Source organism: Benincasa hispida, chromosome 3 (assembly GCF_009727055.1).
Source record: "Benincasa hispida cultivar B227 chromosome 3, ASM972705v1, whole genome shotgun sequence".
NCBI lineage: Eukaryota > Viridiplantae > Streptophyta > Magnoliopsida > Cucurbitales > Cucurbitaceae > Benincasa > Benincasa hispida.
Window position 1 is genome coordinate 42,519,723 of NC_052351.1, and position 144,179 is coordinate 42,663,901.

The window sequence follows — 144,179 nt, forward strand, 5'->3', positions numbered from 1 at the left end:
CCCCTTGAAAATACATGATTAACATAAATGGACTAAAATGAACATATTAAGAATATAGAAATCAAAATGAACAAAAACCAAAAGAATAGGAATGAAAGTAATATTTAAACGTTATTTAAAACAGAAAAAAGTATATCTTTTTAGTCCATAAGTTTTGAATTTAGTTTTCATCTAACCTTAAGTTTTAAAATGACACATTTTTATTCCTAAACTTTGAATTTAGTTTCCCTTTGGTCCCAAATTTTTTATATTTTATACTTTTATCCTTGAACAACTAATGGTTGTTCTTGGTTCTTAGGTGTTATTGCGTTTAAGTTTTCGTAGATGCCATAGAATTAAGAATGACCAGGAATAATATATATGAGAATATGATATCTGAAAATCAAGAATTACTGTGTTTGTTTGTGCGTGGAAATGTTGTCAGAATTACTTATCAATTAAAATTAATTAAATATATGTTTAATATGACAAAATGACTAGGTAAGTTTAATTTATTTATTATCAATTAAAATTTTTTATATCACACCTTTTTATTATCAATTTTTAATGAAATAATATTGATAATTGATTTAAATATATTTTTTCTTTTTTTTTTCCTGTAGTTGTATTAATTAAAGAGTTAATTAGCTAACTGACAACGTCAATTATAAGCCTTACATATATAGAAAATAAGTTTATATAAACTAATGATTTTAAATCATCAAACAATGCTTTTAATTAAAAATATATATAATTATAAATTAAAATTAGAAGTATAAATGTACGAGATTATTTAATTAGAAAAATTAACTTATTTTATTATTAGTTAATTAATTAATATTCTTTAAAAGACTAATTAATAATTTTAATAGATAAGTTACGATGTCAATATATTTGCCAATAAAAAAAGATTTAAGAGATATAATTGTGTTTATTCATTTTAATTCATAATAATATACTAAATTATTATATTAACATTATTATTAATAAAATTAATTATATATGTTAATTGTAAATTTACTTTAAACATATTTATAAAAATTGTGTAAATTAAACAATATTAAGAAAGAAGAAAACAAATAGAATGAAAAGATACCAAGAGAGAGAAAACTCATCTATTTGAATGGTTATGAAAAACCTTTATAGATGGAAATATGAGACGTCTTGGAATAAGATATTCTTATTCTTAATATTGAAAATTTGTACTAAACATGGTGATAAAATATCATTTCTCATTCCCACCTTTTATTTTCATGAACCAAATGAATTGTTAGTGTTAAGTTTCAACTAATTGATTTAAAATAATTATAGTTTGAAAATTTCAATCGATTTTAAAACCTAAGACCAAATGAAAAACTAATTAAGACTAATGCACTAAAAAGTAAGGGTTCAAATGACCTGATAATTCGGACTATCCAACCAAAATTATAAGAGTTGAGTTGAGTTAGTTTTGTTTTTTTTAGATTGGGTTGGATTGGTTTGAATATTTTTTATTTACCCGACCCAACCAAAATTAACATTTGAATTTTATGAGATTTTAGTTTTAATCATGTGTTATAGATAGACTTAAATAAGTTATGATCCGACAACCCAATCCAACTCAACCCCAAAAGATACCCCAACCAACTGAATTTTTGGGTTGGTTCAAAAAAATACACTCAACCTTTGTACATCCCTAGTTTGTAATAAATATCATGGATATTTGGTACTTAACATTTGATATAAGATTTTAAATATTAACCCAACAACCTAACACAACCCAATCCAATAGGTTGGGTTGGATTGGATTGGGTCAGAGATCATATTTAGATTTGTTGGGTTAACAACTCGACCAATCCAAATTTTCAAGTTAGTCTAAAAACATCCCACCATCCAATCCAACTCAACCATAAACCAACCCAAGTCAGCCGCGTAGGTGGCTGAAAAAAAATACTTAATTGTTAAAAATAATTTTGTTAATCAGCTTGGGCTTGGTCCAGTTATGGATAATTTTGGGCCGAGCCTTTTGAGTCGTCTCTTTATAAGCAAACAAGATCTGAGAGTTGAAGAAAATCTCCATTTTCACTTGCGAAAGGGAATCGAGACGAACGAACGCAGACAGTCGAAGGAAGATGAGGAAATTTGATCCATGGCCGGTGTTTTTCAGGCGAGAATGGAAGAGGAACTGGCCCTTCCTTGTTGGTTTCGCCATAACCGGCACCCTAATTACCAAGATGACCGCTGGTCTTTCTGGTACGATCGTCGATTATCATACTTGCTTGTTATTTCTTCTCGATTATTCGTCTTCTTTTCTGTCTTAATGGGTTGAATTTGGATCCTTCACTTCTTTTTGTATTGATCATTTCGTCGATTAATTTTCAGAGGAAGAGGTGAAGAATTCTCCCTTCGTTCAGAGGCACAATCGGTATTTTCTCGGAACCCTAATTTACGCCCCCGCACTTTCGATTTGCATATAAATTAAATCTAGTGAATACACTTTCGATTTGTATGTGGATTTGTGGTTTTAATCTGAAAAATCACGAATCCATTGAAGATAATTCTGCATTTTATTATTGGTTTTCTGATTTCTGAATTAGGGTTTCTACATTTACTTGAGTGTGGAAGTCTAAATTGTTTCTGTGCATGTATTCCTTGTTTATTTCTCACTAGTGACCAGTTTTTTGGAGTATAAATCTTGATTGAAAGACGATTTAAGGGGGAGGCTAAAATCCATCATATATAACCTGAAATCATCTCCAGTGAGAATTGAATAGAGGGTCACTTCGTTTTGACCATAATCTGAAAGTTATTAAGCTTCTTTGTCTCTAGATGTTATTATACAATCACATATCTTGTTTATGTAAAAAGAAACTTTGCATTTGAGTATCTGTCTTTCTACAGCTGAGAGACATGTTCGGTTTTTGAGTGTTTCTTCTTCTCTATTCCTTTTAACTTTTATGGGGATTGTTGATTTAGAACATAGGAATGTGCTTGACAAGTTAATGCCCTTCCTTCTGCAGGTGAATCCTTTAAGGGGGATTATTGGCATTGCAAAGTGAGATGTTTTCATTTCTGCAAAATAACGGATGCTACGGTTAGTTTACAAGCCATTTGAAGCAAGTTTTTTCGGTACTTCTCAGTATGTATCAAAACTTGGATGGATTTTTTTGTGATGACGTTGTTTACTTCTTAAATGAACATGAATTCTTTTTCGTAGCATCATTTGACTGAGAACTTTTGCCTTCTTTAATTTGGAATGGTGGAAACTTGTTCACGCATTGATTAGTATTTGTCATATAAAAGCGTACATCACTTTTCAGATTAGCTAACTCTCATCTTCTGGACCGATTTCTCGAAACAACTGGCGGAGTTCAGTTGTCAAGGAATTCATGGGATGATAATATTTTTGTGGTACATAACAAGTTAACAAACCATATAATATGCATCCATCATTCATAAGTTCATTGTATCTCTTCATTCCTTTTGTACTAAACTCAACCCACCCTGGGTTTGCATACATTGCTTTGTATTTGTTGCAAGAGCGAAAGTAGTGTTAGTTTTGTTATTTAATTTTGGTAGTTTTGTTATTTAATTTTGGTTTGATGTCTCTTTGTTTAAAAAATATATACTCTTATAAACGTTTCAAAACCATCATTGGTATTGTTTGTTATAATGTTACGAAAACGCGACTTCAAATTAAAGTTAAAATAGTCATTGTGGTAGGTTATCACTACACTGTTTCAAGTCTCAATTTAATTTAATGTTTTAAAAGATTTCTTACTTCAAGGTAGCTTTAAAACTTTTATGAAGACATTACAATTTTATGATTTTTTGGTTCAATTTTTATAATTATTGTAAGCTTGAAGAGTCGTCCAATTTTTACCGTTGAAAGTTGGATGGTGTAATTGTAAATGCTACCATACTTGAGGGGTGGTCTTTGCAATTTGTTATTATTATTTTTTTAATATTTAACAGTTTGGTTTTCACTTGTATTTGACAAACTAAAGAAGGCCATTTGAAAAATGTCATTCTTTTACATGACAACCTATGATTGGGGAATTATCAAAACATTTTATTTAAGTTAAAAAAAGCAATGGACGTGTTATTCTTATTGTAGATTCTAACATTTTACTGATATTGTTCATGCTAATAAGTAAGAAGTTTAGATTTAATACGAATGAAGGATTGAAAAATTTGAAAGTGATTGAAATTCAGCAACATTCAATTGAACGGATACACCCACCAAAACAAGGAAGATGAAAGATTACAAAAATTTAATATAACTTATACTTTTCATTCGCCTTGAATTTTGTTTTATTAGTCTTGGTTGAGACAAAATGTAGAATGAAGTGGTAAATTCATGCAATGCAATCAAATTACATAATGGAAGGGGGAGATAGATATATAATGGAAGGGGGAGATAGATATATTATGCGTGTTTGGAATGTGCATTTTTAAGTGTTCAATTTAAAACATAAACTATTTTAGAAAAAATTTAGTTTTTGACAACAAACTAATTTTAAGATTATTTTCAACCATTTTTGTTAAAAGTATTTAAATAAAAATAAGTTTTTTAAAAAAATGTATTTTTTTAAGTCAATTCAAATGAGATTTATTTATACAAGATTTACACTAATCTAATAAATATAGGATTGATTAGATGAATTATAATTCCTAATTTTCAAATATAGAATTCGAAGAGTTTCTAAATAATTAAAAATAAAATAAAATACATTATAATTAAATCACTTACCAAGGTAATATGTATCTGGCAAATTTTAAATCAAGGCTTACTTGACAAGATTGGTATACAATTCAAGGAGTTTATTCAAAATACTAAATAATCTTCCCTAAAATAAAACATAGAGAAAAAGAAATTCATCTCATCTCCTTTCACATGTGAACCACCGTCGTGCCCATCGAATCTCTCACTCTCAGGCCCATTGACCACAATTTGGTCCAACTCGACGACGCCGTTTGTACTGATATGGATCGAGGTCATCATGCCTCCGTCAGTGTGCCTTCCCAAATTGTTTCTTGAAAAGTGATATTAGAGCAGAAGCATGATTCCAAACAACCTATTTTGTGGAAGAAGAAACTTGACTCTCCTGTATATATTGTTTCAAACCATTAACGATAACAAATAATTGCTTAAAGGGAATGCTTGGGTGTTACAAGTAGAGTTGTTTATATCTTTAAAAATAACTATAGATTTAGGAAATAGTTTAAATTAATATTTTATTTGAAATCTTTTGACAAACGGAAAAAATCTTTTATATACAAAAATATTTCCCTACTTTTTAGGATTTTCCCAACCGAAATGAAATATTAATTGTTTAGCAACATTTTTCAACTAATAAATTTAAAAATAATAAACCCTTTTTAAATGCATTCAAAGGATTAAAGTTCTTTTTTAAAAAAAACGAAAGGAAAAACAAGGGTCAAAGAAAGATTGAGGACGATTGAATTAAGTAGACGGTCAAACGAGACAGAGAGATTGAAAGATGAAAAAGCTTACCTTAAACACAATCAACAAATTGTTAAAATGAAGAATTTAATAGAATATAAGCCTCAACAACACGAAAAGATTGAAACAGTGAATAATTACTAGTTTGTCGAAATTACAAACTCTTCTTGAAATATTGATAAAATGAGAAATATATCTAAATTATTGAAATAATATAATAAGATGATAATGAACAAAAGATTAAAAAAAAAATGATAACTAAAATCCATAATCACAAATTTTAATCGAATTTAAAATAATAAAAATGAATAAGATAATCTAAGGTATATTATAAAATAGAATTGAAATGGTGATAAAGAGATGGATTAGTTCTAACGATCTTTGAAAATTGATTAATCAAATCAGATATGAAATTGACAATTCAAATTTCAAAATGGGAGAAAAATCTAACACCTTTATCTCTTAAATCCGTTAAATTGAAATCGCATAACCAACAATTTCAATTACACCGTATTGTCTCATACCTAATGATTCCATTATATTTCTATTGAGAATTGATATACAGTATATCAATGACACAATAATCTAAAAAGTTATTATCTGACCATACCCTAGATAATTTGGAGATTAAAAAAGTATATGTTATGTGCACAGTACGAATTTGCCAAAAACATTGGTTTTCTTGACAAAAATCAAGATGAGCCCTCTGATTTTGCTATAAAGATATTATATGTTGGGGTTTGAACTTTACAGTTTGCTAACTCCTGCATATTGCATAAACATCCTAAGTCCCATACCATCACTTCAACTATCTTTTCGTTTTCTTCCACCAGTGCTTTTCCTGCCTGCACAGTGAATATATATATATATATATATATTGTTCTTGATTATAAATTAATTAATTTCAAAAAAGAAGGGGAAAAAAAAGTTGAAAAGCAATGCAAAAATATAACAAACCCCTAGGCTGTGATGGTGGCTTTGGTTGTATGTCCTGCCGCTCTTCCTGGATCCATCTAAGCTTTCGATCCTGTCTCCCCATAATTATAGTTAGAAGGAAAAACAACTAAATAATCTCTTACGTTTTAACATTTCTTAATCCAATTCACAGTCGGCTGATAATGAACGTTCCCAGAGAATTGGCAAGTTCATCGTCGGCAAAGTTTAGAATTCAAAAAACTGATGTATTAATGAAATATTAGAAAATAAAGACTAAATTTTAATTAATTATATTTTCATTTTTTTATTAAAAAATTAACAACTAAATCAAGTATTTAGCCACATTACACAAATAGCATCTTAGAACCATATAAACTCCAGAACTCTCCCTTTTTATTTATATTTCATTTTGTAAAATCCTTTTAATAAGTTTAGACGAACAAATTTAGAGCTTGTGTCTAAAACAAGCTTGGAACTTTAGGAAGTTCCTGACATGTTTGAACTTCTTAAAATTTAACTAATATATTATTAAATAGAAGTGAATTTTTATGCTAAATATTTCAATTTTATTAAAACTAGCATATACCAATTATGGTTCAGTAGATCCGACAATCAAAAAAATTGTTGAATAGGTCAACGGCCTATTACACCACAAAATTGACCATATGACACCTATTAGATAGAAAAATAAATGTTTAATGGACCAAATAGATAAACTTAGAAGTTTATAGAATAAAGATAATAACAATAGAGAATGAAAACTTTAAGGAAAGAATGAACAGGATATTGACTAGAATAAGAGTTACCGAGTCGTAAACAGGTAATTGGTTGCGCCAAAACTCCATTGTCGGCAGAAGTAATCGCCCTGCATACATCCGTTCATCATCAATCCAATTCCATTAACCAAAACAAAACAAACAACCCATCCTCAACTTTGTTATATCTTCTTCTCACCTGATCGTGATCGCCCATAACTCCTACATTCTGGAGATATTATACATTTCTTCTCCTTTCTTCCCCTTGTATTCATACTAATACCACTACTTCCCTGAATCAATAACCACCATCCATACACATTTTATGAGTTTTCATCTGCACGAATGAAGATTTGGTCTTGGATGGACTATGTAGCCAAAGATACTACAGAAATCCAGTTGTAATCATGAAGAGAAGCGACAAACAAATACAAAAATTGAATTCTAGACATCTGGAAAGAAGACTGCTGCTACTAATGCTAGAAGAAGCAGTGGATAGACAGCATGAATGGCAGAAATAACTTACAGGTGAATCAAAAATAATTTTCTTCTCGACTTTCTTCCGAGATTCTGTCTCTTTTGTTCCTTTGTTTTCAACTTCATTTTGAATATCAGCGACAGTGAAAGGTGCTGGAATATCAGTTGCACTTGTTCTCTGCATCTTATCTTCGGCCACAGAATCTCCATGATCCCATCCATGACCTTATTGACAACTTTTTCTTAGTTGTTACATTCATAAAGTTGAAATGAACTACATATTTCTAATACAACGTCATAGGATTAAGGATTTAAAGAAAACCCAGAACCAAAGATATATTTTTCTATGTGATTCAACATCAATATGGTATATATGTAGGATTTTTAAACCTACTTGGAGAAATCTCACACAAAGGAGAACTCATATTGGTGAGAGTACAGTTGTTCATGTCAGCATCTGCAGCCATCCAAAATTGAAGAGAAAGTTAGAAATGGGACACGAACAAGACACCAATACATTGTTTTATAACTTCTATATTTCTTATATCCATCGTTTTTTTTTCAAAATTTCCACGTGTGAGTGTGCTGACGAACCTTTGACCTTTTGGTCAATTGAGCTAACTTAAGTTGGCTATACCCATCATTTTATAAGCGAACAAATAAATAAATAGTTGCTCAACTTATGTTCATGATAACATGTGGCTAGTGTATTCAAGTGTTTTACATGTACAATTATTGGAATCATATTTAAATATTCAAATTGTGTCTAACATGTATCTAACCAACAAGTAGAAGAGGCCAACATATGCCTATCTACCATTATTACTTTTTGATGTACAGGGCGAATTGTCTGTATCAGAAATATTTCCCCCAGCAGCAATACTCTTAGAAGCTTCTCCCTCAAAGCAATTTGCTGCATGATTTTCCCAGTTGGGAGGAAACCCAAATACAAAATGCTTGAAAACCTGTTAATAGTAACCCAAATCAGAGCAGCAAGAAATATACAAATAAAGAAAAAGAAACAAGTGGAAACCAAATAACCGCAGATTTAGAAGTTGTTTATTTGACATGCAAACCTGCGGCGTGAACCCATTATCAGCAGTACGCAGTTTGTTTATGAAACCCTTAAGAATAACACAGATTCCATCAGCAGTCTCCAGAGTGAAAACATCGTATCTCTTAACAATGGGAGCAGAAGAAAATATTCGAACAGGTTGTCCCCTAAAACAAACCAAAAAAATAACAGTCTATACAAAATGTAGAAGAAAGCAGAAAGAAAACTCCAGAAGACATTTTCGAACTGCTACTCGATTTGCCAAAAGATTGAAGCAAAAAGTGAAAGAAAACAGAAACAATTACAGAAAAACCCCAGAACGGGAGAGGAAAATGTGATTACGGTGTGGATGTTAAGCCAGCGACGGCTAGGGTTTTCCCATTGAAGTCATTTTCAGCTTTGATTAACCACCAATCGAGCAAACGAACCTTTAATTGTTTGTTTCGATCAATAAGACGCACAATCAGAATCAAATCAGTAAAAGTAATTGAAGGGAATTTTGAGGGGAGAGCTTACTGTTTTCTGGAAGTAAGAAACTGAAGCGCCGCCGCTGTTGGGGGTTGTTGGTTCATGGAATTCTGGAGAAGAAGCCATGATCGTTTGCGAAATTCTAGAAAGATTTTGAAAGAGAAGTTGCTTGCATTAGGTTTTTTCTTCGGGAAGTTTTGAATTTTTTTTTGAGGTGAAGAAGATGGTACTACGCGCGGGAATGCTTTATAGCTCGATGTCATATTTATAGTTTCAAAAATTTGCAAATTTATCCTCTCCATGTCTCACATTTGCCCTCACAAACTTCTTATAATGACAATTTTATCCTTATATTTATCGATCTACGTATCTATACTATGTAGGGTAAAATGATGGGAATGTTATTTGAGATTTTTAGGGCATGTTAATAATTAATTAGCAAAGTTGTGATTTTTTATTATAAATAGAGAGGGAGAGGAAGTGAGTAATGAGGTAATATTTGAGGAGTGAATTTGAGTTTGAGAGTGACTTTTGGAATCCAAAGATCATGAATTACTTAGTTTATTTTGTAATTTCATTCCATTGTGATTCATATTTCAATATATTCAAACATTATCATAATAGCCAATTTAGTTTTAGAACCAAATCGAATTAATCGATTTTGTAAAGACAAAACCCAAATTAATGTGAATAAAAATGATTGTTTCGATTCTTGATTTTTTTTTTTTTAATTTTGATTAAGAAAAAAAGTCCAATTAGATAAGGTCATATGTTACTTTATTACCTTAACTATATGTTACTCTATTACCTTAACTATCGAGCTAATGATTAGGATTTAAACTTCGATTGGCCATTTTAATTATTTACTTACGTTCACATTAATCCATTTTAGTTACGTTCAAACTAATCCATTTTAGTGTTTTAAAGAAATAGCCAACTTTAATGTTATTTAACTTTTGTGACAATTTGTAGGTATGAACTAAGATTGTGTTAAAGATATTATATTGAGAACTTTAAACTTCTTAACCTCAAGAATATCTATCTAAAATAATAAAGCTATAATAAAATATAGAAGAGAACAATGTGTGTACTAATTGAGTGAACTTGATAGACCTAATGCTACTGTTTACCCACCAAATAATTCGATTAGGTGGAATTTCTTATTTCAATGGCTCCATCACAATTGCGGGAGTGGGAGATTGAACACCGCCGACCTCTTGAGAGAGAAAATCCATGCCAATATCACTTGGTCAGGCTCACTTTGACACCAAAACTAAAATGTTACAATAGTCTAATGCATGACAAATTTTAATTTACTATAACCTTCTATTAAATGACAGCATTGCCTTCAGTTATTTATTATTGGAAACCAATTATTTTCTGAAATCATACTATAGGAAATCCAAATGTTAATTGCTAACTATCATGATCTGTGAAGAGATCGAATCATTAGATGACATTCAAAGTATTCACATGCCATCTTTGAACGACTGATTACTTCTTGTCCATGAGAATAACAGCAAATCAAATTTCAAGTACGTCCCAAAACTCATAGACAAAGATATCTTCAAAGTTTAAATATAAGGTGTTAATATTTCTGAATTTTACCAAAGTTTAAGTCGATGGTAATTGGCATGATCTTCCTCCCTAGAAGTTGAAGATTTGATCACCACCCCACGCAATTGTACCGTATATGTGTGTGTATATTTCTGAATCTCAAGACAATGAGATTGTGGGGCAAATCATATGGGGAGGTGGTTTAATCAAATATGAAGACATGAACTAGGTTTAATCAATACATAGCTTTGCATCTTGAGTTACATCAAAACACTTAAAATAAAGTAGAGCCCAGCATTGAACCTTTCATCACAACAAACTGCCAAAGTGGCTTTGGCTTGAGAATATCACAATCACAACCCAAATGACTTTATAATGTATTGGCATCAACTCAATGTTGGTCAAAGAAAAGGTATAGATTGGAAATTAATGAAAACAAAAATAACCTTAAAATATGTCTTGGTGGAAGTGTCCTGAAACAGATTGTGCCCTCTGCAGATGGAGATTTAATGTGTAATTTCTTACCTGCACATAAACAATTCAAAGCAACATGAGGATTTGTAGCATTTATCACAAAAGCAAATTTTCAGCATAACTTCTCTTAATCTTGCCAACGAAGGATGACCGTCGACTACTCAGATTATAAGCTGACAGCTGTGTATTCAACAGTCTAACTTCTCTTAATCTTCATCGAGTCAGAGGATATAAGATTTCCCAGTTATGGTGTTCTAATTCTATACATTTAACTGCAACACAATGTGGAGAGAAACGTAACAAACTGACAAGGGTGAAGATAATGATGTAATAAAAGTTTGACGATTACATGGAAGGCACATCACATGATAACTCTAAGCAAGCAAGCTATGAACGAGTAAGTTTGCATACCTCTAAACTTTGAATTTGTTCTTGATACTGGCATAAGACGTGCTTTAACTGATGGACTTCTCTTGCCTTCTCTTCTTGCTCGAGATTCCGCTCATGTTGAATGGCGATGGCTCTCTTTAAAATTTGGTTGTCATTTACCAAGTTTTGCAAATGCTCCCTCAAAGAAGCATGCTTTAACTACAACACAATGTGGAGAGAAACATAAATTTTACCTTCAGACACTTCATCGAAAGAAGATTAAAAAGTACATGAATAATATTTCCACACTACCTCCTCTGATTCTCTTGAATGCACAGTTACATTATGTTCAAAAGCTTCTAAAATCCTTGCAGCTCGAATTCTAGCATCACCAACATCCACTGCACCCATCATTTCTTGCACAAACATGTCCACCCACTTGGACCCATTCATTCCATTCCCTTCATCAATGGCCGAACTAACATCTTTAGCTTCTTCAATTTTCTCGTGTGACATTTGGCTGCCTGATTTCAGAAATCCCCCAAAAATAAAAACCCTTATTCTCTTGTGATAAGATATTCAAGGGCAACTATATATTCAGTCATCAAACTTGTTTTACCCAATGTCAGATGATATGCAAGCATAATAACAACTTACATGTTGCTGTTCTCTCATCCGGAACAGTAGAACAATTTCCAATCGTCGCAGAATTGACACGAGCACTAAAATCATCAAAGGAAGACACCTGTAGAACATCACTTGCATCTTTAATCTTCATGTCATAATTCCTAAGAACAGTTTCGATTTCAACCGGCTAAACATGCATATAAAGGATAATCAGATCTTCCAAGAGCCTCTAATTCATGACAAATTGGTTTGACTATATTTCCTATGGATATCAAACCATCTTTATCCAATTCCTTTCTGATTACATCTAGAAGCATTGTTTACAAACAGACAGAATCAAAGAAAAAAAAACGAAAATTAACACAAATGAATATACCAATAGAAATTTCCAATGACCCAAATCAAACTTAAAACAGAATTCATAAAACATAAAGAAAACCCGATGATCCTAGCAACGAACCTCGGCACCGACTCCAGGGAACATTTGAAGCAAAACCGAAGCAGAATCGTCCGGTCCAGACCCGAAATCCGATCGGGTCGGGGATCCGAAAGTGGACCACCGAGTCCTCTTAGCAGAAGAACAAGCCGTCGGAGAAGAAGATCCAAAGATCTCCTCAAACCCCACCCGCTTTCCACAAACTCCAGCCGACATGGGTTGTTGCTTCTTAAACCCAGAAAATTTGTGGGATCAAAAACCCTAAAACGAAATTCCCAGATACGAAAAGGGGGAAAAAAAACCCTTGGAAATCTGAAATTAAGGAATTGTATGGATCGAAAGAGAGATCGTGGGTGGGATTTGGTGGTTGAAAAGTGGGCAGAAATCAAAGGAATCAAAGTGTTGGAAAAACCAGGAACAGAGGAAATAAATGTCAAGGGAAATTGAAGGACATAGGGTTTTGAGGAAGGAGAAGAAGAGAAGCAGGTTGAAAGAGGCAAGGTTTTGGCGTTTAATGGGGGTTGGAATCTTTAGATATTTCCACCATTGAAGTTTACAGTTACGGTAGATGCAAGGAAAAGATAAAAGTATCTCTCTCTGCGGTCTGCACAAGATAGTGGACATCTAAAGAAAAATTAAATATTATAAATATTACAATAAAAAAAATCATAAGTTGAGGTAAAAAAATTAAGAAATTGCATGCATGTTAAATCTATAATCAATATTGATGAAAATTTGAATAATTTAAATCTCTTTATATTTTTTTAAAAAATGATGCGATTTGCTTTAGGAAAGGGTTTTCTGATCATGTTTTGCTCAACATTACGATTAACTCCCTGATGGCCATCGTTGAAAGTTCATATCATCCTCTCCTTCTTTTGAAAGATTCCTCCTCGAATCCAAATCAAAGCCTCATAAAGCAGTTTTGAAGTCATAAGTAGAAAATATTGGTATTTTTCTTGAACTTCTCTTTGGATAGTCTCTCTTGCAAAGCAACTCTATAGTCATGAGATGTCAAATGTTGATACCGCCTTGGATTCTGTTTATTTTTGGAAGAATAGTCATCCTTCCAATCACCATTCAATTTGTAACCATCAAAGGAACTTGAGCCAATCTTTGAACTTTGTTTCAAAGTTAATGCTTTAACATCCTGCAAAAACTCAAAGAGTAAACTATGCAAACTTTGTGGTAGTTCACCTATCAGGAAATAAAGTCTTTTGTTAACCTCACGAATTTCTAAACTCACCTTTTTTTTTTTCTTTTCTCTCATTTCTATCTAGAGACTGAGTATTACTCACATGCTTTTCTTCATCATACATTTCTATTATTTTTGTCTTAGTCTTATGTCTTTTATTTTCCAACTTACATACATCAAGTTTTACTTCTCTTGGAAATAATGATACAACAATAGGATCAAAAGTTACTTTGGGCTCTAATGGACTAGCAATGTTAGCACAAAGTATATTAGTCTCAAGTTCACAACCATCTACTTTATCTACCCACTACCATTAAGTGATGCTTCTCAGAAATAAGTGGTACAACAGTAGTAGAAAAGTTATAATCATGTGATTCCTTTTTATCGAATGACCTACTAAGCAAACTTTTATCATCATGCATAGGTACAACATTAGCAAGTTTCTTTTCGCTAGTTTTTAGCTCATATATACTAGGTAAATTAACTTTGTCCACTAATGTATTGACATTGATACTAGACTTAAATTTAGTGTACCTTGAAATTCTTCTATGTGGATGTTTTTCTATCTTGATGGCAATGTGCACCATCTCTTCCAAATCCTCACAAGGTTGAATTTCTTCTCGATTGGCAAGCATATCGACAATCTCTTCATTAAGTCCTTGGTAGAATCGATCCATGGTAGCTTACTCATCCTCAAATATGTTAACCTCCTCAATTACTAACAACATCTCCTCATAGTAAGTATTCACACTTTTGCTCCCTTGCTTCAAAGTTTGCAATTTGTGAAAATACTTAGGAACAAAATGTTTCCTCATGATAAGCTAGATTTCTTTCCATGAGGGTATTGCATTATTTCCACTTCTCATCCTTTTTGACAATAAAAAATTCCACCATCTTAATGCATATTTCTCAAATGTAGAGACGATAAGCTTTACCTTTCCCTTTTCACTATAGTGGTGGTGATCGAATAGGCCATCAATTTCCTCCTTCCAAAGGAGATACTCCTCAGGATTTGAAATACTTCCATAAAATAATGGATGCACGTTTTGGTCAACATGATGACCTTTTGTTGGAGCTCTTCTTTGTGCGCACATGGCTACAAAAAGATGCTGGCATGAAGAAAAATTGGACCTCACCATCACTCCAACACATGTTTCACTTGATAAGTAATGTCATTCGTGTTTACACTCTTTAATGTAGGCGCTCTCTCACAAAAAGGAATGCTCTCTAAAGGATAATAGGCCAAAATTTGCAATCAAGATCAGAAGAGGAAACCAAAAACAAATCAAACAAGAATGGCTATGTCAAACTCAAGCAAGAACCAGTTGAATTCAACAAAAGTAAAACTAGAAATCAAGAACCTAATGTTCAAAAAACAAACTAGGACATGAAACAATAAGAATTAAGAATCTAATATTCAAAATTCAAAGAATTATGCAAGATGAATAAAGATGACAAACTACTAAACAAATTAATGATAAAAAAGGAAACAAAGAATTAAGATTAAATACTAAAGAAACTAATTTTATTGAAATCCCAATTTAATTTTTTTTTAAATAAACTTAAACTAATCTTCTGAATTTGAACAGTTTAAAACTCATGAAAATTGAGTTGCTTAATTTATGTACTTGCTTAACCTAGTTGCTTAATGTTCTGCTTCCATTTTTTTCTTATCCACCTTTCTGCGTCAACTCATCGCCACTTCAATTTTTTTCCCCATTTTTTTCTTCTTGTTCTTCTTTTGAATCCAATTGGGATTTTTTTTTCTTTTCCAATTCTTATTCTTTTTGCTCTTCCAATTCCAATTTCGATTTGTTTATTTTTTCAGGACCAGATTTCAATGCCTCAAGCTTTCAATTTGTTTTTTTTTCAAAATAAAACACAACAAAAAAAAAAACTCTAATTAGAATTGACTCAACAAAGAAAGCAATTAAAATAGACTCAATCTAGAAAGAAATTGAATAAAACATATATCCAATCTAGAGTCTAGGCTCTGATACCAAATGATATGAACTCCCTGTTTGGGTTGATGCCCTAAATCTCATAGGGTCCCGTAGTTTGTAAACACTTGTATGAACAGACATTCTGTGATTTATAATATATGATATTTTATTCACATTGTCTATGAAATATTTAATATTTTAGTTGCATTAACCACAAACTAATAAACTAAGATCCATGGTTATCGTTGTAACTTAAACATATATGTGGAGACATACAAGTGGATCATGTTTTAAGTGATAACTTAAATGGTTTGTAGTATATGGATAAGACTGGGTACCTTATCCTAGTGACACTACGAGTATGGCCCGCTTTGTAGGTGTTACAAATGTTGTAAAGTGCTACAAATGATCTGATCCTAATCATTCGTGTATTAGACATGCAAGTGTGGATATTATATACAAAGAATTTGGTATAAGATCGTATCACAAAATGCTTAGTCTCATTATATAACGTCGTTCATAATTGAAACTTTCATTTCACTAGGATGACCATAGGTAACAAGATTTAAATCCTGAGTGAGTTGTGAACTCCTGCCTATGAGGGCGGTCCTTTAATTTGCATGGGTGAGAGTGACCAGATCGCCAACTTAACAAGCCTACCATTTTGGAGATTTGTCTGATTGGGGAATTGGGAACTCAACTACACAAAATGGAATTCACTTCTTCTCTGAAGCAGAGGTAAGTAGATAAATTGCTCCCTTAAGAGCTGATACCGTGTCTTGAACAATGTGGCACCACACCCTCTCTTGGCCCGAGAGGGGTTTAGTCATAGTGAGACTATGATCTATTGTTCATTAAAGAAATCAGTGGTACTTAAGGAGTTAGATGTAACTCAGGGACAAAATGGTAATTTAGCCCAACTGTACATATGCGCAGTTTGTGAAGGGTCATTGTACTGTTAAATGGTTATATCCAATGGACACATAAATATATATGTAGTGTGAAGAGTGCAGTTGTCGGTCTTTAGTGGAGTGCCCGGTAGTTAAAAAATGGTGGATAATGTGATTAGAGAGTTTAATCAGTTATTCATGTACCGTTGGAGCTTCAAGCTACAAGTCCATAAGGTTCCTTGGTAGCTCAATGGATTCAAGTTGAGAATCAGTTTTTGGGATTAGTTTGAAATGTTCAAATTAATAAGAGGAAATTTGATTATATGTGATATAATTAAATTAATTCAATTATATATGATATAATTTATATAATGTATTTGATACATTATTGTTTGATTGGAGGAACCAATATTTGAATATGATTCAAATATAATTTCTATGGTTTAGATTCATAGTTATTAAATTTAATATAAATATGATTTATATTAAACGCCATAAAATAAAGAAAAAGAACTATGATTTATATATTGTATATGATACAATATTAAATCTATATGTTATAAATATAATATGATAAGTTAGTTATCATATTTATTAATTATATGATAATTAATTTCTATTTCTCCATAACCACCCTTAGTAGGTAGTTATACGGTTTTATGGTAAGTTGGGATAAATAAAATTGTTTTAGTTATTCCAAAAGTGAGAGTGTATAAACAGATGTGATAAGAGATCGAGTAAGAAAGTCTTACCTTACGATCACTTGAGAGACTACACGATCGAGTAGCTAGTCTATGCGATAGACTTTCTCATCTATAGGATAGAGTTATTGGTTTACTCGTTTGTCTTCCTCCTTCATACTAAAATTTTCCTCAAACCAAAATAAACCAGAGTCCACCACTCTTGGATTCTCATACCAAGAATACCATGGTAATCTAGTGGTAGTGTTCAGTTAGTTCGAGGATCGAGTTGCTGCTTGTTCGAGGGAGATCAAATTGTTCGTTGCGTTCGTGAACAAAGTTGATCAAAGGATTTACTTGAAGAAGGATTCTTCAAAGGTATAATCTCTTATCCTATGTTTTTATTTCAAGAAGCATGCTATAATTTAAGTTTAATGCATAATCTGTTTTGTATGACTGTAAATGTATGATTTCATTCACAATGGGATTTGGACGATTCACTTCCGCTCAAAGGTCCTCTGTAATTAGAGTTCCTTCACTCCCTAACGAATGTGAATTAGAAACCCTTTAGGATGAAGAACCCCTAATTCTCAATCACTAAAACCCTCAAATCAATATGATTTCAAACCTAACGATTATGTTATACATTGATTGCCTTGAGATCAAATATCTTAGTAAGAGCAAATGATCAATTCCACTTGAATGTTCTTGGCATACAACTAAAATGAATTGCAAATTCAAGAAACTCTCTATAACCTTGAAAACAAACACAAAGGCTAAAACTCAATTAATTGTAATTTGATTAAACGAACCTAATAGCAAGGCTTAAATAGCCTTCTAATAAAAATGCTAATGCAACATAAAAAGACTAAATTATCCATAATAAAATGTCATAAAAAGAATAAAATTTAAAAATGCTAAAATTACATCAAAATTATTAAATAAAATTTAATTTATAATTTGATGCCTAGACCGTTCGCATCAGTTCAGGTCATACCCCCATGAGCTCTCCTCCTACGCTCAACCATCCTTCTAAGTGGACTCCATCAATAGCTAGTAATTGAAATTGAATACAGATGCAACTTGGTTGTCAGTGGGTGATATAGGTGGGATTGGTTGGCTGGTTCATAATCATGAGGATCAGGTGATTTTAGGCAGTTGCAAGTTCGTCCAAATATGTGGCAATGTCAGTTTGCTGGAAGCAGAAACTCTGTTGGAGGGTTTATTTTTCATTGAAAAAGAGTGTTCTAGTAACGACCCTCTTATTAAAGTTGAATGTGATGCACAAGATCGTATCAAGCTTTTGAATAGGAAGAAATTTTCTTTTGCTGAAATTGGGACCATGAATAATAATTAGAGAAAATCTTGAGGTGTGCATGAAGCTATGTGCTTCTCTCTGTAGGGTTGACTTCGTCAGGCAATTTCGAGGAGAGGTTGGTTCGTCTGCTGTCCGTGTTATGCGAAAATATCTTTAAGGGGGGTTTGTTTCAATGGTGAGAAAATGCTCTCCGTTGCGTTTAAAAGACAAAAATGCTACTCGACCAACTCGCCAACCATACCAAGTGCTCAAATCGGAGATAGTTGACTTAAAATTTAAATCAATGGTATCTAGTGAAATTGATATTGATGGTGACTTGAAAGTGAATTCTGTCCTAAACTTGTGTGAAGAAAGAGGCTCTGGTCCTAGGGAGCGTTCAGGTAGGCAAGAGGCTTTAGTTGCTGATGGTGGGAATGAGAGTGGTGCAGAATCCTGGAGTATGGTTTAGGGTTGCGGTAGTGGAGTCTCATCGGTGGCCGCTGTCAAAAGGTTGAAGATGGACGAAGTTGACTTAGATCCGATGAACCAGGCTACCGATCTAGTCTAGGGTTGGGTTCAGCACCTGGGTGGAGATAGGCTTCAGGTTGTGGTGGGCTTTTAAAGGCCCAGAAGCCGAACGAGTTGGGCGGGGGTAGTTGGGTAGTGGTAGCCAGGTGGAGTGTGTGGTCGGTTCGGGGCAGAGTTTGGATCGAGTGGGTGGGGTTACGTTTTCTGGGCCTGTGGTTCCTGGGCCGGATGTCGTTGACAGGGGGGGCGCTAAAGGGCTTGATGGGCTGAAGAGTGGTAGGCCTGGATTTGGGGGTGAGATTTTGTGTGAGGGGGCTGGGGTTGTAGGCCGTAAGGAGGGAAAAAATCGTGGAATGCTCTTTTTGGGACCAATTTGAAACATAATTTGGAATTCACTCCTCCGGTGGTTGAGAATGACAGGGTTGTTGTGGAACCATGTGAAGAGGTATTGTCTGATGGTATTAGTATGTAGGAAACTTCGTTGGTTGGGCAGTTTGTGGATGCAAGGCTTCCCTTCTCAATGATCTCTTGGCTTATTCAGAGAACTTGGGGTCGTGTGAAGATGCCCTCTATTACGGTGTTGAAGAATGGACTGATTATTTTTAAATTCCTCAAAATGGAGTCGTGTGATTAGGTGTTAGCAAATAGGTCGTGGCATCTGTGTGGCAAGCCAATCTTACTTCGGCAATGGTCTCCAGGTATTGTTCTAGAAACCTTTGTTTTTTATTCTGTGCCAATTTGGATTAAATTAGCAAGGGTTCCTTTGGAGATGTGGACAGCTAGAGGTTTGGCAGTAATTACTAGTGCAGTAGGAAAACCTGTAACTCTTGATGCTGCTACTAGGGATAGGCGTCGTCTATCGTATGTTAGAGTTTGTGTGGAACTCGATGGCGCCTTGCTGTTACCTCCAATAGTTACTGTTAGAATGCAAGGTCAGGAATTCATAGTCCCTATAACCTATGAGTGGAAACCTCGTAAGTGTGGTTGTTGTGGTTCTTTTGGGCATACCCCTGAGTTGTGTGTAAAGCAGAGCGTGGTGAATGATTATGATTTGAGTATTGTGGTGGCTAGTGAGCGATGTGCTGGGGAGGTAAGTGTTAAAGAGGATGTCTTTACACACCAGGGGGAGATGGAGGTGCCATTCATGAGGGTGGTACAAATGTTTATGATGTGCAATCACCTTGGTTGGGTAGAGGTGAGGGTGGTGGTAATGAGTTCACTCTGGTAAATCGTCGAGAGCAGACGGTTGGTTCCCTAGGTACTGGTAGAAATGTTTGGGGGTCCCCCGGAATTATAGGTTTTGTTAAGCATGTCGTTGAACATAATCGATTTGATATTCTAAGGGAAGAGGGGGATGATTCTCTTGCACTGGCTATAGTGCAATCTGACCCTGATCCACTGCGTGTTATGGGTATGTCTGGTGGGAGTACAGGTAAAATGCTTGTGGGGGGTGGTAGTAAAGGTTTTTTGTCATTATCATGATCTGGTGCTCTGGAATGTAAGGGGTTTGAATGAACCTGTTAAATGTAGGATGGTGGCGAATTTTCTTTATTCTTCATCTGTAAGCTTTTGTTGTCTACTTGAGACTAGGGTGCGTGTGGAGAATTTTGACTTTATGTTTGGCAGATTTGGAGACTCTTGGAGCTGTATGTGTAGCTATAGCCCGAGAGGTGTAGGGCGCATTTGGGTGATGTGGAAGAAGAATCTGTATGACTTATCTCCTGAGATTATTGATGATCAGTGCATCGTAGGGTGTCTCAGAGCGATGAGTTCTACTGATGCTGTGAATGTGGCTGTTGTTTATACCTCTATTATTGTGTCCGAGAGGCGTGCTCTTTGGAGATCGTTGGTTGATATTTGCTTTGATTGGCAAATTAGAAGGGTGGTTATGGTTGACTTTAATGATATTTGTAATCCTTTGGAGGGTTTTGAGGGTAATCCCTGTAGGGGGAGATGGAGGAGTTTGATAGGGCTATTCTTGAGGCTGATCTAGTGTAATTGGGTGTTCAGGGGAACTGGTTTATGTGGACGTGTAAGGTTAAGGGAGCTGGTATTTTGCGTTGCTTAGATAGGTCCCTAATGAATGAGTTATGGACTGATCATGGTCCTCATACTAGGGTTAGAGTGAAGCCGTGAGGGATTTCTGATCATAGCCCCATTTTGGTTTCCATTGATGGTTGTGTTGCTCGTCTGGTACCTACGTTTTAGTATTTTAATCATTGGGTCGATTCTTCTGATTTCATGGCTGTCGTTGCCTCTATTTAGAAGACACATCCTGAAGTGTCCCTTTTGTTAGTTTGACGAGGAATTTAGACCTTAAAATCGGTGTTTCGTTCTACTTTTGGTAAGCATATTGAGGGTTTGAGATGTTTGATGTGGGAGACCAGAGGTAGGATGGAGTTCGCTCAGGCTACCGTGGAGCGTGACCCATCTTCTGAGTTTTTGATTGGTGAGGCTATCTCGACGACTGAGGAGTTTTGAAGGTTAGCGAGATTGGAGGAGGCTTCACTTCGTCAAAAGTCTCATGTTCAATGGTTGGAGCTGAGAAATCAAAACACGTTGTTCTTTCATCGGTCAGTTTGGGCGCGGTTGGTTAGAAATGATTTATTCTCGATGAATGATTCTCATGAGATTTGTCAGTCGTCTCATAGCAGAGTGGTAGATATGGCTGTTAAATACTTTAATGGGAGTTTGGGGATGTAGAAGTTGGGGTATAGGACCTTATGACCCAAATTGATGAAATCGTACAGTTTCAGTGGCCTGATGAGTGTCTTAGGGACATGTGCAGTCCTGTTACTAGGGAGGAGGTACGTAATGCCCTGTTTTCTATGAAATCGAGGAAAGCTCCTGGCCTAGATGGTTATCATGTGGAATTCTATAAATCTGTTTGGAGTGTGGTTGGGGAGGATTTTTGCACGGCTCTGCGCCATTTCTTTGTTATGTATTATCTTTCCTATGGGGTAAACGCCACGACTCTTACCCTAATTCCTAAATGTCCTAGTGCTGATCGTATGGTGGATTTTCGCCCTATTGCTTGCTGTAATGTGGTGATAAATGTATTTCTAATGCTGACAGACTTCGTGGGTGTTTGCCTTGGCTTATCAGTGGGAACCAATCGGCGTTTGTATAGGGGCGGTGTATCACTGATAATATTTTATTGTGCCAAGAGCTTGTTGGGGGGTATTAGCTTAATAGGGGTAAACCTCATTGTGTGCTGAAGGTGGACCTTCAGAAGGCCTATGACTCTATTAATTGGGACTTTTTGTTTGGTGTTCTTTTGGCCATTGGTACTCCTTTGAAGTTTGTGAGTTGGATTCGTGCTTGTGTTACATCCCTTTTTTTCTCTATGATGATTAATGGATCTCTTGAGGGGTACTTTCCTGGTAGGAAAGGGTTAAGGCAGAGGGATCTTTTGTCCCCGTTCCTGTTTGTGATGGTTATGGAGGTCTTATCTCGTATGTTGAATAACCCTCCGCCCTCTTTTGTGTTTCATCATAGGTGTAAAAAGGTGAGGTTGACTCACTTATCGTTTGCTAATGACTTCATGATTTTTTTGTGCAGCTGATCATGGTTCGTTGAGTTTTTTAATCAGGTGTTGAGTCTGTTTGCAGAGTTATCTGAGTTGGTGGCTATGTGAAGCTCTATGTTTGTTGCTGGTGTTTCTTGTGATGTGGCTAGGGAGTTGGCTAAGAGTATGGGGTTTGTTCTTGGGTATTTGTCTGTTCGTTATCTTAGGCTTCCTTTGTTGTCGGGTAGGTTGAAGGCTATGGATTGTGCCCCTTTGATTTAGAAGATTACTACTCGGGTTAGAAGTTGGGCTGTGAGATCCCTTTCCTTTGCAGGTCATTTGTAGTTGGTCTGGTCGGTGTTGCAGAGCTTCCAGGTATATTGGTTTAGTGTGTTTGTGTTGCCTGGTTCTGTTGCCCATGAGGTTGATCGTATTTCACGGGCTTACTTGTGGAGAGGGCGGATTGATGGTGAGGAGGGGGGGTGCGTGTTGCTTGGAATGAGGTTTGTTTGCCGAAAGTTGAAGGGGGTTTGGGTATCCATCATACTTCTTCCTGGAATGTAGCGGCTATTTTAAAATTGTTCTGGTTATTATTGGTGCAGTCTGGTTCCCTGTGGGTTGCATGGACGGAGGAGTATGTGCTTCAAGGTTGTTCGTTGGGCGATTCGTACTGAGATAGGGCGGTCCTGGTGTTTGAGGTGATTTTATGCTGTCGTAATAGGCTTAAGTCATTTGTCAGTATGTAGATTGGTAATGAGAGGAGATGTTTTGTTTGGTAATACCTGTGGCTACCTGTGGGGTCCATTTTCGAGATTTATGGGGATCACGTGATTAATGATGTTACCAGTCGTCATAAGGCTAGACTATCGGATTTTTTATCTATTGATGGTTGTTGACATTGGCTTTCGATTTCTTGGGAACTTCTTGAATTGTGGGCCTGGTTGAGGATGTGGAGCCGAGGGTGAGTGGGGAGGATTGTTGGGTTCTGGTATCGAGTGGTAATAGTCAGTTCACCATTGCTAGTGCTTGGGAGAGTTTGCGTCTGAGGTGTCCTAGAGTGTCCTGGGCTCATCTAGTTTGGTTTAGGGGTAATATTCCGAGACATTCTTTTTGTGCCCTGCTGGCAGTGAAGGATAGATAGGTAATCGAGATTGGTTGAGGAGGTAAGATCGAACGGTGGATGCTGTCTGTCTGCTTTCGATGGGGTGGAGTCTCGAAATCATTTATTTTTTGACTGTGTGTTTGGGATGAGGTTTGGGAGGGTATGTTGCTTCTGTTAGGTTCGTCTCATCGGGTTTCTGAGTGGGATGTGGAGTTGAGCTAGGTGTATCGGGTGGGGTCTAGTAAGCATGTTCGGAGTAAGTTATTTCGAGTTTTCTAGTGTGCGTCAATTTATTATATTTGGCAGGAGAGGAATCGTCGGTTGCATGGCGGGCATCCGAGAATGGCGTCTACTTTGTTACAGCTTATCGTCTCTATGGTCTATGCGCGTGCTGTCTCTTGGCGGATTGATCTTCATAACCTTCTCTAGCTTACTTGTTTTTTGTTGTCTTTTGCTACTATGGTTCTTGGGTTGTCCTCGGTTTGGGGATTTTTTGTTATGATTACTTTTTGTTTCTGGTTGGTTTGTTCGTATCACTTTTTATCGGTTATGCTGGTATTGGGTTGTTATACTTGTTCCGTCTGTCCGTTGTTATGTAGGTGCTTTGTTTACTATGGTACCTTGATCCCAGGCTGTGAGATCCCTCTTGTTGTTGTATAATAATATTGTCTATTTAAAAAAAAAAAGAAATTGGGATCATCGTTAAGAATATTCTTTTTGTTGGAAACGATGTAGTTTTATTATATCCTTCAAGGGGAGAACAAATCTACTCATAACATTGCATCTTTGTTCTCCTCCCAAGTATGTTCTTTGATATGGAAAGAAGTCTTTTCCCATATAATGCTTTTTTCCTTCTTGGTTAGGGTTTAGGTGTGATTGGTTGTGGTGGGTGTATTGTTGGTCCCTATTTGCCTAAAGAACATTTTTTTATTAAATATTTTTACTTTAATTAAGAATGGCCTAAATTAAGGAGTTAGTCCTAAAGTTGGGGTAAAAATTGCATCCAAGTTAAATCTCTAATCAATATTGATGAAATTTTGAAGAACTGAGATTCTTATTTAAAAATATATTTTTTTATTAAATATTTTATATTATTATTTTTTTAAAGTATTGGATAGCTAAAAAGAGAATTAAATGTTAAGCTAAAAAGAGAATTGGTTATCACTGTGAAGTCAAGGCACAAACAAACCACAACCAAAAGAAAAGAATAATAAAGAAAATCAAACACACACAACTTAAGAGAAGAGGTCCCAAAGAGAAAAACCTCTGCAGTCTCATCAATCAAAGCCTCAAACCACTTTGAGTAGCAAAGAAAAAACTTGAACTGAACAACCTGACTGACCACCTAGAATGGACGCAAGGTAGCTTCATGGACACACATATTACGCTCATGTCAAATATGATAAATAACCGCACACCAGGCGGCTTGTCATATCTTACTCCCAACTGATTGCTACACTAAAGTGACACAAGAGCATGTCCCCCAAATAGTCTGGCCCAAAGAATAAATTATCTCGAGACTCAACTCCTTCAAAGCACATAACACATTCACTACGGATATCAAAACACCACCTATTAATACCATCACACATCGATTTCAAACAACAAGATAGGTAATGAGTGAATGTCTGGGATTATTATCTTTAAACCAAATGAGGCTAGTCTAAAGCACCACATGTTGCCTAGGTCGCAAGGATTCCGAGAAATAAAAATTCAAAGTCTAAAGATCTGTTGAATACAAAAACAAAAGTTTAAAAACGTATTAGACACTTTCTAAAACTCAAAACCAACCCCTGCTAAACACAAAATTCTTCAGAGACTCGTAGAAACTTGGTAAGGTTCATAGTCCTATTTGCCACAAAACTGGAAAAAAATGTTTTTTTTAAAAAAATAAAGATATTGTAAATTTAAGTGTGCATGGCTTTGCACATGCTGGCATTACTACTAGCCGTAGTGCAAGTTGCTCCTAATAAAGATTAGTGGACCAAAAGCTAAGTGTAATCATGAGACTTTGGAATTTTTTCTTCGTTAATAATACAATTATTGCAATAAAGAAAACTTATGCACCAATCAAGATACATTACATATAACATGTTGCTTGCCTTTTGATTTAAAAAATAATCAAGGCATTTAAATACTTTATTTGAACTTAGAACACAGAGAAGTATCAAGTATGTCAAGCTTTTGCATCAGTCAGACCATAAACTTTGCCTGATTACTGCAAAGCAAACTCAGTGTATCTTTATAAATATCTCACTATGGATTTGAATTTCTAGTTAGTTTATTTTGTACAGTAAGCATTTACTTTTGTTGAAAGTTCTTGCAAATTTATATGAATGGATGGATTCTCCAGTTTCAGAAGCTGATGCACTTCTTTCTCCATCACCATTGTTTCTCTCATCAAACATTCCATACAAAACCCAATGGAACTCAAACATAATGTCATTTGGCCTTTCAGATTTCCCTCAACTTCATCATTTGTGTAAGCTTTGCTCAGTATTTCATTTGCACGTTGGCAGAAAGAACCCACAATTTTCTCAACATCTTCTTCACTTAAAGCAAAAGCTTTGCATCCATCATTTGAAGCCTTCTTCCCCATCTCCATTTCAGAACATTGGTTCCAGTTTTTGTTCTGCAATTCTTTTAAGGACTTTATTAGGCTTACCTTATCCATGAACTCCAGAGAGCATCCAACTTTTTTGCTGAAAGCTTCCATGTCTTCACTTAAACTATCATGGAGTTCCTTCACAACAAGCCCAGACCTATTGAGTTCTAGAGACAGAAACTTCATTTCATGCAGCATAATCTGTAAGATATCCACTGTTTTCTGGAGGGATTTCAGAAGTTTCTCATAGCAGCCACCTTGGAAAGGTGTGAACCAGAAATTAGGCTCAAACCCAGCTTCAACAATGAATTTTTCTAATTGACTAACATGGGATTTCAGAATTTTGTGGTATTCTATCAATGAAATGAAATTAGAAGTTTCATTCAAGTTTTTTTGGGGAATGAGGATTACCCTTTTGATGAAATCTTGAATGGCCACCAAACTTGTTGAGAATTCTGTTTTTGCCAAAGTTGCTGCTCTTGTTGGGTTGAATACAATCTCCACTGTTAGAAAACAGAGCAATCCAATGCAAGCTTCTGTGATTCTAGCATTTGCAAACTCAGATGGAATGCCATAATTCTTCCTCCCAAGAACTAGCAATGCGCCTAATGCTGATGCAATCCCACCAGATTGACCATACATTCTACTATGAACAAGAAAGCTGGTAAAAACAACCCAAGGGAGAAGAGGTAAGAGCCATAAATACTCATATTTCTTTAAAATGAAACAGCATAAAACGCCATAGATTGACCCAATTGCCGTCCCTTGAGCTCGAACATTTGCAACAGTAAATATGGCTTGTCTCTCAGTTGCAAAGCTGATGGCAACCGTCAATCCTGACCAATACCCATTTGGCTTTGTATAAGTCAGACCCAGAAACACAGCAAGCCCCAATGTAATCGAGCACTTCAACGCAAAACGCAAACTCTGGTTTGTAGGCAACATGTTCGACAAAATGCCCCAACGAGTTTCTTTAGTAGGATGGTCTCTCGACTGGGTTGCTTCTTCCCCATTGGCTCTCCGACCGATTTCCACCTCGGAGATGAGATTCCGGCCGGCGGCGGAGGCAGTTGAGTCGTACAGAAGGATTTCCATACAACGCAAGAAGAAGGAAGTGGGCAGAATCTGAGGAGTAATGGGAGAAATGTTGAGAGGCAGAGGGATTGAGAAGGTGGGCTTTGTCTCCGGCGCGGTTGTGGAAGTAGAAGGAACGGAGATCTTGAATTGCTGTAGCTTTAAGATGGCTTTGGTTTTGAGATTGTTGAGGAAATTGCAGAGTTGTTCATCCATTGCTCCGAAGGCCATTGAAGGGGAAGTTAACGCGGCTTCCATTCCTCTCATTGCAACTTCAATTTCTTCCATCTTTTCTTCAATGTCGAAGCCCATCTGTCGTCTCTCCCAAATCATTCCTCTCTGTGTTCACAAGAACAATGGTTATGATTCGAACTCTCTAAACTTCCAAATTATGGAAAAATTACGTAATAACTTATAAGTTAGGGGTGATTTATTTTTAAAATTTTTAAGATCACTTCTATGAAAAAAATCAAAATATGTTTTATTGTGAGAAAATTAATTTAATATTTAACTTTATGAATATAATATTGATATCATCGAAATTGGTTTTAAATAATTAAAAACATACTTAAGAATGATTTTAAACTATAAAAAGTGATTTTCAAAATTTTAGAATCAACTCATATCATGAGGTCGAGTTTTGAATCTTTTCCATTTTTTTGTTAATGGAAGTTCTGGGTATCGGTTTATATGAGCGGAGTTGAAGAAAAAAAGAATTTTATTTATCTTACAGATTGGGATAGAAAAAGCTTTTATTGTGTCGCTTAAGTTATATAGAAACTCTTGGTCATAATCATGAGGTCGAGTTTTGAATTTTTTTATCGCTAAATTATTATTGTAGTAAAAAAAATTGAAAAAACAATTATCTATTAAGATTTATGGACCAAATAAGAGCGAAGCTAGAAGTTTGAGGACTAAATTTGTAATTATAAGGCTGGGAGATTTTTATTTTCTTTAGGCAGTTATAAATTCATATTTCAATGTTAATCAGTAACATTATTTATATTAATGAAAGTTTTTTTTTTATTTTCGCGTTTGTTGAAGGTTAAAATTATTCACCTTTTGTTAAGAGATATCATTTATATGTATAATAGTATCGATGAAATAAAATACAATCTATTTTTTATAATCAAACTTAAATGTAATTTACCAACCTGAACAAAAAATAGATGTATTTTATTTCATGTATAAAATATGTACGTCAAAAGAAAAGGAAAATACATAAAGATAAACCAACAAACAAAATAAAGTTTTAAGCATAATTTTCTTTTTTAAAAAAATATTTAAGAGTAAATTTCTACCGGTACTAACTAACCTTCCTTAATGTAATATTAATTGTTTGACATTATATAATTTGGTTGTAACTATAGGTAGATCAAAAGTATCAATTTAAATTTTACTTTATATGTCATTATATATATATATATTACTATCTATTTTATCCTCTCTATATTATTTAGTTACTTACCATGACAAATAAGGAAATTCTTATAAATATAAAAATTTTAAAAATATTTATATTTTCTAATAAAAAGTTCCAAAAGTACAGTACTTTTGGAACTTTTTGCTATAAAATGTAAAATATTTTCAAATATCTTTTATATTTAAAAATGTTCTTGACAAATAATCCTCATTTATGAGTCTAACTGCATTAACTTTTTTAACAATAATGGATGGATGATCAAACCTTTCCCTCAATTAAATTTGAAATTTAATTTCCTCTTTGTTTTTATAAAACAATTATTTAGCCTTCGTTTGATAATCATTTAATTTTTTATTTTTATTTTTTAAAATTAAACATACCACTTCTACCTCCAAATTTCTTCATTTATTATATATTTTTTTAAGAAAAATACAAATCAATATAAGAAATAGAGAAGAAATAGATTTAATTTTTTTTTTTTTTAAAAAAAAACGAAATGGTTACTAAACAGGATCTTAAATACTACATTTATCCATGAGCTTTTAATCTTTTTCATTTTGTCTATGTACTTTTAACTTCATCTTTTTTAGATACTAAAATAAAAAGTTAAAAATATAAGATTAAAAATAAAACGAAACGAGACGCATTTAAACCTAATTAAAGCTCCTTCGTTGTTGATTTAAAAAATGAAAAAGGTGAAGTGATCATACCATATTGGCTTTGATACTTTGAAGAAGCTTTGTTCCATTTGTTGATAGAGACTTGGCTTCAACCATCAATGCAATTGCCTCTGCTTTGCTCTTCGCACCCACCCCTTCCACCATTGCCCCAATTCTCTCGCAACCATTCTCACAATAACCCCTACTCAGTTTCCTTATCTGCACCCACATGCACCAAAATAATATCATTCATAATATATTCCTTTTTTTTTTACAAAAAATATTCTCATTTTATTTCCACGTCAAAAATTAATAATTTCGATCTATAATCATCATCTATTGATGCATCAGTTCTTTTCATTGAAGTCAGAGGTTCGTATCTTATTTTCATATGTGAAGAAATATCTTAATGGCTGAAATTTGTATTTAGATGATAAAAAATTTGAACACCTTAATTTGTCCATGTTCTTTGCAATTATACAATTGGTAGGCCACATATATTCTGAGAGAATGACGTTTTGTGAGAATAAATACCAAAGATATATTTTTACAGCAATTATAAAATAACCAAAATATTTATTTTGTTGTCAATGTAATTTTTTATATAGATTTTTCTAAAAGAAAATTATTTAAACAGAAACTCTTTTCTAAAGTTTAAATCACGGGATGATAATTATCAGGTTTATGTTCAAATCCCTCTACTTTAATTGTACTAACAAAAAAGTTAGTGGGCCTAGTATATAATTCTATATGAATTTTATAATAAACTACATAGATTGATGTATAATTTTATTTTGGAAAAATTACTTTTTTAGTTCTCAAGTTTTAAAGAATATATATTTTTGGTCTCTGAATTTTAAAAATGTACATTTTTAGTCATAGGTTTATAAGAATAGACACATTTGATCCCTGAATTTTCAAAATGTGTTTTTTTAGTCCTTGAGTTTTTAAAAAGTCTCTCAAATAACTTTATATTATTATTTTAAATAATTATGTGACATTCTAAATTAGAAAAATATATATATTTTTTTAAAAAAATTACATCCTCTCTAAAACTATCTTTTCTAATTTTAAATATCACATAATTATTTTTAAAAAAATCAAACAAAAAAAATACTTCAAGGACCTTATAAACCTATTTTAAAAAACTCAATGACTAAAAAGGTATATTTTGAAAACTTAGGAACCAAATGAGTCTATTTTTATAAACCTGGGGACTAAAAAAAATATATTTTTAAAATTTAATGACCAAACACACATTCTTCAAAACTTAGGGACTTAAAAGGTAATTTTCCTTTTATTTTTTTTAGTACAATCAATGGAGTATGAAGATCAAACTGGAGATTATGGCTAACAGGAAATAAGCTTATGCCAATTATTACCTCTTACCTATACTTACTTTGGCAATATTTTATCCAAATATTCAACGTTTTGCTAAAATCATTTTATCTATTTTTTTCAAAAGTTTCATTAATGGTTCATTTATAAGTATGAATTTTGAGAATGTGTGTTGCCCTTCAATATATATATACATGTAGACAAACATTCGTTGATTTGACATAAACTTAGTAGAGTGAATAATTGTCTTTTTTTTTTTTTTTTTTTACTTTAAACTAAAAATAAAATAAAATTCAATTAATTCTTTTGTTCATATGGAGATTTGAGTATTATTGTGGTTAAGAGAATAATTATGCCATACAATTAAATTAATTAGATCACTCTTTATAGTGATCTCTGATTTCATAATGTTTGATTGATTATATAAATTGAAAATTCCCAATTTTTTTAAAAATATATTTAGAAAGGCCCCTTATAATTACTAATATTTCTTTTTCCAATTTGCTTCTTGGTTTTAAGTATTTCAAATATACTCCGGTTAGTATTTGAGTTTTGGTGTAATAAAAATGGGGTTATTTTTAAATACAGAAAAATGAACAAAAAAAATATTTATAAATATAGCAAAATGTCATTATCATCTATCACTGATAAACACGAATAGTCATTAATAGATATCTGATAAATTGTGACATTTTACTATATTTATAAATATTTTCAACAGATTTTTCATTTAAAACAGTTTTTCATAAAAATATCTATAAAAAAAGGTTATTACTTTTAATTCTTTTAGAATATTACATCACAATTATGAAAAGATGTTTGAACTTTTTTAACGTTGTATTCAAAGAATTTGTCTTTTAAATATGAAAAATACTTATAGACATCTTGAGTCATTCATTTTTATGTAGTTCATTTTTTTTTGTCTAATTATAGTTTGTCATGTGACAATTCTTTTTTAAAATATCTTTGAGGATTTTTTTTATTATTATTTTTAATGTGTGGTTGGAATGGATTTTTTCCTCTTAAATTAGGAAGGAATATAACTAAAAAATAAAATAAAACAATAAATATTAAAAAAAAAAGTAAAAAAGGGGTTTTTAAATATAAAAAACATTTAAAAATATTTTATTGTAAGTAGGATCAAGTTATCGGAGGAAGAAAGATTATATATTTATAAAATCAAGATTTTATTTTAACAAAAATTTTGGTCGTATCTATGAAAATTATTTCTGGACCTTGATTTTACCTGGAAGAAGGCGAGGCGTGGGAAGGGAAGCATCATGGCGGCGACGGCGGCGAGAGCTCCGGCAGCCGTACTGGACGCAACCCGAATTGGGTGCATAACAAAACTGATCTGACCGCCGTGAATCACTGTCCCAACGTACACGATCACCAGCTGTCCAAAGGCAATTCGCTTCGTCAGCAAGTGGGTCCGCTCCGGCAGCGCCACCACAAACGCACTGACAATCACCGCCAACGCCGCCGATGCCGCACCGGTGAATCGTCCCGGTCCGATCAGCCACAAGCACGGCACAGACAAGACCACCACCGACACTACCGCCCACATCACGTGCCACACACCCCTGACGGCATCACCGACCGATACCGCGTCGGAAAGTACAATGGAAATAGTGGTGACATAAGAGAAAGCCGAGAACGCCAGTAACCGTCTGACCGGCGCCGGCCCGAAAATCGTGACGACACCGACTATGGCACATGCCAAAGCCGCTCGTAAAGCTAAGCCTAGGCGCATTCGCCACACAATCGCCGTCGCCGCCACGACCGCCATTTATTAGGGGTTTGTATGTATATAGTATATAAAAGAGGAAGAAAGAAAGAGAAAGAAGGAGAGAAAAGGAAGAACTTAACAAAAGCTTTAGGTCTGTAAAAAGGAAAAGAGATTTGGTTTGTGACAAAATTTTAACTTGAATTTAATATATAAGGCAAAATGTTTGGTAGCACAATGGGACAGTGGAATACACACTTAGCATAGATTTTATAACTAAATGTTGGGAGAATAATGGGATTGGAATATAATATATTTACCCTTCCTTTAAAAATAATAATAATCATAATAATAAACTTATATTTAAATGTCATTCTCGTCTCTATACTTTTTAGTTTATTTTAATCAATGTATCTTTATGATATTTGTTTTGATCTTTATATGTACTTTTGATTTATACTGATTATAGTTTTTAAATTCAAAATGTCCTTTAAAAAGTGACCACTTTGGTCTTATTTTTTAAAATTTTTATATATAATAGAACTATTTTATTACAAATTTATATGGTTATATTTTTCGAAATTTAGTAAATGAAGTACAAGTATCATGATAAAATTTGATCAAAGGACAAGAGATTAAACAAAAAAAAAAAAAAAAAATTGCAAATTTTGTCCTATTTTGAAAAAAAGTTAGAATTCAGTTCCTATGATTTATAAATCGAATTTATTCTATATGGTTTGATAAAATTCTCATAAATAATCCTAGACTATTGATGAGTTTTTTTTCTTTATCAAACCATAAGAACTAGATTCTAACTTTTAGAACTATAGGAATTAAACTCTAATTTTCTCTAAACTATATGGACCAAATTTATAATTTAACCAATAAAAAGATAAAGAGATCAAAATAGTCATTTTTTAAAAGTAGAGTGACCCAAATGATTGAAATGAAAAAAAAAAAAAAGTTGTTGAGAGTATAGAGATCATCTAATTCGATATATTGAAAGTATGAGCCAAAGTCAAAAGTAGGGACCAAAACTATATTCAAATGTATTTTGAATTTGGTCCATAAACCTTGCAAATTGTGAGTATTAAATATTTATACTTTCAAAGAGTTTTAATGAAGGTTTAAATGTTTAAATTTTATTTCGTGCATGTCCTCACAGTTAATATGACCCTCGAATTAATCATATACAATTTTAAGGATCTTAGTAAGGATAACTTTTAGCATGATTCTTCAATACATAATGAATTACATAAAGGTTAAATGTTAATAGATTTAGGCATAACGTGAGAAATGATCTAAAATTATCAAAACGTTTCAAAGTATAATGAGACTACAAACACAACTATAAAAGTTAATTAGGAATCTATATATTTAAAACTTTTAAAAGTATAAAATTAAATAGATTTCACAATCCCATTCATTTACCAAATTTAATTAAAAGTGAACCCAAGAGAAAAGGTGTGAAAAAATTGTCATTTTAGACTCTTAAACTATTAGAGACATTCATACGCATGTTTAAAAGTCTTTTAAGGATATGTTTCTCTTTTAAAACGAGGGATATTGTGAATGGTTAAATTAATTATTATATTAGTTTAATTCTAACAACATTTTGATGGGTAAAAGAATTTTTTTATCGCAGAAGGGACTAAATGTATTAACTAATTTAGCTCCAACTTGTTACACTTCAATCCATTTTAATCTTTTACAAATAATTTTTATTGGAAACCTAAATAATGTAGTCTATCCTTTTCGCTTTTAACGAGTTTTAGGTTCGAATCTTCATTCTAATATTTGTGACACAACATTTTTTAGCTCAGTTTTTAATTTCTATTATATATATTATATATATATATATTATATATATAAATATATATATATATATTATATATATTATTTGTAATATAACGTTTACTTTTAAAGTATTCTTACAATTATGCAATTGAAGGAATTGAATAATTAATTTATCTAATCAAAAGAGACTTTCTGATGATACCATTAAGCAGCCTCCATGATTCTCGTTGGCTTTCAACTAAATTGTTGTCCTACTCCAAACACGAAGAGACCAAAATGTTAAGTTTTTTTTTTAAAAAAAAATTATACGGAGATGTAAGAATCAAACCATCATAATTTAATTTGTGTATTTATCTACTAAGTTATATTTAAATTGGTTCTTAATGTTAACACATTCTATCTAGTTTGATCTTAACTAAATTGTATCTATGTGAGTCATGAGTTGTTTTTGTTGTGATGGGTCATACATTTTTATATCTTTTTTAAATTCTCCTTGATTACTTGAGAAGCTAAAAAATGATAACATTACATTGTAGCCCATGTGGCACAAACTTACCAGTTGTAATGAGTTCTTCTCTTTTTGTGCAAAAGACAAGAAAAAAAAAATCATTGTTTTTATTGCTCTAATATTACACTATTGGTTGAGACTTTGACTCTTGAGGGAACTGATTTACATTTTATCCATAATTTACTATCTTAGGATGGACGGAGTCATATAGGGATCAGGAGTACGTGCTCCTCGAATTATCGATTTTTGTACTTTAATTTTGAAGTGATAATTAGTAATATTAATGGAAAATGTTATAACATTTTTTTTTTAAAAAAAATCAATATGGCATGATTTACAAAAATGAATGAGGTGATAGATTTTGGTTACGTGGGAAAGGTATTGGATATATAAGATAAATCTTAATTTTAAAGAATATAATTAAAATTTAGTTTTTAAAAAATAAATTTTTATTTCACAAAAATTTAAAGCTAGTAGGAGATTGATTTTATACACTGCGTGATTCTCTAAAAGTGCTTTTAATAGATTTAATCACAATTTGATTTACCAAGCACAAAAAATGGTTAATAATGTCTCAAAATCACTTCTAACTCTCCCAAAATCAACCTCTAATGTACATTTAGGTTTTTAACATTAGAGTTTATAACATTACTTTTAATATGAATTTTCTTATTTGAATTAGTGATTTCAAAATGAAAGCCAAGTTTTGAAGGGGAAAAGAGCCCTTCAAGAACTTGTTTTTATTTTTGAAATTTGGCTAGATTTCAAATATTTTCCTAGTAAAGATTAAAACCGTTGTAAAGTAATTTTAAGAAATAAATATAATTTTTTTTTATTATCAAACATTGTTGTTGGGTTTTATGTTCTAAAACTCGTGGTTTATAAACGATAAACTCATTCTGTAAATTGATAAAGTAGTTGTTGAATATATGAATAAGCCGTTTTAGAAACAAATCCAATAAACTAAAAGATTCATGACTATTACATGAGTACTCGAAATTTATGTGGAGACATAAGAGTGGATCAGGTTCGAGTAAATAGTCTAAATGATCTATAGTATATGAATAAGGTTGGGTGCCTTATTTTAGTAACACTATCAGATGCGGTCCACTCTGTAGTTGTTATAAAAAGTTATAAAGTGCTACAGACGAAGTGATCCTGATTCGTAAATGTAGTGACATGAGGAGTGAGGGCGTCTTGTGCAAGATCGGACCAAGAAATCAGTCACTCTTACTTTATAACGTTGTTTACTGTTTAAGACTGACTATTTCAAAACAATAACCTAGATAACTTAACCTTAATCCTGAGCTAACTATGAACTCCTGTTTATTTAGGATTATCCTTAGATTTGTATAGGTGAGGGTTGGCTCAACAGCACCGGCTCAATAAGCTTCCCATTTTAGGGGTAAGACCGAGTAGATAGCTGGAAAAATATGGTGCAAGACGAAATTCACTCCTACTCGCTTTTAGGGATAGTAGAGAGGTTGTTTCCTTAAGTGCTAACTCTAGGTTTTGAACAAGGGGCCCCACTTTCTCATTGGTCCGAGAGGGACTCGCTTTTGTGATCGGATCACAAACTAATTGTTCATTAGAGGATCGGTGGGACTTAAGTAACAAGAGGTAATCTAGGGGTAAAACGGCATTTTGACCCAACCGTTATTACAACTTGTGAAGGGTTAACTTACTAATCATGGTTTTGAACAAGGGGCCCCACCCTCTCATTGGCCCGAGAGGGACTCGCTTTTGTGATCGGAAACTAATTGTTCATTAGAGAATTAGCGAGACTTAAGTAACAAGAGGTAATCTCGGGGTAAAACGGCCTTTTGACCCAACTGTTATTACAAACAACTTGTGAAGGGTTAACTTACTAATCATGGTTATCAAGTGGACACAATATATCTAGCAACTATTGGATTTTAGTGGAATGACCCAGTAGTTAACGAATGAGGGTTAATTTGATGTAAAAAATTTAACCAATTAATCTCGGATTGTTGGAGTCCAATGATCTGTAGGTTCATTAGGTCCCCTACTAGCTCACAAATGGATAAGCCTTAGAATAGCGTGATAAGTTGATTTGAAACGTTCAAATTAGAATTAATGGAATTAGTAATTATATGTGATATAATTACACGTTTAATTTTGGAACTAAACATAATTAGAGAATTGATTAATATTTAAATATGATTTACATATTAATTTCATGAATAGGGATTCTTGGTAGTGGAATTGGTGATTAATTAATTTAATATTTGATATTAAATTAATTGGAACTAATTAAATTATTTAATTAATTATTAATTATTAATTTTATTAGAAAAATTAATTTTGAATTAATTTTTGTAAAATTAATAAATTTTTAGTTTTAATTATAAAATTAAAAAACTGAAAATGATATTTGATTTTGAAAATGGATTCAAAATTAATAGAAAAATGAAAAATTAGAAAATGGAAAAACCCCATCAAAAGTGGGATTTTTTTCACTTTCTAACCAAGCACCTTATTCATTTCTTAGTACTGAAAATTGGAGTTGAAGGTGACAAAATTTAATGCAACTGGATTGCATGATATTCCAAGATATATCACATAAGCTTCAGCGGAAAGACTCCCATGCAAATTGATTGAATTTGTAGAGAAATTTTGGAGGTTGAGGTCTTCAACCTCGGTAAACTAGTGACCTCCTCTCCATTTTCCCCTAATTCAAGCTTGTTTTGAGTCTCACAACTTAATCTAAGACTCCAAGAGAATAGTAGGGAAGACCTTGGGGTGGTTCACAACCAAAGAAAAAGGAGATTGCAGCTGAAGATCAAAATTCAAGAGGTTCTTTAAAGGTATGTGTTGAAATCCTCTTAATTCTCTATGAACATACTTATTTTGATGTCAAAAATCAAGGAATTATAATGCTTAATGATCCTGTTTTCTTCCGATGCATGTTTCATCATAAATTAGTTTTAAACTCTCCATTAGTTTATATTTGACTTTACTATTAATTTTGAGTGTAATGAGAAAACTGACGAGAAAACTGACAATTTTTATGCATGACATAAACTTTTTAGATCGAGTGTATTCTTATTTCTTTTTATTTATTAAGTGAATTTAGTTTTCTCAACACAATATATTACCTCAACTAATTTTACGAGACAACATTCTAACCTAGTCCAACACAATAATTGGAATGTGAGAAAACTTGAAAACGTCGTACCTCTTTATTAAGAATTAATCCGTCTAAACTAATAGCAATATGATCAAATTGGGTGCTAAGAATCTCAAGTGACTTCTATAATCTATATGGATATTGAATTTAGATTAGTTTTAGCGTCCAATAAAAATGATGACATTGAATAAATATTTGAAAATGATGACTTTTACCACGTAGATTGTTCAACTAAAACAATTGGCAATCATTATTATAGATAACATAAAGTTTTATCTCAAAACTAATCGGTAATGAAAAGAGTAATCCATCTATCTTATAAAGAGTGTGAGATCCTTTCATTTTTTTCAATGTGTGATCCTCATCATGTCCCCTCAAGATGGTATATCTTTTGGGTTCGCCATTCTTGATCAAATTATAATTTCTTTTTATTGGACCGAATACCCATTTTGGCTTTAATTATAGGGCATTTTGAAAAATAGAAAAATATGGAAAAATATTTACATAAATAACAAAATTTAATTATAGTTGTGATAGACATTGTTATAAATGTCTATCATAGATAGACGGTAATAGAAGTCTATCAACACCTATTAATCATAGAAACTGATACAAGTCTATCATCGATAAAGATTGATAGAAGTCTATAAGTGTCTATCAGTTTTTTTTCTATTTCTGTAAATAATTTGACATTTTTTCTATCTATGAAAATGTTTCTTAATTATATCATCTAACACATATATCTCGACTAATTATAAGTTTTTTTTTTAGTTCAGGGCAAGAGGTCAAGAAGATCATGTGTTCAAACATCTATGATGTTCTTTTCCTCCCCAATTAATATTGATTTCCACTTATGCATTTGAAGGGGAATGTTAGATGATATAATTAATTTTTACTCATAAGCTTAAGCTTTTGAGTCAATCAGTAATGTTGCAAAATCAACAAACGGAAAAGATGTTTGTTACATCTATGGGATAAAGAAAAAAACAAGTTAGTTAGAGAGAATGTTATAGAATACAAAATAGTGGTACATCTAAGATTAGAGAATTTATATAATGCACTTCTCTATTAAACATCATATAATAGATTCAAGATATTTCCACGAGTAATTTAAGAATATCTTCTCCACTAAGAAATTAGTAATTTATATATTTTTCCTCCATATCATTGAGCTCTTTAACCTGTCGCTTAAGTAAGAGTTATTAATTTTACCATAATAAGTACTAACGTTATATAAACGTTTCATACACTCTCTCAATAAATTGGGTTATTAATCTTATAAAAACAATCATTAATTTAACCAAACTATTTCAACTTTCTCCCTTGACAATTTATCTCAAAATGGGTCAATTTAAAGTAGGCGTTGAACAGTTCAACATTGCTCAACTATCACGGAATTATATTTTTAATTTTGAGGTCTGAGGTTCGCTTTACTCCCCGTATTGTCTAACAATATATATATATATATATATATATAAGTCTTCGTATCTTGAAGAATACATATATTAAGTTCCTCAGTTTTCAAATTTTATCTTTTTTTTTTGTCACTTAATTTTTAAAAATAAGTTAAAAGGTTTTTTAAATACTTTTTCAAACTAAAGTATATGACCTTTTAAATTAAAAAAAAATTAAGAGAAAACATATCATTTTTAAAAATTATTTTTCTAAGTTATATCTATACTATATTAAATGGGGGCATATGGGAGAATCTTTATCTTCCCATATTGCTCTTCAATTTTAAGTAAATTCCTATTATACCCTCCCATCTCCTAGTTAATTACTACTCTCTCATTTCTTACGTTAGTTACTACTTATTATACCCTTTCATCTCTTAGGTTAGTTACTACTCATCACAAATTTTATTTACTCTCACCCTTTCATATGATTGTTTGTTATGATTGTGTTTGATATATATTGTTAACTCACTCGATTTCTTCATATTTACAACATGTTCCAAACTTTTGTATTGTCTAAACTTCTTGGTAAATTGTCCTTTTGTGATTTAAAATTGAATAATTTGTGAAATCCCTAATCTAAATTCAAATTCAAATTCAAATTTTATTTCTTTGTTTTTCTATGTAAAGGCTAATTTCTAAATTTATATCCCTATTATTATTGTATACATAGTTCTTTCTACGAGCATTACAAATTCTTCTCATTCTCAATTCTAAATCCATTATTAGAGATGTTTAAGTTCAATCTTCTTTGGTAAATTTAGTTAGTCTTTTTTGTTAAGTTTTTAAAATTATTAAGTTAAAATTTTTCAATTTATTATTGTATGCACATAGTTCTTTCTAGGGGTATTATAGATTCTTTCCACTCTCAATTCCAAATCCATCATTGTAGATATTTTAGTTCAATCCACCATTTATAGATTTAGTACATTTTTTTTTTTTTTGTTGATTTTTTAAAACTAGTAAGTTTAAGTTTTCAAATTTATTTCTCTATTATTATCGTATACATAGTTCTTTTTGTGAGCATTATTTGATTGATATTTTAAACTTAATGTTTGATTTAGTTGCTCAAACTTGGGTTATATTGGCCATTTTCATTAATATAATAAAATTATTTATTTCTTGTTAAAGAAATATTGAAGTCATACTTTTTTTTTTGTATTTACATGTTAAAAAAAAGTTTTGTATTTTAAGAAAAATAAATTAAAATATTTAAAATATGAAGGTAGTTTTTTTTCCTAATCATTGTTTTTGGCATTGTTGTTTATACTTTTCTTTTTTAAAATTCTTAACTTAGTAGTATACCCAAAGAAAGATTTGTTAAAATCATGTATCAATAAATTCAAAAAGTTAATTTTGAGTAACAATACAAAACACTAAAACAATAATGGAAGAATATTTAGTTATTATATATATATATATATATTTTAAAAATATGATTTGAGATCTTAATGATAAGAAGCAATTTCACTTATCAAATTTCGAGATAAAATTCACAAACAGTGTCCATATCATCAAAGAAAAAATGGTCAAAACAAGAACTATAAAACTATGTTCCATGAATATAAACAATAATTTTGTTTACGATGATATTTATATTATTTTTTTCCTTCTTTTACTTCCAAAAAGCAACCATCAAAGAACTACCCTTATCAATTATATTCCACAAATTTTATTCCAATTCAATAATTCAACTAAATCATTATGTATTTTAATTTGATTCATCTATCTCTTCTTGTATCTTTATTTACTGCTATAGTTTTATATATTTATTAATTTTTGAAGTTTTATATTTTAGAATAAATAAATTAAAAAATGAAGGTAATTTTATTTTTCTAAATAGATATTTTAGTATAATCATAGTTTTTGACTTTTGTTGTTTTTTTAATTATCTTTTCAAAAATTCATATCTTAATTGGATACTGAAAAAAAATAATCAAAATTAGATTTCAACAAACTAAAAAAAATAAATCTCATTAATAGTTAAAAAAATCTTTAAAACATGAGAAGATTTAGTTATTATAATTTTTTTTTAAAAATGATTTAATAGATTGGATCCTAATATAATAGGAAAAAAAACATTTAATTTTGATTACAAAAAGATATTTCTTTATTCAATGTCAAAATGATTAAATATGTATTTACTTATTTTTTATTAAATGGAGGTATATAATTCTTATGAAATATATTCTTTATTTATTTTTTTCCCAAAAAGTAATCATCAAAGAACTACCCCATAATAAAAATAGTTTATATTCATATGTCACTCTCTACCAATTTTACTTCACAAATTTTATTCCAATTACACAATTTTATATTTTAATTATTTCATTTCATGTTAAAGATTTATTAATTTAATTCAATGAATATTCTATCAAATTGAAATTATATCTTAAAATTTTATTTCATAAAAAATTTTAGTCATGCGATGCACGTGTCTTCCAACTAGTATATATTTTTTTTAAAAAAAAATTAAATTACTTAACTTATGGTCTTTTCATTTTTGGGATTAAACAACTTGCAATTAAAAGTACAATTATACAAATAATCGAGGAGTCATAATATCAAAAAGAACGATAATATCAACTATAATAATAATTTCCATTTTCAACCCATCTTTCATATACACTCTCTTTCATCTATTGGGATAAACAAAATAAATTATTGATATTTGAATGTAAATTAGAAAAATAAATACAAATTTGAAGAAAAAAGTTCTCACACCCTTATGATCTTTTCCAATATTATCAATACAAAATAAAATATAGGAATAGGGTCTTTCTATTAATTTAATTTTGTTTTTTTTCCCTATATTACTTTTACATTTAGGATATAAATTGTTAGAATATCATACATGTGTATACTAAAGTCATGTGTTTGAATTTCTTTTCCACACACAAATATCAACTAATATTTGTTTAATTAATTTTAATAATAATGAGTAAATTTTTTCAACATATGTTTGTAATTTAATTTAACTTACATAACCCACCCTGATCAATACAAATATCAATTTATATCCCTGAATTTTTTGAGTTATATCAATTTAAACTCTAATTTGATAATTGTATCCATTTTAACTTTGAACTTTCATAAATATATCAGTTTAGACTCTTAATAAAATTTATTTAGAAATTGTCTGTTCATGTTATAATCGTCAATTTTGTTGAATCGATATTTGTAGAAGTCTACACACATATAAGAATTTATGTATTGACGACATTCAAATATAATAGAATTTAAATTGATTCATTTATAACAATTTATAAGTTTAATTGAAAAAATTAAATGTTTTGCAAAAAACTTTTCAAATGAAATCTAAAGGCGAAACTGTAATTTAATATATTTATGAAAGTTCATGATTTAAATTTATACAACACCAAAGTTCAAGGTTTAAATTGATACAATTATATTAGTTTTGTGTTTAAATTGATACAACCACCAAAGTTTAGTGTTTAAATTGATACAATTATTAGTTTGGGGTTTAAATTGAAACAATCACCAAAGTTTAGGGTTTAAATTGATACAATTATTAGTTTAAGGTTTAAATTAATACAATCATCAAAGTTTAGGAATTACATTTATACAATTATTAGTTTAGTTTAAATTGATACAACTCTCAAAATTTATGGGTATAAATCGATATTTGCTCTAAAGTTATATTGTCGGATTACAAATATCTTTTCTTTACTACCAAGTTGTAACATTCATCTAAAATTGTTGACTTGTTTTAAAATAATTAATTACTCTACCACAATAATCACAGAGAAAGCGGTAAAGATTTGAATATATGCCCATCATAACATAATTGAATTAGTTAAGATATATCTCCTCGAGTAATAAATAAGGATATAATTTTTTTTTGTTTGGAATGGTAAAGAATACAGCAAATTCACTTTTTTTTTTTAATAATTAAAAAACTTACAAAATGAATATATATTATTATGTTCATGAAATGTAATCAAGTTACGATTACAAACATAAAAATTCTTTTTTTTTTTTTTTTCAAAAAAATAATAATAAAACATCGCGAGTTCATATTCAATGATACTCAAAATAATAGAGTTTTAAGTTTAAACTTTAAAAAAAAAAAAAAAAAAAAAAAATCTACGATGAGGTTAATCAAATTTCAACTTTGTAATAATTTGCGTCATTTAGTATGTAAATTAAATGCTAATCATTTATTGAGTTGATTTAAATGTCAATTCACCCACTTGAGTTTGTCAAATATTAATGTGAAGGGTTATTTTTGTTAATTTTCCATTTAATCAGAATATTTTTTCTTAATTAAATATCAAATACTTATCATTGCTTTCATTTTAACATCTTAAAGCTAATACAAACATAGTTCAATTGTCATAAATTTATACTATCCACTTCGATTGAGATGTTTTGATTCATAAATAATAATTAATTAATTAAAAAAACCTCTTGGAAAATTTCTAGAACTATCCCAAAGTTTTAAAATATAATTTTTGTATTCTACCTCTGAGTTAATTAATTCATTTTCATTGCTTGAATTTAGCAATAACTAAAAGTTGACCAACTCTTTTTTGAAAAAAAATTAATGACTAGGCTAGAATTTTTTTCCATCATCAACGTGAACTCTCAATAAAATTTTAAAAATAACGCAAATAAGGACGTATTTAGATTAATTTAAAAAATATATAATTGTTTAACGTAAAAAATTCTCATGTATTTGACAACTCTAACTCATTCTCAAAAGTATTTTTATTACAAGTTTGTTTGGTTTGTTATATATTTAAAAGTGTTTCTATTGATGTCAAAAACTATAAAGTAATATGAATTAATAATTTAAAATAATAGTCGTTAGTGTTGGTCGTTGTCAGAGTTGGTAGAGGTGGTCGCGCAATGATGTGGTCAAAGAACGCTGATGCAATGGTGCTGCCAGAGTTGGTTGGAATTGGCCGCTAGGGGAGTGTTTGTTGGAGTTGATCGAAAGTGGTTGTCGGAGTTGGAAGCCGATAATAGTGGTCGCTAGAAGTGGCAGTCGGAGGTAGCCGTCGGAGTTGGTGGCCAATGACGCTGGTCACCGGAGGTGGCGGCTGGAGTCAGGTGGTCGGTGATGGTAGCCCACGACAACATAGTGGAATTGAGGTATATGACTTTTGGAGCGTTTTGGTAATTTTAAGAATTATACAAATTATGGAGAGATTAACCATCAAACACTTAAAGTTCATTTTTCTAAAGGTTGATTTCAAATGTTTATCTTAAACCAACTTATTTTATAAAAACTCGTTTTTTCCAACTCTATTTTGAGTGGTTTCTAAACTTTTAGAGATTTTGTTGTTGGTTGAATATTTGTTTAAGGTGTTTGATTTTGCGAATGAATGAGTGATGTTATAGAGGCTATCACAAAAAATATGTCACACAAGATGCTATTTCTGCAAAATTATCTTTTTCTTGTGGGGAATATTCTGCATGATTGTTTTCCATGGATTTTTCCTTTCTTATTGGTTGGGCGATTTTAGTTAGGATGTTATTCCATTTCTCCGTTGTGCCTATTTATTTGGAATTTCTTGCATTTTTAGGGGTTGCCATTTTTACATTGATTTTAGTGGTCTTGTGCTTTGTGCAGTGGTCGTTTTTACCATGCATTTGAGTACTCTCTTTGCTTGATATATTTGTTGTGGGAAATCATTGTTTAACAAAAAGCTTTCATGAAGGTGAGCTTAAGACTTGTCTTTTGAAAAGGAATTCTCTATTTTAGGGAGAACATAAAACATCATTGCACGAAAGAGTTCTTTTACTTAGGGAGAGTCTAAGTCTTATCGGTGAATCGTCTTCACTTGTAATGAAAAAGAGTGGATTAAAGAGAGGAAATCTTATATATTGAGAAAAATCGAAGTGACATTCACTAATAATTGTTTACTTAAGGAGAGACTAAGTTATATTAAGAAGGAGTCTCACATGTAGAAGTCTTGGTTATTATTGAATTAGGCTCTATGTGTGTCACTGTACAAATAAGTACTCCATCATAAATGTTTGACTGTCCTATATTAGTGAATTATCTTTCTCGAGCACACTGTACTCCAGACGTAGGTGATTTAACATCAAATTGGGATTACCATCTTTTTGTGTATTTTTATTTGTTTTATTAATTGTTATTTTATTGTTGTTATAGTAACTGCTTGAGCATCAACTTTGACAACTATTCTAGTTGTCGAGTCATCCTAAAATTCCAAACAGCCCTAAGTTTTTTAATTTTCATTTCTTGGCTATCTAAAAACCTTAGGAAAAGTAGATTACATAACCTAACAAAGAAATTCATACATACAAGTAGTATTTTTCTAGTGCAACAATCCTGAAAATGAGGTATTGAATCCCTGAACTCAAAGAAGAGACTATAATTAAGCTTAAGCTCACCTAGGCCAAAAAGAAAAAACATGTATATCTTAGTTGATGGGCATTAAAAAAGCACTTTAATCCCTTTCTTTATTATTATATATATCTTTTTTGTTAATATTTTAATGCACGAGTAATGTATTATTTTAGAATTTGTGTATTAACATATTAATGTAAACGTGTACTGAGAAATCATGAGTAGATAGAAATAAACTAGGCAAAACATTAACCATTGCAAAAATAAATTACTTTCCTAAAGTTTGAATGTTTGGAGACCAACATCGTTATTTCTAAAAATTAAAAAAATCAAAATAAATGTTTTGAAAATTTATCATCCAAAATTAAATAAGCTTTAAAGCAGAAGAGAGAGAGATTTAAAGCTTTTATATTGTTTGGAGGCTAAGTTGTAAAAATTACCCTTAAAGTGTGCTGGTCATTGTAATTATAAATTGTAAAAATTAAGTTCTTAAAAGTGTTAAAATTGGACTCTAAAATATTTGTAAATGTAGAAATTGTAATGGTGGAAAATGTTTGAAGGTTCAATTTTTGAGTTTTTTGTACGGATGACTTATTCACAAGCGCTTTTATGATTAATGATCTGTCTCTCACAAACGTATGAAATCTAACATTCTGCTTACGTCAGTGCATTACTATATTTTATAACGTATCATGTTAGGGATGACCATCTTTATCGTAACCCTAATGTGATGGTCATTTCTCCGGTAATCTCTACTTTTTTTCACCCCAAATACAACAAAGTGTGAGAAAAATAGGAAAAACACAACAATATTTTATAACGTATCGCATTAGGGATGACCATGCGTAGCCCTAATGTGATGGTCATCCTTATCACGATCTTTATTTTTCTCACCCAAAAATACAACAAACTATGAGGAAAATGAGAAAAATACAACAAACAAAAAAATTAAGATTGCAATAGAGATAATCATCGCGTTAAGGCTACAATAGACATGGTCATCTCTAACGCAACGTGTTAGAAAATGTAGCAGTGCACTATTATATAAACCAGATGTTAGGTTTGATACATTTATAGGAGTCCAATTTCTACGTTAATGATAAGTTTGAGGGGTCAAATTCTAACTTTTGTATAACTTTAAAGACTTAATTTTTAGGATTAAAGTTTATGGTTGTAATTAGATGGTTTTTTGGAATTTTCCCATGTTATGATTAGTGGTGCAGCTTCTCTCCATGGTTCAATGGATCTATTTATTTTAAGGCCCACATGAACCTTGGTCTGGTCCACAGTAATTAAAATTAATTTAATTTTGAGTAATATTGCTAACAACCTAAAATATATGGAGGAAAATAATCCCTCTACCCCAGGGAACGGGACAGAAAGTACACGTGGCAGTTTTTGATTGACTCTGTGCCAAGTCGCCTACTAATGGTCGGTCAATTTATATTATTCATGAAAACCGACGGCTCTGATGAGTCCCCAGCCTTCGGGAAGATTGCCTTTGCGGCAATGGCGGGGAGCATTCAACGTACACGTGTACTTGACGTGTCACCATTTCTTTGGTGAATCTGATTTGTTAAATATTATCTTATAATCTTGTGAGAGTTGTAATATTACTTTTTTTTTTTTCTTTTAATAAACATATTTCAAAATTATTCTTGTAGTATAAACTTACTATAGGCTTACAAAACAATCTAAATTTTGTACTCTATGTCAAAAATATTTTTGAATTTTTAAAAATTTCAAAAATTACCTTTAAGCTTTCAAGAAAAATTTGAAATTACATTTACGGTTAATTTTAGATGAAAACAGTTAGTGTTTTATATTAAAAATGCCCTTAAACTTTTAGAAGTTTAAAAAATACCCTTAAGCTTAATTTTTTTTTAAAAAAAAAAAATCCTTATTGTTAGTATATGAACAAAAACTATTAACTTCCTCTTACTTATTCATTCTCTATATTCTCTCGTTTCTTTTGCAATACCTTCTTACTTCCCTTTTTGTTAACTGTTTGACATTTGTTTATCTAAAAATAATAATAAATAAATAAAATAACTCACTTCTATTAAGCTATATAAACTATAACAAGAAGAAAAAGAATAATGGAAGCACCAAGTGACCTTAGACTTAAATATTTTAATAAAGTTGTACATTAATAGTCGAGTACGTGTTAATAGCTACATACCTTTTTTATATTTGGCTCTTTATCAAATTGGTATGTCTCGGGAAGATATTTTGATTTTGAAATTTTGTAAGATTTTATGTCTTAACTTAAAGTTTTGATTTATATTTTGATCGCTGAGAAAATATGTATAAGAATTTGATAAATAGGAGAAAAATGAGAGTACCTATATATATACATATAAATATAAACCAAAGAGAATTTCTATATAATTTTTTTTGAAATTCGTTCTTTTCAAATCCAAGAAAATTTCAAACAAATTGATCACAATACTAACTGTAGAAGTATTTTAAAACTTTTTTATACATAAAAATTAGAGTTAATTTTACTGTTGTGTTTTTAGCTCTTAATCTCAAATTTTAATTAATTTTAATTAATTAATTAATTAATGTTTTGATGATAACAAACATGCTTTGTTAATTTTAATGTTTTGAAGTAGAGCTTGGAACAATAGTTTCAACGCAATTTGAATCACTCAAATCGGAATTCAAACAAAGAATATATGACAAAAACAACCAACAAAAAAATATTGAGGTGATAATGTGGCAAAATTTTTCTTATTAAAGTGGACCAATTGAAAGGTGCCACTTGAAGCAATAGAGGAGTACTATGAACTTTTGAATTTTTTATTGATTTTAAAAAGAAAATGAATTTAATATATTTTATGTTTGTGTCTAACAACAAATTTTGGACACATGATTAACTTTTATTTTTTTGTTGGATTTTAAAAGATGAATATAAAAAAAAATTATTATATTATTTTTTGTTTACATCTAACTGTTGGTTATTCACAATATAAAAGGTATCCACCATTGATTTTTCTTTTTCAAGATCTAATGATCCAAATAAAATGTGGTTTTCAGCTTCTTTCTCCTCTTTGTAAACTCTTCTTCTCCAACTTTTCATAACAATTTTCATAATTTTCAATGCTCTACAAAAAATATAAAACTTCCATTGTTACTCTTTTAAAGCTTCAATTTTATTCTTTTCTCATCTTATTATTGAGATTTATGTATTGTGAAGATTAATTTGTTGTGAGCTTAACGTTTGTAAAACCACTCTATTAAGAGAGTTTTAAGAGTATTCTCTAACATTTACACACATTTTGTAAGTGTTGCTTCTGATCATGAAAAAGAGTAGTTGTAATGGTTGTTGGCTTTTTGGCCCTTAATTTCAAATTAATTAATTTTAATTAATTAATTAATCAATGTTTTGATGATAACAAACTCAATTTTTAATTACTAAAAATTTTAGTATTTTAATATATCCATAGCGTAGAACTCGGAACAACGATTCCAACACCTCTTGAATCACTCAAATCGGAGCTAAAACGAAGACGATATGACCGAAACAAGTCTATAGAGAAAATACCGTGGTGGATGGCGTGGCATAACTAGACCATCTTAGACATGTGGCAGCATATTGGTTGAATGGTGAATCATTAAGAGATTAACATATGATGAACTTTTGATTTTTGGATTGATTTAAAATAAAAAATTGAAATTAAAAAGAAATTTAAAAGGAAAATAAATTTAATATTATTTTATTTTTGTGTCTAACGGCTAGTTTTTACAACATGGTTGTTTTTTATTTTTGGATTGGCTTTAAAGAGAATGAATTTAAAAGAAAATGAATTAAAAGGAAACTGAATTTAATATTATTTTATGTTTGTGTCTAACGGCTAGTTTTTGACACATGGTATGTTTTTTTATTTTTTGGATTAATTTTAAAAAGAAAATGAACTTCAAAAGAAAAGGAATTTAATATTATATTTTATTTGTATCTAACGACTAGTTTAGTTTAAAATCTCCACCATTGATTTTTCTTTTCCAAAATCCAATAGTCCAAATTAATTGTGGTTTCTAAAAATTTTTCATCTCTATATAAAACCATTTTCCTCTCCAATTTTTAAACCAATAAATTTTACATTTCATAATCCTCCAAAACTCAAAAGTTCCATTGTTGCTCTCTCTAGTTCCCAATTTTTCTTTTCATCTTATTCTTGAGAGAGTGTTATTGTATTGTGAGGATAAACTTGTTGAGTACTTAAACTTTGTAAATCCACTCTAGTGAGAGTTGTATTGTGTTCTTCAAAAATTCCAACATTCATAACGGTTTGATCCTAAACCGTGAAAAAGATCGGGTTTGCTCTTGAAACCGTAAAGGAGCGGTGGTGTAACGGTTGGGCTTTAATCCGTGGAAAGAGTCGGATAGATTTTATTCAAATTCCCAAAGGCCACTTGGGGAATGGGGTAGGTCGAGTTTGACCGAACCACTATAAAAATTACAGTGTCTTCTTCTCTAACTCTTTCCTTTTTTTTTTGCAATTAGTTTAAGCAATTTATTGTATGTTTTTAGTTTGTTTCTTATTTATTTGCTAAAATTTGATAGATTAAATTATCACATTTTTGTCATCTTATTTATTGCATAAATTGAATTTTTCTTATTATTTATAAAAAGTGTATTAATTAGTTTTAATTGGGTTAATTTATAAAAAAAAGTTTAATTAAACCCTATTCACCCCTCTAGGGTTGCCATATCGATCCAACAATTGGTATCAGAGTGGGTTGCTCTTCTTGAAATAATTATTTCTTGATAAACTTAATTGTTTTTGAGCTATGACAACTATATGTTTTATCCCTTTTACCGATAGTCAATCTATTACAAAGCCTCCTTTCTTTAATGGTACTAATTATAATTATTGGAAAAATAGATGAGATTTTTTTGCTTTCTATTGATTATGATTTATGGGATATTGTTGAGGAAGGTTTTAAAATTCCAACAAAAGATGTTGATGGTGTTAGCACTATAAAACCTAAGGAAGAATGGTCAATAAATGAAAAGAAAGCATACTCTTTAAATGCCAAAGCTATTAATTGCTTATTTTGTTGATGAATTTGAGTATAATAGAGTGTCTATTTGCAAAACCGCTAAAGAGATATGAGATAAATTAGAAATTACTCATGAAGGAACTAGTCAAGTAAAAGAAACAAAGGTTGACATGTTAGTTCATCAATATGAAATGTTTAAAATTGATGAAAATGAAGCTATTTTCGATATGTTTATTAGATTTACTAACACTGTCAATGCTTTAGAAGGACTTAGAAAAAAGTACTCAAATTTTGAGAAGATAAAGAAGCTATTGTGGTCTTTGCCTAAACAATGGGAGCCTAAAGTCACAACCATTCAAGAGGCAAAGGATCTCAAATCTCTCTCCATTGATGAACTCATGGGCTCGTTGTTGACGCATGAGATAAAGATCAAGAAAAACATGGAGGAATGAGAAGAAAAAGAAAGAAAATAGTATAGCTTTAAAGACCATCTCTTTAGAAGTTGACTCCCAGAATGAAGATGACCTGATGAAGATGATGTTACCTATCTTTCATGTAAGTATAAAGAACTTCATCAAGAGAAAGAAGCAATTCAATAAGCATCTCTCCATCCAAAAAGAGTCAAAAGGTGAAAAGAGCAAAAAGGATGAGGTAATATGCTATGAATGCAAGAAGCCGTGTCATATTAGAACCGATTGTCCTTTTTCAAATCATCCAATAAATCCAAGAGAAAGCAATGAAAGCTACTTGAATGATAGCGATGAAAGCGAAAGTGGGAGTGATAATGAAGAAGTGACCAATTTTTGCTTCATGACTCTTAGTGACAAAGAGGATGAACAAAATGATGAGGTAACTCTAGAAACCTCTTTCTTATAATGAATTGTTCGAAACTTTTGAAAATATGCAAAATGATTTAGAAAAACTTAGTTCTAAGTATGTTGTGCTTAAAAAGAAATACAATGTTTTATCTAGTAAAAAAATAGTATTTACTTGAAGAAATTGCTTGCTTAAAAGATAATGAGCATGATGCTATGCATATTGATAAAATGAATATTCTTGTGACAAACATGCTTTTGATTGTGATGAGAAAAATGCCTTGCTTGACAAAGTTAAATTTCTTGAGCATGATAGTTGTGAAAAGATAATTTGATTAAATTATTCAAAGAAAAGGAATTTAGTGCTTTGCAAGAACTTGATAAGGCTAAAGAATCTATTAAAAAGTTGACAATAGGTGCTCAAAGAATTAGACAAGATAATTGAAGTAGGCAAGTCTTTTGGTGATAAAAAGGTTTAGGCTATTTGATGAATGTTCTACTCCTTCAAGTTCTAAAACTCCTTGTTAAAGCATCTCATTATATGCCTAAGCTTAATATGCCTAAGGTTGTATCTAAGCATGTTAAATCAACTTTGTGCCTATATGTAATTATTGTGGTGTTGAAGGCCATATTAGACCTAAGTTTTTAAATTGAAATATACTCATACTACTTCTCCAAGAAGAAAATTTTCTCAAAGGGCAAAGTTTCACAATGCTCTAAGGAATAATTTCTCCAAGAAAAGTAGAGTGCATAAATTTGTTGTAAGAGATAAATCTTTGCATAATGTTGTTTGTTTCTCATGTAGCAAGTTTGGACATACAACTTATTCTTGTTACTTGTCTAAATCCAATGCCTTAAATGTCTATGCAAAAATGAAATGGATTCCAAGTTTGTCAATGCTAACATCTAGGACCCAAACAAGTGTGGGTACCAAAGAATCAAACTTGAACATTTGTGTTTGTAGGTTTGTTTGAAAGTCTTTAAGAAAAACAAGTGGTACTTGGATAGTGGTTGCTCGGGCACATGATGGGAGACCCATCTAAGTTTGTCTTTCTCTCCAAAAGGATGGAGGTCTTGTAACCTTTGGTGACAACAAGAAAGGTAAATAATTGGTAAAGGTAGTATAGGTAATGAATCTTCTATTTTAATTGAAAATGTACTTTTGGTTGATGGTTTGAAGCATGATTTACTTAGTATTAGTCAATTATGTGATTAAAGGCTTTAGAGTTGTGTTTGATAAAGAGAATTGTATCATTGAAAATGCTAGTGATAGAAAAGTTATATTTGTTGGAAAGAGAGAATGAAAATGTTTATACTATTGATTTGAATGATTGTCCTATTAACTGGATAATGTTTATCGACTTTGCATAATGATTCTTGGTTATGGCATAGAAGACTAGGACATGCTAGCATGCACTTAATTTCAAATATTTCCAAGAATTCTTTGGTTAGAGGTCTTCCCAAATTTAAATTTGAAAAAGACAAAGTTTGTGATGCTTGTCAAATGGGTAAGCAAACTAAGTCTTCTTTCAAATCTAAAAATGTAATCTCTATAACTAAACCCCTTTAACTATTACACATGGACTTATTTGACCCTTCTAGAATTGCTAATTTTGGAGGGAACTATTATGCCTTTGTGATAGTTGATAATTTTTTAAGATTTACTTGGGTTTTGATGCTAAAACATAAGGATGATGCTTTGAAAATCTTTTCTAGTTTTGCAAAAAGAGTTCAAAATGAAAAAAGTTTTTTGATTTCTAAAATTAGGAGTGATCATGGAAAGAATTTGATAGCAATGCTTTTGAAACTTTTTGTGAAGAAAATGGTTTTTCTCATAATTTCTCCACTCCAAGAACTCCTCAACAAAATGGTGTAGTTGAAAGGAAAAGGCGTACTTTGCAAGAATTTGCTAGATCAATGTTGCATGAGTATGGTTTACCTACATACTTTTGGGCGAAAGCCGTTAACATCGCTTGTTATGTTTTAAATAGAGTTTTAATTAGACATTCTTTGGATAAAACTCCTTATGAACTTTGGCATAACAAAATTCAAATATTGGGTATTTTAAAACTCCTAAGTTATTAGAAATTGTGACTAGCATTACTTGTACAATCGATGAATTAATGAACGATATCAATTTATGTAGAGTTAATATTGATCCTATAGTCGTAGAAGAACAGATAATTCAATGAGTTGATGATGACTTCATAAATGACAAGAAAAAAAATGTACAATCATCTTCTAATAGGAGTTTTAGTTTCGATGAACATCTTAATGATATGGAATAAACATGTAAATATGTATCTTCTTTTTCATTTCATAACTTACATATTGTTGTTTGCACAGGAACAATGGTAGGTCACACTAATGAGGAGGTAGCCTTGGAGTATTTAGCATTCGAGCATATTGACGCATCATCCTTCATGGGAGATAATTCAGGTTATTTTAGATCCACATTTTATTTTAGATCTATAATCGATAATTTGTATATAAACTAATGTTTAATTAAACTAACGATACATACTTTTTACAGAGTCTGGTTGTACGACTAATAGGGCTGGACGCGATACTCTCGAAACGTTACTTTGGATAAATATATGCAACAATTTGGGAGAATTCCTATCGAGTTCGACCCTGTATTGGAGAAATCAATTTGCAACAATGCTACAAGGTTTAGCATAGCCATTGGTACTAATGTTTGAGAATCTTTTTCTATTCGTTATGGATCAAGGAGAGAGGTACCAATAGAAATTAAAGAGCCAATTAAAGTCGATTATTTGTAAGATGGTATATATAATATATATATATATATATATATATATATTAATGTAACATATGCAGAGATACTAATTAGTTTTCTTTTTCTTTCTTAATTTAGAACCATTTTATGTTAGACTTGTCCAACCAACTGGTCAATAATTTCATCAATGAACAGATGAAAAGTTTGTTCAAAGAGTATAGGAGGGAACTACACAAACACTATAAAAAAAATATGCAAATCCTGAAGAAGTACCACACCCACCTAATCGACTTAAAGACGACATAGAAGATTGGCACTTTTTATGCAACAAGTTTGAATCCACCAAATGAAGAGTAAGAAATTTTGTGTTTTTTTTTTGTTTACTTACATTTCAATTACTCATTTCCTCTTAATTTCTTGTTTTCTTAGAAAGTGGCAAAAACTAATCAAAGGAATCGGTCAGCCCAAAAGTACCCTCATACAGTTGGTTCTAAGACTTTCATACTCATATGAGAATCCACGGTAATATTAAAAGTATTTCTATATTTGATTTCTAAGAAAGTATTATTAATGTATTCCATGTGAATTGTTTTACAGAAAGGACCCGACAGTCAAACAATGGACATAAAGTGGATTTATTTAAACAAACACACTATAAGAGTGACCAGCCGTTTTTAATCAGACCGCTAATGATTCATACGTAAGTTTTTATTCCACAATGTAACTTTATTTATATACAATTGTCATACAATAATTAGTCCTAATTATTGATGTAGAGTCAAACGGTCGAGCTGAGAGAAGCCTCCACCCAAGAAGGGTCTGAACCAATATCAGAAGAAGAAATGTGCGAGCAGGTGTTGGCCACAGGAGTGGGCCTTGGTAGGACACCAAAAGGTAAAACAATGAAAAAAGTAAATCATCATCCAGTACATCCTCATCAAAAGTTATAGAGGAGCAAAAACAAGAGATAGAAGAGTTAAATGCTAGACTGGCTAGATTGGACGAACTAGAAACAAAAAGACAATCTGAGATGGATGATATAAAAGCTATGCTCTTATAGCTCATGAGAGATAAATCGAACTATGTATGAACTCTTAAATTTTCGTAGCAAACTAATAAAAAGATTGTGTATGTTGTTATTGAAGGAACTCGTATTGAAGAGATCCTTGAGCGGAAGCAGATCGTCCAAATTTCATTAATTATTAAAAACATAATTTACAGCTAACATATAAGATATGCATTCAAAATAAATTATAGCATGCTAGATACAAGAAAAAGATTTCAAGATACATTACCCTTGAAGAACCTTTCTCTTCACGTATCCCTCGAACAATCACGAGCCTCGAACACAACAACCTCTTGAAGACATTCTTCAAGAACTTCTCGAATCAAACAAAGAAGACACTACCATGAGCCTTTAGTATTCTCAGGGTGAGAACCTAGGAGTGGACTCTGACTATTTTGGTTAGGAGGGATAATTCGAATGTGGAGGAAGAAGATTGAGAGAACGCACATAAATTTTCTGTATACTCAATCGTTCAGCCAATGCAAAGAGGGGAAGAGAAAACAAATTTTCTTTTATTCCTCTTGCAATAAAATTAATAACCACCCACTAAGGTGGTTGGAGAGAAAATAGAGGAAGTTATTATTCAAAATAATAAAATAATATAAATAAATATGATAACTAACTTATCATATTATATTTATATTAAACTATATGTTATATCAAATATAACATATAACCTATAGTTTTAATATTGTATCATATACAATATAAACTATAGTTTCTTTTCTCTATTTTATGTCAATTAATATAAATCATATTTATATTAAATTTAACAATTATGAATCATATTCATAGATAATATATTTGAATCTCATTCAAATATTTATTTTCTCCCATTAAACTATAATGTATCAAATAAATTATAACAATTATATCCTATATAATTGAAACAATTTAATTATATATATAATTAAATCTCTCTTATTAGTTTAAACAATTCAAATTAACCCAAAAACTGATTCTCAACTAAAACCTTTTAAACTATCAAGGAGACCTTATGAACCAGTAGCTTGAAGCTCTAATGGTACATGAATAATTAATTAAACTCTTTAACTATTCACCATCCATTAACTATCGAACACTCCACTAAAGAGCGACAACTGCACTCTTCGCACTATAGATATATTTTCATGTTCATTGGATATAACCAATCAACAGTACGATGACCCTTCATAAATTACTTGTAAGTACAGCTTGGCCAAATTACCGTTTTATCTCTTTAGTTACATCTAACTCCTTAAGTACCACTGATCCCTCTAATGAACAATAGATCATGGTCCTACTATGACTAAACCCCTCTCAGGCCAAGAGAGGGTGTGATGTCACATTGTTCAAGATCCGGAATCAGCTTTTAAGGGAGCAATTTATCTGCTTACCTCTGTTTCGAGTAAGGAGTGAATTCCATCTTATGTAGCTGTATTTCCAGCTCTCCAATCAGATGAATTCCCAAAATGGTAGGCTTGTTGAGTCGACGATTTGGCCACTTTTACCCATACAAATCACAGGATCACCATCATAGGTAGAGTTCACAACCCACTCAGGATTAAAGTCATGTTACCTATGGTCATCCTGGTGAAATGAAAGTCTTTATTATGAACGGTGTTATATAATGAGACTAAACATTTCGTGGTTCGGTCTTATACAAACTCCTTTGCATAGAATATCCCTGCTCGCATATCTAATACATGAATGATCAGGATCAGATCATTTGTAGCACTTTACACAAATTGTAGCACCTACAAAGCGGGCAATACTCGTAGTGTCACAAGGATAAGGTACCTAGCCTTAACCTTCTAATACGTACCATTTAGGTTATCACTTAAACATGATCCACCTGTATGTCTCCACATATATGTTTAAGGTACAATGATAACCTTGGATGTTAGTTTATTGGTTTGTGGTTAATGCAACTAAAATATCACATATTTTATAGACAAAGTGAATAAATATTATTAATCACATAATAGTTTGTTCATATAAAGTTTACAAACTGGGGATTATGAAGTTGAGTTTGAATAAGTAAATGTAGGTATATCTTGGTTTTTTTCAATTCTTATGAGTTAGTCAGGTTTTAAGTTCTATATTAGGTTTGAGATTGAAATATGTAGTTATCAGTTCATTGGGTTTTAGGTGCTATATTAGGTTTGAAGTTAAAGTGGGTTTTATTTGTTAATGTTCTTATATTGGTTTTAAGTTATATATTGAGTTTGAGATTGAAATATGCAAGTTTGAGTTAGTATGTTTCAATTCATTAATGTTCTTAGTTGAGTTTTAAATTCTATATTCATTTTGAGATTCGTATATGGTATATTGAGCATTAAACTTATTTAAATTTGTATTTTGTAGGTACCTCGAGGTTTATGTTGAAGATGCGTCTCTTGACAAGTGTATTTAGGTTGTAGATCTAAATATAACTTTTGATTTAGGAATTGTGGATTAAGGTTGTAAATGCATCTCCCAATAAGACCTGACGCTATCATGTAATGTTATTTTGGATTAAGAAATTATGGATGTATTGTTTTAATTTAAGACGAGTAGTATTAGTAACTCTCGAAATTCAAACATGTTTTTTATATATTATTTACTATTGTAGACTTTTACTTGATTTTGGCAATTTTTATATTAGTTTGAATGATGCTTGTAAGATTCAAACAAGTATGATATTTGAAAAAAAAAAAATAAAGAATAAAAAAAAAGTTAATTATGACGATTAAATATATAATCCCGATGATACAAGGGGTCGGAAAAAACCATAATTTAATGAACTTTTTTATCTTTTCCCGACGCTAATAAACAAACCCCCAACAATCCATGGGGTTGGGAAAAGCCACTAAATCCCGACGATGAAAACACACCGTCTGTGGAAGTAACTTATCCGGATGGTCCGTTGGGATAAAAACTGCCTAACTGTGCAAAGTCATCGTCGGGATATAATTATTTATCCCGACGGTGTCTTATCACCGTCGGACGAAATTTTTTATCCCGTCTATCTTTATAAATTACGACTGGCGGGGTTCGCGAATTATCCCGACAGTGGTATTTAGGGTCGGCATAAAAGTCTTATTCTCCATCCGTCGAGATAACTTTTTTTCCCTAGGATACTACTGTTATACCGTCGGGGAAGGTTACGCCGACAAGACTATGCCCATCCAGCCGACGATTATTTGACCATCGAGAAAGGTTTGGCCGACACTATTTTCGACCAATCTAGATGGTTTGCAGTGTCGGAAAAGATCCAAATTATTTTAGTGTCATTCCTCTCTAGAGTTACCGTATTGATCCTACATTTACAACGAGGTATAAACGATTTTTTTTCATATATTAACGATGAGGTAGGTTTGAATCGTTTTTTTAGGTTTATGGTATTTTTGACACTTGTGAAAGTCCAAAAGTATTGTTTAAACAAAACACTAACACTTTCTACCTAAAACTAACGGTAAGTTTTTTTTTTTTTTAAAAAAAAAACTCTTTTTGAAAGTTTAAGTTTAATGGTATTTTTTTAACTTTTGAAAGTTCAAAGGTATTTTTTTACACAAATTACAAAGTTCAATGACATTTATTTTATAATTTAGCCAATATTATATTGTTTGATGAAAATTGCGACGTAGAAATGTGTTGTTGACCTAGTTAAAATGGTGTGATGGTGTCCAATCTTAATTTCCATTCCAAGTCATCTTACACTCGTTTCAAGTCTCAATTTTCATTCAACATTCTAAATAATTTCTACTACAAGAGATAATTTTAAAACATTTATGAAAGGTTCAAGGTAATATTGTAATATTGAAAAGAGCATGAGCATTTTTTAAAGAAAGGTCAAAGTTTACAAGTATCATTATGTAATTCGGCCTACTTGTATTAGCCAACTCTAGCATGGATTAATTAATGTACTTGTGTCGAGTTGAATGTTCATATCCGGACTTCTTGTCTTCTTATACTTTGGATTCTACTATGAATAGTGATTTTAGCAAATATGATTTGTTTATGTGATGGATTAAGGTTCAAATTAATTTTCATATAATCATTTAAATAGTTGGTTTTATACTTTTAAAGGTGATTTTTATACCATGTGCTTTGAGTAATTGAAAACATATTTAGAAGTGAGTTTAACTTAATTGTTTAAAGCAAAAATGATTTAATCGGAAAGTGTTTCATTATAAATTATTTTAATATTTGATTTCAAACTTGTTTAAGTAAGGTTGATTTCACTAAAAGTCTTCTTTGTGATTTTAGAGTCAAGGATAAATTACTAAGAAAAAGTCTTACATTTGAAAGATATATAAACTAAATTAGAGAGCGGTAAACATTTTTTTTAAAACTATAGTTTAAAAGAGAAAATAAAATGCTGATAAAAGTTTGAGAAAGAAAAGGGTTAGAGATACTGGGGCAAAAATTTATGGTGGAACAAGAAAAAAAAAGATAACAAAATTTAATCAGACAGATTTTCCTAAAAAGAAAAAAAAAAAGGTAATGAAATAAAGTTGGAGAGATGCAAAAATTTTATGGATAAGAACTTTAATCAGGTGAGAAAAGTTAGAGGGTTAGAAAGAAAATACCCAGAGAAAAAAAGTTAAAGAGATAACAAAAATGGTACAAAAAAGAAACAAAAGTAGATAAATATATAATAATATTATGATAATAGATATCCATTAGGTACTCATGTTAGTGTTTATTGACCATGTGTCATGCCCTCATTTTTCAAAGTATTGTCCATGTGTCTCAACATTACACATCATTAGTGTCCACGTAATCTACTTTGTACTTGCCAAATTTCCTATAAGTGGCATTTGGTGGATTTTAGAATACACATTAGGCAAAATCTAAAAAAAATGGAGAAAGGGAAGAAATTCTTCCTTTTTATTTTATTTACTTTCGTTATTTATTTATTTAATATAATTACATATTATGTTTAATTTATTTTATCATTATATTATATTATATTATATATTTTTTAATATTATATTTTATTTATATCCGTATTCTTGTTGTGTTCCTCAAATTCACAACAGTTATCAGCACGAGCTCCTATCGTTTTCCTCCATAAAGGTAGGTTCTAAAAGTATGTTGGTTTTTCTCTCTTTGCTATAATTAATAAGTTAAATGTTGTTTGATATATTTGATATTTATTAAATTTTTAATATAAATATAATATTTTGTAATAGTGTTACTATGAAAATATCATAAAATTAGAATTTGTAGCTTTTGATATTAATGGTAATAATTATTTGTCATTAGTGCTTGATGCCAAAATACACCTGGATGCCATAAAAATGTGATCATCGAAAAATAATTTTTCTTCCTAAAGCTCGTCCCAATATGGATGCAGTTGCTTCAAAATTTTAAACCAATATGTTAAAAGACATTTTTCTACATTTCGGATATGCTCCTGCAGTAGCAATATCAAGAAAAAGGTTTTAAACAATACTCTAAACTAATTTTGTGTCTTCTCGTGGCCGAACAAAATAATGAGTTATTGATGAAAAATCATGAATCTGGACCAACTGAAACAACATCATTCCTTGAAGTGAATATTGTGAATGTTAATAATCGTGGTCGAGGTCATGGTCGTAGTCGAGGTCATGACCGTGGCAAAGGAAGAAATAATTATTATTTTCGTGGTGGTCGTTCTAATCATTCAAATTTCAAAAGAACCACACAAAATGATGATCACAAGGGAAAAAAATCCACAAGATAAGAGTTCGAAACGTGTTGAAAATAAATGTTTCTGATGTGAAATGACCGAGCAGTGGTTTTGTAGCTGTCGTACATCAAAACACTTAGTTGATCTTTATCGAGCCTTCTTGAAGAAAAAAGGGAAAAATGTGGAAACAAATTTTGCATACCAACATGATGAGATATTTTACCCATCCAATATAACAAATGTGGATGCGATACATTTTTTTAAATCTCCTAAAGGGAAAATTGGGTGAAAAAATGTGCTACAATTGATGGCATAACAAGTGTTTCTTTTGATTTTGAGAATATTTAGTATAATATTATCCTTTTTTTTATTTTCGTGTTTTTTGTCCTTGGTTAATATTAAATTTGTATGTTCCAAGTGTTATTTTTCCTTAATTATTTTCTTTTAATGAAGAAACCTATACTAGTTTCATATGTTGGGTGACTAAAAAATGAGTAAAAAAGATCTATGTCTGGCAGGCAGTGCAACTACACATACAATACATACAAATAGAAAATATTTTTCCAAACTGACAATGTCAATACGATATCAGGTTCTACAAAACCTAATTGGAGGCTTTGCAAAAGTAAATATTATCTTTCCTAGAGGAACAAAATTTACAATTGACAATACATTGTTTTCTAGTTAATCAAAGAGAAATCTATTTAGTTTTAAAGATATACGTAGTAGTGGTTATCATATTGAGACAGATAGAAAGAATAATATGAAGTATCTTTATATCATATTTATTGTCTCATATTAAAAACGTATATTGGAAGAGTTGTCTGCTTTATCTTCTGCATTATATTATACTCATATACGAGTAATTAAAACATATGCAACAATGAACTTAAAGTTCATGAATCCAAACATATTTACAATTTCGCATGACAGATTAGGTTATCTAGGGTCTATAATAATGGAAAGAATTATTGAGAATTCAAATAGACACCCATTGAAGAGCCAAAAGATTTTTCAATCTAGTACATTATCATGTGATGGTTGCTCTCAAGGAAAATTGATAATTAGACCATCACCAGCTAAAGTGGGGTTTGAATCATCAGCATTTCTAAAACAAATTTATGGTGATATACATGGACGTATTAACCCACCAAGTGAACCATTTTATGGTATTAATAGACGCATCCCGCAGATAGTCACACATGTGCTTATTATCAAGTCAAAATCTTGCATTCGCAATATTAGTTGCTAAAATAATTAAGTTATGAGCACAATTTCCTGATTATACAATTAAGACCATTCGTCTTGATAATGCTGATGGATTTACATCTCAAGCTTTTGATAATTATTGTATGTCAATTGGGATAAATGTTGTGAAGGGATCGATTCCCGAGCGGAAGCGTGTGACCTTGCATTTTTCCTTTTCGGTTTAAATTGAAACAAAACAACAACTAAATAGAACAAAACAGATGATAAACTTGTAGATCAGCATGCTTAAAAGAGAGTAGAGAAAAGGGGAAGAAGAATATCACATACCTTCGTCGATTCCCGAACTCTTCACGATTTTCTCGTCGTCTTCTCCGGAACGATTATCCAACAAACAATAGACACCACCGTAAGTGAGTCCTCGTTATTCTCTAGGAACCAAGAGGAGAAGAGTGGTCTCTCATACCTTAGTTGAGGAAGAAGAATAGAGAATATGGATAAGGGAAAATTTCTAAGGAAAAATGATTTGGAGGCTAGAGTTTCATCAAATGAAATCCCTTTTCCCTAATTTAGGTAAAATGATGAATTCATATGGAGACTTTCTCCATAGCTTTCCAAAATTACCCTTATGGCTAATTTCACTAAGTAATCAGTATTTAATTAATTAGTTCATTAATTAAATAGTCATACTAAATCCAATTTAATATATATTTAATTAATTAATAAACATCATATGTTTATTTGCCTCTCCACCTCTCAAAATTAATTAATTAATTCTTTATGAATCAAATTCATAAGAATTTAATACTTGAATCCTATTCAAATATTTTTCTCTTAATTATAGAGCAGATCTATAATTAACCATATCATATTAATCTCATTAATATGTTATTCTTCAATTGATTTGAATAATTCAAATTCTTTTGTGAGCTAACAAGGGAACCTTATAGACTTACAGATTAGAAGCTCCAATGATCTGAGATTAATTAATTAAACTCTTTAATTAAAGGTGGTAAACAGACACACTGAAGAAAGAGTGAAGAAAAGACTTTCAATGGCTAAGCTCGCATGCCTCATCCAACAGGAGAACTTGAGAAGTTCTTTAGTTAATTAATTAAACTATTTAATTAAATTAATCAAGCACTCTATTAAAGATCGACTGCTACACTCTTCGGACTGTAGATATATTTCTGTGTCCATGGATATAACCAATCAACAGTGAGTCAACCCTTCACAAATCGCTCATAACTATAGGGTCAAATTACCATTTTACCCCTGTAGTTACATTTAATTCCTTAAATACCACCGATCCCTTTAGTGAACAAACAGTTTATAGTCTAACTATAAACTAACATCTCCTGGGCGAGTGAGAGGTTAATGCCTCAATGTTTAAGACCCAAAATCAGCTATTAAGGTAGCAATTTATCTACTTTCCTTAAAGACGGGAAGGAGTAAATTCCATCCTATGTAGCTGTGTTCCCAACTCCCCGCTTGGACAAATTTCGAAAATGGTAGGCTTGTTGAGTCAGCTAATCTGGCCACTCTCACCCATACAAATCAAAGAATCGCCCTCATAGACAAGGGTTTACAACTCACTTAGGATTAAAATCAAGTCATCTACGACCATTCTAGTGAAATATAAGTCTCTTCTAGCAATGGTGTTCTAAAGAGAGACTATTCATTTCGCGGTCTGGTGTTATACAGACGCTTTGTATAGAATACCTTGACTCGTATGTCTTCACATGAATGATCAGGATTAGTAATATCTACAAAGCGGGCCGTATTCGTAGTGTCACCAGGATAAGATACCTAGTCTTATCCATACACTACAAACTATTTAGGTTATCACTTAAACATGATCCACCTGTATGTCCCCACATACATGTTTAAGTTTCATCAGATAACCTTGGATCTTAGTTTACTGGATTGAATTAATGCAGTCTAAATGTTAATAAAATACCTTTTATTTTATTAGATAAGTAATTTGTCTTTACAAATTACAAAATACATGGAATTTAGGACATAAACTCCAACATGTTGAACATCTTGTAGCTCATATTCATACACAAGGTTTAGCAAAATCATTCATAAATGTTTGCAGTTAGTTGCTAGACCATTGCTTATGAGAGTTAAGCTTCTGTATAGGGACATGCTATTTTGCATACAACATCACTTGTACGCATTAAGCCAGTAGCTTATCATAAGTACTTGCTTTTACAATTAGTTTATGGTTATGAGCCAAATATTTTCCATCTGAGAATTTTTGGATGTACAGTATATGTTCCAATTGTTCCACTACAATATACCAAGATGGGTCTTCAAAGGAGATTAGGAATATATATTAGATATGATTCCCTATCAATTATTGAATATCTTGAACCCCTGATGGGTGATGTATTTACTGCACGATTTGCTGATTGTCATTTTAATGAGACAAATTTTCCAACATTAGAGGGAGGAATTAAAAAGTTGGAGAAAGAAATTACATGGAATGCATTGTTATTGTCTCATTTAGATCACCGTATAGATTAATGTGAACTTGAAGTTCGGAAGATAATTCCTTTGCAAAATATAGCAAATAAGTTACTAAATGCATTTATATATGCAAAGAAAGTAATTAAGTCACATATACCAACTGCAAATATTCTATCAAAAATTGATATCTCAATACAGCAAGTTGTCGCTAATGAGTATGGAACATGCCAGAAGCGTAATAGACCAGTGGGTTCTAAAGATAAAAATCCTTGAAAAAGAAAATAATAAATAGTCAAGAAGACTTGGTTGAGGATATAAATACCCATGAAGAAATCCTTGACATGATTAATGAGGAAGGTGAAATATCTAAAGATAATAATGAGACTTCAATAAACTATGTCAAAACAGGAAGAAGATGGAACCAGACTAATGTAGTTATTGTTAACATTTTTGCGTATAATATTGCTCTTGATATTATATCTAACAGTGAGGATCCTAAACTAAAATCTTTTGAAGAATGTCGACATAGAAAAGATTGGTTTTAGTAGAAAAAAGCAATCGAGGCAGAATTAAACCCACTTTCAAAACGTTAGGTTTTGAACCAGTAGTCTGAATATCAGAAGGTGTCAAACCTGCGGGATACAAATGGGTATTTGTGAGGAAAAGATATGAAAATAATGTGGTCGCAAGATATAAGGCAAAACTAGTTGCAACAAGGTTTTTCCCAAAGACCTGGTATTGATTTTGAGGAGATGTATTCTTTAATGGTGGATGTAATTACATTAATATATTTAATTGGTCTGACCATATATGAAAAATCTAGACATGCATCTTATGGATGTAATCACAACCTATTTATATGGATCTCTTGATAATGATATTTATATGAGAATCTTAGAAGGATTTAAGGTACTTGAAACATAAATAAAATTTCGGGGAATTGTATTCGATAAAGTTACAGAGATTTCTATATGGATTGAAACAATCAGGACGAATGTAGTACAATCGTCTGAATGGATATTTATTGAGAGAAGAATATCAAAACAATCCAATATGTCCATGTGTTTTTATAAAGAAATCACAACCTGAGATTTACTATATGTTGATGATTTGAGCAGAAACTGGGATGATAAATTTTGTCTTAGCTTGCTATTACAAAGACAAAAGAATTTCTGAAGAAATAAATTGGAATGATAAATTTTGTCTTAGCTTGCAAATAAAGCATAGAGCAAATAGAATTGCGTCAATTTGTACAACAAATTTGTTCGAAGGTTAAACTAGTAGGCTTATTTACAAATTCATTACCAACCGCAACCTTTGAGAAATTGGTGCACAATATTAGAATACGGCGACTCAGAGATCTCAAATGATACTTCCATGAGGAGAGTAAATATACTGTATTCTTTTTAAGAGTATTAGATTATATGAAATATGTAATCTTTTTCCTTCACTATGATTTTTTTCCCAATGGATTTCTTCCCAATAAGGTTTTAACGAAGCATATTTCGTATATGTAATAGGCATCTATCATGATAATAGAGGACCATTAGATGCTCAGACTTAGTGTCCATTGACATGTGCCATGCACTCATTTCCCAAAGTATTGTCCATGTGTCTCGACATACCATTATGTAGATCCGTAATTCACCTTCCTTACTTGTCAAATTGGTGGTATTTGGTGGGTTTGGAATACATACACACATTGGAAAAATCCAAAAGATTGGAGAAAGTGAAAAATTCCATCTTTTAACTTTGTTTACTTTGATTAATTAATTTCCATTATTATGGTTAATTTATTTTATTTCTTATGTATATTATTACATTTATTTTAATATTACATTTAAAATAAATAGAATAAAAATATTATATTTTGTTGTATTATATAGTAAAATTAACAAACTTATTTACAAATAGACTAAATAATAGGGCAAATTGCAAAAACCACTCGTGAAGTATGTGGTAGTTGTAATTACATCCTCAAACTTTCAATTATAAAAATCAGGCACCTAAATTTCTACTAGTGTTGAAATTGAACCCTTAAATTTAAAATAATTATAGAAATTAAATCCATAAATGATAAAAAATGAACTCTCAAACTTATACAAATGTTACCATTTATACCATTATGTAAGTTTGAAGGTCTAATTTGACCCAACTTTAACATTTATATAAGATTGAGGACTTAGTTTTTCAAAATTAAAAATATTTCAGGGTATAATTGCAACTACCACTATAAGAGATGATTTTTGTAATTAAATGACAATCTGGTTTCTGTTATTAATTAATAACAATATTGCCCTTCTTCTTCTTATTATTATTGGAGATTATTTTGTGCATATTGTTTGTGTCCTGCGTGAGATTTCCTTCACCGAAACTACAAATCTTTCTTTTTCTCTCTCTCCTTTTTGTTTTTTTGTTTTTTTTTCCATTTTTCAATTCTTTCAAATCTCTTAATTTCTCACCCATCTTCAATTTTTTTGCTTCTGGATTCTTCTGGACCTTGTGTTTTATGGTCCTATTCATAGGTTTCAAAAGGGGTTGTATGAAATTTTATTAATACTATATTCATGGATTGCGTTTTCTTTGGTCCTATTCATTCATCTTCCATTTTTGCTTCTGTTTTGTTTGTCTTTTTTTTGCCTTCCAATTTCCTAACATGCTTTTATGCAAAAATAATCACATACTTGAAAGTGATATTTCTGTATACTTTTATCAAAATTTATCAATAATAATCTTTTTATCATTGTCTATCAATGATAGTAAGTGATATACTTCTATCATTGATAGTCACAATTAATCAGTGATGGAAGGTGAAATACTTGTATCATATTATTGTTTATCAGTGATAGAAAAAGATATACTTCTGTTATTGAGATTGTCAGTGATAACCTTCTATTACTATCATCAACGTTTGAAAGTAATATGTTTTATCATTATTATCAATTATCAAAAGTAATATACTTATATTTTTATCATTGATAGTCAGTGATAGTCTTTTATTCATGTCGTGATAGAAAGTGATATACTTTTATCATCGATAATTAGTGGTAATATTTTATCGATGTCTATCAATGATGGTATATGTGTGAAAATTGTGCTTCTTGTTAACTTGAAATAAGTGTATCATTAATATCATATTCTATCAATTATATAAAAAATACAACTATAAAACTATTATGCTAAAGTCAATTTCTTGTCACTTCCTTTTTCGTTTTAAATTCTCTTCTTCATCATCATCATTAGCTTCTGGCAAGATTATTATTATTATTATTTTCTTAAGTTAGAAGTTACATAGTTACTAAGATGGTGACAAGGGTCTAACACTGATTAGATATTGATATAAGACTATCACTAATTGACACTGATAGACAATGATAGTAGATTATTATTGACTACCAGTGATAGACAATGATCATAGATTGGAGAAGCAAGCCAAAATGGATTTTCGTGGAGCATGAACTTTTTGGACTTTTAAATGAGATGGAACAAACTTTTGTAATATTTATAAATTGTTTTAGGCTTCACTGTATTTGTAATTAGTTTAGCTCATTTTGCATATAGATAAACAACCCTAAGATAAGAGTATAAAAATGGATTATAAAAATTAATAGAGAGACTAACTTTGAAACAGGGATTAAAAAAAGTTTAGAAAAAAAAAAGAGATAAATAACGATATAGACAAAAAGAAAAAAGAAAAAAAATACTCACATAATTTTAGAACAAATTTATGAAATAATATAAATTTTGAAAGCAAAATCTCTCACAACCTCTAGAGTGTCCTCCAAATGATTAATCTTAAAGATATTTTGGGTTCTTTCAAAATTCTACAATTGTCAAACATGTTCGTTTTAAAAATAAAAATGATTTTAGATAGAACAAATTAGTTAAAAAAAAGAAAAAAAAAAAGAAAAAAGAAAGAAAAATTTAAATTTATGGTCATTATAAATATCTTCATCTGAAAAATTGAAAAAAGTGTACTTCAATTGTCTTGTAGCAAAGCGATATTATTTGAGATTTGTGGACATCTACCATTGACACACCACATGATTGCATTAAACATTATCAACAATAATTGATACGTACCAAGGTTAATAAACATCAACAATTAGTTTCACACTACGCTTATGAGAAAGTGGAAAATTTTTAGTATTAGGTATGCCATTTTTATTTATTTATAAATAAATCTTTGACGTAGGTAGGATCTCGTATCAATCTTAAATAATGATCACACAACTAATTTTTTAGTATTCGTGTTGGGTATTTTTTAAAAATAATAATAATAAAATCTATTTACTAAACAAATTTTTTCTTTTTCTTTTTATATCTTTTTTCCAATTTAACATTATAAATGTCGAATAACTATTTGATTTTTAGTTTTTGATTTCCGTAAACAAGCTTATAGATGGTACTTTTATTTATAAGTTTTTTTTAATTCACTTTACCAATATTTTAAAAAATCGAGTCAAATTTTGAAAACTAAACAAAATAATTTTCCAAAACCTTTTTTTATATATAATTTGACTAAAAATTTTAATATTTTTTTTAAAAAAGTGAGAACCATAATATAAAATTTAGAAAACAATAAATATAAAATTAATAAAATAAAATTGTTATCAAAGGACGAAAAATATAAACATAGGAGATGTGTAATACCCTAAAAAACACCATATAGCAGGCTAAAGTATAAAGATTCTCTAAAAAAAAAAAAGAACATTGTCACTAGTTCATTTGTATATTGCATACACCTCTAGTCATCCAATCAATAGAGATGCATCTTTCATTTTTTTTTCCTCCTTTTTAGTTCTATGAATGAAGATAAAATATTTGAATCTTTAATTTTGATATTAGGGTGTAATTGATTCGGCATGAAAGAACTTATTCATATTATTCATGGGCTAACCAAAGGAATAATAGATTTTAATTTTTCATTTGTAAAAATAGCAAATCAACATTTTATTTATAAAAATGACAAAACAAATTTATAAAAGTCTAAACTACCCCCAACCATACAAATGAAATTGCAATTGGCTTATTAAGAATTAAAATAAACATTTAGAGACTATCGGTATCTCTCTTGGCCAGGCTCCGTGCACCGTACCAACATCTTCTCCAACTAAGTCGTTGTCATTTTACTCTCTAAAATCAGATCCTCCACCAATAGTGACAACACCTCCGACTTCAATTCTGTCTTCAACCCTTGCTTCATTGAGTGTGGCTCCCTCTCCTTCCACCAAAACTTCACCACCAACTTCGCCTTCGACTCCTTCTCCACTGACTTCATTTTTGCTCCTTCGGAGCCACCAGTGATCACACCAGTTCCATTTTCTTCTATCTCAACTCTTCCGTTACAAGCTCTGTCGCCTACGTCAACCCCTATCAATGGTGTAGTCATGAATAGAATCATCGCAACCATAATTTCCTTCACTCTACTACTTTAAATGCGATTTCTTTGTCTTCAATCTTCACTATACTACTTTAAGGAAGTCATCGATACAGAGAAGAAGATGGTGAAAGGGCATGCACTGCTTCTGGATTAAAATAACTTAAGTTTTTTCAAAAAAAAAAAAACTTGCATTATATATATATATATATATTCAAAATCTGATATTTGATTGTATAAATTTTTCAAACTAATTAAAAATAAAAATGCAAAAACATAAAATAAGTTGGAAAAAAATTAAAAAAATCAAAACAAATAAATGATATTTAAAAAATTGGGTTTAATTTTGATATTTGAAAAAAATAACAATATAATTTTATGATTTAAAACAAGGGAGATATTTTAGAAGAAAATAAAGATATATGATAAAAGAAACATGGAAAGGAAAAAAACTAATCACACTACAATTTGGATGAGGATTTTGTAGTCATAAAGGTCTTTGAAAGTTTTTGGGCAAATACATTGTAATTAGTCTAAAAATTAGGCCCAACAAATATACTAAACATAAAAATAGATACACTACAATTCAAAATCAATTAACCAAACCATCTAAATTGCTCTTGAACTTGCCCAAAATTTTGTAGGAATACTTTTTCTTGTTTTAGATCCAAAATATCAGTTTAGAAAGTGAGGACTGGACTAATAAAGACTTTATCTAAATAATTGTATTCATGAAAAAAGAAATCAATCTACATTGGAGTATGAAAATCTCAATTAAAAATCATCAATTGAAATTACTAATCAATTATGATGTGGTGTTGATATCAATTGTGAAGGTCTCATGAACTAAAGAGATACAAACAATATTCGACGATGGTATATCCTTCCTTGATAGAATCTGTCAATATAGGTTCAAGACACCCAAGGCAAATTGGTTAATACTAATACTGTCCATATGCTTGGCCTACCTTTTCACAATGGCTCGATAGGAATCACATTAGAAAAAAGAGATTTTACGACTTGAATCTTCGTCGATGGTTGATTAAGTTGAGCCTTTCATCTATGCAACAACGAATTTGATCGATCAAGTCATGCCTCCAAAGTAGACTTGTCGTTGATGGAGAACAAAAATAAAATAAATAAATAAAATTAAAAAAATTAAAATTAAAAAATTAGGTATAAATTTTGAAATTAAATATAAGATCAAATATGATATTTGAAAAAAAAAATTACATTCGATTTTTAAAATTTGAAAAGTGTAGGGAGAAAATCAAGATTCATGCTGAAAATTTGCAAAGGGTAGAATTAGTAATAGTGTAATTGATAGTCCAGATGATAACATTTTAGAGTTAAAGGAACGTGGGAGCACGTGAGTGAGAGTGTATTTGTTATAAATTTGATGAAATTTTTATTTTGCTATTCTTCCCAACAAAGTCTTTAAAACAAAATATAATATTATTCAAAATTTTAAAATAAGACTAATTAATAAAAATGAGATGTTTTCTAATATTTCATAGTTAAAAAAAATTATAACAATTATAACAAAAATAATCATAAAAACAATTTTTTTGATTTAGTTATGGTTAATAGAAAATCTAATATAAATATAAAAATTTAGTTAGGCAAAGTAATATAATATAACATTTGAAAATTCAAAATAAGATAATCCTAAAAAAAAAAAAATTAAAAACAAATGATTTAGTTAGGATTAAGAGGAAGTATAATAATATAAAAAGTCAGTTTAGGCAAGGATTTGAAAAAATTCAAAACATTTCTTGAAGCTAGAAAATCGTTGAGATATAGAATTCAGTTATTTGGAAATTAAATCAGAGAATTTATGCCAGATTTTTCGCATAGGAAATCAATACAGCCCACATTATAAATTTGATAAATTAATTACAGTCTAATTAAGAAAGATGTAGAATTAATTACAGTGTAATTAAAATGGCTAGTGAAGGTATTTTAGGATTAATGGAAAATCGACCTACGTGCGTGTCACACAATTTTCTATATTTCAAAAGAATTCCATGGTTTGCTATTTCTTCAAATGAAAGTGTAATTAGTGCTATATACCTGATTTTCCCTTAGAGGCTGGATTTCTACATAGAAGACTTAAAAATAAGAGTTATATTACATTACATTATATATATATATATATATATATATATATACACACACACATATAGTATGTGCGTGTGCGTGTACATGCATGCGTGTGTGTGCGCGTATATACGCATGTGTGTGCGTGCGTGTACGTGTGTGTGTACGTGTGTGTGTGCGTATGTGCATATGCGTGCGCGTGTGCGTATGTGTGCGAATATATTTCCTCTCTCCAAGAATACATTTCATATATTCTCTTTCCCCTATGACTCACGGCCACTTGTTCCTTCCCCTCTCTTTTCTCCTTCCCCTTCCCTCTCTTTTCTCTTTCCGACGACGTGAGTTACAGGCAGGAGCCGGATGGCATGGGGCGAGCAGATCCAATGATGAGAGACGACTGGCATGGGGAGAATTGACGGTGCGACACAAGACGATGCAGATGGTGTAGGACGAATCGACGACGATGGGGCGAGCATATTCGATAGACAACATGGCGGAGCAAGCAAATCCGACAGGCAAGTAGATCCAGTTGATAACATGGGGAGAGAGATTTGTGGAAGCCATGATTAAAGAAGAAGAAGAGATAAAGATGAAAGGTTATGTGTTATAAACCCTCATATGAAGACGGAGAGATGAACATGGGCTTTGTTTGTATTGCCTATACAGATCCGTCCCACCAAGACTAAGGATAACTTTTCTTCTTTTTTTAAACCCTAAATATATATGTTATAAATCCCCAAGTCAATATGCATTCCTTTATTTGATATATATGAATTATATATTGTGGTATATACCTTTGTTTATTTGACATATACCGTGATTTATGTTAAACATTAAGTCAACATGTGATTTTTATATTGTGGGATAATTGATAAAGAAGTTGGATTAAACAATATATACTCTTAATTTTATATATTGTAATATCTATTCTCAATTTTAAATATTATAATATCTACTATTAATTTTGTATATACTTCAAGGTATTTTGTTAATGTTTCAAGGTATACTGACATACATATCAGAATATTGGGAGAATGTATTACCGTCACAAGTGATACCTAAGTGTATACATAAATACATAGTATATAAACCAAATAAACAATGGAATATATTACATTAAAAAAAACAATACTCAAAACAAACAATGGTATATATCACGTAATATTAAAAACCAAACATGAAAAACAAAAAGACGCTAGAAACTGTGAAATTGAAAATAAAATAATGCATTTTCTCTCTCCAATTGAAAAAAAAAATTATATTAAATATTTTTTCTCTCTCCAAATAAAAATGGGAAACAATCATATTAAATTCATTTTCGCCTTCCATAATAAATGTATCTCTAAACTTTGAAAATAGGTAAATAAATGTAACTCATTAATGAAAAAGCATAATTACACAATTAAGTAGGATGAAAAACGAAAATAGAAGAAAATAAGAAAAATGACAAATTTGTCAAAAAAATAATACTAGAAAATATATGGGCAAAAATGGTTTTTTAGGTAAAAATCCCATATTCACGACTGGTATATGTATTAATCTCAAGGCAAGCCACGAGCCCACCTCGCATTATTGGGTCGAGGTTCAAGAGCGATTAAGGAACTCTGTGGCATGCGTGTTAGTAATCATCTCAATATAAAATTCTTTGCATTCAACTAGTTTGAACATGGGGACTCGAGTTTCCAATAGAATCAATTCTTATTGTACGTATAGATATTTAGTCGACTTGATTATATTTGGTCTACCCAATACTAAACCCGTTTTAATCAATTTTTTTATATGTGGAAACTAGAGCATCGATCCAAACCAATAGCGGCATCCGTCGAGTTTCTTTCGATTTTTTAGTTTTTCTTTGTACTCCATGTTCAAGTTGATAGTATATGTTTAGACCAATTAAACTATGTTTAAGTTAGTTATTCCATATTCGAGTTGCAACGATGACCTAACATTGAACATAATTTAGGTAGACATGAATATTATTCACCACAAAAACTACAAAAATTGGGCATTTTACTACTTTTGAGTCCAACAACATTATTCTGATATAGGTGGAAAAGTTGGGGAGAACATGTCCAAAATTGATGAACATATCTTAGTTAAAGTTTAAATGCTAAATAGTTAGTTAATTTTCATTGATTAATATTTTGTTTACCATTGTGGGATGTGCCTATTACACACAATTCCTTATTCTATTTATTTAAATATGGCAAAATATTGCATCAAAATCTCCAAACCATATCTATTGACAGTGGTGATTTGTAAATGCTCCATAATCAAATGCTTTATACTAAAATTAAAACATTCCCAACTCAATAAATGAAGCTTCTAGAGCTTTTTTTTCTTATTAAAACTATTGATACTCATCTTTAATTATGGGCCATTTCAAGAGCTTTCTTAATTATTCCTATAACTTGTGGGGTTTATATATATAATTCTTTACCATCCATTGTCTTTTGATCGTTCATACCCAAATATCTAAGATTAATATTTGATTGATTAAATGTATTCATCACATATTCTCATTAAAATTGATATATATCAACCATATGTATATGTATATTATAAATATCTCACAAGATTATACACAATAATTAATATAAATTATGTAACTACGACTACCTTTAGATATACACATGCTACTAGTTCATAACTTCAAATATATGCTTGTCGTTGTATATATTATATACTGCATATATGTTTATTGTAGACAACTACGTAAACTTTTTTATATTTCCTCCATATATACTTATACATACTTCATATAAATGTGCACTTTATCGTTTTTTATATATAAATATAAGGAGATAGATGACAAGTCTTATAATGAATCTAACATTAAAATCTTTATCAACTTAAATGATTTTGGTCTTGTTTACCTTTTCCTTTATATATACCCATATAGTCTTTCTTTCTTTTTTTTTTTTGGTACGGTTTTTTAATTGTAAGTTATTTATCATGACTTAAAAGTTATGAAGCACAGATACTTCATGTGAGGCAAAAAATCAATATCAGACATGTATCAGATACCGATACTTTCAGATACTTCCCAAATACGTATCTAACATGCGATTTGACGTATCTATTTCTACGGGTATTTTTTTTAAAGAAAAAAGACAAACAACTCGTCTAATCTTTCCAATCTAATACTAGACAACCTATTTAAAAAACTCACTGCTCAAGTCCAAAACTAAAAGGAAAAAAAATAAATAAATAACGGGTCAAATCCTAGACTAGAATCGTCTAATCTCCATCTTCACATTTGAGTCCCCACAAAGTCAACCAAAATATAAACTATTTGGATATCTTCAACAATTCAATGAAGAAGTTCTTTGTTTATCTTCGTACTTCTCCTTCTAATCTTCTTCTTTTTTGTAATATGAGTCACTTTTCTATCGCATTTTATTAACTATTGTACTTCAACATCTTAGATGTTGCTTTTTTTGTATTGTATTTCAGTGTTTGTATTCTATTTTGTGTTATTGTTATTAACTTGTATGCTAAATTTATCTATATCCTAGATTTTTTTTAAAGAAAAAGAAAATGTATTTTCAACGTATTAGTATTCTCGCTTTTTAGAAATATATATATTAAAAAAATGATACATCCTTAGACGTATCTGTATCTTAGTTTTTTAGAAATTGACGAATCGCCGTATCTGATCGTATCCGTATCGTGTAGCCGTATTTGTGTCTGTGTTTCATAGCTTAAAAGTAATTGGATATGATGAAAATTTGTAGATCCATTGCCAAAAAAAAAATTGGTGGGTGTTATCCAATGCTTTATTAGTTAAATTGAATAATAAAATATATACATTAAAAAAGAAAAAACAAATGTTAAATATAACTATGTAAGAGGCATTTTAATAGGGAATTATAGATGTGATGGGCCAATGATTATGGGCCAGATGCTACAGAATGTAGCCCAATTCATACGGTCCATTTCTTAAACCCAATTAGCGGGAAGGAGGATAAATAGAATTAAGAAGGGACATACGCAAAATTCTTTATGCTCATTTATTTACTTCATTCCTAAGGAAGAGTATTCGAAGGTATTATAAGGAGTGAATGATTTATATCATTTATATGGGCCGCGTCTCAAAATTCTCTCATCTACAATGAGCCTTAGATAGTTGGTCGTTAATTCATTAGGTTGAATCACGAGTTAAAAGTACAAAGACAATTTGAAATCGTTGTATACATTTTTCTCATCTCGTAGTAAGTCATCCCTTGAAAAATTGCATTAACAATTGTTATAGTACGTAGGATTTAGTTGAATAATTTAAAATCAATATAGTTAAAGAAAAATAAATAACAAAATTGCATTTGAAGACAAAGATGGCTGATTACATTACTTTTAAATATATAATTAAATCATTTTTCAAATGGTAAGAGTTGACTGTGAATAGGACTAAATACATGGATATAACTTGAAAGAAAAATAATATCTCACATATTCAAAAATTAAGATTGCTGATAAAAAGAACTACCTCAATTAGGTTTGAGGATTCCTTTTGTTCAAGGTGAGTTCTACATTTAGTATTTTTTTTTTTATTCGTAGATATGATTTGCAATTTTATTTTTGAATTATTTGAGTTTGGACTTGAAAAGTTTGATTTTTTTTTTTTTTTGAGTTTATTGTTGTAATTTAAACTGGTTTGGTTTTGTTTTGTTTGTTTTTTTTTTTTTTTATATCAGATTGGGTTGTAGTTTGAAATTGACTTTATTGGACTTTATTCTTGTAAGTGGTTTTTTTTTATTATTGTAATAGACTTTCTTATTGTAATTAGAATTCATTATTTAATTTTGTTTATATTAATTCAGTGATTGTGTATCATGGATCCACTCCTTCTAATCCTATGCAACTATATCAACAAAATACCCATCATTCACAATCGATATAAGATAGTCTTTGCTAGTTTTGGTCTGTCAGAGAAGGGAGACATCTGCATAACGTACTATCCCATTCGATCCACGTATTATGCTTTGTGAACAATAGGTTGGTTTTCTTGGTGTTGCATTTATCCAATTAGATTGACACTTCATTACTGCTTTAGTAAAGCATTGAAGACTAGAAACTCACACATTTCACATGTCTCGTGGGGAATGCACAATTACATTGCAAAGACGTTGCAATTCAGTTTGGACTACTAGTGGATGGAGAACCTATGACAGGTTTATTGCAATATGATTGGAAAACTATTTGTGACGATCTTTTGGGCTTTTGACCAGATGATTTCAAAGGCCAAGATTGAGTATCCCGTGGTTTGCGTCCCAGTTTACAAAGTTGTCTCCCAATGCCAACGACATCAGCATACAAAAATATGCACAAGCATATATTATGCAACTTATTGGAAGATTTTTGCTCGCTGATAAGTCGAACACTTTGGTACACCTTATGTTTCTTCCACTACTAACTAATTTTGACATGTTGGTGCGTAATTGTGGGTTGGTACGACAAGTACATGGCTTGAGAACTATGTTGGGCTAGTAATGCACAATCTTTAGAAATAGTAGGACCACTGATACTGCTACAAGTATGGGCATATGAAAGATTTAACATTGTAGCACCACAAGTCCAGTTACAGCCCAGATCCTCGTTCACTTAGTGCCAGATATTATTTTATTTATATATTTATTCCATTCCATTTTATGTAATAAAATAAATTAATTGTATTTTTTAAAATTTTAGATGGAGTGGTGTATTAGCTACCTCTGAATATTCAGCAAATATGTTACTAGTATACTGACAAATATTTGATGGACTGATGTACAATCAAGTAAGATTGTGTATGTACAGAAGAATATTACATACTTTTTGGGTGTCTAAATATTCTTTTTTTCCAAATTCAATTGATGTCACACACACAAGATATTTGGTCATTACTGCCTAATTATTGTCGTGATGGTTGAGACATTTAGTTGACCATTAGCCCTCTTATATGCTTTCATATAGTAGAGTTGCATCAACCAGATCATGTGTTGAGATAATTCAGTCTGCGACAAATGGTACTGTCATTGTGCCATATACTCTCGACACTACACCAGGTTAATTTGAGAGGTAAGCACGACCAAGATTGACGCTGAATTCATGCAGAATATATATTGTATTGACGTGCACATCATGATCATTGTACACAAGAAGAAATAACAAATGGGCGAATGTATCAAATGACTACTTTTTCTTGTACGATTCAATCACGAGATAATTTATCACGCTTGACGACGCTTACTATTACTGCATGGTAAGAGTTTCATTATCTTACGTTTTTCAAATATATGGTATGAATGTTATTTAGTATTAATTTTTTTCATCATGCAAAATAATTCTTTCCAAGATATATAGCAATATTCAATCCAACACAATTTACCAGAGTTGAGTTCAGTGTGTGACCAAAACTTGGTAATGTTGGGATTGGTGCCCTAAATCTCATAGGGTCCTATAGTTTGTAATTGTAATGTACAAACATTTTATTTATGTAATAAAATATGTGATGTTTTATTTCAAAAATTAGTTACATTAACCACAAACCAATAAACTAACATCTAAGGTTATCTTTGCAACTTAAACATATATGTAATGACATACAGGTGGATCATGTTTAAGTGTAACCTAAATGGTCTGTAGTAGATGGATAAGATAAGGCTGGATACCTTATCCTAGTGGCACTACAAGTATGACCCGTTTTGTAGATGTTACAATTATTGTAAAGTGCTACAAATGATCTAATCCTGATCATTCATGTGGAGACATTTAAGCAGGGATATTCTATACAAAGAACTTTGTATAAGACCAAACCAATTTCATTATATAATTTCATTCATAATAGAGACTTTCATTTCATCAAGATGACCATAGGTAACATGATCTGAATCCTGAGTGAGTTGTGAACTCCTGCTTATGAAGGCAGTCCTTTGATTTGTATAGGTGAGAGTGGACAGATTGCTGACTCAACAAGCCTACCATTTTGGGGATTCTTCTAATTGGGGAACTGTGAACATAGCTACACAAGAAGGAATTCACTCCTTCCCTAATGTCAGGGTAAGTAGATAAATTGCCCCCTTAAAGTCTGATTCCAAGGCTTTAACAATGTGACGCCACACCTTCTCCTGGCTCGAGAGGGGCTTGATCATAGTTGGACAATGATTTGTTGTTCATTAGAGGGATCAATGGTACTTAAGGAGTTAGATGTAACTACAGGGACAAAATGATAATTTTGGCATAGCTGTACTTACGAGCAATTTGTGAAAGGTCATCGTACTGTTGACTGGTTTTATCCAATGGACACAGAAATATATCTGTAATGTGAAGGGTTCAGCTGTCGATCTTTATTGGAGTGTCCGACAGTTAACGGATGGTGAATAATTTAATTAAAGGAGTTTAATTAATTATTCACGTACCGTTGGAGCTTCAAGCTACAAGTCCATGAGATCCCCTTTGTAGCTCAACGGGAATTAATGAGAATCAATTTTTAGATTAATTTGAATTGTTCAAATTAACTGAGGAAATTAATTATATGCGATATAATTAATTTAATCTAATTTATATGATGTAATTGCTATAATGTATTTGATACATTATAATATAAAGTTTATTTGAGAGTAAATAAATATTTGAATATGATTCAAATATTAATTATATGAATTTGATTCATATAATTAAATTTAATATAAATGATATTTATATTAAATGTCATTGGTGAGAGAATAGAAACTATAGGTTATATTGTATTTGATACAATATAGAATCTATAGGTTATGTGTTATATTTAATATATATATATATATATATTATATGATATGATAAGGTAGTTATCATATAAATATATATTAAATTGATTTATGAAAGTAAATAATTTTATTTTATTTTAAAAATATTTTTGGGAGGGAGTTGTAACTCCCTTTCCCTCTCTCTTTAAAACATGGTAGTGGGGAAGTAAAAAAAAAAAAAAAAAGGTGTTCTTCCTCCCGTGGAGTGTTTTTCACAAGAGAGAGATACAAAGAAAAGTTATGTGATAAAAGTTAAATATCATCTCTTCCTCTCAAAACTCTCTAATCCCTCTCTTCCAAAATAGCCAGAGCCCACAAAACTTCTAGATCCTCATCCAACGAACACAAAGGAAACTTTTGTAGTGGTGTCTTCATTGACAGTTAGAGAGTTCGAGGTTATTGGTGATAACTTTTGGAGAAGGAATTTCGTAAAGAAGAGTTCTTCAAGGGTAAGGTTTCTTAAACCCTTTTACTATTCTGCTATTTCTGTTTTTTAAAAATCTATATGTTTTAGCTATAAAATTTATGTTTTGTAAATTTTGGGTATTTAGTTCGATCTCATGTTTCTGCTCAAGGACCTTCAATGGATCCTTTAGGTAAATGTAAAAAATATTATTCAGCAAACAAGATGACTCAATATTGTTGACATTGATCAAAGATGTATTCGTTGTAGACAACAACGGCAACAAGGTGAAACTAATCTATATGAACATGAAGACGACTACCACGTGAAAAATTGAGTGACTTGTAATTCAAACTTTTAGCTTTATGTGAACTTCTATCTTCAAATTGTTGAATATATATAATGAAAGAAAGTGAATGTTTAGTGAAGATTTGAAACATAAAATGAATTTATTTGTGTATATTAAATTCATTGTTTAGGAACTTTCAAATTAGATTGAAACTTCAAATTAAAGTGATGTTTTATGTACAAATTTAACATATATAAAGTTAAATTTGTAGTTACTTCAATTTGAATGAGTCATGTTTGATTTTTGTCAAGTAGCAACTCAATTGAGTTAAATTTGACAAATGTTTCAATTTTTGTATTGATTTTATTTTATTTTATATTTTGGAGAGTTACTAAATTGCTAGCCTATAACTAGCAACTTAGTTTTTCATTTGTACTATATCATTCCATAGTGAAGAATTCTCTCTTTTTTTTTTCCCATTTTTTTTCTTTTGTTCTTGAGTTGAGTTGAGAGCAAGTATCCAAGAGTATTACTAGATTCGAGTAGTTTGAGGTTGCAGTTCTACCGGAGTTAGTCGTTGTATCCTGGTGAGTCGATTGCTGTCATCTGCTTAATAGCCCGTGCAGAACGAATAATTGTCTTCAGGATAGCGCTTATCAGAAGTGTGCCTCGACTACATTTTGAAGTCTCCAAAGATTTTGAGGTTCTTTCAAGGCTTTAGTTATTTTTATATCTAAGCCTTGTTACATCATCTAGCTTAAGTTTGAGTTTGAATACTATACAATTGTTTCTAGTTGAGATGTAATCAGTTTGCTAGTGAATTTAGTTCTATATATACCATTTCCCCCAACACAAATAAAAGAACTAATGAAGTTACATTTTATCTTGAGACACCAAATCTATTAAATGCATATGATATAAAAAAAGAATACCAAAACAAGAAAGAAAGAAAATTGTTAATTAAAAATTATATATATAAAAAAAACAATCTAAATAAAAAAAATAAAAAAAATACTGAAATCGTGGACCTTGTCCACGAGTTTGGTAATCATTGGAAGCTATCTAGAGGCCACGGGGGTGATGACTTGGTTTAACAGTAATCATGTATGAGTATACGATTTTGCTACCCTAGTTTTTCAATACTTTTCCCTTCAACCCTACTTTTGTAATTTCTTTCGTATGTATCCTATTTTTTTTATTACTTTAAAAAATTACATTATTCTTGAACTTAATTCCAGATGTACATTTTTATTTTTTAAATTAAATTTTATGATATTTGTCTCTTGAAGAGACAAGTATCGAAACTCAATCAATAAAATTATAATATTTAAATAATAAATTTTAAAACAACTCTATTTTTCTAATAAATATCACAAATTGCAACATTGGTAAGAACAATCTCCAAACGATTTGAGAAAACTTAGAAAAAGAAAAATATGAGGGGGAAAATTGGTCAAATGAAAAAAAAAAATTAATGGATTGTAAGAATACAACCATACAATTTTCCTAATATTTTTCTTTATCAAATATCTTTTTGGACAATCAGTCTACTGTTTTACATTGTTTTATTTGCTGGATTCAATCAGCGAATGTTTTTTTCGTATGTGATTTTGAAAATTGTTTTTGAATTATGTTTCTATGTTTAGTACTGTATTAAAATTTGAATTTGACAATTTAAAATGAAAAATTATATCATAAAACCAATAATTTCATAACTATAGTATTTTAAGTTATAAAATATATGATATTGTAAATTAATAATTATACAATTATTTAGCACAATTATACAATTAAAACATAAAATAATTTACTAAAATTGTTTTCAAATTATGTTTCTATGTTTAGTGTATTAAAATCTGAATTTGACAATTTAAAGTAAAAAATTATATCAAGAAACCAAAAAATTAATAAATATATGATTTTAAGTTATAAAATATAGCACAATTATACAATTTTTTAGAGCATTAAATGATTTAAGAGCCTGTATTTAAACAAAAAATCAGGTTCATAAATTAATAAATTAATATATATAACCCAACATTTCATGAGTAATTACGACTATCTTTGTGGTTTATAAATTAAACACATATTGAATATTTGTTTAAATTGAAATCTAATTTCTAAGGCCTCATTTTATAATAATTGGTTTTTTATTTTTAGTTTTTATCAATTCCGTTTATTTCCTCTTCATTTTAGAAAATAGTTTTCATCTTTCTTGTTTTAAAAGAATTACATTATTAGCTATATTGAAAAAACAACAATTGCACTTTCAGAAGCTTCACTTAGCGATTGTGCGACACTTGTTTTCGCTCACAAACAAGTCAGTCAATTCAAATACGGAACGCCGATGGCACACCGAGTGCCTTTCGCAACCTCCACCCCCGTTTTAGAGAAAACAGTTTTAGAAGACGGGTTTGGAGAAAAGGTTTTCGCAAACAGTTTGAATGTATGAATAGAGAAGAGAAAGATTGTAGTAGGCTAGAAAGCAATAAGTAACAACAACAGCTTCATAAAATACTACTTCGGATATGGGGAAGTGATGGTTAGTCTTATCCCTATACCTGGAGTAGTATGTTATGAAGCTGTTATTGTTGCTTATATTATTTGAATTCTTTTGGTGACGATTGTTTAAAGTACATTTTGAGAGTATTTCAAAAGCTATTTTGAGTGGTATTCAATCACTTCAACATTTTCTAAAATAACTTATTTTCAAAATTAAACACTTACAAAGTTGAATCAAACACATAAAAAAATAAATTATTTAAAAACCATTTTTTATAGTTTTGAAAACCCTGCTTGGTTCTTGAAAACATGAGTAGAACCAAACGAGGTTCTATATACTTAATTTTCAAAAATGAAAGACTAAATAGATATTGAATAAGATTTGAATATTCTACCAAACACATATCTCAAACACGTTTTCAAAATTTTTATATCATATTGTCTAGGAATCACCTTACAAATTTACGTTTTCAACCTTCCTAAATTCTAAACATCTTTTCATCGAGAAAAAATAATGTACCAAACATCCATGGTAAAAGAGAAAAAAAATCAATTAGTTATGTTTTTCAATTAAAATTTATGAAAGGGTTATTCTATTAACTGTAATACGTTTGATTTCTATTTTGATTCAATGAAAATAATGATTTTCAAACTCACCTGATTTTCACATGTCTTCAACAATGAATTTGTAATTTAAACATTGATGTCAGTATTTAACAAAGTATCAGAGCAAGCTAAAAGTAAGAAAAGAACTTACCTTTTTGTGGAGCTCTGGTATCTTATTTATAAAGGGGTGAATTCTAGTGTTCCTAATCCAAAAGGGACTTGGAGAAGCTAATTCGAGTCTACCATGGAGGCTAAGATTGTGGGTCATAGGAAGTCAACTCTTGTAAAGGGAACAGAGTGGTCTCAGCCTCCAAGGTCGAGGTCGAGGCTTGGCTCAATTTCCTTTCTTCTTCTTGGCCTCTTCCTCCCTTGACCCATTTCTCACACTCCTTTGTTTCGCTCTCTTGAACTCGACGACTCTTGTCCAAAAGGACCCAAAAGTCACAACAAATAATATTCTCGCTTTCATTGAATTTTATTACAATTTGAACTTGTTCTAATATATGTTAAGTAAAATGGTGGTAAGATTAAAGCTAAAATTGACACTAATGGAATAATTAGAATATGTTGTGGAATTGAGAAGCACAACGGATATGGAGAAAATAATATATATAATAATAATAATAATAAAATATAACTAAACTTATAAATAACTAATTAAAAATAACTAAAATTATAATTTTATGGAAATAGGAAATATGTAAAATTTTCTTTTTCATTCTCACCAACCAATGTGCATAATTTTAAGATCCACTAAATATCACTATTTATAGACAAAGTGGCAAGTAGGATGTGGACTCACATGGATACCAAACATGAATTATTACGGGTCACATGGACAACATGAAAAATGAGACATGGCTTTTAGGACACTAAGCATTGGGCATCTATTTTTATGATATTTATAATACTCCCCCTTAGATTCCCATATATATATAAAATATGTCTCGTTAAAATCTTACTAGGAAAAACCCAATGGGGAAAAAACACTAGTGAAGGGAAAAAAAAAATACATATTTCATATAATACATACTCCTAAAAGAATACAATATATTTACTCCCCTCACGAAAACATCACTTAAGATCTCTAAGTCGCCGCATTCCAATATTGTGCACCAATTTTTCAAAAGTTGCAATAGGTAATGACTTTGTAAATAAGTTTGTCAAGTTATCATTCGAAAAAATTTGTTGTACAGTGATGTCGCCATTTTCTTCACGATCATGAGTATAGAAAAGTTTCGTTGAAATATGCTTTGTTCTATCTCCTTTAATATATCCTCCTTTGATTTGGGTTATACAAGTTGTGTTGTTTTTGTATAATATTGTTGGAAGACTTTTATTGGAAGACAAGCCATACTTTTCACGAATGTACTGAGCCATTGACCTTAGTCATACAAATTCTCGACTAGCCTCATGAATTGCAAAAAATTTAGCATGATTCGAGGAAGTGACTGTTATGGTTTGTTTTACATCGTTATGATATAACAATTCCTCCACATGTGAATAGATAATCTGTTTAAGATCTAGCTTTGTGTGGATTAGATAAATATCCAGAATCTGCATAACAAACTAGATCAAAATTTGATTTATTTGAATAAAACAAACCCATATCGATTGTTCCTCGGAGATAACAAAGTATATGCTTAATTCCGTTTCAATGTCTTTTTGTAGGAGAATAACTATATCTAGCTAATAAATTTACTGAAAAATGCAATATCTGGCCTTCTTTTATTAGCAAGATACATAAGTGCACTAATTGCACTAAGATATGGTACTTCAGGACCTAGAAGTTCTTCATTATCTTCTCGAGGTCAAAATACATCTTTCTTTCCAATGAACAGAATTCTATTGGAATATTTAGTAGATATATTTTGTCAATATAAAATCTTTTCAAAAAATTTCCTATATAAGTTGACTGATGAATAAATATTTCATCTGCTAAATGCTCAATTTGCAAACCAAGGTAAAATTTTGTTTTTCAAAGATCTTTCATCTCAAATTCTTTCTTAAGATATTCTATTTCCTTTGAAAACTCTTCAGGAGTTCCAATTATATTCAAGTCATCAACATCTACAGTTATAATAACAAATCCTAATTGTGATTTTCTTATAAAAACACACAGACATATTGGATGATTTTGATATCCGTCTTTCAATAAATATCTACTCAAGCGATTGTACCACATTTGTCCTTATTGTTTCAATCCATATAGTAATCTCTATAACTTTATTGAATACTATTCCTAATCTTTCTAGGATTCTCATATAAATATCATTATCAAGAGATCCATATAAATATGTTGTGACTACATCCATAAGATGCATATCCAGATTTTCATACACAGTCAAGTCAATTAAATATCTTAGGGTAATTGCATCCACCACTAGAGAGCATATCTCCTCATAATTAATACTAGGTCTTTGTGAAAAACCTTGTGCAACTAGTCTTACTTTGTATCTTGTGACCATTCTATTTTCATTTCTTTTTCTCACAAATGTCCATTTGTATCCCACAGGTTTGACATCTTCTAGTGTTCGGACTACTAGCCCAAAAATTCGCCGCTTTGAAAATGAGTTTAATTCTGCCTTGATTGCTTCTTTTCGCTGAAGCCAATCTTTTCTTTGTCGACATTCTTCAACAAATTTTGGTTCAAGATCCTCATTTTCAAATATAATATCAAGAGCAATATTATACGCAAAAATGTTGTTAATAATTACATTAGTTCGATTCTATCTTCTTCCTGTCATGACATAGTTTATTGAAATCTCATTATCATCTTTAGGTATTTCACCTTCCTCACTAGTCATGTCGAGGATTTTTTTCATGGGTATTTACATCCTCAACCAAGTTTTTTTCACTATTAATTATTTTTCGTTTTTAAGGATTTTTATCCTTAGAACCCACTAGTTTATCATGCTTCTGGCATGTTCCAGACTCATTAATGATAACTTGTTCTGTTGTGATACTAATTTTTTATGGAACATTCGCAGCTGGTATATGTGACTTAGTTACTTTCCTTGCATCTATAATGCATCTAGTAATTTATTTGCTATTTTTTGCAAATGAATTATTTTCTGAACTTCAAGTTTACATTGTTCTCTACGGGGATCTCAATGAGATAATAATGATGCATTCCATGTAATTTATTTTTCCAATTTCTTAAGGGTTCAAATCATGCAGTAAATACATCACCTGTCAAGGGTTCAAGATATTTAAAAATTGATGGAGAATCATATCCAACATATATTCCTAACCTCCTTTGAGGACCCATCTTAGTGCATTGTAGTGGAGTAATTGGAACATATACTACACACCCAAAAATTCTCAGATGGGAAATATTTGGCTCATAACCATAAACTAATTGTAACGGGAGTACTTATGATAAGCTACTGGCCTAATGCGTATAAGTGACGCTGCTTGCAAAATAGCATGTCCTCATACAGATGAAGAAAGCTTAGCTCTTATAAGTAATGGTGATGCAATTAATTGCAAACGTTTTATAAATTATTTTGTTAAACTATTTTGTGTATGAACATGAGCTACAGAATGTTCAACACTTATCCCAATTGACATACAATAATTATCAAAAGCTTGGGATGTAAATTCATAAGCATTATCAAGACAAATGGTCTTAATTGTATAATCAGGAAATTGTGCTCTTAATCTTGCAAATGCAAGATTTCGACTTGATAATAAGCACGTGTGTGTCCATCTATTGGATGCATCTTTTAATACCATAAGATATCTAAATGGTCCACTTGGTAAGTTAATAGGTCCACATATATCACCATGAATTCGTTCTATAAATGCAGGTAATTCAGTCCCCACTTTAACTGGTGATCGTTTAATGATTAATTTTCCTTAAGAGCAAGCATCGCATGATAATTCATTAGATTGAAGAATCTTTTGGCTATTCAATGAATGTCCATTTGAATTCTCAATGATTCTTTTCATCATTATAGACCTTAGATGACCTAATATGTCATGCAAATTGTAAATATGTTTGGATTCATGAACTTCAGGTTCATTGTTGCATATGTTTCAATTACTCGTATATAAGTAGAATATAATCCAGAAGATAAAGCAGGCAACTCTTCTAGTACACGTTTTTCATAGGAGATAGTGGATATGATAGCAAAATACTCCATATTATTCTTTCTATCAGTCTCAATATGATAACCCTTGCAACGTATATCTTTAAAATTAAGTAGATTTCTCTTTGATTGACAAGAGAACAATGCATTGTCAATTGTAAATTTTGTTCCTCTAAGAAAAATAATATTTGTTTTTCCAAACCCTTCAATCAAGTTTGCAGAACCTGATATTGTATTTACTTTTGCTTTGAACATTGTTAATTTTAAAAAAATATTTTTTATTTGTAAGTATTATATGTGTAGTTGCACTCTTTGCCAGACATAGATATTCTTTACTCATTTTTTAAACATCCAACATATGATCCATGTTTCTTCATTAAAAGAAAATAATTAAAATAAGAAAAAAATACTTAAAATATAGAAAAGTTACTAAAAAAAAAATGAAAATAGATAAAAGAAAACAATGACATTAACTCTAGATATTCTCAAAATCAAAAGAAACACTTAATGTTTCATCAAGTACGCCAATCTTCTCTTCAGGAGATTCAAAGAAGTTCGCCACATCCAAGTTTGTCATATGGGATGGGTCAAATATATCATTATCTTGGTATGAAAAATTTATTTCTACATTTTCTTTTTTTCTTCAGGGAGACTTGATTGAGGTCAACTAAGTGTTTTGACGTACGAAAGGTATGTGACCGATACCTAGTCATTCCACATCGGAAGCATTTATTTTCAGCACTTGTTGAACTCTTATCTTGTGGAGCTTTTTTCTCTTGATCATAATTTTGTGTGGTTCTTTTGAAATTTGAATGATTAAAATGATCAGCACGAAAATAATAATTATTTCTTCCTCCCACGGTCACGATCTCGACCGTGACCATGACCTCGACCACGATTGTTATTAAAATTTACAGCATTCACTTCAGGGAATGGTGTCGTTTCGGTTGGTGAGATTCATGATTTTTCATCAATAACTTGTTATTTTGTTTGGCTACAAGAAGACATGAAAATAATTCAGAATAATTTTTATGAAGGATCCTAGATGAGGAGGTCCTTGAGCAGAAGTGGATGGTCCCAAATTCCATTTTTACAGAAGTCATAATTTTACATAGATAGAAAACAATTATGCATTTAACAACAAATAATTACGCATGTTAATTAAATTGGGTTAGAAAACCCTTACCTTTTGAAGAACGTTTCTTCAATTAGAAACCTCGATCTCCAACCAGACACTACTACGAACGCAACCTCGATATTCTCAGGTGAGCACTCAGGAGAAGTGAGCTCTAACTATTTTGATGAGGGAAGGGAGATTGAGAGGACAACTTTTTTTTTCTTTTAACATAACTCTTCTGCGTTTTTAATCCTTTCTTTCTCATTTGCAGGAAGAAGAAGAAGAATAATCAGGAACCAACCTCCCACTTACATGACTTTGAGAGAATTGAGGGGAGGAAAGTTGTTTTTCACTCTTTAATTTAACCTATAATTTCAATTCTGTCTTACAAATGAGTTTTAATATACATCACATTTACATTAAGTTCAACTATATGAATCCAATTCATATAATTAATATTTGAATCATATTCAAATATTTATTTCCTCTCATAAATACTTAGTATAATGTAACAAATACATTATAGTAATTATATCATATATAATTAAATTAACTTAAATATATCATATATAATTAATTTGAACAATTCAAATTAATCCAAAAATCGATTCTCATTAATCCCATAGAGCTACCAAGGAGACCTCATGGACCTATAGCTTGAAGCTCCAACGGTACGTGAATAATTAATTAAATTCTTTAATTAAATTATTCACCCCTGTTAACTGTCGGACATTCCACTAAAGACCGACAGTTGCACTCTTCACATTACAGATATATTTATATGTTCATTGGATATAACTAATCAACAATACAATGACCCTTCACAAATTGCTCGTAAGTACAATTGGACCAAAATTACCATTTTGCCCTTGTAGTTACATCAATAGTACAATGACGCTCGCTTACCTACGAGCGGAAGCAGATCTTTCCAATTCATTTTGATAGAATTACTGCATATACATTCAAACATACTTTCATAATGCTAAAGGGATCAAGAAATCATACCAGATGAAGATTTCTTCTTCACAGCAAGTCTAAAGCCCAACCGTCTACCTCGAACAGTCACCACTCGAACATAAGGAAATGGAGAAGACAACACCACTCAGAGCCCTCAGTATTCTTGCAGTGAGAATCCAAAGTGTGGGTTTTGTTCGGATTTGGCAGAGGAAACAAGGAAGAGCGACCGTACACAACGATCAAGCAAATGGGAGATGTGGTCGTCTATCGCATAGACAATATGCTTGATCATATAGGTAAAGTATACAATTGTGTAGGAAAAGGGTGAGCGATCGTTCGAACAATCGCGTAGGAAAAACTAAGTGATCGTCTATACGATCGTTTAGTAAATACCAGGAGCTAAACGATCGCTTAAGAAAAAGGTAAACGATCGTTTAGATAATAGCACGCGACAGTGTAATCGGTAAGCGATCGCTTAGCAATATCGTATATGTAAGCGATCGTGCAGTTACTATCGTATAAGCACTGATTTTCTAAACGATGACACTATCTTTTTCACAATATCCGCACGCACCGAGATCAACACACAGTCTGCTATTTATAATGCACTCATTCGTTATTTAGAACGAAGAGGCGCCTTCCCATTTCTCTGATGTATGTTATGGATGCTTACCATGTCTAAAATTTTGTAAGTTGTTATAAAATTGGATTAGATATTTAAAATCCATAACAAAGATAAGTTGCATGCTCACATAGGTTAATCACCTATTTTAATAGTTAAAATAGGTCAACATCTTGTAAAATATGGTTACAAACTCAACCGGTATATAATCTTGTCTAAGGCTGGGGGTATTTAAGTTGATGGTATATAGAACACCTCTTACCTGGGGATTATGACCAAATAATTTAGCGTTGTTAACCAACTTTATGAGCAATACGTGAGCGGTGTGAGGTTTTAAAACTGGTTTATCACCTAGACATCATAGGTTAAATCCAAATATAAACGTTATACTTGGATAAAAACCTAGATTTAGGTTGTTTAATTAGCCGGAACAAACCTGAGTAAAGTTATACCCAAATAAATGTTAGGACACTTTAGTGGGAGTTTAATAGCATATATGATATGTTATAGAACACTTCGGTGGGAATTTTAGAATACTTCAGTGAGAGATTAATAACATATGCGATATGTCATTTTTAGCTCTTGCATCCCTAAGAGTTCACATCTCAATCCATCTTCCGCTTCATGTCACCCTAGGAGTGACCTCCATTCAGAAAGTGAGTACATGAATAGAAATCATGGTGAAAAGGGGAAGTTTTTTCACAGCAAAATCAAAAGTGATATTTTGATTTTCATTCTCACGTCCTAAGAGTTTCATACCGTGAGATTCATACGACGCTTCGTGTCACCCTGGGAGCGACCTCCACTCGGAAAGTGTTTGCATAAGTCAATATCAAGGTGAATGAGGGGAAGTTATTCAATGTAAAATCAAATATACGATATATTGATTTCAATTCTCACGTCCCTAGAAAGTTCATACCTTGAGATTCATATGACGCTTCGTGTCACCCTGGGAGTGACCTCCATTCGAAAAGTGTTTGTATGGGTCAATATCAAAGTGAATGGGAGAAGTAGTTCATAGTAAGTGGGTGAAGGATATGTGTCAACGTATCCTACGATCTCTTCTGTTTGTTTGGATCGTGAGATTCTTATGTTGCTCCTGCTTGTCGTCTTTAAGTCGGCCTCGTTAGTCGTTTTAATGATTGCTATCACCTCAGAGGGATGTAACATAGGATTTGGAAGAACTCAAACTCCTGATATGGATGGATTTTTTAGGTCATTTTCAACTATAACTTTCCAATTCAGTAGCATCATTGGGGCCGACCCCTAAGGTCTGAAAAAGGAGGGTTACACTTACGAAATTAGTAAAGTGTTAGTAAGTTCTAACAAAAAAGGTAGCTAAATAACTATTAGAATATGAGTTATTCTGGGAATAGTATTTAGTCAAGAATGTCTTGCTATAGTATCGTTGCAAAAATAATAAGAATTTTGGGTACATTATTACTTTGCTAAAACATGATTGGGTTTGAAAGCAACTCACTGATAAATTTTGTTTATATTTTCATAATGACGAGTTCTTTAGACAATTATTGGCTTCTGATAAACTTACTGGGGATAACTATGCTACGTGGAAAACAAACCTAAATACTATACTGGTGGTAGATGACCTACGGTTCGTTTTAACAGAGGAGTGTCCTCCCGTTCCTAGTTCAAATGCAAACTGAAATGTTCGGGATGCATACGATAGATGAATCAGGGCTAAAGAGAAAGCCCATGCCTATATTCTTGCTAGCATACCTGATGTATTGGCCAAGAAACATGAGAGCATGAGTATTGCCAAGCAGATTATAGAGTCTCTACGTGGGATGTTTGGACAACCGTCCTTCTCCCTAAGACATGATGCTATCAAATACGTTTACAACTACTGTATGAAAGAAGGGGTCTCTGTTAGAGAACATGTCCTAGACATGATGGTCCATTTCAACGTGGCATAAGTAAATGGTGTTATCATTGACAAGAAGAGTCAAGTTGGTTTTATTCTTGAATCTCTTCTGAAGAGTTTCTTATAGTTCTGTACGAACGCACTCATGAATAAAATAGAATATAACTTGACTATGCTTCTTAATGAGCTATAAGCTTACCAGACCATGATTAGGGTTAAAGGACTAGAACCAGAAGTAAATGTTACTACTACTGAGAAAAGAGGATCATCCTCTAAGATGCATGATATTGCTTCTTCTTCACAGAATAAAAGTATTCCAATAAAGAAAAACAAAGGGAAAGGATAAAAGAAACCTACCAGTAGAAAAGGCAAGGCAAATGTTGCAGGTAAAGGAAAATGTTTCCACTACAGTGAAGAAAGGCACTAGAAGAGAAACTGCCCATAATACCTTGCAGAGAAAAGAGCAGAGAAAGCAAAACAGGGAAACTAGTTCCTGAGGGTTGCTTGCTGTGAGATAGTACGCTAGATTGTGAATATATTAGCATATCTCAAAATGACCAGTGGGAGATGTTGCAGTTGCTATCAGAAGGTAAACTTGTTTTTTGTTATGAAAGTTATTTTATCTTTTTTGTAAAGAACATATTGTATAAACTTTTTTGTTATAAATGAAATGTTCATTAGCAAAAGTTTTATTTGTTCTACTGTAAAGAAACTTTTGTTAGATCCAACCTAGTTAAAAGTCATTTGCAAATATTTAGATAATAAACTAGAACCAACATAGTTAATAGTTATTAACCTAAATTATAAGTTCAGAACATTTGAAAGATTCAAAGTGTATAAAATTGTTAGGTAAAATAAATCCAGAATACTTCGATTGGATTAAAGTAAGGAATATAGAAAGTTTGAGATTTCTAAGGCTATTTTGATAGAACATGAAATCAAGAGAAAACTTTCTACACCTAGTTGCCTTAATTTTTTTGAAACAATGTTCCATAAAAGCAAATATATATCAATAAAGAGTTATTGATTAAAATTGATACTATAACAAAAGTTGTTTGAGCAGATCATACCCATCTTACGTAAAGAGTTGAGGGTGCCTCGATGTAGTGGGAGGAATGTATAACTTCTTAGCCATTATTGAGAAACAAGGGTTGTGAAAATAAGATGCATTCCCTATATAGTTTAATAAGAAGTTCATTGTATACTACCATGTTTACAGCGATTCTCTCGACCAAAGTGTTTGAGAATCTCCTAGTTAGACTAGGACTACAAGGTATATAACCTAGGGCAAGTGGGAGAAAAACCCATGGGTATATGATACCTAAAGGCAAACCATGGGTATGTAATGCCCTAGTTTATTACTCCATAAAACTCAAAAACTCAGTATTATATATATATGTTACCACTGGAGTTTTAGTCCAAGTGGGAGTTTGTTGCATTTTATGTCCTAAAACTCGTGGTTTGTAAACAATAAACTTATTCTGAAAATTCAATAAGTTGTTATTGAATATATGAATTTCTTATTTCATTTCAGAAATAAATCCAATAAACTAAAAGATCCATGACTATTACATAAGTACTTGAACTTTATGTGGAGACATAAAAGTGGATCAGGTTTGAGTAAATAGACAAAATGGTCTATAGTATATGAATAAGGTTGAGTGCCTTATTCTGATAACACTATTGGATGTGGCTCACTCTGTAGTTGTTACAAGAAGTTATAAAGTGCTACAAACAAAGTGATCGTAATTCGTACATGATGACATGAGGAATGGAGGCGTCCTGTGCAATGAGTTTGCACAAGATCGAACCACGAAATAAGTCACTCTTACTTTATAACGTTGTTTACTATTTAAGACTCACTATTTCACAACGATGACCTAGGTAACTTAACTTAAATCTTGAGCTAACTATGAACTCTTGTTTATTCGGGATTATCCTTAGATTTTCATAAGTGAGGGTTGACTCAACAACATTGACTCAATAAGCCTCCCATTTCAGGGGTAAGACCGAGAAGATAGCTGGGGATATAAGGTGCAAGAGAGAATTCACTCCTACTCGCTTTCAGGGATAGTAGAGAGGTTGTTCCCTTAACTACTGACTTCGGGTCTTGAACAAAGGGGCCCCACCCTCCCATTGGCCCGAGAAGGACTCAGTTTGATGTTTGGATCACAAACCAATTGTTCATTAGAGGATCGGTGGGACTTAAAAAACAAAAGGTAATCTCAGGGGTAAAACAGCCTTTTGACCCAGCTGTTATTATGAACAACCTATGAAGGGTTAACTTACTAATCATGGTTATATCTAATGGAACACGAGACATACGCAGCGGAATAAGGATCTAATTACACTCTAATTGCTTCTAATCAAAAGGAAATTAGCATGCAAAATAAAGGAAAAAATAATGAATAAAAGGGATGGGATACAACCTTTGTAGCTCTCGAACAACGCTTTTCCTTGCTGAATCTCGACCTGAACTCTTTTGGACCACCACTAGAGTTAACCTACTATCCTCTAGACTCAAAACCGGGTTATGGGACCCGATGAATGAAGAACACCGAGAGAGAGAAAGAGATGGAAAATAAGAATGAATTTGGATTTGGGTTTTTATTTTTCCAGCCCAATTTTGAAAACTAAAATTGGCAAAAAAAATGGCAAAAGTCTTTAATCCAAATTAAAAAACCCATTTTATAGAAAAAACCGGCAACATTTGCATGAAACAAATTCATAAAAACCCAACACCTAGAATCTATCTAAGTGGGCTTAATGTCTCCACTATAAATCAACACCTAGCCCACTATTTTGTTAGTAGAATTATCCAATAAAAGTTTGGATTTTCCCACTAACTTTAGTCAAAGGGCAAAATAGTCATTTTGTCAAAGTCAAACTTTGGCCAAAAAATCAACATTTTGACTTTTTATGATTTTTCACGTGTTGACCAATTTTGACCTCCCGAGCATGAATCCACATTCATTTTCTCGAAATTCAAATCACATTTGAATATAAGGTCGGTCAAAGTTTGACTTTTCAAAATCAAAAGTCAACTCTTTGACTTTTTACATTTTTGACCATTTCCATTATTTCCAAGCTTCCGAATATGAACGTATTCATATTCTTATTATTTAAATCACATTTAAATATTAAAGCTGTATCTTTAAACTGAAAAATCCGACCACTATATCACATATACTTGTCGATTTCTCTCTCTTCACCTAATTCGAACAATTTGAATTATTCTATCATACTGTTCTAAGTTTACTCCATATGAGCTAGTAGGGGAACTTAATGGACCTATAGATCATAGGCTTCAACGATCCGAGATTAGCTGGCTAAACTTTTTAGACAGAGCTAATCAACATTCGTTAACTCATGGGTCATTCCACTATAGTCCCGTAGTTGCATTCCCCTCACTATAGATATATTTGTGTCCATTTGATATAACCATGATTAGTAAGCTAATCCTTCACAAGTTGTTCGTAATCTCGGCTGGGTCATAAAAACCATTTTACCCCCAAGACTACATCTTATTCCTTAAGTTCTATTGATCCTCTAATGAACAATTAGTTTAAGGTCCAACCTATAAACTGAATCCCTCTCGAGCCAAGGAGAGGGTGGGGCCCATTGTTCAAGACCTGGATTCATTACTAAAGGGAACAACTTATCTACTATCCCTATAACGGGTAGGAGTGAATTCCGTCTTGCACCCTATGTTCCCAGCTATCCACCTGATCTTACCCCTGAAATGGGAGGCTTATTGGGCCAGCGATGATGACCTGCCCTCACCTATGCAGATCTAAGGATAATTTCGAATGAACAAGAGTTCATAGTTAACTCAGGATTAAGATTAAGTTACCTAGGTCATCAATTAACGAAATAGTCAGTTTTATACATAAAACGACATTTAGAACGTAAAAAGTGACTATTTCATGATTCAGTCTTATGCAAACTCATTGCATAGGATGCCCCCACTCACATATCTCTATATGAACGATGCAGGATCATATCGTTTGTACTAACTACAAAGTGGGCCGCATCCATAGTGTCCCCAGAATAAGGCACCCAACCTTATTCATATACTATAGACCATTTTGACTATATATTTGAACTTGATCCACATTTATGTCACTACATAAGGTTCAAACTACATTAAATAGCCTCAGGACCTTCGTTTATTGGATTCAAGATTACAATTTCAATAGAAAAAAAAACAGAATATGTTTATTAATTTACAAACTATGAGTTTTAGGACATAAAATCCAACAATATCGAGTGGACACAATATATCTACAGTAAGAAGAATGCAATTATGGGCTTTAGTGGAGTGACCCAGTAGTTAATGAATGGGGGTTAATTCGATGTAAAGAGTTTAGCCAATTAATGTCGGAACGTTGGACCCCATGATCTGTAGTTCCACCAGGTCCCTCTACCAGCTCATAAACGGATTAGCCTTAGAGTAGCGTGATAAGTTGATTTGAAATGTTCAAATTAGAATTAAGCGAAATTGAAGAATCGATTAATATTTAAATATGATTTAAATATTAAATTCATGAATAGGGATTCATGGTAATGAAATTGGTGAAAAATTAATTTAATATTCGATATTAAATTAATAAGATTAATTAAATTGTTTAATTAATTTATTAATTTTATTAAAAAATTAATTATTGAATTAGTTTTTTTAATTGAAATGTTATTTGATTTTGGGAAATCAAATTAAAACAAGAAAATTGGAAATGGAAAAATAGTTTTTTCCACTTTCAATTTTCAACAGCTCACACACCAATCCATTTCACTTCAGCTCAATTATTCAAGCATGAGTTGTGATTCATGCAAGGCTGTTGGTTGTATGAAAGTCGTGCAATATAAAGCTGGTTTTTTTAGTGAAGAAGGAGAGAAGGCAATCAGTTGCAATGTTTTGCTGAGAAATAGTGATTGAAGAACTGTTCTTCAACCAGCTGATGAACCATTCCTTCTCTCCTTATTCCCTTAATCCAAGCTTATTTTGAGTCCCACAACTCAATCCAAGGCACAAAGAGGATAGTAGGGAAGGTCTTGTGGTGGTTCACAACCAGAAATAATGGAGGTTGCAGCTGAAGTTTGTGAATCAAAGGTACTTCAAAGGTTAGTGTTGAAACTCTAGTTGTAGTTTATGAGTATGGTTAGTTTAAAACTAAAATTAATGATTTAGAATGCTTAATAATCCTATTTTACTTCCACTGCTTGCTTCCTGAATCCAACAAAGCATAAGAAGCTCTGTCAAGTACAATATAAAAAATAATTACCTAATAATATTTTTTCGAGTAAAATAACACATCTATATGATCTTTTCAAACCCTAGCCACTCTTCGCCACTTCGATCGCCGCTCGTCTTCTCCCTCTCATCTTTGCCGCTCGTCTCCGCTGTCCGTCTTCGTCATTCATCTTTGTTGCTCGTCTTCTCTTTGTCTAGTAAGATCTCTCTCTAGTAAGATCTCTCGTTTCTTAAGTTTTTTATCCTTAAGTTTCTTTAGTATTATCCTTAAGTATTTTTTCTAGTAAGATCTCTCTCTCTAGTATTATCCTTAAGTTTCTTTTCTGCTCGTCTTCACCGTTCCGTTTTTCTCCTCCGTCTGAGATCTCCATTTTTACTTTGTTTTGATTGCTTCTGCAACTTATTTTCGATCTCTCTTCCATATTGGTAGTTCATTCTTATGTTCCCATAATTTGTTCTCTTTTGAGAGAAGGAAAAGAAACTTGTATTCTAGCGTTCATGCTTTTATTTAGGTAGAGGTTTTTGTTTAGACTTCTTTGGTATTCCATGCCTTAAAACTAGTTCAAGTCTTTAATTTTCGATGCTTCCTTGTTTGGTGATCTCACTCCAAGTTTGTCTATTCATTTTTTGTAATTATTACCTTTCTTTGATTAATTGGAATGCATTGTTCCCTTTTACCTCTTATTTTATTTGATTTCTTTTGCTTGTGTGGGATCAGAATTTTTTGTTTGATACTGATCATCGATCTTTTGCAATCAGCATTTGGTTTTCTTCACAGTACTTGAAGAAAGTTGTCTTTTCATTCCTAATAGTGACTGTACTTTTTTCTTCCTTTGTGCAAAATTACTAAGGTTTTATTTACCAATCTAACTTAAAGAACACACAATTCCTTTTTTTTTTTTTTGTTCTTATTATTGTGAATATCTTTTGGTTGATAATGGGAACATTTAGAATTTGGAAGCATTTGATCCCTTTTGAAATCATCGGTCTCTACTTTAGCATAATACAAAAGTGGTTGTAGTTGCTCCTTACATCATTTGATTTTTAAGATGTTGAATTTAGTAAACCATCTATTCATTACAACATTAGCACACATTTGAAACTTTTGAGAGTTCAAGTTCTTAAGTTCTCTATAAATATCAATTCCATACAAATTTTATAAGTTGTATGAGTTATCTAATTTGGAATTGTCACACCCCGCACCAGATTACCCTCCTAACCTAGACGGAATGGTGACTGCAACAGTTACCAACCCTTTTATTCGCACTTACTGCCTATCATACCTGTTAAATAATACTCAAACCCCAAATACATACATATTAACTTAGAACTTAACACATTTACATCACAGGGTTTCGCAACATTGTTTATACATGGATATTACAACCTAGTGAGCCCCATCAAGAATACTAATCACTAGACAGACACATGTGTACTAATTAATACAGGTCTTCAATTACGCTTCCTTCAATTTGTTTCTTTGAGTGGCAAAGCAGCAACAGAATAGTCCTTTGGGAACTGACTGCTACCTAAAAAAGAAAAACATTTGAAAACGTGGGCTAGAAGCCCAGTGAGTGACTTAATAAAAATATAAATCTCATGCTTAAAATCGAAAGCTTGAGAACATAATACTGAAACTAGAGTGTACCAAGCAAACGTGTACATAAAACCTTTAAAACCACCATTAACATCATTATTCCTCAATTGAGAACAAGCATATATCGCTCTAGCTCCCAACATCTGTTATCGGCTAAGAAACCCATACCTTGACCTCTCATTCAGACCTGTCTACGTGCTCATGGAGTTTTCTATGTACCGTCAACATCTTAGGTACATATTTAGATTCCTTCCTTACCTTAGGTATCCAGCTCACTCAAGCTATCAAGTTCTCGAAAAGCATTTAAAGAATAGTTCTCAAATATAGCATAGAAAACTCTTTAGGATACCTTCCTTACCTTTAGTATTCTATTCAGTATATTTAGGAATACTAACGCATGTACTTTGACAATCTTAGGTATTTAAAGCATAATACATCAAGCTTCATACGACCTTAGCTTTAACCCTAACGCATGCTTTATACTTTGCAAAATAAGTTGGCTTAAATCATGTTGAACTAGCTTGTAAAACTATTAGCATGCGTTAGATATGAGAAACATACTTAGAAAACTCATACATTAGTAACATCTTGCGTTGATAAACATTCATAAGCATTAGCAATTCCAAACTATCCTTCTAGCCTAGAAGAAGATATGACTACCTTTATCCTTAGTTGAGAGTGAACTATCAGATATAACTCTCAATGCCAACCTTAATCGGGGAGAACCCTTTTGCTAAATCCCTCGACGTCGTATTACCTACGTGCACGTGGTTATAACTTAGTACCGCCATACCTTAGGTACTTGAATATGGTACTTTCTCATTGTCCTTCAGTATCCATCATATAACTAGTCATAGACATTTAGTTGAACACTAAAGCTTAGTGCTCAAATCATCATACTAGTTCATCCATCATACTGGTTCATCATAAAAATGGAGTTACTTACATACTGAAAGTATTTGGACAAGATAACATATCTAAATCATGTCAATTCCATGGAAAACATGCTTTACTTAGCATGAGAAACAGTTTCACAAATATGTTGTTTAACAATTCATTTAAACACTTAGCATGGAAATATCTTCAAGAATTCTTAGTTTCTAAATCATTAAAACAATAAATCATCACATGGTCACTCACAGCTCGTTGGCCTCTTAACGGGTTATACGCCTCTCCTAGCTCTTCTTGGCCTGAAAGGACATAATTCCTGGTTAAACTACTTAGAATTCTTAGCAAAATACCTCAAATAGTTCATTTACTAACGCAAATTTCATCATCAAAGATAGCTTTACTGGCGAGATTCTTCTCATGAGCGAGATCCTCATGAGCGAGATCAAGTTTTTCCTAGCGATACTCCCTTACTAGTGATACCAGCGATACTTACCTTACCAGCGATACTCACCTTATCAGCGAGACCAGCAATACTCAGCCCAATTTCTAGCGAGATCCTCATCACAAAATCTCGCTATAATCTCCACGGTGAGCTGTTTGCTTGTTCCTCCCAAGCAGCTGTCTACTTATGCACAAATTCTCTGTTACATTTTAAAAATTCATAACTCAAAATCCAGATCTCTTTTGAAGAAACTTCCTTCTACAAACATGTTTAGAATTGGCAACATTACCTTAAAATTTAAGCTTAAAATTCTTCGTTGTTTAATCTGGAGATTCTAAACTTCATCGTTGGCCTCAATTCAAGCAGCTGCCTGCTTGTTCAACAATTTCCAGTTCAAACTTCAAAATTATATAACTCGATTTCCAGGCATCATCTTAAAAAGTTCTATTCTATAAAGTTGTTCATAACTGAGTTAAAAATATTACCTCAAATTTTAGCTCAAAACGCTTCGTCATTCGTCCTGGAGCTTCAATTCTTCACTGATGGCCTAGATTCATCCGAGAAACGAACCCTTCATCTTTATTCCCCCCCCCCCCCCCCGACCTTATTCCGGCGAGTTTTCCTTCCAGCAGCCTAGCCACAGAAAATAGACACACAGAGCTTTCGAATGGCATTGGAATTACACAAATAGCCTAAGTAGTTTGTCCAAACCGACCAATGAATTCGACCTTCTTGCTTATATTACCGCCCAAAATCCAACATGAACCCTCCTTGTGCCACCTGGCCCACTATTGGTAATGAAGGCTAGGATTTAGAAAAACTTCCTTTTTCTAACTTCACTCACAATATTACTTCAGCACTACACCTTATTAGATGGCATGGTCTCATTCATATGCTTATTATGCATTCCATCATCAAGCATGACCTTCCTTAGCCTAGCCGGTTTTTTCCTACTTTTACACTTAGCTACCCAAGAGCCTATTTCTTCTTGCTTCATTCTACTACCCTTCCTAAGGCATGGCTTCATTTAGCTCATTAGAAGACATCACATTACTTACTCTTACTTGAAGTAATTAGGGTTGGGTTTTACAGGAATATTGTAAAAACAATTTGTAGTTCCAAGATTAGCTTATTATAAGTATGGATAAATCATGGATGGATTATCTAAAGAGTTTGAGTTGGGTGTGAAAAACTTCATCAAATTTGGATTTTCCAATACAAATAATACTACTATACATTGTCCTTGTTTGAAATGTGGAAATTGTTAAAGACATAATAGCAATGATATTAGAGATCATTTATATTTTAATGGCGTTAGAAAGTTAATAAGATTTGGTTTTGGCACGGCGAGGAACTTCCTAGTTCATCCTTACATGGAAAATCCCTTGAGTGTAGGTATGAAGAGAATGATGTTGGAAATATAAAAGAAGTGGTTGAAATTGCTCATGAAAAATATTCAAAAGATCCCAATGGATTCGAGAAGTTGCTTAATGATGTTGAGAAGCCATTGTATGAAGGATGCAAAAAGTGTTGGGTTTTATGTCCTAAAACTCGTAGTTTGTAAACAATAAAACTTAGTCTAGAAATTCAATAACTTGTTATTGAATATATGTATTGCTTATTAGAAATCCAATAAACTAAAAGACCCCATGACTATTATATGAGTACTTGAACTTTATGTGGAGACATAAAAGTGGATCAAGTTCAAGTAAATAGTCAAAATGATCTATAGTACATGAATAAGGTTGGGTGCCTTATTCTGGTAACACTATCGGATGCGGCCAACTCTGTAGTTGTTACAAAGAGTTGTAAAGTGCTACAAACATTGTGATCCTAATTTGTACATGTTATGTCATGAGGAGTCAGGGTATCTTGTGCAAATGGGTTTGTACAAGATCGGACCACGAAGTCAGCCACTCTTACTTTATAACACTGTTTACTGTTTAAGACTGACATTTCAAAGCAATGACCTAGATAACTTGACCTTAATCTTGAGCTAACTATGAACTCATGTTATTCAAGATTATCCTTAGATTTCATAGGTAAGAGTTGGCTCAACAGCGCCAGCTCAATAAACTTCCATTTTAGAGGTAAGACCCGGTAGATAGTATGGGATATAGGGTGCAAGATGGAATTCACTTCTACCTTCTTTTAGGGTTAGTAGAGAGGTTGTTCCCTTAAGTGCTGACTCGGGGTCTTGAACAAGGGTCTCTACACTCTCATTGGCCCGAGAAGGACTCGGTTTGTTGATTGGATCAAAAATCAATTGTTCATTAGAGAATCAGTGGGACTTAAGGAACAAGAGGTAATCTCGGGGGTAAAATAGAGATTTGACTCAACTGTTATTACGAACAACCTGCGAAGGATTAACTTACTAATCATGGTTATATCGAATGGACATAATATATCTACAGAGAGGAGAGTGCAACCATGGGCTTTAATGGAGTGACCCATTAGTTAATGATGTGGGTTAATTCGGTGTAATGAGTTCAACCAATTAATCTCGGATCATTGGAGCCCATGATCTGTAGATCCGCGAGCCCCTACTAGCTCATAAATGGATTAGCTTTAGAGTAGCGTGATAAGTTAATTTGAAATGTTCAAATTAGAATTAATGGAATTAGTAATTATGTGTGTTATAATTACACGTTTAATTTTAGAATTAAACGAAATTGGAGAATTAATTAATATTTAAATATGATTTAAATATTAAATTCATGAAGGTGGAATTTGTGTAAAATTAATTTGATATTTGAAAAACTAAAGTTTTCATTTTGAAAAACTAAAAATTTATTTTGGAAATCAATTTACAAAACAAAATTAAAACTGAAAAAACACAAATTTGAGAAATAAGAATTCTCCACGATCATGAAGTAGCTCTCTCAACATCCACTTTTTTTAAGCTTCAAACCTCCAGGCATGAGCTGCATCTCATTCAGCCATCTTCTTTGCATGAGAGTCCTGCAATAAATAGAGAAGATTGGAGTGGAATTGGGGCATGCATTAATTGAGTTGTTGTTGAAAAATTTTGGTTTGAAGAAGTTGTTCTTCAAGTGAGTTGTTGCAGTGAGTTCTTCTCCAAGTTCTCTTCATTCAAGGTTATTTTGAGTCCATAACTTAATCTAAAGCTCCAAGAGAATAGTGGGGAAGATCTTGAGGTGATCCACAACTAGATTTGGAGAAGTTTGCAGGTGAGAATCGAGATTCTAAAGGTTCTACAAAGGTATTTCTTCAAACCCTCTTATTCTTGTATGAGCATGCTTTAGTTATAGCCAAAATTAATGAATTAGAATGCTTATTGATGCTTGTTGCTTCCGTTGCATGTTGATACACTCCTACAAAGTTCACCAAGTTATCTATATTAGTAAAGTGTTATAACTTAAAAGTTAGACATGGATGGAGTGACATTAGTTTTTCAAAACTACTAAAAGCATTAAAGGATATCTTACGTTCTACTAATGACCTCCCTACATCAATGTATGAAGCAAAGAAAATATTACGTGCACTAGGAATGGAATATGAAAAGATTCGTGCATGCCTTGATGGTTGGTTCTTGTATTGAAAGGAATATGCCAATGCAATTGTGTGTCCTGAATGTGGTGAGTCAAGGTGGAAATATGGTAAAGACACAAATAAGAAGAAGAAAATCCCTGCCAAAATAATGTGGTATTTTCCACCTATACGCTATTTTCAATGGATGTTTAGACATGTTGAATGTGCTAAAATCCTAACTTTCCAAGCTAATGAGAGAGAAATGGATGATAAATTACATCACCCTACAGATTCCCCATCTTGGAAGTTAGTTGACACCATGTGGCCGGTCTTTAGTTCTTGAACCTAGGAATCTTTGTTTAGCATTGTCAGCAAATGGAATAAATCCCCATAGTGATATGAGCTCTAAGTATAGTTGTTGGCCAGCTGTGATGGTCATTTATAACCTTCCCTCATGGTTAAGTATGAAAAGAAAGTATATGATGTTATCAATATTTATTTCAGGTCCAAAACAACCAAGGGATGACGTTGGGATATACTTAGAGCCATTGATTGATGATTTAAAACTTCTGTGGGAAAGTGATGTGCAATGTTATGATGCTTATCAAGAGGAACTATTCAACTTAAGAATAGTTCTATTGTGGACGATCAATGATTTTTCAGCATATGGAAACCTTAGTGGATGTAGTGTCAAAGATTATAAGGCATGTCCAATTTGTGGAGATAACGCAACTTCATTAAGATTGAAACATGGGGAAAAAATGACATACATTGGCCATCGAAAATTTCTAGCACAAAATCATTCTTTTCGAGGTCAAAAGAAATCATTTGAAGGTTAGAGAGAACTTGGAAGTATTCCAGAACCTTTGTCTGTAGAGGTTGTATTTGAAAAAACTAAAGATCTTGATTTTCAAAGAGGAAAAAAAAAAGAACAAAAGAAAAATCACAAAAGAAAGTACCAAAGGTAAAAAAGAACAAAAGAAAAATCACAAAAGAAAGTACCAAAGGTTGTTGGAATAGGATGTCTGGTTTTCTCGAACTCCCTTATTGGAAACATCTCCATGTTAGACATTGCTTAAATGTGATGCATATCAATCATGATAGGGACAACGACCCTCAAACTATCTCCACAATAGTATGATATTGTCCACTTTGGGCATAAACCTTCCTGGCTTTGCTTTTTGTTTCACCCGAAAAGGCCCCATCCCAATGGAGATAATTCTCCTCCCTTATATACTCATGATCCTCCCCTTATCTAACCAATGTGGGACTTTGGTCGCATTCCCAACATATCATAGGTACACTTCTTGATATTCCAGGAAAAACAAAAGACAGATTTTAGCTGATTTAAAAATTCCACCAGAGCTTACACCTATTAATGGGGATAAAAAATCTTCCTTCCCCTTGCTTGTTATACTCTTGCTAGAGAAGAAAAATGTTGTGTTTTGAAGACATCAGAAATAAAGGTTCCTGGGGGTTACTCTTCCAATGATTGAAATCTTGTGTCAATGGAAGATTTAAAACTCAATGGTCCAAAACCTCATGATTGTCATGTGCTCTTACAACAATTGCTCCCCATTGCCATCAGATCTGTGCTACCAAAATATGTTCGATATGCTATAACTCGTCTATATATTTTTTTCATTTTTATATGTAACAAAGCCCTAGATGTTATACAATTAGAGAAGTTGCAAGAAGACATTATGATTACATTATGTTTATTAGAGAAGTATTTTCCTCCCTTAGTCTTCACAATAATGGTGCATCTCACAGTACACATTGTTAGAGAAGTCCAACTTTGTGGGCCTATATATTTGCGATGGATGTATACCTTTGAAAGGTTCATGAAAGTGATTAAAAACTCTGTGAGGAATAGGCATCGTCCAGAAGGTTGTATTATTGAAAGTTATATATTAGAAGAAAACCTACAACGCAACTGGAAATGCGTCACGCCTCGCCCACGGAGATCACTACTCTGGACTGGACAGACCACCACGGGATAGACCTCCTGAGGATGGGGACATATACAGATCCAAGCCGGAGAGCATTATAATGAATAAGGACCTATTACATCAATTCCTTTTAACGGTAGGCAGGCCAATAAACCCCTCTGCTTGTCGGAGATAAGGTCAGTACGGAGGAGCTATGCCTAGGACATGCTGTCGAATTGGAAAGGAATTCCAGATCATTCTGATTGAAGGCGGGATATGGATGGAATCGAGAGGGAAGAAAGAGTCCGGTTTCAGAGGCTTGATCCACTTTGTAATCATGGATCATGAACAAATCCCTAAATGCATATAATCCGTGCCTTCGTTCTGGCTATAGTCCATTAGCAAGCGAGTAGGGGAACCGTTCCTTCCGTTCAGTAAGGGAATACAAGCTGTTGAGTTTTGTTCGGATTCTTTATGTGGAGTTGATCCTATTGGACTTGGATGTCAAAAGTTAAGAGACAATTCAGGCAATTCAGAAATTGGTAGACCATTGTCAAGTGGAGTTCCTTACATTCCTGAACGAGATCTCTTATACTAAGCTCATCGATATGTCTTGGAGAATACAATTGTTATACAACCATATATAGAGTAAGTTATTGTGACTTGATCCATTTATTTCATTAAATACATGAATTTGAAAATAATTATATTTGAACATTTTTCTATTTCTTCATAAGGAAACATATGATCATATTGGAATTACAACTATCAAGTAGATCAAAAAACCAGAAACAGATTCAAGATGAACATAACTGAAATTTCATATCTTTGTTACGAGAAAAGGTAAAACATTAAATATACTATTTAACATAATCTTTGGTCACTTATATTTTAACTATGTAACCTTCTGGCTCTCATGTTGGAAATGAACTTAAAATGGGAGATGTAGAGGTATCAAATAACTTGAGGTGGATTGCCCATGGTCTCCATCCAATTGTGACTACATACAATAGCTATGTTATTAATGCATGCCACTATCACACAAAGTCGTATACAAAAATAAAATTGTAAAAGATAGTGGGGTTAGTTTAATTGCAAAAACAATGCAAGTATCTAGCTCAAAAAATAAAAATCCTATTATTGGAGATATGTACTTTTATGGGGTGATACAAGAGATTTAGGAACTAAATTATAATATATTTAAGGTTGCCATTTTTAGATGTGATTGGGTTGAAAACAATGGTGATATCAAAACTGATGAGCTTGGTTTTGTGTTAGTTGACTTAAATAGAATAGGCGTGGCATCCTAAGCAAGACAAGTGTTTTATGTTGAGGATCCAAGTGATGATCGAGGGTCTATTGTCCTTATTCCACCATAAAGAGATTTTGAGGATCAATACAATGACGATGAACTTGGAGATACTGCTCTACATTGTCAAGGAATGCCTAAAGCTATGTTAGATATTGAATCTAGAATTGATTTGGATTAGAACATTTCAACATATGTACGAGTTAATTGTGAGAGCACATGGATTCCTAAAGAATAAATGTATGGGTGGGTTTTCATTTACTACTTTTTATAATTTTTTGTATTTGACACCTAACTAGACTTTATTCTATTTTTCAGGATAATTCTTACACCATGGAGCTAGCAAGTGATTAGGACTTGGACCTTGGTTTGGATGATGTCAAAGAAAGTTTGGATAATATCAATGAAATTATGGAATTGAAGCAAGATGAAATACCAAACAAAAAGAAAAGGCGAACGCGAGGGCCGACTGTTATGCATGAGGTAAAAAAAATTAGGAGTGTAGGGGAGAAAAAGTTGGTTGAATATAATGATGATGGAGTACCAATTGGAGACAATAGATATAAGTTAAAATCTTGCATTGGATCTACTATGCATCATCATATCCCGATTACATATACATCTTGGAAGTGTGTACCGATTGACTTAAAGGAAAAACTATTTAATATTGTTGAGGTATGTATATTTTCCTTTGTTGATGTATTATATTAATATTTTACTTGAAAGTAATAATCAAGTTTTTTAAATGTTTAGGGTGCTTTCATAATTGATGGTAGAAGTAAGAAGGCTATTCTAAAAAATGTAGGTGTTGCATTTCATCAATTCAAGTCTTGGTTAACGACACAATATATTATCCCTTTTAAGGATGAACCCCACCTTTTGTTACACCCACCTTCGATGTACTCCCACATAATTGAAACACATCATTGGCAAGAGTTTATCGAATCGAGATTATCTCTGGAGTTCAAGGTATTAAACTTTTCACTAAGAATATCAATATTTGCCACTTTCTTGTCATTTTTATTTTGAACTATTAAATTTATATAGAAAGTGAGAAATCAACAACAAGCACGAAGAAAGATGAACAAGTATAATCATCGAATGTCCAAAAGAGGTTATGTGAATCTTTCCAAGGAAATGGTAAGAATATTCTTAAATTTAACTATTTTACAAATATTCTTATATTTAACAATATGTTTATCATGCAGAAAAAATTATCTTCGTCCAGCAAATGTGATTTTGGACGAGCTAATATGTGGGAAAAAACTCAGACAAACAAAAAAGGAGAATATGACAATGGGGATGTCCAACAAGACGCCAACTGAATAGTAAGATTATGAATGTTACATTTTCGTGAAATCATTATATATTTTATATGTATCATTGAATATATATCATTTCCATTTAGGATGAGATCATAAAGAATGGAGATCCACTTTTCAAAAAAAAAAAATGATTCACCTAATAATGTTTTGATTCATGCCTTGGGTACTCTAGAATATGGTGGACGCATACGTGGGGTGGGTGGTTTCATTACACATACCGTTTACTTTCATACAACGAAAAGAGAGGATACAAACAAAAAAATTGTTGATGAAAATGAAACACTTCGTAAGCGCATTAAGGAATTGGAAGATCAAATTCAAAACATGTCAAGATCTGAGCATGGTAGTTGCTTCAAGAATAAAATCTGAAAGAAGCAAAATTCAATTGTTGGGGTCACAGTTAGTCTCATGCTCTATCTTATTTAATTTATGCATTAAGGTTACAACTATTAGTTATGATAATTTTTATATTTATATCATAGGAGAAGGAAGTTGTAGTACATCAACCACACATGGGGAAGGGAAGAAGGTGAAACTGTAACTGTGTAACAGTCCCATGCATGCACGTTCAAATTATTTATGAAGTATAGTTACTATTAAGTACTTATGAAATTATTAATTGGTTGTTTTAGGAGAGAGTTTCAACGAAGATGGTAAAGGAGAAGGAAGTTATTAGTGTACAACCGATCCTGAAGGTGAATTGTATTATAAGGTAAATTTACTATTAATTAATTATAAAATTATAACTTGGTGGTTTTAGGAGCAAGTTTCAGAGAATACGGGAGAGGAGAAGGAAGTGATCACTATTAGTGTACCACCGATCTTGAAGGTGAATTGTATAAGTCCCATATTCTTCTATCTTATTTGGGAATGAACATTTTACTCATGTTCTATCTTAATTGTGTTAGGAAAAAGCTTCAAGGACAATGCCAAAAGAGAATAAAGTTACTAGTGCACCATCCAATTTATCAATATCCTTGAAATCTATTCTTAGGTATGCTGAAAAGGTAATGGTTGATGGGACTAGTATTTTCTTCCAACTACCTATTAAGCTCTTTGGTTTTGGCTGAAAGTGTTATGTTCTGCCAGAAGATGTGATCGAATTTTGTAGCATGAAAAAAGTGAAGACTTTATCAATGGTGGCTTATGTCGCGTAAGTAAATGTTATTTGTTTATGATATATTATCACTGGTTTCATTAGTAGTAAGTTAATGTGTTCAATTTATTATTATAGGTACCTATACTTGTTCATTATTGATTCAAATAAGGGGGGAGGGTGGTGTAGGCATCCAGATGGTCTTGTGGGAAGATAACCCTGCATCCACAGTTGTGTTTGGTAGTCCAGAGGCTTAGTTTTAGCTGTTATGGTTGGTAAGACAAATTTAGGGCCAAGAAGGTTTTCTAAGGTTAATTTAATTCTAAACTTGAGATTCTAAATTTATTATGAACCATTACAGGCTCGAGAATTTGAGTAAGAACTTAGAAAGCGAAGAGGAGCCTAAAGAAGAAGAACTGCTCCCAAAGAGTGAGTGACTGTTTTTAAAAGAAAGTTGTATTTTAGCAAAGCTTTAGAAATTATGTTTTCATGCTTTAAGTTGTTTGAAACACTAGTTTGAATGTTCATGCGTTGCTAAAACTTATGGTTTTTAAAAGAGATTTTATAAACCATTAGATCTAGTACCAAAATGAGATCTGTGTGTGCACGTACGACAAGTGTTATGCGTTGAGTTAGTTTCGCATTGGCAATGACTGGAGGTGTAAGAATGGTTCCACTTCAGTGCCTGGGAGTATTGAGTTGGTCTACCCCAGGAAAGTTTGAGTATAGGTTTGATGTATGATTTATCATGCGTTTAGTGAGTTGAATGAAATGCTTTTTTATATAAGATTTATCATGTGTTAATATGTTAATTAAAAATATTTTATATTATTAAGCTTGTATATAAAATGTCACTCACCGGGCTTCCCGGCTTATCTTTTAAAAAATGTTCCCCCTTCCCCCTCAGGTAGCTACAAGAGGGGTTCCATAAATAGGTTCTAAGACGCCACGCGAGGTGAATGTCTGCCACATATTAGCGTTAAAATATTGCTAGTGAATCATGTGCTTAGGATTAAGTTGTCTTGGTTAGGATTGAACTCGTATAAACATTGTTCCAAGTTGTATTAATTAATTTACTGATTAGATTGACCTAATAACCGTTGTACATGAACTTAGTTATGGGTTTAATAACTAAAACAGGTTAAGTTGGATAATAGGTGTCACAAAAAGGGTGGTATCTGTCATCCTTACACCACCACCCGGGCGAAATAGATAAGCTTGAGAAAGGGTGTGATAATTTGTGATAAGTAAATAATTGGAAATGATTAGGAGCTAGAGCATTAAAATATTTGCTTCCAAATATGAAGAGTTGCAACCCTTCAAGAATCAAAGTCACAAAAAGTCATAAATGAATATGAATTTCCATATTCATTATGACTTTTTGTGACTTTGATTCTTGAAGGGTTGCAACTCTTCATATTTGGAAGCAAATATTTTAATGCTCTAGCTCCTAATCATTGCCAATTATTTGCTTATCAGTTTGGTATCAGAGCAAGGATTCAGGGAAACCTGAGGGTTGTGTAGTGAAAAGTAGAATTCATAGGTTTAAGAAAAACCTGAGAATATTGTCAGAAACAAAGTCAATATAGGTTAAGGAAACCAAAAAACTAGTATATATTAAGTGGTTTGTGGTGAATAACATATATAACAAAGGTTCAATCTTAATGTAGAAAGATGCAACATCGTGGCAGATCGAACTGGCAACAAGAACCTGGAACTGAATATGCTACCAACGACTCTAGGTTGTAGGAAATAAGGAAATTAATTATATAAGATATAATTAATACAAAGAGTACCTCTGAGCAGAAGCAATATTGTTCCAAACTCATTGTGACAGAATTACCGCATTCACAATCAAACAGAATAGATATGCATTTAACAACAAATTACAGGCATGCTTTAAACTTTACAATAACAAGAGAATAAGAAATATACCAGTTGAAGAACTCTTCTTCACAAAAAACTCGTTCTCGTCCAAGAACTGCTCCTCTCGCTCTCACTGAGAATGTCCAAGCTATTGTCCACCAAATCGTCTACCCACGAACGGACTCCTCACGTACTCGACAACAAGAAAGACACCACCACTTGGAACCCTCGGTATTCTTGGTGTGAGAATCTAGGAGGTGTGGGCTCTGTTGGATTTGGTAGAGGGGAGAGGAAAAGACAATCGTATACCCCGACCAAGCAAGTGGGAGAAGTCGGGTGTCATTCATATAGACAATGCTTGATCGTTTAGGTAGAGGTACACGATTGTTTAGTAAAAAAGGGCGTGATCGTATAGATGATCATTTAGTAAGATGCTCGGACGCGAAATCGTTTAGAAAGAGCTAGACGATCATTTAGCAAATCCTATGCGATCGTTTAGTAAACTGTGCGAGTGTATATGATCGTTTAGAAACGTTGAGTTATCGTGTATGCTTTGGGTTTGCTATGCGATAGGCAGTATACAAAAAACGTGAGCGAATGACTGATTCTTTGCACAATGAAAACAATTTTCATTTTATCCTTCAGTTACGAAAACTGAATGCAACCTCCCACTATCATTCGGTTACGAAGAAAAAGCTGGCACAATTATCCCATAATTGCTAAAACTAAATAAAAAATATAATCATATTATATTCATTAACCTATGGTTTAATATCACATCAAATGCAACATGTGATCCATAGTCTTTTTCTCCTCCACTAGATATAAATTATATTTATATCATTTTCTTCCAATTAATGTATCTCATAAATAAAGTCAACCATATCATATATAATTGACCAGTTCAATCATATCATATATAATCGAACTTCCTCTTGTCAATTTGAACACTTCAAACTGACCCAAAAACTGATTCTTTACTTGAATCCATTGAGCTACCAAGGGGACCTTATGGACCTATGGCTCGAAGTTCCAACGGTACGTGAATAGCTGACTAAACTCTTTAACCACAAGATCCACCATTCGTTAACTGCCAGGAATTCCACTAAAGACCGATAATTGCACTCTTCTCACCACATATATATTTTTGTGTCCATCGGATATAACCAATCCATAGTACGATAACCCTTCACAGATGCTCATAAGTATAGCTAGGCCAATTTACCGTTTTGCCCCTATAGTTACATCTAACTCCTTAAGTACCACTGATCTCTCTAATGAACAATACAACATAATCCTACTATGTGTGGACACCTCTCGGGCTATGAAAAGATGTGTTTCCACATTGTTCAATCCCCGAAACCAGCCCTTAAGAGAGCAATCTATCTATTTTCCTCTACTTTGGGGAAGGAGTGAATTTCATCTTGTGTAGTTGCGTTCCTAACTCCCAAATCAAACGAATCCCTAAAGTGGTAGGTTTGAGTCGCGATTTGGCACTCACACCCATACAAATCAAAGGACCGCCCTTAAAGGCAGGAGTTCCTAACTCACTTAGGATTGAGGTCATGTTACCTATGGTCATCTTAGTGAAGTGAAGTCTCTGTCATGAACAGCGTTATATAACAAGACCATAACACTTCGTGTCTGGTCTTATACAAACTTCTTTGTATAGGACGCCCCCACTCGCATGTCTCCACATAAATGATCAAGATCAGACCATCTATAGCAAGTCACAACACTTGTAACTATTCTACAAAGCGGGTCGCATCCGTAGCGTTACCAGGATAAGGTTTCCCTCCTATATCCATATACTATAGACCATTTTGGTTATCACTTAAGATATGATCCGCCTGTATGTCTTCACATACATGCTTAAGTAACAAACGACAACCAGGGATCTTAGTTTATTGGTTTGTGGTAAAGCAAATAAAACATCCAATGTTCCATAGACAAAAATGAAAAAAATATCATATATTATTATATCACAAGTGTTTGTTCAAAATTGTGTTTACAAACTACAGAACCCAACGAGAGTTTAGGGCATCATCCCCAAAACGAGTAAGTGGGAGAGAGGCTTAGCCTATCGTATAGACTGGGTACGATCGTTTAGTAAACGAGAGGCATTCATTTAATAAACTCGCTCATCGTTCACTCTCTCAAAGGGCTATCGTATAACTTTTCTTTTCTCTCCATCGAATGGTATGCGATTATGAAAAATGGAAACAATTTTCAATTTTATTCTTCAGTTATGAAAACTGATAGTAACCTCCCACTCAAACGCTTAAAGGTGAAACAAATAACTAGCCAATAATTATCTAATAATTGTTTTTATTATAAATAAATATAATAATTAATTTATCATATTATATTTATAACCATAGTTTTAAATATGTAATATTTAAACCATAGTTATATTCTCCTTTATTTAATATAAATCATCTTTATATTAATTCCTCCAATTAATGTATCTAATACATCAAATCAATTATATCACATATAATTGAATCAATTTAATTATATCATATATAATCAAATTTCCTCTTGTTAATTTGAACATTTCAGACTAACCTAAAAACTTATTCTCAACTTGAATCCATTGAGCTACCAAGGGGACCTTATGGACTTGTAGCTTAAAGCTTCAACGGTAGGTGAATAATTGACTAAATTCTTTAATCATCATATCCACCATCCGTTAACTACTGAGCATTCCACTAAAGACCGATAATTGCACTCTTCGCACTACAGATATATTTCTGTGTCCATTGAATATAATCAATCAACAGTACGATGACCCTTCACAGATCGCTCGTAAGTACAGCTGGGCCAATTTACCATTTTGCCCCTGTAGTTACATCTAACTCCTTAAGTACCATTGATTCCTCTAATGAACAATACATCACAGTCCTACTATGAGTGAACACTTCTTGGGCCATAAGAAGGTATGTGGCGCTACATTGTTTGCGCCCCAGAATCAGCCCTTAAGGGAGCAATCTATCTACTTACCCCTACTTCAGGGAAGAAGTGAATTTCGTCTTGTGTAGTTGAGTTCCTAGCTCCCCAATTAGACGAGTCCCCAAAGTGGTAGGTTTGAGTCGGTGATCTGGCCACTCGCACCCATGAAAATCAAAGAACCGCCCTCATAGGTAGGAGTTCCCAACTCACTCAGGATTAAGGTCATATTACTTATGGTCATCCTAGTGAAATAGAAGTCTATGTAATGAACGACGTTATATAACAAGACTAAACATTTCGTGGTCCGATCTTATACAAACTCCTTCGTACAAGATACCCCTACTTGCATGTATCCACATGAATGATCAGGATCAGACTATTTGTAGCACTTTACAACACTTGTAACATCTACAAAGCAGGTCGTATCCGTAGTGTCACCAAGATAAGGTTTCCCTCCTTTATCCATATACTACAGACCATTTAGGTTATCACTTAAGGCAAGATCCACTTGTATGTCTCGACATACAAGCTTAAGTTACAACGATAATCAAGGATCTTAGTTTATTGGTTTGTGGTTAATGCAACTAAAATATCTCATATTTCATATACAATAGTGCAGAAAATATCTCATATTATTACATCACAAAAGTTTGTTTATACATGTGTTTACAAATCCTTAGTTCCATACACAAGCACATAGTCCCTCGTTCTCCAAAGATACTTGAGGATGTTCTTGACTGTGGTCCAGTGACTATGTCCTGGGTTAGACTGATACCTACTGACTATTCCCATAGCATAACAGATGACTAGTCTAGTACAGAGCATTGCATATATCAAACTGCCAATGGCAGATACATATAGGACCCGTCTCATCTCCTCAACCTTTTGAGGCATCTTAGGACACATTTTATTAGACAAAGTAACTCCATGCCTGAACGATAGTAGACCCCTTTTGGAGTTCTGCATCGAGTACTTGAGCAACATCTTGTCCATGTACGATGCCTGAGACAACGCTAACACTTTGTTCTTAGATCCCAAAAGATCTGTATGCCAAGAATAAACTGAGCCTCTCCCAAATCTTTCATTTGGAATTGGGTCGCTAGCCAATTCTTAACTACAGTCAGTAGTCCTACATCATTCCCAATGAGTAGGATATCATCTATATATAACACTAGGAAAACTACTAAACTGTTGATGATTTACCTATAGACACAAGACTCATCAACGTTTTGGTCAAAGCCGTATGATTTGATCACAGTATCAAACCGAATATTCCAAGATCGAGACGCCTGTTTCAGCCCATAAATGGATCGATTCAGTTTGAAAACTTTTTTCTCTTGACCTTGGGAAATGAATCCCTCAGGTTGCACCATATAAATGGTCTCCTCAATATTGTCATTCAAAAAGGCAGTCTTGACGTCCATTTTTCGAATCTTATAATCATAATAAGTGACACTGGACAGGAGGATGCAGATCGACTTCTACTTGGCAACAGGCGAGAAAGTCTCCTCATAGTCGACTCCATCCACCTGCGTATAAACCCTTTCTCACAAGTTGAAGCCTTTTGAAGGTTTGCACCTTCTTCATTGCAACCCTGTTTCCTCTTTAATAATCCAATTTTTACTCCTTATACGGTCTCTTACCTCATTAGGCTGGATTGATAAGATCTCTATTGAGTTACAGTACATCGACTCCATCATTGAAGATCCATGGCTCTTGACCTTATCCCATAGTCACAATCTCCATTACCTTCCTGAAGGATAACAGATCCTCAATGTCGGTCAGTTGGCTACCCATATCAAGATTTCGTGAAACCCAGTATTAGCGAAAAGGTGGGTTTTGCGAACACTCTACTCTTTTGAGGTTCCTCAATCTCTTGAGGTGAAGCGACTCTACTAGTATGAACGTATCATCAACAAACTCTTTGTTGATGAAGCAGACCGCTTCAACAACTCTTTTGAAGTATTCAGTAGTTTGCTGGAAGAGCTCACATACACACGATGCTTACTACATGGACTGTGCTCGCCCTAATATATCCTCCTCCGAGGAAGGTAGTGTTCGTAGACACAAACACTTTGTTCTTTTGTCGGCTCATAAAAGAGAACCACCCTCGTGTACCTTGGGGTGCATTACAAAGAGGACACACCCTCACCATTGGCTTTCCATTTTTTTTATTTCTTTGATTTGGTCCAAGTTAAAGTCCTCAAGCACATTGTGTTAAGGCAACCCCATATTGCAGAAGTTGACGGTACAAACTAAGCTTCATACGCCCCGTATCACAACTCCAGAGGTGTTTTTGCAACACTTTTGGAGGAACACAGTTGAGTATATACACTGTAGTCTCCATTGCAAAATCCCAAAACGAGTCCGGTAAGGAAATGTAACTCATCATCGACCGAACCATGTCCAACAAAGTTTGTTTCTCCTCTCCGCTACACCATTTTGCTGAGGTGTACCCAGAGTTGAGAGTTGGGAAAGATTCCATGTTCTATCAAATAGTCCTAGAACCCCTAATCTAAAAACTCTTCACCTCGTCTGATCGAAGTGTCTTAATCCGTCTATCTAATGCATTTTCAACTTCAGCCTTGAACTCTTTGAACTTTTCAAACGATTCAGACTTCCGTTGCATCAAATAAACATACCCATACCTAGAGTAATCATCAATAAAACTGATGAAATACTCATAGCCTCCCTTGGCTTGCACATTCATCGGAACACAGAGGTTAGAACTAACTCTAGAGGCTCTTTGGCTGGATAACCTTATCCAGTAAAAGGTCTTTTAGTCATCTTACCCTCAAGGCAAGATTCGCACACCGATAAAGATTTTTCCTCTAACTCACTTAGAAGGCCATTCTTCATCAACCTCTCAATTCTATTGAGATTGATGTGCCCTAATTGAAGGTTCCAAAGTTGGGCATTTTCTTTTGGAGAAACTCGTTGACGTTTATTTTGAATTACAACAGTTTTAAACATCTCTATGTTATGGAGGGAACTCGTTGCTAATGGCCTTAGCAATTAATGGTTATTTTCCAGTTTTGCTGTACAGATCTCAATTCCATCTTTACGAATAAACACTTTATTCACATTAAATTGAAGAGTATATTTACACTGCAGCAAGCACTTTACAGAAATTAAGTTCCTTCTCAACTTAGGAACTACAAATACATCATGTAAAACAAGAAATTTCTTCTATAAAGTCAACTAGACTCTTCCCACTACCGCAGCTGAGACGATGTGCCTACTGCCTACTCACATCATCATCTTACTAGCCTCCAGCTGCCGCCAAGATCTAATCCCCTGAAAAGAAGAACAAACATGATTAGTGGCGCCCCAATCAATAATCCAGACAAAATCGTCATTCTCCACTAAACAAGTTTCTAACACCAGTGAGGACAATTCCTCTTTCAGTGCCCATCCTGGTTACAATGGAAACACTTTCCTTTGTCTTCCGGCGCTGGTCGCCTTCCCCACTAGGCAACAGGCAGTTGGTTAGCAAGTGTCTTCCCCTTCCTTTTACCACCCTTCTTCTTCTTCCATTGTCCAGTGTTAGAAGTAGAAGGTACAGACTTAGTCCCTAAGGTCGAACCTCAATGGAACTTCTTTGAAGACGAGGCAACATTTTCCTCACCTTCCGTCTTCTTCTTACTTTTCACTATGGATTGGAATGACTCCAACTCGTTGAGGAGAGTTGTAAGGGTATAGTCCACTTTGTTCAGAATCGCATTGCTGACAAAGAATGGGAAGCTATCCAGTAACGAATGCAGGATAATGCTAACCTGGCTACCCTCATCGATCTGAGACCCATTCATCTCCACCAAATTGAAGTATACCATCATGTTAAGCACGTGTTCATGAACAGAGGTGTCTTACTCCATTTTGGAGTTGAAGATGCATTTAAGAGCCTCATGCTTGAGCTGTCCAGACGGTTTTCCGAACACCCCCCATAGGGACTTCATGATCTCACACGCTAAGATCATGGACTCATTCTTCTTCGCCAAAACATCGTTAAGACTGGACAAGATATAGGCTCGAGCCTTCTCATTCGCCCGTATCCATGATCTCACATGCTGAGATCATGGACTCATTCTTCTTCGCCAAAACGTCGTTAAGACTGGCCAAGATATAGGCTCAGGCCTTCTCATTTGTCCGTGTCCAACGCTCATAAGCCTCCCGAACATTTTGAGTGGCATTAAGAGGTGGAATAAGAGGACACTCCTCCTTAAGGAAGAATTTGAGATCATCGATAATTAGTATTGCTGTGATCATGTGTTTCCAACTAGCGTAATTCTCGCCAGTCAATTTTTCGGCACTTAGTAGAGCTATTGTGGTTATAGCCATTTAAAATGTTGCTAAAAAACGAACAAACTTAATAAGTCTATGTTTTAACCACATTTTAACACCACTTTTAGTTTTGACTAATCTAAGTGAAAAAACTTCTATTTCTCAATGATGCCTCAGCGAGGCAGGACAAACGTCATCGGTAGGGTGATCTGATGCCCCTTCACTAAGATGAGACACTCTTAACCATTAGGCAGAACCAACTCTTAGAACGGTACCTAACAGTCACCATTCATTCAATTCAGAACTATTAACCCTTAACAATTCCACGTAATTGTAACCCCTCGTTTTCGACCTCAGAGTCCCACCCTAATGCGCCCACCGTATGGAAAAAGCATATTAGGACAATAGACTAAAAAACCTTATCCTATACAGAAGATCAAATAAAGAAACATGCAAAACTACCATCCTATAGGGGGACACTCCTAGGGTGCCTCGAGGCGATGCACATAAACTTTATCCAACCTAATGAGAGACACCGTGGGATATGCTGTCGCACGTCCCACTATCACAAACTATGAACATTCTTTCCATCCACCCATTGGGTTTTATGTCCTAAAACTTGTGGTATGTAAACAATGGAACTTTTTCTAAAAATTCAATAAAGATGTTATTGAATAAATCTATTGCTTGAATAGAAATCCAATAAACTTAAAAGTCCTTTGACTATTGGATGAGTACTTGAACTTTATGTGGAGACATAAAGGTGGATTAGGTTCGAGTAAATAGTCAAAATGATCTATAGTATATGGATAAGGTTGGGTACCTTATTCTGGTAATACTATTGGATGCAGCCTGCTCTGTAGTTGTTACAAGGAGTTGTAAAGTGCTACAAATGAAGTGATCCTAATTCGTTCATGTTGGACATGAGGAGTGGAGGTGTCCTTGTGCAAAAAAGTTTGTACAAGATCGAACCACGAAATGAGTTACTCATACTTTATAACATTTTTTACTATTTAAGACTGACTATTTCACCTAGATGACCTAGGTAACTGGATCTTAATCCTAAGCTAACTATGAACTTCTGTTTATTCGGGATTTCCCTTAGATTTGCATAGTTGAGGGTTGGCTCAACAGCGCCTGCTCAATAAGACTCCGATTTCAGGGTAAGACCGGAAGGATAACTGGGGACATAGGGTGCAAGAGGGAATTCACTCCTACCCGCTTTAAGGATAATAAAGAGGTTGTTCCCTTAAGTGCTGATCCTGGGGCTTGAACAAGGGATCCCGCCCTCTCATTTGGCATGAAAGGGACTCGGTTTTGTGATTGGATCACAAAACAATTGTTCATTAGGGGATCAATAGGGACTTAAGGAATAAGAGGTAATTTCGGGGGCAAAATAGAGATTTGACCAAGGCGTTATTATGAACAACCTGTGAAGGGTTAACTTACTAATCATGGTTATATTGAGGGGACATAATATATCTAAAGTGAAAGGAGTTCAAATATGGGCTTTAATGGAGTGACCCATTAGTTAACGAATGGGGGTTAGATCGGTCTAATGAGTTTAGCTGATTAATCTCGGATCGTTGGAGCCCATGATCTGTAGGTCCATGAGGTCCCCCTACTAGCTCGAAAATGGATTAGCTCTAGAGTAGCATGATAAGTTAATTTGAAACGTTCAAATTAGAACCAAATAGAATTGGAGAAAATATATTAAATATGATTTAAATATATAAAGATGAATTTGTGTAAAAATTAATTTAATATTGGATATTAAATTAATAGAATTATTTAAATTGTTAAATAATTATTTATTAATTTTAGTAAAAATAAATTTATGAAATTAATTTGTAAAATTAATAAATTTTGATTTTAGAAATAAAATATGATTTTAAAATCAATTTTAGGTTTTGGAAATTGAAAATTACACAAACTTGAAAAATGGGTTTTTCAAGTTCATCTTCAACTTGCTCACTAGGAACCCATCACCTCTTCCTTGATTTACTCCAAGCATGAGCTGCATCCCATGTAGCACATCTTTTTGCATGATAGTCTGCAATATATTGAAGAGATTAGAGTGAAGAAAAGATTGATGAACCGATTGAACTTTTGTTGAAAATTCAGATGAAGAAGGTGTTCTTCAATGGATTGGTTCAGTGAGCTTTCTCCATATTCCCTTTGATTCTAACTTATTTTGAGTTACACAACTCAATCTAGAGCACCAAGAGGATAGTAGGGAAGATCTTGTGGTGGTCTACACAAGGATTTAGAGGATTTTGCAGCTGAAAATAGAGATTTCAACGGTTCAGCCAAGGTATGTTCTTGAAACCCATTATACTCTGTTTTACCATGTTTCTTTTATGCCAAAATTAATCAATTAGAGTGCTTATGGATCCTGTTCCCTTTCGCTGCGTGCTGGTGTCGATCCAACACCACCTTGATATTGACCTACCCAAACACCATCCTTTAGAAGGACACTCCCAGGGTGCCATGTGGTCGAGGATAGATCTCACGGTATGGACAATAAAGGGAGAAATGCAAGAGGTTTAAATGAAGTATCAGATACCCCAAGTACCTCCCACTGAATGTTCTACCTAGGGGTTCATTAACTTACACCATCCGACTACTGATTTTAATCTAAGTCAGTTTAATTTGCCCAAAAATAACTCGTCTTTGAAATTAAACAAGTTCAAGTAGTCACATTAAACTCTTTAACGGACTGTCCTCAAATTTGCATGCATGTATCAAATCTATCTAATTCACCTTTTCAGGCAAGTTCCCAGGTAGAGGTGTTCCGTTTCCGTCACCTTAAATACCCTAGCCTAGACAGAACCCACCTTAGACAAAAGGTCCCTTATAGATAGATTTGCTACACTTTAACCTTTTATTAGTCAATTTAATCCAATTAAAATGATTAAAATATTAAGCCTAAGGTTGCTAATCTTATTAGAACCGTGATCTTAGGTTTATCTCCACCAAGTTTTAAAACACTTTTAAAACCATGATTCAAACCTAAGTTCAAATGCATGTCTATCTTATAGATTTTAGTTCTAATTTCCTTATAACCCTTATAAAAGAAACAACTAAAACCATACACATTGCCACACAACTAGGTATTTATAACACTTATAAATTTAACCTATGTGTCATGCTTCATGCAATGTCCATTTCTTACTATACATAACTTTTATATACAAGTAATGAACCAAGCAAACATACTTCCATACACCCTTATACTATAACACTTATAATATAAAGATGATGCATGTCTATGCTTTATGAATGCATAAATATAACTCTTATATTATATGATGCATGAACGTGCTCTTATGTAATTTAAATCATGCTTCTCTAAATCATAACACTTATAATAAAGAGATGATGCATGACCAATGCATGACCTAAGGTGGGATTTCTTCTATATGGCATACCATATGACATATAAATAAATATACATCCTATGTATATTCAACAAGATTAATGGATCGGGATGAACTGCCTCAAAATCGGAAGGAAAAAATCTATCTATTACATTTTCCATCAAACAGACCGGTTCACAGGCGAACTGGGTCTTGAACCACTCGAACGAAGCTCCCATCGTTTAGTAAACGTGGCCGGGTATATGACCGTTTAACTATAATCAAGTACCAATAACTATGCGATGAAGCATGAGGTACCCGATCATTTAGAGCACAAGACAAAACACGCGAGTCTAAACGATCATTTAGACGATAACGTAGTTGTGAAGCACGATCGTCTAGATGATCACTTAACATGCAATAAGTAAACTTTTACTCCGTGATCGTGTAGTCAGGAACTAAGCGATGAAGCTTGCTGAGCTACATGATCGTCTAGTGCGTGCGCGTCATTTTACTTCCGAGTATTCAATACTCTACGATCACTTACCCCATCGTTTACACAACCGACCAACACTTGGTCGTCTTCATCCTCGAAGAATAGCAACTCCTTGCCTTGAATCCTCAGCACGAATGACTGAACGACTCAAACACTTTGAAATTACATACTCGAAAACAAGTTAATATGCCCAAAAACATAGGAGCCCTTACAATTAACTTGAAATGTAAAAGAATTTAAACAACCAGAGACTTCATCCCAGAAACTCCATTAATCCACATCCACAAACAAACGTTAACGCTTAAACAGAATGTAGACATGCTTTACCCACCGAGAAAGTAAATGTTATTCTTTGCATCAATGAATTTGGAATATCATAACCTGGCTCTGAAACTAATTGAAGGAACTCTTATCAAAGAGTATCTCTGAGCGGAAGCAAGATCATCCCAAACTCATTGTGACAGAATTACCTCATTCACAATCAAACAGAATAGATATGCATTTAACAATAAATTATAGGCATGCTTTGAACTTTAACAACAACAAGAAAACAAGAAACATACCATTTGAAGAACTCTTCTTCACAGAAAACTCGTTCTCGTCCAAGGGCTGCTCCTCTCACACTCACTGAGAACGTCCAAGCTATCGTCCACTAAATCGTCTACCCACGAATGGACTCCTCACGTACCCAACAGCAAGGAATTCATCACCACTTGGAACCTTCGGTATTCTTGGTGTGAGAATCCAAAAGGTGAGGGCTCCGTTCGATTTGGTAGAGGGGAGGAGGAAGAGATAATTGTATACCACGACCAAGCAAGTGGGAGAAATCGGGTGTCTATCATATAGATGATGATTGATCATTTAGGTAGAGTTACACGATTGTTTAGTAAAAAAAGGTGCGATCGTATAGACGATCGTTTAGTAAGACACTCAGACGTGCGATCGTTTAGAAAGAGCTAGACGATCGTTTATCAAATTCTATGCGATCGTTTAGTAAACCGCACGTGTATATGATCGTTTAGTAACGTTGAGTTTTCGTGTATGCTCTCGGTTTGTATGCGATAGGCAGCATGCAAAAAACTATTGGGTTTTATGTCCTAAAAACTCGCAGTTCGTAAAATTATAAACATTTTCCATTATCAATATACTTGTTATTGATCTCATAAATTGTATGAAAGTATAAATCCAATAAACTAAGACCCATGACTATTGTATGAGTACTTGAACTTTATGTGGAGACATAAGAGTGGATCGGGTTCGAGTAAATAGTCAAAATTATCTATGGTACATGAATGAGGTTGGGTACATTATTCTGGTAACACCATTGGATGTGGCCTACTCTGTAGTTGTTACAAAGAGTTGTAAAGTACTACATACGATATGATCCTAATTCGTACATGTTATGACATTAGAAGTGGGGGCATTCTATGCAATGAAATTGCATAAGATCAGGACCAAGAAATAAGTCACTCTTACTTTATAACGTTGTTTACTATTTAAGACTGACTATTTCACCTAGATGACCTAGGTAACTCGATCTTATTCCTGAGCTAACTATGAACTCCTGTTTATTCGGAATTGCCCTTAGATTTGCATAGTTGAGGGTTGGTTCAACAGCGCCGGCTCAATAAGACTCCCATTTCATGGGTAAAACTGGATGGATAGTTGGGGACATAAGGTACAAGATGGAGTTTACGCCTACTCAATTTAGGGATAGAAGAAAGGTTGTTCTCTCAAGTACTGAATCCAAGTCTTGAACAAGGGGCCCCACACTCTCATTAGGCTGAGAGAGTTATGTTTAGTGTTGGATCACAAACCAGTTGTTCATTAGAGGATCAGTACAAACTTGAGGAATAAGACGTAATCTCGGGGGTAAAACAGATATTTGACCCAGCCGTTATTACGAACAACCTGTGAAGGGTCAACTTGCTGATTATGGTTAAATCATGTGGACATAATATATCTACAGTGAGGGGAGTGCAACTATGGGCTTTAGTAGAGTGACCCAGTAGTTAATGAATGGAGATTGATTTGGTCTAATGAGTTTAGCCAATTAATCTCGGATTGTTGGAGCCCATGATCTATAGATCCACGAGGTCCCCCTACTAGCTCGTAACAGACTAGCTCTAGAATAGCGTGATAAGTTAATTTGAAATGTTCAAATTAGAATTAAGGGAATTAGTAGTTATATGAGATATAATTACATGGAATAGGACAATTTATATATTTAAATATGATTTAAATATATAAAGATTGATATGTGTTAAAATTAATTTAATATTTGATATTAAATTAATTAAGTTTTATTTAANGATATGTGTTAAAATTAATTTAATATTTGATATTAAATTAATTAAGTTTTATTTAATAATTAATTTATTAAATTAATTCATTTTTCTTTTTTAAAATCAAAATAGATTTTATAAAATCAAAATAGATTTTATAAAATCAAATTTTGATTTTCAGATAAAATTGGAAAATTAGAAAACAACAACACTAAAATGGAAAAAAGAGATTTTCCATAATCCATCTTTGTAGTTGCTCACACATGAAGCATTTACTTTGCCTTCTCTTCTCCAAGTATGAGCTGCAACTCATGCAACTCTCTCCTTTGCATGTTGATCTGTAATATAGTGAAGAGATTGAAGTGAAAATTGGGAATATAATCTATAGAGATTTTGAAAGAAAATTTGATTTGAAGAAAGAGTTCTTCAGCTAGTTTTCTGCAGTGAGCATATCTCCTTCTACCCTTGATTCAAGCTTGTTTTGAGTCCCACAACTCAATCTAGATCACCAAGAGAATAGTGGGGAAGATCTTGATGGTCTACAACAAGATTTGGGGAAGATTGCAGCTGGTGAAGGAGCTTTGAAGAAGTTCTACAAGAGGTATGTCTTGAAACTCACTTGTTTCTGCAAAAGCATGCTTTATATTTTGCCAAAATTAGTGAATTTGAATGCTTAGATGATCCTTGTGCTTCCACTATTGTCGATACAATCCTACAATTGGTATCAGAGCATTAAATAAGCATTCAATTCGGTTTAATTTTGGTTTGGTGGGTGTTTTATATGAGAAATATGAAATTGTTGCACTGATATGGTTTTCTAAGGTTTAGTTGTTTAATTCTCTTTAATTTCTCATTTAAATTTGTAATTGACTCTTGTTTGATGAGCTTTTATGTGTTAGCAAGAGTCTGTAATTTATTTGGAGTCATTAGAGTCGAAATTAAGAAGTAATTGAAGAAACAAGTGAAGGAGGCTGAGCTGTTATTCCAGTTTTTCAGCTTCTGCTCAAAATCGTTGTTGATGTTCCAGTTGCTAAGCGATCGTCTAGCTCCAGGTACTACCCGATGTGAAGAAAAGCTAGACGATCATATAGCAATGGGCACTGGTCGTTGTGATGTTGAACATTAGACGATCATGTACCTATGGGAGCTAAATGATGTGTTCAAATTGTTATACGATAACACTAAGCGATCGTTTAACTTTGGTGTGGAAACTAAACGATACGTTGAATTTACTATATGATGGTACTATGTAATCATTTAGCTACGATACGCGCTAAGCGATGCGATGAAGTGCTATGTGATAGCGCTGAGCGATCATTTAGATGCGAAGCTAAGTGATCGTGTAGACGAAGTGCTAAGCGATGCATTGAAGTTTCTATGCAATGGAACTAAACGATCGCTTACCTACGAAATGCTAAGCGACGCAATGAAGTTCTATACGATGGAGCTAAGCGATCGTTTAGCTATGGCTGATACTAAACGATGACATGAAGGGATAGACGATAGTGTTAAGCGATAGTTATGCGATAGTTATGCGATAGCTATACGATAGCTAAGCGATGGAGTTGAGCGATCGTGTAGTTCTATACGATAGAACTAAGCGATCGTTTAGCTTTGGCAGTCATTAAGTGGTCATGTAGTTTTATACGATAAAGCTAAACAATCGTTTAGTTGAGGCAAACACTAAGCGATCGTGTGGTTCTTCACAACACAAGTCGATGGAGCTAGACGATAGCCTTTAGCGCTACATGATCGGCCTTTGCAAGACTTTGAGGTTGGATCGAGAGTAGCCGGTTCAACTGATTTTTCTCAAGGTACAATCCGGTTCAGACTCATCCAGTCCGGTTTAAGATGCTTGGGTTCGGTTTGGAGCGCTTCAGAAGTTTAAAGACGTTTTTGAAGCCGATTTGTAATAGTTTGACTTCTGTTGGCTTGTTTTTGCCAAAACTAAAACTATATCAACTTGTGTTTAATTATTTATGCATTTGATGTTTGTTATAATTAAACTAATCTGGTATGTGCACATAGTATGCCATTTAGATTCAAAATCCCACCATGGGAAGCATGTTACATGCATTAAAAGAATGTTATAATTGTTATAATATATAGTATGCATGTTAGGGTTTCTTGTATTTAATATAAATGTTTTATTTAATGTTGAATGCCTCATGTATGTTATGGATGTTTCGCATGTCTAATGTTTTATAAGTTGTTATAAAATTGGGTTAGATATTTAAAATTCATAAACAACAGTTGCATGCTCACGTAGGTTGACCACCTGTTTTAATTGTTAAAACTTATAAAATCTAGGTTACAAACTCAACCGGTATATAATCCTGTCTAAGGCTGGGGGTACTTAAGTTGACGGTTTATGGAACACCTCCTACCTGGGGATTATGGCGGAATTATTGAGCATTGGTAACCGATTTTATGAGCATACTTGAGTGATGTGAGGTAATAAAATAGGTTTATCACCTAGAAATCATAGGTTAAAATCCAATTAAGAGTTATACTTGGATAAACCACATAGAATTAGGGTTGTTTTATTAGCTAAAAAGAACCTAAATATAAATCTACCCAAAATAGAACACTTCAGTGACAGTTTAATAACTTCTATATGATCGAGTTACTAGAAAACTTCAGTGGGAGATTAATGACATACTTTATTTTTAGCTTTCACGTCTCTAAGAGTTCACAATCTAGATTTAAGTGGTACTCCGTGTCACCCTAGGAGTGTCCTCCCTACGAAAAGTATTTTTTTGTTTAAACCTAGATTTCGGTGAATAAGAGGAAGTTGTTCAAATATAAGTCTATTATATGATAAATAGATTTTAACTGCCACGTCTCCATAGAGTTTATATCGTGAGATTCATATGACGCTTTGTGTCACCCTAGGAGTGACCTCCCTACGGAAAGTGTTTCGTATGAGTCAATACACTAGAAGAAATTCGGGCTTTAATGTCAGTTGGCAACTGACATTAAAGATAGTGTTATTAAAGCCCTTTAATGTCGGTTACCTTTAATGTCAGTTTTAAACCGACATTAAAGGGCTCCAAAAACACCAATAACACAACCTTCAATGTCGATTGCAACCGACATTGAAGGTCTTTAATGTCGGTTGGACATTAAAGGTCTTTAGTGATTAAAGCTTATCGGTTGCAACCGACATTAAAGCCTTTTTTTTTTTTTTTGGATTCTTAACTGACATTGAAGCCCGAATCTGTCCGTTTTATCAATTATTGTCCGTTTTTTAAAGTTTTCTTGCCAAATCCATTTTTTCGGTAAAAAAATATTAACATGACACATCATCATCGAACACTATGGCTATGACATTATTCATGTATGGATTGTAAATCTATTACATTTAATCCAAAAATTCTGCTATAGAATTATAATTTAAAAGGCGTACAATAATGCAAGCCTTGAAAACACAAATTACAAGTAATACAAAGATTATGATTTTACAAACGTAACAGAATCTTCCGTGTAAGGGCAACACAATTTTATTTGTCTACAAATTTGGGAGGGTTTAAGAGATTAAGAGATGTAATATACATTGTTGAGATGGACTTCATTATCAAGATTCTTCTTCTTCAATTCATCCAGCAACTATAGAAGAATTAGAAAGATTTAGAATTTAACTTCAACTTAACAAGTAATGTGCCTGAGATTAAGAATTTAACCTTAGGCAGACTCTGATCTAAGGAGAAAAATTAATATTATAACCATAACCACATTTATATAATCATATGAAAGGCCAAATGTTAATGAAACTTCAATATATCACACATATTGAAATGTGCTATAGTGTGATCAGAATACAGAAAAAAGAAGTGCCAACTCATATGTAACAGTAACACAATCAAGATAACCAGCTTCTGTCAGATTGCAAAAGTAATCTCCATACAACAGAATGAATGCATAATCTGATTATATGAAACAGGTTTAGCCAAGTAAATATACCTTATCCGGTGTCATGCCAAGCTCTCTCTTGAACACTTCACACACTTGATTGTACGGGGATACTAGGCATAAAACTAACCTACAAGAACATAAGGACTAGTTTTCAGTATGAAATCCAAAGCAACAGAAGTTTCTGGATCAATATTAAACTGCATACCTTGAAATAGGTGGACATAATGGTGTCGAAGACTATCAATTTCCCAAAGTGAACTTCCTATACCAATAATTCTTGTTAACAAGGATCAATCACCAAATATCAAACCACCACACAATAAACATAAAGCGGCCACCAGTAGGATTAACTCAAAAAGGCATGATTCAAATTGAGCACACATGGACTATTCTGGAACAAACAACCATGACACGTAGCTAACTGTATTTTCAGCCATGAAATTTGACAAGACTTATGAATTAAAACATCTTGTGTAAACCATTGGAAAGTAAGTCAAGAAATCAATTTTGACAAGTGATGGTGATATTAACAGTTCACCACAGGAATACTAATTAATCCACATGTCCTTGTCCCTTTCCCTCCAACAGAGAGAAAATCCAATTAGAAGGCACGGAATAAATTATCAAACGCATGATGATAAGAATATAATCCAAGAAATTAAAGGGAAAAAACCACCAATTTACAAAGTCAAAAGGAAAAAAGAAAAAAAAAAAGAAAAAGACAACACTCACTCAAGGCGCTAGATTTAATAGGATCAATTTCCTCTAGGGTTGGCAACGGGGCCAGGGCGGGGCAAGCGAGAGGGGACTTTATGTGCGAGAGCAAGAGTGGAGGTAGGAGCGAGAGCGAGAGCGAGAGTAGCGAGAATGGGGGTATGAGCGAGAGCGAGAGTGGAGGGGACGAGCGAGAGCGGATGGACTTTATGAGTAAGAGCTAGGGATTTGGGCGAGAGGGGAGGGATTTGGCCTTTATGAGCGAGAGCGAGAGGGATTTGGGCGAGAAGGGAGGGATTTGGGCGAAGATATATATCTAAATATATAAATAATATTTATGAAAACAAGAGAAGTTGATGCACAGGTTATAGAATCTATCTATAACAATTCAATTAAAAAAGTTGATACCTTCAATCATAACCAATATATTATGATTTCTTTCTTCCGAGGGAGCATTAGCTTGACATAAGATTTCATTCTCCGAAGTAGGAATGGTCTCAGTATTCCATGCAGTTTTGCTACCATCTGCAGGATTGGAATATCTAAATATGGCACACTTATGTAACAAATGGTACTGGAAAAAAATGTCAAAAGAATTACCAACCTGGGTCTTTCTGTTCTCTTGTGTTTCTTCTTTTTCTTCAGCTTGACACTTTCCAGAGAGACATGAACTAACAACGAATCAAACATCAATAAAGTCTTTCTCCAAATCTCTAATGCTCTAGTATTCCTCTCTCCCCTAAGAAGTACAGATGAATGACTAAACAAAAAATGTATCGCATTACCAAAACTCTTAGAACTTTGTGGTTTTTTTAGCTGGTTTATATTCAGAAACACTAAAATGTAGCCAAATAGCATTACCTCAGAAACAGATTTAAATCCTTCATATTACCTTAGAAACAGATTCAAATCCTTTATTACGGCTGGTGAAAATCTGCAAGGAAAAAGCTCAAACCTAGATTAAAATTGACGCGAAAAAGATCTAAAAAAGGGGGAATGAAATTGCAGATTTAATTACCTCAGAAACAAATTCAAATCTTCATATCTCTACCGATCTCTCTGTTCTTTCTTCAATTTATTTTTTCAATCATCGTTGGAATCTTCTCAAAGCATCGTTTATGACTCTCGCTGCTTGTTTATCAATGGCATCGGGAGTACGAAAAGATGCAAAATCGATTTCAATTCGATACTACATGGACCGGCATTGCCGACCTATCTACGGGTTCTACCATTTCTTGTTGGTTCTACATATCTCTTACTTCTCTACCTCAGAAACAGATTCATCGAGTAGGTATTTGAGGGAGTGATGATCCAAGAGATTGGCTTTTTTGGCATTTTTGGTCGCCATTTTTATAGGGGTTTTAGTTCTCTTCGCCGTCTATGAAGGTTTGTCTAAAATCTGAGAGAGAAAGGAGAGAAACAAAATGTAACCTAATATCATTTTCGTAAGAAACAAAAATGGGGGGGACTGGGGAGGAGGTGGCTGATGGGGAAAATAGGGTTTAGAAAAGGGATAGATAGGATAGATAGGGATACAATCGGGAAATGAAAAAAATGTGGGGGAATGGGTTTTGTTTTTTTTTTTTAAGGAAAAAAAAGAAAACCAGATCTTTAATCTCGGTTTTAAATCGACATTAAATGTATACCTATAACGTCGATTTAAAATCAACATTAAAGATCCGCTTTTTTAAAAAAAAAAAATAAAACCGACATTATACATCCGGTTTCACTTTTTCCAATCGATATTAAAGCCCAAAATTCTTGTAGTTATATCAAGGTAAACGGAGGAAGTAGTACATTGTAAGTGGGTGAAGGATATGTGTCAATATATCCAACGGTCTCCTCCATTAGTTTAAACCGTGAGATTCCTATGTTGCGCCTACTGGTTAGCTTTAAGCGGCCCTTTTCTAGTTGTTTAGCGACGGCTTTCCCCACGGAGGGTTGTAACATAGGATTCGGAACAACCCAGGCTTCAGTAAAATGAATAGGGTTTTATAGTTCCGTCTTGGATGTTATCGTCAATTTCGGAGGGAAGTTCATACCGTTCTATAAGATCTGAAAATGGCAGGTCACACTTACAAAATTACTAAGTTGTTAGTAAAGATGTTGATCGAAAACGATAACTAAACGACTATAGGAATACGAGTTATTCCAGGGATAGTGTTTGGTCAAAATCGTTTGCTTCAGTGAATGAGTATCTGACTGCCCTACGGTAGTGTTGGATTTTATGTCCTAAAACTCATAGTTTGTAAATTGATAAACGTATTTTGTTTTGTTTTTTGATAAAATTGTTATTGAAATTGTAATCTTGAATCCAATAAACTAAGGTCCTGAGGCTATTTAATGTAGACTTAAACTTTATGTGATGACATAAAACATGGATCAAGTTCGAGTATATAGCCTAAAATGGTCTATAATGTAGGGATAAGTTAGGCGCCTTGTTCTGAGGACACTATGGATGAGGCCTACTTTGTAGTTAGTACAAACGATGTGATCCTGAATCGTTCATATAGAGATATGTGAGTAGAAGCATCCTATGCAATGAGTTTGTATAAGACTGGACCACGACTTAATCACTTTTGCTTCATAATACCGTTTACTGATAAAACTGACTAATTCAAATTTGATGACCTAGGTAACTCGATCTCAATCCTGAGCTAACTATGAACTCCTGTTTATTCGAGATTATCCTTAGATCTGCATGGGTGAGAGCAGCTCAACAGCGCTAGCTCAATAAGCCTCCCATTTTAAGGGTAAAACCAGGTAAATAGCTGGAGACATAGGGTTCAAGATGGACTTCACTCCTAACCATCTCTAATGGTAGTAGATAGGTTGTTCCCTTAAGTGCTGACTTCGGAATAAGAATAAGGGGCCCCACCCTCTCACTAGGCTGAGAGGGACTAGATTTGTTGATTGGACCATAAATCAATTGTTCTTTAGAGGTTCAGTGGGACTGAAGGAACAAAAAGTGTTCTTGGGGGTAAAACGGTATTTTGACCCAGCCAAGACCACGAACAACCTATGAAAGATTGACTTACTGATTATGGTTATATCAGATGGACAGAAATATATCTATAGTGAGGGGAGTGCAACTACGGGACTTTAGTGGAATGACCCGTTAGTTAACAAATGTTGATTAATTAGATTAAAGAGTTTTACTGGTTAATCTCGGATTGTTGGAGCCCATGATCTGTAGGTCCATTAGGTTCCCTTGCAATCTCATATGGATTAAACTTAGAACAGTATGTTGGATTAATTCGAATTGTTCGAATTTGGAAAAGGGATTAAAACCGACAAGTATATGTGATATCGCTATTGGTTTTTTGTATGGCACTCTATATTCAAATGTGATTTGAATTTCAAAAATATGAATACAGATTCATGTTCGGGCGGTCAAAATTAGTAAAGAGGGTCAAAACTGTAAAAAGTCAAAGTGTTCACTTTTTCGCTAAAAGTCAAAGTTTGACTTTAACCAAATAGAAAAAGACCGTTTTCCCCTTGACTAAGAGTTAGTGGAATTATCCAACATTTTTGTTGGATAATCCCACTAACTTAAGTGGACTATGTGTAAACATTATAGAATGATACATAGTCCACTTTGGTTTAGTGCTTTGTGAGGTGTTGATTTTTGGTGAGTTTTTTACATGCATTAGATGCATGTAATTGTTTTATAAAAAGGAAGTTTTATAAAACAAATTTCTTCTTCTTTTCTCCTTTAAGCAAGCTGAATTTTATAGTTTTGGTTTCCAAAATTCTCACCAAAAAATTCCCTTTTTCTCACATTAACCTTGAACCACTATTTCTTCCCCTTTTCATTCCTCCATTCACCAGGTCCCACAACCCAGTTATGAGTCCAGAGAATAGCAAGTAAACTCTAGTGGTTGTCCGAAAGAGTTCGGGTCAAGATTCAACGAGAAAAGGTGTTTCTTGGGAGCTACAAAGTTTGTATTATATCCCTTTTAATTTATTGTTTTTCCTATATTTGCATGCTATTTTCCTTTTAATTAGAAGCAATTAGAGTGTAATTAGATCCTTATTCCGCTACATATATCTCATGTTCCATCAGATAGCACATATTCTGACTCATTAAAAGTATCGTTGCAAATAAATAATGGTTATGGGTACATTATTAGCTTTTGCTAAAACCTGATTTTGGATTTAGTTACAATTTGCTAATTAGAATTTGTTTGAATTTTATCAGCATGTCGAATACTTCTAGAACACTCGTTTCCAATACTGTTAACAATAAAATAAAATCAACAAACAAATTACTAGCGGTTGGTTACACCAAAAGAGTTTTAACAGAGGATTGTCCTCTATCTCCCAACTCATCTAAATTTATGAATTATGTAGATGAGAATGTTGGATTCGAACAACAAGATAAATATGATTTACTTGTTATCGAAGCATGTTTAGTGGAAAACGATAAAATTTGGATAATTGATTTAGGTGCCGCTAATCATGTATATACTATCTCATAGAAAATAAGTTCCTGGAGACAATTGACCGAAGGTGAAACAATCTTTAAGGTAGGGATCGGAGAGATTTTTTCAGCCAAAACAGTGGGAGATATGAAGTTATTTATAGGAGATAAGTACATTTATTTGAAAAATGTATATTATATTCCTTCTATGAAAAAGAATCTAATATTTGTCTCTTGTTTGCTAGAATAAAATTATAAAGTTTATTTCGAAAATGATGAAGTGTTCATCAAAATGGGAAATAAACAGATTTTCTCTACAAAATTAGAAAATAACTTGTACATGTTAAAACCAACTGAGGTCAAAACTATTTTGAACATAGAGATGTTTAAAACTGTTGGGACTCATAAGAAAATAAAGATTTCTCCAAATGTCTATCTTTGGCACTTGAGACTGGGTCACATAAATCTCAACAGGATTGAGAGATTTGTTAAGAACAGTCATCTAAATAGGTTAGAAGACATTTCATTACCACCATGTGAATCCTGTCTTGCGAGTAAAATGACAAATGGATCTTTTTCTGGAAAAGATCTTAGAGGCAAAGAACCCCTAGAGCTGATTCATTCAAACCTTTGTAAGCCTCAAATGTTAGAGCAAGAGAAGGGTATGAATATTTCATTAGTTTTATAGATGATTATTCTAGGTATTGGAATATTTACCTAATGGTAAGTATATGGACATGAAAAGTTCAAAGAGCATAAGGCTGAGGTTGAAAACCAATTAGGTAAAAAGATTAAAACACTTTGATCAGATCGAGGTGGTAAGTATATGGACATATAATTCCAAAAATATTTGATAGAACATGGAATTCAGTCTCAACTCACAACCTCTGGCACACCCAGTAGAACGGTGTGGCAGAGATGAGAAACAGAACCTTGTTGGACATGGTTCGTTCCATGATGAGTTATGCTCAGTTACCAAATTCTTTTTAGGGATAAGTAGTTGAGACTGTAGTGTATATTTTGAACATAGTTCCCTCGAAAAGCGTTTCTGAAATGCCTTACGAGCTCTAGATGGGACGTAAAGAAAACTTACGTCACTTCAGGATTTGGAGTTGTCCAGCACATATGTTGGTGCAAAATCCTAAAAAAGCTGGAACACCATTCAAAAGTATGCCTATTTGTAGGCTACCCAAAAAAAACAAAAGGTGGTTTCTTTTATGATCCTCAGGAAGATAAAGTGTTTGTATCGATAAATGCAACCTTCCTGGAAGAAGATTATATAGAGAACCATCAACCTCGCAGTAAGCTAGTAATAAAAGAAATGTTCAGAGAAACGACAAACGTATCAATAAGATTTGTTGATCGAACGGGTCCTTCAATAAGAAATGTAGATAGAGTAGGTCCATCAATAAGAGTTGTTGATGAAACTGATACTCCACATCCTTCTCAAGGTTTGGGAATGCCTCGTTGTAGTGGGAGGGTTGTGCAACAGCCTGACCAGTACATGGGTTTAACTGAAACTCAAGTTATCATACCAGATGATGGTTTAGAGGATCCATTGTCTTTAATCAAGCAATAAACGATGTGGACAAAAACCAATGGATTAAAGCCATGGGCCTTGAAATGGAATCTATGTATTTCAATTCTATCTAGGATCTTGTAGATCAACCTGAAGGGGTAAAACCCATCGGTTGTAAATGGATCTACAAGAGAAAACGAGACCAAGTTGGTAAGGTATAGACTTACAAATCTAGACTTGTGGCAAAAGGGTTTACCCAAAGAGAGGGGTTAGATTTTGAAGAAACCTTCTCTCCAGTTGCCATGATAAAGTCTATTAGAATACTTTTTTCCATAGCCACATTTTATGATTATGAAATATGGCAAATGAATGTCAAGACAACTTTTCTAAATGGCTATCTTGAAGAGAGTATCTATATGTCTCAACCAGAAGGGTTTATACAGCAGAGTCAAAAGCAAAAGGTTTATAAGCTTAATTGATCTATTTATGGATTAAAACAAGCTTCTAGATCCTGAAATATGATATTTGACGCTATGATCCAATCTTATGGCTTTGAACAAAATATTAACGAACCCATTGTATACAAGAAAATCGTCAACAAAATTGTCGTTTTTCTGGTGTTGTATGTTGATGATATTCAACTCATTAGAAATGAGGTAAAATATCTAGCTGATGTTAAGAGTTGGCTAGCTTTGCAATTCCAAATGAAAGATTTGGGAGAAGCACAGTATGTTCTTGGAATCCAAATAGTTCGGAATCACAAGAACAGAACATTGGCATTATCTCTCAAGCATCTTATATACATAAGATGTTGTCTAGGTATAAAATGCAAAACTCCAAGAAAGGATCTTTACCTTTCAGGCATGGAATTCACCTGTCTAAGGAACAAAGTCCTAAGGCACCTCAAGAGTTGAGGAAATGAATCGAATTCCATATGCATCTACAATTGGGAGTTTGATGTATGCAATGTTGTGTACTCGTCCCGATATATGCTATGCTGTAGGAATTTTCAGCAGATTTCAGTCCAATCCTAGTCATGACCATTGAACTGCTATTAAAAACATTCTCAAGTATCTGTGGAGAATGAGAGATTATATGCTCCTGTATGGTCCTAAAGATCTGATCCTTACTGGATACACTGATTTTGACTTTCAGACCGATATTGATATGAGGAAATCAACTTCGGGGTTAGTATTCACATTTAACGAAGAAGCAGTTGTGTGGAGAAGCATCAAACAGAGTTGTATTGCGAACTCCACAATGGAAGCTGAGTATGTAGCTGCAAGTGAAGTAGCAAAAGAAGCAGTATGGCTCATAAAGTTCTTGACAAATCTGGAAGTAGTTCCTAACATGAATTTTCTTGTCACTCTCTATTGTGACAACAGTGGAGCAGTTGCAAATTCAAAGGAAGCACGAAGCCATAAAAAGGGAAAGCATATCAAACGGAAGTACCAAATTATCAGGGAGATTGTATACAGAGGAGACGTTATCGTCACTCATATTGCTTCCCAATAAAACTTAACTGATCCATTTACGAAGGCCCTCTCGGCTAAAGTGTTCGAGGGTCACCTAGTAGGACTAGGTCTACGAGTTTTGTATCACTAGGGCAAGTGGGACAATTTGTGGGTATTATAATGCCCTAGTTTATTGTATTTTGTACATTTTATTCTCTCCATGTAAATTGAACATTGTAAATATTTGTATATATTGATCCACTGGAGTTTTAGTCCAAGTGGGAGTATTGTTGGATTTTATGTCCTAAAAACTCGCAGTTTGTAAAATTATAAACATTTTCCATTATCAATATACTTGTTATTGATCTCATAAATTGTATGAAAGTTTAAATCCAATAAATTAAGGCCCATGACTATTGTATGAGTACTTGAACTTTATGTGGAGGCATAAGAGTGGATCGGGTTCGAGTAAATAGTCAAAATGATCTATAGTACATGAATGAGGTTGGGTACATTATTCTGGTAACAACATTGGATGTGACCTACTCTGTAGTTGTTACAAAGAGTTGTAAAATGCTACATACGATTCGATCATAATTCGTACATGTTATGACATGAGGAGTGGGGGCGTCCTATGCAATGAGTTTGCATAAGATCAGGACCAAGAAATAAGTCACTCTTACTTCATAACGTTTTTTTACTGTTTAAGACAAAGCCAGCACAATTATCCCATAATTGGTAAAATTAAATAATAAATATAATTATATTATATTCATTAACCTATGGTTTAATATCGCATCAAATGCATAATATGAACCATAGTCTTTTTCTCCTCCACTAGATATAAATCATATTTATATCATTTTTCTCCAATTAATGTATCTCATACATAAAGTCAACCATATCATATGTAATTGATCAGTTCAATCATATCATATATAATTGAACTTCCTCTTGTCAATTGAACATTTCAAACTGACCCAAAAATTGATTCTCAACTTGAATCCATTGAGCTACCAAGAGGATCTTATGGATCTATGGCTCGAAGCTCCAACGGTACATGAATAGTTGACTAATCTCTTTAGCCACGAGATCCACCATCCATTAAATACTAGGCATTCCACTAAAGATCGACAGCCGCACTCTTCTCACCACAGATATATTTCTATGTCCATAGGATATAACCAGTCAACAGTATAATAACCCTTCACAGATGCTCGTAAGTACAGTTGGACCAATTTACCGTTTTATCCCTGTGATAACTTGTAGGAATACAAGTTATTTATGCTACCTTATTTAGATATTACAGCCAAAAGAGAATAAATATGCGCCAATTGTATGAAAATTAACTTAGAAATACAATAATTATGAATTATCGCAATTACACCCACTAACATCATTAAGATGAAAGAAAAGGATATTTCTACTCTGTTTTGCAGGAAACCAGGTCACCGCTTGCGATCAAGGCTCAAGACGAACTGACCAACGCATCTCTGTCACATTGTGGCTGCCAATTACAATGAAGAGACGATCAACGCAATGACAGCGCAATGCGACAGTCGATCCAGAGCTGACTTTCAACCGCATGCGTTAGTAAAAACAACACCGCATGCGAACTCCTGATCGAAAGATGCAGCTGAGCAATGCAAAAGCGGAGGATTGTGACACGTGTATGACCAACAGTTGTGCAGATTTGACGGTCTAATTGCATAACAGAAGGAATAAATATCCCTTCATCTTCGGAATTTTCACCTATAAATACCCCATAGAATTCAGAGAAAAGGATGCTACTGGATACCGGGCAAATTGATATTAGGTTATTGAGAGAAAGGCTGAGCTGAGTGCTAAATGGAAGAAATCTGAGAAGAATAAGAGACAAGGCCGAGAGGTGAGTCTTAGTACTATTCTGCCAGATCCCCGCCGCGAAGCTCTATACTCAGATCCCTACTACTGATTGAGCAAGCCTGAGAGGGAAGCTCATTCTTACGCATGATCCATCCATACCGGCAAGCAAACCTCCATCAAAATCTATGCCAAGACATTGGCATTTGTTTGTATTTGTTTCTATCTTTTTTCATCATTGTATTTCATCTCCTTTATCTCTTCATTCACACACCATGTATCAGACATTGAATAGATATATTAAATGTCTCAATCGTTTTCATCACCACTTCTCTGTCCAATTTCGTTCCTCGTTTATCATTTTCTCCATAAAGTCTTCTTAATCTCTTAATATGAATTAAGCAAGTACTTAATCTGTGTTAAAGAGATAAATGCGTTTAGCTAAGGCATGCTAGACAGCATCTTCACCTGTGAGAGCAGAAGTGAAGATACCATTTTGATCTATCGAGAGAAGGTTAGAAGAATGTGTTAACTAAAGTGAGTAGTACTTCCAAAGATGGAAGAAACCTTGTGTTCATTACGTTCGTCTCTATTTCACCACAGACATGTGGGAACGCAGCCGATCACCGAGAGGTATACGCCAAGAGAAAGCGGAACCATAATTATGTCATTAACGCAATTAAGCAACTTGTGATGTTTATATTAGTTATCTTTGCTTTTCTGCTTCACACATAAGACTTGTCAACACATCACACGATCTTTGTATAATCTTCACAGCCAACCTTGACCTCAGTAACCCATATCATGAAACCTGTATCTTGTACCATCTTAGCTTAGGTTTATTGCACTTTATTTTATTATCGCATTTTTACTGCTTTACTTTACTTTAATGCATTTTTTAATACTTGTACAAACCATTCTTTTATAAAATTGAAAAACCTGGTCGCATGTATCATAAACATAACGCAATAACCTCAAACAGTCCCTGTGTTCGACCTCGGATCACACCAAGAAATGTACGGTGGAATTATACTTGGTTCCAACGTAAGAAAACTTGTGACAACGCACAGCATACTACAAGAACATTCATTAATAATGCATATCTAGAAGTAGTATTGCATGAATTGAGTCAAGGCAGGTCATTATTGCATATCATTGAACTTGAACCATGTGTGCATATCATCGCATAAATTCAGCATTACACCCTATAGTTACATCTAACTTCTTAAGTACCACTGATCCCTTTAATGAACAATACAACATAGTCCTATTATATGTGGACACCTCTCAAACCATGAGAATGTGTGTGGCGCCACATCGTTCAAGTCCCAAAATCAACCCTTAAGGGAGCAATCTATCTACTTACCCTTGCTTTGGGGAAGGAGTGAATTCTATCTTGTGTAGCTGAGTTCCCAGCTTCAAAATCAAACGAATCCTCAAAGTGGTAGGTTTGAGTCGGCGATCTGGCACTTGCACCCATGCAAATCAAATGAGCACCTTCAAAGGTAGGAGTTTCCAACTCACTTAGGATTGAGGTCATGTTACTTATGGTCATTCTAATGAAGTGAAGTCTCTGTCATGAACGACGTTATATAATGAGACCATAACACTTCGTGATCCAGTCTTGTACAAACTCATTTTATTAGGACGCCCCCGCTCGTATGCCTCCACATGAATGATCAGGATCAGACCATTTGTAGAAAGTCACAATACTTGTAACTATTCTACAAAATGGGTCGCATTCGTAGCGTTACTAGGATAAGGTTTCCCTCCTATATCTATATACTACAGACCATTTTGGTTATCACTTAAGACATGATCCACCTGTATGTCTCCACATACATGCTTAAGTTACAAACAACAACCAGGGATCTTAGTTTATTGGTTTGTGGTAAAGCAAATAAAACATCCAATGTTCCATAGACAAAATTGAAGAAAATATCATATATTATTACATTACAAGCGTTTGTTCAAAACTATGTTTACAAACTACAGGACCCAACGAGAGTTTAGGGCATCATCCCTAACACGAGTAAGTGGGAGAAAGGCTTAGCCTATCATATAGACTGGGTACTCGATCATTTAGTAAACGAGAGGCAGCCGTCTAGTAAACTCGTTCGTCGTTCACTCTCTTAAAAGGCTATCGTATAGCTTTTCTTTTCTCTCGATCGAATGGTATGCGGTTATGAAAAATGAAAACATTTTTCACTTTTATTCTTCAGTTATTAAAACTAATAGTAACCTCCCACTCAAACGGTTAAAGGAGAAACAAATAACCAATCAACAATTATCTAATAATTTTTTTTATTATAAATAAATATAATAATTAATTTATTATATTATATTTATAACCTATAGTTTTAATATCACATCATATGTAATATTTAAACCATAGTTCTATTCTCTTTTATTTAATATAAATCATATTTATATTAATTCCTCCAATAAATGTATCTAATACATCAAATCAATTATATCACATATAATTGAATCAATTTAATTACATCATATATAATCAAATTTCCTCTTGTTAATTTGAACATTTCAGACTAACCCAAAAACTTATTCTCAACTTGAATTCATTGAGCTACCAAGGGAATCTTATGGACCTGTAGCTTGAAGCTCCAACAGTATGTGAATAACTGACTAAACTCTTTAATCACGATATCCACCATCCGTTAACTGCCGAGCATTCCACTAAAGACTGAGAACTACACTCTTTTCACTACAGATATATTTTTGTGTCCATTGGATATAACCAATCAACAGTACGATGACCCTCCACAGATCGGTCGTAACTGACTATCACGTCCCCTTGATGCACACTTGCGGATGAGATGGTATTCCCGCTCTATATGCTTGTCACGCTTGTGACTCCTAGGCTCCCTGGAATTCACCACAGGACCACTATTATCACAATAAAGAGCGATGGGCCTAGACATATCTGGAATAACTTCCAGATCAGTCAGGAACTTCCTGAGCCAAACGGCCTCCTTAGCAGCTTTACAAGCCACTACATACTTAGCTTCCATAGTGGAGTTAGCGATACACCCCTACTTAATGTTACACCATACTACAGCCCCTCCATTAAGAGTGAACACTGATCCTGAAGTTGATTTGCGAGAATCCTTATCAGTATGCAAATCAGAGTCCATGTATCCAGTAAGGATCAAATCCTAGAGATCCATACATGTAGTCCCTCGTTTTCCGAAGATACTTGAGGATGTTCTTGACGGATGTTCAATGACCCTATCCTGGATTGGATTGATATCTACTGACTATCCTCACAACGTAGCAGATGTCAAGTCTAGTACATAACATCGCATACATCAAACTGCCAATGACAGATGCATAGGGGACCCGTCTCATTTCCTCAACTTCTTGAGGTGTCTTAGGACACTGTTCCTTAGACAATGTAACTCCATGTCGAAAAGGCAGTAGGCCCCTTTTGAAGTTCTGCATCAAGTACTTGATCAACATCTTATCAATGTACGATGCATGAGACAACGCTAGCACTTTATTCTTTCGATCCCGAAAGATCCGAATCACAAGAACAAACTGAGCTTCTCCCAAATCTTTCATTTGGAATTGGGTCGCTAGCCAATTCTTAACTGAAGTCATTAAACCTACATCATTCCCAATGAGTAAGATATCGTCTATATATAACACTAGAAAAATTATTGAACTGTTAATGATTTTCTTGTTGACACAAGGCTCATCAACGTTCTGGTCAAAGCCATAAGATTTGATCGCAGTATCAAACCTTATGTTCCAAGATCGAGACGCCTGTTTCAACCCATAAATGGATGGATTCAGTTTGCAAACATTTTGCTTCTAACCTTGGGCTATGAATCCCTCGGGTTGCACCATATAAATGGTGTCCTCAAGATTACCATTCAGAAAGGCAGTCTTAACATCCATTTCCCATATCTCATAGTCATAAGGCAATGACAGGAGGATGCAGATAGACTTAAGCATGGAAACAGGTGAGAAAGTCTCCTCATAGTCAACTCCTTCCACCTAGGTATAACCCTTTGCCACAAGTCTAGCCTTGAAGGTTTGCACCTTCCCATCAGCACCCCGTTTTCTCTTGTAGATCCATTTGCAACCTATAGGTGTAACCCTATCAGGTTGATCTACAAGATCCCATACTGAGTTGAAGTACATAGACTACATCTCGAGATCCATCGCTTTGATCCATTCATCTCTATCAATATCCTTCATTTCCTTCTTGTAAGAAAACGGATCCTCAACCTCGCCATCAGCTACCATAGCCAGGATTTCAATGAAACCCATATAGCGAACAGGTGGGTTTGCAACCCTCCTACTATGTAGAGGTTCCCTTAACACTTGAGGTGGATTTGACCTACTAGATGAAGTTCCATCAACAACTCTTGTTAATGTAGCAGACTCTTCAACAACTCTTGTTGAAGTTTCAGTAGTTTCGTTGGAAAGTTCATGCAACACGATTTTACTATGTGGAATGTGCTTCTTTATGTAATCCTCCTCAAAGAAGGTAGCGTTTGTCGACACAAACACTTTGTTTTCCTTAGGATCATAAAAGTAACCTCCTCGTGTCCCTTTGAGGTAGCCTACAAATAGGCACAACCTCGAACGTGGCTCCAGTTTCTTAGGATTAGCCTCAAGCACATCTGTTGGGCACCCCCAGATGCGGAAGTGTACGCAAACTAGTTTTACACCCATTCCAAAACTCCAAAGGTGTTCTGGAAACATTCTTAGAGGGAACACGGTTGAGGATATAAGTTGCAGTCTCCATTGCAAAACCCCAAAACGAGTTCGGTAAGGAAGCGTAACTCATCATCGAACAAACCATGTCTAACAAGGTTCTATTTCTCCTCACTGATACACCATTCTGCTGAGGTGTACCAAGTGCTGAGAGTTGGGAAATGATTACATGTTCTATCATATAATTTTGGAATTCATAATCCAAAAACTCTCCACCCCGATCTGATTGAAGTGTTTTAATCCGTTTATCTAATGTGTTTTCAACTTCAGCCTTAAATTCTTTGAACTTTTCAAAGGATTTGGACTTACGTTGCATTAAATAAACATACCCATACCTCGAATAATCATCAGTAAAAGTGATGAAATACTCGTAGCCTCCCCTGGCTCGCACATTCATTGGACCACAAAGGTCTGAATTCACTAACTCTAGAGGCTCTTTGGCCCGATAACCTTTTCTAGTAAAAGGTCTTTTAGTCATCTTGCCTTCAAGGCATGACTTGCACACAGGTAAAGAATTTTCTTCTAA

General features: G+C 32.8%; 4 protein-coding genes and 2 long non-coding RNA genes across 12 annotated transcripts; 2 read left to right on the forward strand and 4 right to left on the reverse strand.

The window, feature by feature from the left end:
- Positions 1 to 2,018: 2,018 nt before the first annotated feature.
- On the forward strand, positions 2,019 to 3,282 carry LOC120072840. The gene is made up of 3 exons (XM_039025357.1): positions 2,019 to 2,211; positions 2,341 to 2,383; positions 2,979 to 3,282. Exons 1-3 carry the CDS (start codon positions 2,091 to 2,093, stop codon positions 2,980 to 2,982), a joined length of 168 nt encoding a protein of 55 aa, XP_038881285.1. The 5' UTR covers positions 2,019 to 2,090; the 3' UTR covers positions 2,983 to 3,282.
- Positions 3,283 to 5,777: 2,495 nt separating this feature from the next.
- Positions 5,778 to 10,740, reverse strand: LOC120074013 (kinetochore-associated protein KNL-2 homolog). 4 transcript variants are annotated; one of them, XM_039026978.1, is made up of 10 exons: positions 9,164 to 9,737; positions 8,990 to 9,075; positions 8,670 to 8,814; positions 8,411 to 8,558; positions 7,988 to 8,050; positions 7,643 to 7,818; positions 7,316 to 7,409; positions 7,168 to 7,226; positions 6,383 to 6,452; positions 5,783 to 6,270 (listed from the first exon to the last, which is right to left on the reverse strand). In XM_039026978.1, exons 1-10 carry the CDS (start codon positions 9,239 to 9,241, stop codon positions 6,230 to 6,232), a joined length of 960 nt encoding a protein of 319 aa, XP_038882906.1. In that variant the 5' UTR covers positions 9,242 to 9,737; the 3' UTR covers positions 5,783 to 6,229. The 4 variants fall into 4 exon arrangements, 3 of the variants coding, with proteins under 3 accessions (XP_038882903.1, XP_038882906.1, XP_038882905.1); XM_039026975.1 differs by lacking the exon at positions 8,990 to 9,075 and having other exon boundaries at positions 5,778 to 6,270; positions 9,164 to 9,755; XM_039026977.1 differs by lacking the exon at positions 8,990 to 9,075 and having other exon boundaries at positions 8,420 to 8,558; positions 9,164 to 9,732.
- Positions 10,741 to 10,898: 158 nt separating this feature from the next.
- LOC120074014 lies at positions 10,899 to 13,151 on the reverse strand. 2 transcript variants are annotated; one of them, XM_039026980.1, is made up of 5 exons: positions 12,603 to 13,151; positions 12,173 to 12,260; positions 11,828 to 12,039; positions 11,558 to 11,734; positions 10,899 to 11,418 (listed from the first exon to the last, which is right to left on the reverse strand). In XM_039026980.1, the coding sequence occupies exons 1-5, from the start codon at positions 12,792 to 12,794 to the stop codon at positions 11,407 to 11,409; spliced, it is 681 nt and encodes a 226-aa protein (XP_038882908.1). In that variant the 5' UTR covers positions 12,795 to 13,151; the 3' UTR covers positions 10,899 to 11,406. The 2 variants fall into 2 exon arrangements, with proteins under 2 accessions (XP_038882908.1, XP_038882907.1); XM_039026979.1 differs by having other exon boundaries at positions 10,899 to 11,197; positions 12,603 to 13,148.
- A 12,662-nt stretch (positions 13,152 to 25,813) lies between these two features.
- Positions 25,814 to 32,814, reverse strand: LOC120073933. Of its 2 annotated transcripts, XM_039026854.1 has the most exons (4): positions 32,067 to 32,814; positions 29,534 to 29,701; positions 26,738 to 27,739; positions 26,422 to 26,583 (listed from the first exon to the last, which is right to left on the reverse strand). In XM_039026854.1, the coding sequence occupies exons 1-4, from the start codon at positions 32,607 to 32,609 to the stop codon at positions 26,560 to 26,562; spliced, it is 1,737 nt and encodes a 578-aa protein (XP_038882782.1). In that variant the 5' UTR covers positions 32,610 to 32,814; the 3' UTR covers positions 26,422 to 26,559. The 2 variants fall into 2 exon arrangements, with proteins under 2 accessions (XP_038882781.1, XP_038882782.1); XM_039026853.1 differs by having other exon boundaries at positions 25,814 to 27,739; positions 32,067 to 32,813.
- Positions 32,815 to 52,594: 19,780 nt separating this feature from the next.
- LOC120074642 lies at positions 52,595 to 55,471 on the forward strand. 2 transcript variants are annotated; one of them, XR_005481029.1, is made up of 7 exons: positions 52,595 to 52,725; positions 53,971 to 54,063; positions 54,158 to 54,362; positions 54,503 to 54,717; positions 54,794 to 54,886; positions 54,962 to 55,064; positions 55,141 to 55,471. It is a non-coding gene; the product is annotated as an uncharacterized LOC120074642 (long non-coding RNA). The 2 variants fall into 2 exon arrangements; XR_005481030.1 differs by having other exon boundaries at positions 52,622 to 52,751.
- Positions 55,472 to 128,596: 73,125 nt separating this feature from the next.
- Positions 128,597 to 130,130, reverse strand: LOC120074726. The gene is made up of 3 exons (XR_005481050.1): positions 130,078 to 130,130; positions 129,004 to 129,082; positions 128,597 to 128,649 (listed from the first exon to the last, which is right to left on the reverse strand). It is a non-coding gene; the product is annotated as an uncharacterized LOC120074726 (long non-coding RNA).
- Positions 130,131 to 144,179: the final 14,049 nt, after the last annotated feature.

Bases quoted from the DNA above. Each gene is read 5' to 3' on its own strand.
- LOC120072840 (XM_039025357.1), top strand. From the start codon at position 2,091: ATGAGGAAATTTGATCCATGGCCGGTGTTTTTCAGGCGAGAATGGAAG. The intron at 2,212-2,340 runs GTACGATCGTCG...ATTAATTTTCAG, and splicing joins GATGACCGCTGGTCTTTCTG to AGGAAGAGGTGAAGAATTCT.
- LOC120074013 (XM_039026975.1), bottom strand. From the start codon at position 9,417: ATGGAGAGGATAAATTTGCAAATTTTTGAAACTATAAATATGACATCG. The intron at 7,410-7,642 runs GTAAGTTATTTC...TTATTGATTCAG, and splicing joins AAATTATTTTTGATTCACCT to GGAAGTAGTGGTATTAGTAT. The intron at 6,271-6,382 runs GTTTGTTATATT...TTCACTGTGCAG, and splicing joins GCCACCATCACAGCCTAGGG to GCAGGAAAAGCACTGGTGGA.
- LOC120074014 (XM_039026979.1), bottom strand. From the start codon at position 12,794: ATGTCGGCTGGAGTTTGTGGAAAGCGGGTGGGGTTTGAGGAGATCTTT. The intron at 12,261-12,602 runs GTTCGTTGCTAG...GATGTTCTACAG, and splicing joins TCCCTGGAGTCGGTGCCGAG to GTGTCTTCCTTTGATGATTT. The intron at 12,040-12,172 runs GTAAGTTGTTAT...TTCTGAAATCAG, and splicing joins GGATGAGAGAACAGCAACAT to GCAGCCAAATGTCACACGAG.
- LOC120073933 (XM_039026853.1), bottom strand. From the start codon at position 32,609: ATGGCGGTCGTGGCGGCGACGGCGATTGTGTGGCGAATGCGCCTAGGC. The intron at 29,702-32,066 runs GTAAAATCAAGG...ATGTGGGTGCAG, and splicing joins CACGCCTCGCCTTCTTCCAG to ATAAGGAAACTGAGTAGGGG. The intron at 27,740-29,533 runs GTATGATCACTT...TTGTGAACACAG, and splicing joins AAAGTATCAAAGCCAATATG to AGAGGAATGATTTGGGAGAG.